Source organism: Odontesthes bonariensis, chromosome 22 (genome assembly GCF_027942865.1).
Source record: "Odontesthes bonariensis isolate fOdoBon6 chromosome 22, fOdoBon6.hap1, whole genome shotgun sequence".
Lineage (NCBI taxonomy): Eukaryota > Metazoa > Chordata > Actinopteri > Atheriniformes > Atherinopsidae > Odontesthes > Odontesthes bonariensis.
In genome coordinates, this window is record NC_134527.1 from 13064107 (window position 1) to 13203890 (window position 139784).

At 40.8% G+C, this 139784-nt stretch overlaps 11 protein-coding genes across 18 annotated transcripts; 1 reads left to right on the forward strand and 10 right to left on the reverse strand.

Moving 5' to 3' along the window:
• Positions 1-1482: 1482 nt before the first annotated feature.
• LOC142373337 (eosinophil peroxidase-like) lies at positions 1483-7047 on the reverse strand. The gene is made up of 15 exons (XM_075456538.1): positions 7026-7047; positions 6845-6914; positions 6660-6731; positions 6352-6527; positions 6059-6191; positions 5529-5658; positions 5235-5441; positions 4790-5150; positions 3433-3593; positions 3090-3348; positions 2842-3012; positions 2508-2745; positions 2185-2402; positions 1987-2018; positions 1483-1791 (listed from the first exon to the last, which is right to left on the reverse strand). Exons 2-15 carry the CDS (start codon positions 6910-6912, stop codon positions 1483-1485), a joined length of 2535 nt encoding a protein of 844 aa, XP_075312653.1. The 5' UTR covers positions 6913-6914; positions 7026-7047.
• A 6459-nt stretch (positions 7048-13506) lies between these two features.
• Positions 13507-23992, reverse strand: LOC142373341 (eosinophil peroxidase-like). Its single transcript, XM_075456542.1, has 14 exons — positions 23961-23992; positions 23786-23851; positions 23596-23683; positions 23288-23463; positions 22995-23127; positions 22465-22594; positions 22171-22377; positions 21735-22095; positions 21374-21534; positions 21029-21287; positions 20781-20951; positions 20447-20684; positions 20142-20359; positions 13507-13622 (listed from the first exon to the last, which is right to left on the reverse strand). The coding sequence occupies exons 2-14, from the start codon at positions 23847-23849 to the stop codon at positions 13507-13509; spliced, it is 2322 nt and encodes a 773-aa protein (XP_075312657.1). The 5' UTR covers positions 23850-23851; positions 23961-23992.
• Positions 23993-45270: 21278 nt separating this feature from the next.
• sftpba (surfactant protein Ba) lies at positions 45271-49176 on the forward strand. The gene is made up of 10 exons (XM_075455191.1): positions 45271-45390; positions 45482-45537; positions 46008-46082; positions 47042-47164; positions 47266-47376; positions 47476-47556; positions 47711-47894; positions 48454-48518; positions 48616-48679; positions 48776-49176. The coding sequence occupies exons 1-10, from the start codon at positions 45339-45341 to the stop codon at positions 48784-48786; spliced, it is 822 nt and encodes a 273-aa protein (XP_075311306.1). The 5' UTR covers positions 45271-45338; the 3' UTR covers positions 48787-49176.
• Positions 48382-61739, reverse strand: mat2aa (methionine adenosyltransferase 2Aa). 2 transcript variants are annotated; one of them, XM_075455190.1, is made up of 10 exons: positions 61397-61739; positions 59555-59632; positions 58855-58977; positions 55781-55893; positions 55537-55680; positions 53832-54050; positions 53527-53709; positions 52441-52574; positions 51359-51505; positions 48382-50519 (listed from the first exon to the last, which is right to left on the reverse strand). In XM_075455190.1, exons 1-9 carry the CDS (start codon positions 61488-61490, stop codon positions 51403-51405), a joined length of 1191 nt encoding a protein of 396 aa, XP_075311305.1. In that variant the 5' UTR covers positions 61491-61739; the 3' UTR covers positions 48382-50519; positions 51359-51402. The 2 variants fall into 2 exon arrangements, with proteins under 2 accessions (XP_075311305.1, XP_075311304.1); XM_075455189.1 differs by having other exon boundaries at positions 48382-51505.
• Positions 61740-63844: 2105 nt separating this feature from the next.
• On the reverse strand, positions 63845-72747 carry inpp5ja (inositol polyphosphate-5-phosphatase Ja). Of its 2 annotated transcripts, XM_075455837.1 has the most exons (14): positions 72134-72747; positions 71916-72035; positions 70758-71387; positions 69105-69212; positions 68834-68942; positions 68636-68752; positions 68042-68217; positions 66730-66841; positions 66414-66523; positions 66072-66282; positions 65850-65987; positions 65598-65663; positions 65416-65520; positions 63845-64809 (listed from the first exon to the last, which is right to left on the reverse strand). In XM_075455837.1, the coding sequence occupies exons 3-14, from the start codon at positions 71381-71383 to the stop codon at positions 64339-64341; spliced, it is 2349 nt and encodes a 782-aa protein (XP_075311952.1). In that variant the 5' UTR covers positions 71384-71387; positions 71916-72035; positions 72134-72747; the 3' UTR covers positions 63845-64338. The 2 variants fall into 2 exon arrangements, with proteins under 2 accessions (XP_075311952.1, XP_075311953.1); XM_075455838.1 differs by lacking the exon at positions 71916-72035.
• Positions 72748-73748: 1001 nt separating this feature from the next.
• Positions 73749-77278, reverse strand: smtna (smoothelin a). The gene is made up of 8 exons (XM_075455724.1): positions 76233-77278; positions 75638-75739; positions 75474-75549; positions 75255-75383; positions 75133-75175; positions 74778-74883; positions 74522-74673; positions 73749-74402 (listed from the first exon to the last, which is right to left on the reverse strand). The coding sequence occupies exons 2-8, from the start codon at positions 75722-75724 to the stop codon at positions 74255-74257; spliced, it is 741 nt and encodes a 246-aa protein (XP_075311839.1). The 5' UTR covers positions 75725-75739; positions 76233-77278; the 3' UTR covers positions 73749-74254.
• A 1497-nt stretch (positions 77279-78775) lies between these two features.
• Positions 78776-85805, reverse strand: slc35e4 (solute carrier family 35 member E4). Of its 4 annotated transcripts, none has more exons than XM_075455802.1 (3): positions 85715-85805; positions 84038-84648; positions 78776-81470 (listed from the first exon to the last, which is right to left on the reverse strand). In XM_075455802.1, exons 2-3 carry the CDS (start codon positions 84627-84629, stop codon positions 80938-80940), a joined length of 1125 nt encoding a protein of 374 aa, XP_075311917.1. In that variant the 5' UTR covers positions 84630-84648; positions 85715-85805; the 3' UTR covers positions 78776-80937. The 4 variants fall into 4 exon arrangements, with proteins under 4 accessions (XP_075311917.1, XP_075311920.1, XP_075311918.1 ...); XM_075455805.1 differs by having other exon boundaries at positions 85681-85754; XM_075455803.1 differs by lacking the exon at positions 85715-85805 and adding an exon at positions 85295-85628.
• A 1244-nt stretch (positions 85806-87049) lies between these two features.
• Positions 87050-101215, reverse strand: osbp2a (oxysterol binding protein 2a). Of its 3 annotated transcripts, none has more exons than XM_075455857.1 (14): positions 100759-101215; positions 99721-99920; positions 96127-96377; positions 95809-95977; positions 94226-94346; positions 94055-94121; positions 93779-93916; positions 93384-93629; positions 93123-93243; positions 92902-93005; positions 92437-92532; positions 92020-92204; positions 91675-91895; positions 87050-90753 (listed from the first exon to the last, which is right to left on the reverse strand). In XM_075455857.1, exons 1-14 carry the CDS (start codon positions 100917-100919, stop codon positions 90611-90613), a joined length of 2223 nt encoding a protein of 740 aa, XP_075311972.1. In that variant the 5' UTR covers positions 100920-101215; the 3' UTR covers positions 87050-90610. The 3 variants fall into 3 exon arrangements, with proteins under 3 accessions (XP_075311972.1, XP_075311971.1, XP_075311973.1); XM_075455856.1 differs by having other exon boundaries at positions 100753-101215; XM_075455858.1 differs by lacking the exons at positions 99721-99920; positions 100759-101215 and adding an exon at positions 97271-97614.
• A 1108-nt stretch (positions 101216-102323) lies between these two features.
• atp6v0a2a (ATPase H+ transporting V0 subunit a2a) lies at positions 102324-112159 on the reverse strand. Its single transcript, XM_075455378.1, has 20 exons — positions 111418-112159; positions 110934-111012; positions 110620-110717; positions 109249-109386; positions 108783-108880; positions 108559-108685; positions 108380-108462; positions 108201-108294; positions 107898-108110; positions 106253-106403; positions 106015-106154; positions 105767-105924; positions 105582-105672; positions 105380-105498; positions 104600-104810; positions 104392-104511; positions 104193-104309; positions 103774-103891; positions 103500-103671; positions 102324-103287 (listed from the first exon to the last, which is right to left on the reverse strand). The coding sequence occupies exons 1-20, from the start codon at positions 111526-111528 to the stop codon at positions 103185-103187; spliced, it is 2541 nt and encodes an 846-aa protein (XP_075311493.1). The 5' UTR covers positions 111529-112159; the 3' UTR covers positions 102324-103184.
• Positions 112160-112793: 634 nt separating this feature from the next.
• Positions 112794-115928, reverse strand: nfkbil1 (nuclear factor of kappa light polypeptide gene enhancer in B-cells inhibitor-like 1). Its single transcript, XM_075455405.1, has 4 exons — positions 115565-115928; positions 115351-115463; positions 113995-114106; positions 112794-113912 (listed from the first exon to the last, which is right to left on the reverse strand). The coding sequence occupies exons 1-4, from the start codon at positions 115836-115838 to the stop codon at positions 113332-113334; spliced, it is 1080 nt and encodes a 359-aa protein (XP_075311520.1). The 5' UTR covers positions 115839-115928; the 3' UTR covers positions 112794-113331.
• Positions 115929-124766: 8838 nt separating this feature from the next.
• LOC142372446 (apelin receptor B-like) lies at positions 124767-126802 on the reverse strand. Its single transcript, XM_075455347.1, has one exon. The coding sequence runs from the start codon at positions 126700-126702 to the stop codon at positions 125623-125625; it is 1080 nt and encodes a 359-aa protein (XP_075311462.1). The 5' UTR covers positions 126703-126802; the 3' UTR covers positions 124767-125622.
• Positions 126803-139784: the final 12982 nt, after the last annotated feature.

A 139784-nucleotide genomic window follows, 5' to 3' on the forward strand; every position in this document is an offset into this window, starting at 1 on the left:
CATTACAGTAAAAGAAGCCTTGCAGACAAAGCACAGCTCTTAAATTTTCAAGACATATAATCATTTATATTTAATCAGTGCATGGGATACTCTTTATAATACTGGTGAATTCCATCACCAAAATTGTCAAAAAAGACAAACAAAAAAAAAACAAACAGATTTTTGGCTTAATATGCTGTAACAGGGTTCAACCAATCTGATTTAATCACATTTTCTTTTTTACTAAGCTAAAACTAACAAAAATGTGTTTGTCTTACAATAAAAGGTCAATTGTTTATAGGGTTGTATAGAGTACCTTTGTATGGTCCACTAGCCTAAAAACAAATTAAAAGACTAATAACAGATAAACGATATGACTGGAGTAATGTGATGTAAAGTTCAGTGCAGGGCTTGAGTTGTAAAAACAGATATTGAAGCAGACAGGTGTTACAAGGGGTCCAATCTTGAGAGAGTGAGTTTGTGTCTCACCGTAGAGGTAGGTGTCCTGAGATGAAGCGCCTGGTGCTCAGCCAAGAGGTCCCATCACCGGTCTCCAGCCAATGCACCATATCTCATGAAGACAAGCGCTTCAAAGACACTGAGACAACAGAGCATTGGCTCACTGCTGAGATGTAGGTCCACACTTCCTTCACTGATGAATGAGACGCAAAGGACGCTGAACTGATAAACACCGGGGGTGACTCATATAAAAAGGCTTGGTTCTCCTTGATGATGGATTGTACTTGATGAGGTGGACATAGATGGTAGACTGCTGCTGTGCGGCGGTAATGTTGAATGCTTGTGGTCCAGGAGGCCTTATGGGGCTCGGAGGTCCTAGTGGATCTGATCAGAAAGGCTTTGTCAGGTTCAAATATCTACAAATTTATAAAGAGGTGAGAGAGAGACGTTATAGGAATTTTAACTCATGAGGAGAGCGTTACAGAGACCCTTCAGGTACAATCTCCATAGCCGCTCTGGAGATCTCTGACCGCTCCCTCAATTTTATTAGGAAAATGGGTGTCTCCAAAAAGGAAACAAAGAAAAGGGTATCCTATTACAACAGCTCTCTGAAGAGAGGACAGGGGAATCCAGTTTCAGGCCGCATTCCTAACAAGGAATTTACGACCTCCACACACAAATGAGCAAGGCTCACTTTGCTTACACTCTTAATCAATACAACAAACAGAGGATATATGGGATAACTACATCACATGCATTTACAACTCAACAGGCTTATAAGTCGAAGCAGGTGAATATGTGTACAATAGACTGATGTCTCCTAATTTATTCTCAAATAATTGCAAATAACCTCTTGAATTAGGTCTTCAGAATGAAGTTTTATCATAAATTTGAGCCATCATCATGTTTTTTTTTTAACACCATGAAAATAAATATGTCTATAAGTATTTAGATATAAGATTAGATTAATGAATACATTTAAGCCTTTACCGTAATCTTCTCAGAACTACAAAAAAAACGAAAAAAGGATGAACAAAGTACAATCTAGACTACCTCGTTGTTCTGGAGACTCACAGGGTCCTGCAGGGTCAAAGAGTCTTGCAGGTCTACAGGGCCCGAGAGGCCCAGAGGGTCTTGTTCGTCGACAGGGTCCTGAAGGTCCAGGGGGTCTTGTTCGTCGACAGGGTCCTGAAGGTCCAGGGGGTCTTGTTCGTCGACAGGGTCCTGAAGGTCCAGGGGGTCTTGTTCGTCGACAGGGTCCTGAAGGTCCAGGGGGTCTTGTTCGTCGACAGGGTCCTGGAGGTCCAGGGGGTCTTGTTCGTCGACAGGGTCCTGCATTTCCAGGTCGTCCTGCTATACATAAAGTGGATGCAAACACAAAATTAAGCATCTCATTTTCTATAGTTTTCTGTAAAAATGAAATATAGATGGTATCTTCTGGCACACAACAAAAAATTAACCAATATAACAAATTAACACAATCCAGAGTTGCAGTATTTAAATGTGCTCTTAAAATGTGAAAAACAGTAGTTAGTGCTTAAAACTGACCTCTTCTTCCCCAAATGCAAAACAGCCGGCACCTGTGAGATCAAATACCACATTTGAAGAAGGCAGTATGTAACAAGTGAATACAGAAGAAACACACACAAGGTTCAACTCTGAGCATAAAATTCAAAAGATGGTCGAAGGATTTTAAATTGGGTGCTGAGAACTTTTCCTCTGACAAAAGAAGTTTTGCTGTCTCACCTGTACCACTGCTGCAGGGTCTTTCCCTCCAAGCTAACAGATTCAGGCGAGGTATTCTGGAGCACTGCGTAAGCCGGTTCCTGTTTGAGATGACGCTGAAGGCATCGATGGGCACGGATGTAATTCCAGTGTTATCACAGATGATTTTGGACAACCTGACAGAGGACAGAGCAGCCCTCTGTCCCGAAGTGAAGACACCTGGGTTCTGATACCACAACCTGTGTATTATAAACAAAAAGGGAAAGATTTGGTTTTAAACGGGTCTTAGAATCCCATTCTCAATTAATATATACATCAATGTATGTGTCCACACTTATACTGACCTGTCACCCTGGCGGATCCTCTGGAATTGGGTTGCAATGAGGCAGGCGAACAGAGGCCCCACACGGCCACCTTGCACAAATGGCTCTGCAACACCTCCAAGCCAAACGTCAATGTTGTCGGGCGTCCTATAGAGGGCCAGAAGCCTGCGAGCCAGATCGTTGTTGTTCAGAACCTGGCCCAGCTGTGCTTGGTTACGAGGCTGAGACAGACCACAGAACTTGCGCCATGCATTGTAGCCTGGATAAGCAAAGAACATGAAGACAAAAGAGTTGAAGACAATTACGAAAGCAAAGACACGTCAGATGAAAAAGATGTAAATAATTGAGCTTGTACCAGGCAGGCCATGATCGCGTCCCCTCTGCATGTTGAGAGAGCCCAGATCCAGAGCCAGATGTTGCACAAACTGGAACAGCTTTTCTCTCAGAGCGTTAACCATCATGTGATCCTGGGTGGCTAGTTTAGCGGGACTGCCCATGAGACCACGAAGCAGAGGGTCAATTCCACCTGGAGAGAGACAATATTCAATTTGGGTGCTGGATCAAGGAATGAGACTCTTGTTCAGTTGTCTTTGTGAAGCTTACCTTCAAAGACGAGTCTCCAGGGGGTGAAGAAGGCCTTGAACAAGGGGACACTGGGGAATTGAGGGTGCTCCTGGTAATTTGCACCCAGTCGGGATAAAGCCGGCTGAATTGCCAAATGGGCGAAGCGGTAAGCAGCTGTTGCAAAGACATTGGCGATGCTTGGGTCAATGTTGGGATTGTAGCCAGGGTAACGTCCCAGCTGTCTGCGCATTGCTTCGTTGCCCACAATGTGCGGCAGATAGTCTCTGAACACAAATGTCTGAGAGAAAAAGAGGTGTCATATGAGCATTTGATATGTGCTTTTCAGAAATATGAATTATCTCTGACTCTCTGGTGTTTCTACCTGAGTGTAAGCACCCATGATCTTGCGGGCCTCCTGGTAGAGCGTCTCACTGTCCCATTGTGGGTTCAGTCTCTTCAACTGACGAGCCAGGCGGTTGTGCTCACGCATAAAGAGTGTGTGAATGGATGTCAGGGCCATGTTTTCATCCACACGGACGTCACCTGCACAGAAACAATTCAGCAAGAGTTTATATCCCACTTAGACTTTTATGTTTTGAGAAAGTTTTCTATGAGGTGCAAATGAGGATTTCATTCTTGAACCATTTTACAATATTCAACAGAATAAACCACATCATGAACACATTTTCACTATTAGATGTGCACTAATGTGACTGCCTTCTCTATGTTATGATTTACCTTTTGAAACTTCAATTCCTGTTTTCTAGAATTTCAAACTGCAGCCCTAATGGCTTCATACGAGGAGGAAAAACATGGTCCATCTTTACCACATACTTCACATTTATAAATCTTAATAAATTGACTTGAAAAATTAATGAATTGCAAGTGCAGAAATTTCAATTCATAGTAGCCTGTGGTTCTCCCAACATTTAGAGATAACATATTTTCACAAGGTTATTTCATAGCAGAAAGTTCCCAAAAACCTTCTGCGACTTATAAACACAAACAGACTCATCAAGTTATATTGTGTTTTTTACAGAACAATCCAAATTGGTTTGATTTGACATATCTGAATAAGACACAGAGGTTAACAGCAGCACACCTCTATTCAAAACGGTTTCATTACTCAGGACCGAAGACATACAGTTTGAGATAAAAAACATATTTTCATCTTTTCTTAAGCCTGTGAGATGGAAGGGTTGGCAAATGTTTTTAAAGTTTATATATATATTTTTTTTACTATATATATATTTTTTTTTAAATTAACATTTTTATATAGTAAAATCCAAAAAAACTTTCCTGACCTATATGACAACAGAATTGAGAAAAATCTTGCAGGTAAAAAACAATTGTCCTAGAAAGTTGTGGGAACCTAAATTGGTTTGCTGCAAACGCCTCACTACTCCTTTTACATAACCTTTATAAGTCAGTTGCAGTGATCAACAGAACTTATAAGCATTGATTATTTCTTAGGACATGAGTATTTCTGTGTTTTATGTCATCATTCGTTAGAGGTTTATGAGAAGCTACTAAACCTGCTTCAGAGGAGGAAGAAATGTTGTTGTGGAGCATTTATGAAGTTTTTATGTAGCTTATGAATGCCAATTGGGTTGACAACCTAAAACTGCTTTTTCTGTTCCATTTACTTGTTCAGAGCTATAAAGCATTAATCATTTACTGATTTAAAATTCACAAAACTATTTTTTAAAACTTAAAAGCTTACTTCCAGGATAACTTACCTGCAATGAAGCAAGGTATCTCCCTGGCATTGGTGTCGTTGGTGATTCTTCTGCGAGTGGCACACATGTTCACCTGCATGGGGTTGAAGGGAAGAAATTCTCGGCCGTTGTCAGTGAACTCTGTGTTAACACGCAGCAGGCCTGCATCACTGCTGAGGTTGCGAAGATTCTGGGCGAGCTTCTCCTCAGAGCCGTACACCTGTCCGAGATCCAAGAAGGCGGTCAGCGCGTTGATCTGTTCTCTTTTGTTGGGCTCCCCGCCAAAGTTATAGGCTGAGAATCCTGTTCCACAAACAGGGGCTGATCTGAATGCAGGGATGCAGTTGTCTGGGCGTATGGGACGGGAGTCACCAGGGGGGATCTGTTTGTAGAAAAGGCTGAGTGTAAGCGAAAGAACCGAAGGGTGAAAACAACATCTCAGTTTGGATTGTGCTTAGACACCAACCGTGATAGGGATGCATGGCTCAGTTTGCTCACAACTCTCGTCACAGTTCACCCCGTTGCTGAAGGAGCGGATGCTGGGTGAGAAGGGTGTTAAGGTGAGGTCGTGGTCATTCCACTGGCCAAACAGGGTCACCATGTGACTGAACTCCCTGTCGCTGACCACACCTGCATCTGTTGTGCTTAGGATGTTGTTGGATGCCTGTCTCACCTGAGAATGGAAGAAGAATACTGTCAAATTGAATGTTAACAACCATCTTCGTATATCAACCAGCATCTGGGGCATCACATATCTTACCAGTGGGAGCATGAAGTTGTTGATTGTTCGGTTTCTGTCTGATCCTTTTGGTTGGGAGATACCATCGTCATACTCAGCAGGCAGCCAGCGGGTGAAGGGAGTGTTGGAAGCTCCGAGGCGAGGGTTATTTCTAAAAGGCAGACAGGAGATGTCCATATTTGGTAACGCTGCTTAAGAAATCCCACAGAAGTGAACACATCTTCTGTGGTATATGGCCTAAGATGTTCAGGTGAATTTCACAAGTACTCCTCTTGATGCTCAGCTCTAATCAGTCTCACAGGGAGCCTGTCAAGTCTCCATTAGTTGCTTTATTGAAATACAGAGTTGTTTTTGCTATGCACACAAAATGAGGGATACTGTTATTCTTGAGAGCAAGGTATCAAAAAGGGAGATGGTTTGCTTATACATCTACCTTATGAGGTCTGCTTTGAGAAATTTGAGACATTTCTCGAGTTTCTGTTTTTCATGGTCTGAATTTTGAAAATGTGCATTTAAAACAGCATTTCATCGCACTTCAATGTTTCTCTTACAAGTTGTTGCAGACGCTGGTGGCCGTACGATACTTGTTGATATTTGCTGTAGAGCGGCACGGCGGAGGTCTGACTCGAGCAGCACATCCACTAATTTCGGAAAGTTTCATCAGATCTTCTTCTGTGAGCAAATCTGAAAGACACGTTTAAATGTCTAGTTAAGTACTGCTAGGAATCTTTTCCCTGTGCCCACAGTATAAAACAGTAACCTTTATTTATACCTGTAATCAGACTAGGATAAGTGAGAAAAACAATGTGAGCACCATCTTTGTTTCTGAAGCTGCGTGTCTGACCTGTTGCATTGAGAGAGCGCTTGTGCATACGATGCACCCTGTCGTGGAGCAGACGGAGGGTCTGTGCCATGTAGTCTGCAGATCTCACAGCTGAGCGAGTGTCACCACGGGGCTGCTTCATGAGCCGAAGAGCATCATGGGGTTTCACTACATCCCTGCGGACCCGCTTCAGACTCCTAGAAGACAAAAAAGTCCCATAGTTGAACACCAAAATCTTTTTTGAGAGCTTGTAACTTCTTTTCACAACCATCCAGCTTTGGAGTTACTTTAATCAACTGATGTATGCAGGAATAATTTGATGAACTCACTCCTCTCTGGAGTACTTGTATGCATCATCCACTATTTTCTTTGCCTCTTCAAAGCATTGTTGCAGGAAAGGACTTCCCAGATATACATCTGCAAAAATAAAAAAGTTAAGAAAAAAAAAGTAAAAATATGGAGATGAAAAATAATCTGGCAAACATGTGAAAACATGTCCTGAGTGTGGATGAACCTACCTGTGGGTTTGGAGTGAGTGGGCACCAGGCTGATGCCCAGGACAAAAAGGACAGAGAAAAGCATCTCTGAGAACAAAATGTAAAACAGAGTGTTTAAAAAGTAGTTAAACTGAGTTTTTAGGAGGCATTCAAATTTTTTCTGTTCTGTTTATGTTGCCTGAAAAAAAACCTGTTAACCTGTTAAAAGACTAAATGAATCTTGCTGCCGGTGTTTGTGAAGATTTCCTTAGAGGTTTCAGATGGGTGCTGAGATCTGGAGTTTGTGATACTGTGTCGGACATCACAAGCACAAGCACAATTAGATAAAAGATATTATGATGAGGGAGGGATTAACGTGCAATAAAGCCTCCCTGACTGTATTCCAGTAAGGGGCAATTTGGTTCATGGTTGTTGATTTACAACCTCGGCTACCAGGAAATTAAAATTCTAAAACCTTTAGTTTTTTTTTTTATCTGGATAAATAAATGTACTGATTTGTTTTCTTGTCATCAATATTTGGCATATGGAATTGTGGCATGGACGCAGCCTAAGAGGAGATCTCATTTTGACCTTTTTCCTTACTGATATGTAATACCACATTGAAGTGGTTTTCAGCGTTACAACACAGACACTGACAGAATTGAGAAAGTTTGCCCGTTTCTGTCAAACAGAGGAATAAATTATTTAAAAGTTCAAGTGTGCTGTGGGCTGTAATAGCACAAGATCTATTGTATAATAGCTTCTTAAGTGTGTTATACAGACCTTGATGACAGCTACATGTTGTTATCAGGGTAGAGGGACTTTTATAGAAACTTTGTTCTTTGTTGTGTTTTTAACTTAGTCACAATGTTATTATTGACCTAAAGCAATGAGAGCTTTTTCAGCATTTCAGTTCATAGCAAACTAACAGCTTTTGGAGGAAATTGGTTTCCAGCTAAAAAAAAAAAAAACAGTGCTGTATTGGCTGAAGGTCTTTCCCACAGAAACTGCCGCAGTGCACCATAACATATCAACTGAAACTTAATACATAAAAAAAAAACATTTTTCATGTAGATAACTCCAGTCACCAACAAACTTATTCAACCCAATGGGGGAGTTGAACAAATGTCTTGGCGACTGTATTTAGTGAACAATGCCTCTTACTTTTGGTTGGTGTTTTGTGAAATTCCCTGTCTCCAGGAAGCAGAGCTGTTTTGGTCAGTGCTTGAGTCATTCAAGCTGACAATAGCCTACAATACAATGTTATTTAATACAGATCTCACCTTTCCTTTAAAAATGATAAGGAAGTTGTGAACTTTTTATTGGAGACAGTAAGTCCACAGCATCTTCCCGCAGACCACTAAAAGGAGTTAGTGACATAATGCCGGACGTCTTATCGTGAACCATTATAAATGAGACTTTGTAAATATTTAATCCACATTAACCCCATTCTCTATATTAACATATATTTGAATTTGCACAAAGCTAACAAAGTTTTGAATACTAATCCAAATCTCCATACATAAAACAGCCTTGACATAAAAGGTTATCACATCGTGAGTGTCTCACCACAGCGACGGCAGAAATATCTGAGGTTAGCAAACATGAGCATGGCACAAACAGGCTGTGTTCCAGTTTCACCATGAAGATATGGGTACTTTTTTCCCTTGGAACTAATGTTAATTTGTTCATCTATCATCATGGATAACATTTGATATGTTTTCAGAAACATTACACATGTTTAGACCTTTTTCAAGGTATAAAATAGAGATGACTTAAGGTAGTACAACACATCTGAATTTACTGGGAACTGCTGTTATTTAAGTTTTCAAGAAAGTTCCTAAACACTTTAAGGAGCAAAAGGTCAGGCCTCATTTTCTCAATTTATTTCCCCATTTTGTTTTTGTTTTTTTTCAAACTGAGCATAAAGTGGAACAAGCCAAATGTAATTCATTTACATGATATACACGTTTAAATATAAAAAATGATTACAAAAATCAACATCTAGTCCTTTCTGTAAACCTGTATTTTTATTGTGTCCCTCCTGGTAATGACCGACCCAAAAACAATATATTTGATTTCATTTTTGTTGTACAGCTGATTCATGCACATTGATTATCTACTGATGTAGATGAATAGGATTATTGGGCTCTGGATTTAGTAAGCCGGGTGAGTGGAAATCTTCACTATGACTTTGCATAGAATTGATTATTTATATTCATTAATTGTTATTATTATAATATAAAATTATAATATAATAATATTATAATTATAATATACAGGCTTACACAGCCTGACTATGTGTGAGTGCACGAGAAACGTAGGAAGCCGTGATGAGTGGATGATGAAAAAAAGGAGACGGCATAAAAGGAGAGCAAGACAAGAGCTGTCATTTTCTTTGCAGCTGAACAAAGAATGCAGAAACAGTGTGTGAAAACTAAGTACACCCAATGATTCAGCAGCTTTTAGGCACCTTTAGTAGCAGTAACTTGAAGAAATAATTTATTACTTGTATGATAATAATTGTATGATGTCATCAGTGTCTTATCTTTTTTTGAGGACTTTTGACCTAATTTTCTTTTACAATGTGCTTCAGTTAATAGAGGTTTGCGGGCATTTGTTTAATCAGGGTACTCTTAATGCACTGGCACATCATTTCAGTTATGATGAGATCTGGACTTTGACTGGACCATTGCAACACATTGATTTTTTTCTTTTTCAGATGTTCTGTTGTAGATTGGCTGCTGCGTTTGGGAGCATTGTCCTGTTGCATGATCCGGTTTCAGCAAGCTTCAGTTGTCAGACAGATTATTTCTCATTTGACTTTAGAATACTTTGGTATACAGAGGAGTTCATGGTGGACTCTATGACTGCATGGAACCCAGATCCTGTGGCTCCTAACAAGCTGAATTCAACACTGCTCCACCACCGTGTTTTACTGTTAGTATGAAGTGTTTGTGCTGATATGCTGTGTTTGGTTTTCACCAGTCATACTTCTGTGCATTATGACCAAACATCTCAACTTTGGTCTCGTCTTTCCAAAGGATATTATTTCAGAAGATTTGTGGTTCAGATGTAACATTGCAAACCTAAGTCACAGGCCTATTTTATGCCATTTTCTTTTTAGAGAGAAAAAGCTTCCCCCTGGCAACTTTTCCAAACAAGCCAAACTTCTTTGTCAGCCTTTTTCTCATTCAGCTTTAACATGCTATTTGAGACGTACACAGTCTGAGATGTAACATTTTTTTTCTTTATGGCCTAACAGCATTGCATGGTCTGAACTTCTGGGACATCCATTCCTGGCAAGATTGGCAACAAAGATTGAATGTTTTCCACTTGTGAATAATCTTTCTCGCTGCACAATGATGGAAATACATTGTTTGGAAATGGCCTTACAATCCTTCCCCGATTGATGGACAGCAACAGCAACTTTCTATTGTGTTCATGTCACGCCCATGGACTCATGTTTTTAGTTTTATGTTTTAGGTTACGTTTTTGTGTTTCGGTTCATGTCTTGGTTTTTAGTTTCGCCATTGCTTTTCCCCTCACGTCACGTACCAGTTCATTAGTTCATTCACTGCTCCTGTTTATTCCCCACCAGCTGCACCTTGTGCCCAATCACTCTCACACCCTATTTAGTTCTCAGTCCTTTGTGTTTCTTTGTGAGATTCTTTCCTGACCTGCCTGCCTTGCTTCCCGTTGTTACTCATGTTCCCCGTCATCTTCTAATTAAGTATTTATTTATTTATTGCCATGCCAAGTTCCTTGTTTATTTTTTCCACAGTAGTTTTTTGAATCCGGCTCAGCCGCGCTTTTTGTTTGTACTTTGTTTTTGTTGATAAACCCAGTTTTCTATTTTGAAGTCCGCATCCGTGTCCTACCTTCCCTTCCCCACACATCACCTTGACAGTTTACACACACTTGAATATATCAGACAAACTGCGAATACTCTGCTTTTTTAGAGGCCCTCACACTTTATAATGATTAATTAACCAGGTGCATTTGATTACTTGCCCTCTTAATTTCTATGAAAGTATAATGGGTGTACTAAGTTCTTCACAACCTACTTCTGCATGAGTTTCTGATAATTGAACAAGGAAATGGTGTAATATGCTATTGTTTGTTGTTCATCTGAGATTGTCTTTACACAGTTTTAAGATCTGATAAATGCCTGGAGATTTTTCCACCACATCCTGGCACAAAGTTTTATGTTTACGTAGCAGGCATAAAAAAAAAGACTATACCTTTGTCATACGCAAGGTAAAATACATTTAGTACAGAAAAGCCCATAATGTGATTCACCTACAAGATATGCCACAAACAATGTGTGTGAGGGAAGCAGTAATGCGCAGAGAGCCAAAGTGATTTAATAAGCTACAAGTTCATACATTCTTCGAAGAGAAGGCTTTTTTTGTAAAAGTTAACAAACAAGCAAGATCAAAGGAGCAGTTCAAAGAATATTATATTATATTATATATATATATAAAATATTCTTTGTACTGCTTCTATTGTCATACAGTCATAACATTGTAGACTGAGACCATATAGAATATTCTTTGTACTGCTTTTTTGATGATATCAGTTTACAATGGTATGTTTGTATGACAATACTGCTAGTTTGAAACATCCCACACGCACATTTTACTGGAAGGGCCTACATCTTTCGCCATAAATTACAGGTTATAAAGATAAGGCAAGAAGTATCCACTGATAAAGATTTTAGGTCATTCACATAACTTACTTTGCTAGTATTTTTTTTATGACTTCTTCAAGTCATTGTGCTCTATGTTCTTATCATTGTAGAAGGAAGTGACATTCGGACTAGAGGACTTGACAAAGCAGCAAAGGAAAAAGTACAAAATGTGCTCTTCCACTGATACAGATAAAGTAGATCATGAGGTCATCCCATACATTAGATATGGCAACCACCGTAAATGCACTGGTTGATACAAGATGCATTGGACGAGATAAAAGTCCAACTGTGCCAATCATTGATGGTGTCTCCAATATTAAACGGGAAATACTTGACCAGCAAACACTGGTTATGATCATTTCATGGCTCACGGTAACAATGATAAATAGAAAGAGAATTTAAGATTATTTGACCCTTTTCATAACAATCACAAACATGTCATCGCATCAGAGAAAACAGAAATCACAGATATTCTAACTTGTATTTTATTTGAAAAATACATTTTTAAATAGATCAATTTTACTCAGTGCAGTGGTCCTTTTAGGGTCAAACTGTGCACAGTAAGACTGTGCAACCTTTAAATTTGTATATGTTATACTCTACTCCTCTTTTCTCTGAGTCTGAGTACCAACTCAGGCCATCCTGTCGAACAATTTGCCCACTGAACTCAGACACACTTAGCCTTCAAATTTGTCCTTAAAACTTTTCCATTTTTGAAAGCCCGTTATATTTTTTAGCTATAATTTGCATAATTTGGTGTGTTTAAGTTAATTCCTGTTCGACTTAGTAGAGCTTCCCCCTTGTTGAGAATTTTAAAAAATAATTGTGAACCTGATTTCAGTTGCTGATTAGCTCTTCCAATCCCCTCATCACTCCCTGGGCACACATACTCCTGATTTTCAGTTGTTCGTTTGTCGGATCTTTTTCATGTTGCTGCGTTTCACCTCGCCTGTATGATTTCCTGTGTTACTTGTTAGCTTTTGCAGTGAGTGTTTTTTAAAATCTCAAGACCATCTGACAGTTTTTGCCTGTCTCTCTTCTCAGTCCTGTATTTGGATCCGCTCTTCCACCACCGTGATAGGGAATCCAACGGAGTGTGATAAGATTATCTTTTTACGTGAACAACAGTGCCCCATCTATAAATGATACATAGAACTGAAAAATTACTAACAGCAGGCAACAAAAGACTCATATGCATGTGAATTTGAGGTAGAGGTGATTTTTTACAATCAGATTGACATTCTTGCTTTTTACATATGCAAATATAGTTGAGGCCAAGCCATAGACGGGGGGCTCTTGTTCTCAACGGTTCTCAACTCTCAATTGAAACTAGGCTTGCCTCCTTCATTTTGTTGTAATCAGCTATGGTTAGTGCTATTGTAACACTGAACAAGTCAAATAAAATATGTCCACGTTGCTTCCCTTTTTCAAGTTCTCCTGGGAACTTTTGGTTGAATCTCAAAAGGCTCACGAGGCGTGCGATCACTTTTGTGAGATTCACTGACTTTGCAATGTTACTTTTTCAGTTTTTACATAAAATTCAAACCTTTCATAAGACAGATCATGAGAGACGATGAATGCTGTACTTTTGGAAGCACGTCCCCATTACTAAGTTCCTGTCAGCTTAACTGATGTATATAAACCGGGGATCTCAAACTCAGGCCCCGGCTTGTTTTCCTGCTTCAAAACGCCTGATTCAGTTTAAATAGATCTCTTCAAAAGATTGTTAAATTCTGCACAAACCAGCTAATGAGGCATCAAGCTGAATCAGGTGTGTTGGAGCAGGGAAACATCTAAAACCTGCAGGTCAGCGGCCCTCGAGGGCCAGAGTTTGAGATCCATGATACAACTGTAAGTTCCTGTCTTTATCCTGGTTAGTTATTAACTGATTTGGTAAATAATAGATGTTATTTCCTCATGCACCAACCCATGAATTTGCAGTGAATAGTACTGAGTTATTAGTACAATAATTTAATAACTTTTCTGAGGAACCGAGAATAAAAACTGTCACGTGTCGATGGTGGAGGTGAGGAAGCAGGACCCAGGTGCAGACAAAGACCAAGAGGCAGCAGGAAAAACAATAAGCACAAATACAGAGGAGGGTGATTGGTGAATGAGTGCAGCTGAGGATAAGTGAACATAGGTGAAGGGAGTGGAGCTGATGATTATACTGAAGAGAGACTAAGGAAACAAGTGAGGAAGTGACAGGACCCTAACTAGAAACAGAATGGAAAACAACATCAGAACAACGCAGATCATGACAAAAACTGGCCAAATATCATGATGTCAGTGAAGCCTTCAGCCAATCTTGGCAGAGTTTTGTCGTCATAGACTTGGATTTCCGCAGGTGGATAAAATGCTTTTGAAATACCCGTGCCAATCATCTATGCAAACGTTTTGTGCAACTTCCTCTATAAGTGACAATTGTAATAATAATGATTATGATGATAATGAAGAAAACAGGCGTGGTCATTATTTACATGCTTGCTATGAGTCACTTTTCAGTACATAACTATCTGGTGAATCATTGTTACTAATGACATCTCAACGATGAGATGTTTTTGAATGTTTGAAAAAAATCTATGTTTTTTTCAAAAGATTAAAGCCATTGTTGGCCTGACATTTTTTTCCTAGAAATCTGGAGTGGACTACAAGTGACAGCTGTACCTGGTGAAATATAAGCTGCACCCAGTGTTCTCCCCACAGATCTGTAGAAAGAAGATGCTGGACTAAAAGTCTCACGATGAGAGAAGATAGCATTGTTCAGAATTGTACTTTTTGTCTTTGTTGGTCTGATAAGAAAGAACAAATTCTATTCGCTTGCTTTAAGGGGATGAATGTAACCATTTCCTGAAGTACATACGGTAAGCAGTAGATTATTCAAATAACTAATGATGTTTTCCACTGCAGCTCTAATATTTGCTCTAAAAGCTGATGGCTTCAAAAAGGATGAGGATGCTCTAAACAAATTAGTTATTGTAAAGAATCCTGCAGAATCCCAACAGCACTCTTTATTTGTCACAACTCTGGAATGGGTTCAAACTAATTAACTTTGTGTTGCCTGGATTACAGTTTAGTTTCAGAGTCGTAATTTACTAAATTGGGTTGTGCTATAACTGGCGGCCTGTCCAGGATGTACCCCGCCTCTCGCCCATTGACTGCTGGGATAGGCTCCAGCCCCCCCGCGACCCGATCGACGGATTCAGCGGTATAGATAATGGATGGATGGATGGTTGTGCTATAATAATGCAAACTGCCTCAATCAATATTTTCATATTGATAAATGCAAATAAGTGAGAGCAAACATATATCTGTGTAAATCATGGGGAATAACGATGAAACTCCATAATTCTCTCAAGCTCTTCAGCTTTATCATTTTTGTTCAGTTTCACTGTGGGGAACATCCTCTTTGCCACCATAGCCAGCAGAGTATTGGAGAGTATTGCTTTTTCACTTGTGAAAATGTTTCCTTTAAAACTATAACATTTACTTGCATGAACAGGAAAAAAAATCATAGAAACAGACATTTTTTAAGTCCCTCTTCTGTAGTTATAAATCCTACTCATCCTTCTCCTTCCTGCAATTCCTCGCGGCCTCAACTTTCATAGTGATTTTTATTTTCATCCATTGGCTTTAACTGTGATTTGTGTGAATAAACAATTGGACTGGAGGGTAAGTGTGAGCAGCCTGTGACAACAATATATGTCACATTTAAAAAAATTATCTGTATCCTCTTTTTAATTACGAAGCTTGATAATAAAGTGATACTTTATATAATCTCTGATATGATATATATATGAGTAAACCACCATGTAACAATGTTCTAAAATTGCAAAAGACGAAGCATCCAAAGGTCAGAAAATGTATAAAACGTCTGTAATTTCAGTGCTGCAGACCCATATCACAATCCAAGGGTAAGTGTGATGAAATTTTCATTGCAGTGTGTGTGTCTCAAGCTATTAAGAATTTTTCCAACCATCTTTTCTTAATCCTATGATGTTTTATGTCACAGAAATGGACTCAGGAAAAGACAAAAGGAGGTCATTTTTTTTTAGCTCTCGACCAGACTCCTATTATGCTGATCTATCCCCACCTCCACCTCCGCCCACCAGAATATGACAGTTCCTCCCCGCTGTCCTGCAGTCTGCATCTCAGCCATGTCATGCAATGGCCAGTTCTAGTATAGGAGCAATTCAGCCATACATTTTAGAACCAGAGAGCAATATGACTTTGACTTTTTATTTGTCATTCAGACATCCACTTACAGTGTACAATATTGAAGAAGGGACAGAGTACATCATACAAGGTCGTATGCAAGTGGAAGTATAGTATCAGAATGGAAATGAAATCATCATAAAAGCACCAATCAAGCATCTGGCAGCAGCAACCGGGACTGAAAATAGTGAAAACCTGTTTAATACGACTCCTTTAAGCTGGGAACCAGACAATTCTGAGAGCCCACGTTGTGGCAGAATGGCTTTTCATTTGCAAGGGTAGGACAATATAAGTAGATTATAACCATGTTTAATAAAGTTTTTTGTAACAAATGAAATGTAGATAATAAAACTTCTTTTCACAAACTGATACCGACTGTTATGGTTACACTCAGTATAGATATTTGAGCACTAAACTGAAGACTGCACTGATCATGTGAAGATCGAGCACTTTGAGGCTTCTTAAACTAAAAACATGAGAATGACATTTGCTCCAACGAGGAAACGCTCATATGAGTCGTATTTCCCTCCCTGTTCGTAGGGGTGGAACTTAACAGGACACTGTTATGGGCCATGAGGTTATGAACAAAGGATTTTATATCAATTGAGGGACTTGTTGCATAATCCAGTCAACAGTGATCCATATATTTCACTTAGAATCACTAAAGTCAACCACAAGTTGATGAAGGAAATATTAGAATATTGAAATATTTAATTGCATATCTGAAAAAATTTGACTGAATAATGGAGCTACAAGAAAACATATATTTTTCAGAACAAGTGGACAGAGACATATCAAGGAATCTGGCGGTCGCTGGCAGATTCAATTGCAGAGGCAGAGAAAAATGGTTGGAAATTAAGTTTATATATAACAACAGGTACGTTTGGAGAGGTAGAGTCTGTAGAGGGGTGGGCAGCATTTTGTTGGCAGGATGACAAGTGGTCAGGATTCCTGAAGAGGATAAGGACAAGACACCTTAGACAGGAGTAAAGACAAAGTAAGGAAATTCAAACTTGACTTGAGCAGCTAAACATGAGTTTTACCATTGCTCCAAAGAGCAGGTTGAGAGCAGGTCAGGAAAATATACTGCCATCAGGAGATGTCCTTCCCGCATTTTGACTTCCACAGGAAAACACTTCGCCAATGACAATTTTTATCTTGGGAAAGAGAGGCAGAAAGACAGAGTCAGATCACAACACTTTTACCATACCATACCATACCATACCAACTTTATTTATAAAGCACTTTATACACCCACAGGACCAAAGTGCTATACACAATCATAAAATACAATACAATCATAAAATAGAGGGGTCAAATATAAAAGCAGTACTAAAGTAATTAAAATGTAAACACAATAAAACAAAGTCAAACATCTCAGATTGTGCCAAAAACCAAAGAAAAAAGATGGGTCTTAAGTTGGGATTTAAAAACAACAAGTGAAGAGGCCTGTCTTATGTCCAAAGGAAGGTCATTCCATAGCTTGGGAGCTGCCACAGAAAAAGCACGGTCCCCTCTGAGCTTGCGCTTTGTCTTTGGGACCCTGAGAAACAACTGGTCAGCTGACTTGAGGGAACGGGAGGGTGTGTAGGAATGTAGCAGCTCAGACAGGTAAGGAGGGGCAAGGCCATTAAGAGCTTTAAAAGCAAATAAAAGGATTTTAAAATGAATCCTAAAATATACTGGCAACCAGTGTAAAGAAACTAAAACAGGGGAAATATGGTCAAATTTTCGTGTACCTGTTAAAAGTCGTGCAGCAGCATTTTGAACCCTCTGAAGCTGGGAAATGCATGAATCACTGACGCCTGAATATAGTGCATTACAGTAATCCAGCCGTGAGGTCACAAATGCATGGATTGCTGTTTCAAAGTGCTGTCTGGGAAGAATGGGTTTAACTTTTGCTAGCTGCCTTAAGTGAAAAAAGCTGGATTTTACAACAGCTCTAATGTGAGCTTCCAGCTTAAGACCAGCATCCATCTTGACCCCTAAATTTGTAACAACCGGCTTTACATACTGAGCCAAGGAGCAAGCATTGGACAGAGAGTCTTCATTGGAACTGCCAAAAATCACTACCTCTGTCTTATCTTCATTAAGTTTCAAGAAATTTAAAGCCATCCAGGCCTTCAAATCTTCCAGACATAAGAACAGAGACCGAAGAGAGGTGGAGTCTGCTTTCTTCAATGGTACGTAAATCTGTGTGTCATCCGCATAACAATGAAAAGCAATCCCATATTTCTTAAAAACAGAACCAAGAGGAAGGAGGTACAACAAGAAGAGAAGAGGGCCTAGAACTGAGCCCTGTGGGACACCACACGACAGACACAAAATGTACGCTTGGCCAAATAAGATTTAAACCAATCTAGGGCTATATGACCAATGCCCACCCACTGTTCCAAATGGGAAAGTAAAATTCTGTGATCAACTGTGTCAAAAGCAGCTGATAGATCCAACAACACCAAGACAACACAGTCACCAGAATCAGTTGCTAAAAATATATCATTAAAAACTTTTAAAAGAGCTGACTCTGTGCTATGAAATGATTTAAAACCGGACTGAAAAACCTCTAAAATATTATGTTCAATGAGATAGGCCATTAGCTGATTACAGACTACCTTCTCAAGAATTTTTTAAACAAAACTTTTACTGAAAATAAACCAAATCTATATTCGAAGGTACAGTGAACAAAGCTTAAATGTCTTTTGTGATCAAATGATAGTTAATTGTGAGATTATGAAAGCTAAAAAGAATGTGTTAAAGCAGGAGCACCATTTGATTTTCCATTTAGAAAATGCAAATGGTGATAAGAAATATCTTTTATGATGATCTAAAACGATCATTAGCGAGTGGGCGGGCTCAAAGCTCAGTCATAATATCAATGGTTTACAAAGTTTTCAAGATGCTCCGAGAGTCTGAGAGTGAGAGATTATTTCAATTTGTTACAATAAGAGTTTGCTTTTAAAGCCTAAACTGAAAACACTCTTTTCAAACACGATGTGTAACTTCAGTATACGTCTATTACACTTCTTATACAAACTTTCAGAAAGAGGATTCACTGACTAAAACTATGTAGTTTAATTTCTGGTGTTATGAAAACATGCGTGAAAGAAATGTTCATGCAATGCTAATAATGCATTTATGAACCTTTAGGAAGCAGAACGAGACAGGATGATGCAGCCTCATTGCCAAAAGTTGGCGCACAGAGTAGAATGTAAATATAAAAAGACTGCAATGATTTCCAAATTTCAAAAGCCAATTTTTTATGCACAATGGAACGTAGAAATCATCAAATTTTGAAAGTGAGAGATCACTATTACTATTTAATGAAAAATATGAACACATCTGGAATTGAACAGTTGGAAAAAGTTAGGAATAGCCCATGTTAACCGTCTCCTCTTCTTTTAACAACAGTCTGTAAACATCTGGAAACTGAGGAGACCAGTTTCTGGACCTTTGGGAGAGGAACATTGTCCTATTCTTGACTGATATAAGATTCTAGTGGCTCAATAAACAAAACATTTCAAAATGAATTTGTCTTTTTCAGCTTAGACTTTAAGAGGATGGGAGCATTTCTGGATCACATTCAAATTCTTTTTCGCATGGTAGCACTTTAACTGCCGTGATTTTCATGAGAGAATCATACCTGTTCTTATCTTACCTGTTTTTAATGCATCATGGGCTTCCAATTTTGATTTTCAGCAGTTGCCCCTGTGCCCAGAAATGTGTCATTCTCTGAATCAATGGATGATATTGTGTACTGTAGATATTCTAATGTTTTTCGTGATGTAACATTTTTGCAGATTGCTGAAATTCTGCCCATATTTCATTCTAAAACACTCGGCCTCTCCAAGGTGCTGCTTTAAAAACCCAGTTATATTACTGACCTGATGTAAATTAACCTGATAAGTTGCAACATGTTCCTCCAGCTATTTTGTTTCTTTTTCTTTTATTAGTACCACCTACTTTTCTAACCTTTGTTGCCCCATTCCATGTTGCTACAATTAAATTCAAGATGGGGAAATTTTTTTCATGAGATGGCAAAATGTCTCACTTTCAACATTCAATTTTTTTTATGTTCTTCCCAGTATTTTTGGCATTGGGTTTGGGCTTTTTATATTGAAATAATATTAGCATTTTACAGAATGACTTTTTCTAATGCACAATTTTTTTCTTAAAAATTACATTCTATTAGATTGAATATGCCTTTAGATAATCAAATTAAGTTGCTATCACAAAAAAAAGCTACTTAAGCCTTTAATCTTGTTTTCATTTATTTTCATGTGACATTTATTTCTGTGGTTGGACTGGGAATGTCTGCCAGGAGTGCACCTAAAAATTTGACCTCCTCACTGACATCAATGACAAATGCAGTGGGGGACAGATGTCGGTACTTGGAGTTTTCCCCCTGAGGAAAAAGTTTGTTGTCTCACCTGAGCAGCTTTTACACGGTCTTTCTTGCCAAGCTGAGAGGTCAAAGTGAGGAATGCTAGAACAATGCACGGGTTGGTTACTCTTTGAGATGACTCTGAAAGGATCAAGGGGCACAGATGTAATTCCAGTGTTGTCACAGATGATTCTGGACAAACTCACAGAGGACAGAGCAGCCCTCTGTCCCAAAGTGAAGACGCCTGGGTTCTGATACCACAACCTGAGAATTTCAAACAAAAGAGGACATCTTAGAATCCCATTCTCAATTAATATATACATCAATGTATGTGTCCACACTTATACTGACCTGTCACCCTGGCGGATCCTCTGGAATTGGGTTGCAATGAGGCAGGCGAACAGAGGCCCCACACGGCCACCTTGCACAAATGGCTCTGCAACACCTCCAAGCCAAACGTCAATGTTGTCGGGCGTCCTATAGAGGGCCAGAAGCCTGTGAGCCAGATCGTTGTTGTTCAGAACCTGGCCCAGCTGTGCTTGGTTACGAGGCTGAGACAGACCACAGAACTTGCGCCATGCATTGTAGCCTGGATAAGCAAAGAACATGAAGACAAAAGAGTTGAAGACAATTACGAAAGCAAAGACACGTCAGATGAAAAAGATGGAAATAATTGAGCATGTACCAGGCAGGCCATGATCGCGTCCCCTCTGCATGTTGAGAGAGCCCAGATCCAGAGCCAGACGTTTCACAAACTGGAAAAGCTTTTCTCTCAGAGCGTTAACCATCATGTGATCCTGGGTGGCTAGTTTAGCGGGACGGCCCATGAGACCACGAAGCAGAGGGTCAATTCCACCTGGAGAGAGTCAATATTCAATTTGGGTGCTGGATCAAGGAATGAGACTTTTGTTCAGTTGTCTTTGTGAAGCTTACCTTCAAAGACGAGTCTCCAGGGGGTGAAGAAGGCCTTGAACAAGGGGACACTGGGGAATTGAGGGTGCTCCTGGTAATTTGCACCCAGTCGGGATAAAGCCGGCTGAATTGCCAAATGGGCGAAGCGGTAAGCAGCTGTTGCAAAGACATTGGCGATGCTTGGGTCAATGTTGGGATTGTAGCCAGGGTAACGTCCCAGCTGTCTGCACATTGCTTCGTTGCCCACAATTTGCGGCAGATAGTCTCTGAACACAAATGTCTGAGAGAGAAAAAGAGGTGTCATATGAGCATTTGATATGTGCTTTGCAGAAATATGAATTATCTCTGACTCTTTGGTGTTTCTACCTGAGTGTAAGCACCCATGATCTTGCGGGCCTCCTGGTAGAGCGTCTCACTGTCCCATTGTGGGTTCAGTCTCTTCAACTGACGAGCCAGGCGGTTGTGCTCACGCATAAAGAGTGTGTGAATGGATGTCAGGGCCATGTTTTCATCCACACGGACGTCACCTGCACAGAAACAATTGAGCAAGAGTTTATATCCCACTTAGACTTTCATGTTTTGAGCCAGCTGATATGGAAGTTGAAAAGGTAGATCATCCTTCCTCGTTCGAATTCTGCTGACCTGTCCAGGGTGTATCCCGCCTCCCGCCCAGTGGCAGCTGGGATAGGCTCCAGCTCCTTAAAAGCTTACTTCCAGGATAACTTACCTGCAATGAAGCAAGGTATCTCCCTGGCATTGGTGTCGTTGGTAATTCTTCTGCGAGTAGCACACATGTTCACCTGCATGCTGTGGAAGGGCAGAAATTCTCGGCCGTTGTCAGTGAACTCTGTGTTAACACGCAGCAGGCCTGCATCACTGCTGAAGTCACGAAGATTCTGGGCGAGCTTCTCCTCAGAGCCGTACACCTGTCCGAGATCCAAGAAGGCGGTCAGCGAGTTGATCTGTTCTCTTTTGTTGGGCTCCCTGCCAAAGTTATAGGCTGAGAATCCTGTTCCACAAACAGGGGCTGATCTGAATGCAGGGATGCAGTTGTCTGGGCGTATGGGACGGGAGTCACCAGGGGGGATCTGTTTGTAGAAAAGGCTGAGTGTAAGTGAAAGAACCGAAGAGTTCTGAACTTTGGTTTGAGCTTAGACACCAACCGTGATAGGGATGCATGGCTCAGTTTGCTCGCAACTCTCGTCACAGTTCACCCCGTTGCTGAAGGAGCGGATGCTGGGTGAGAAGGGTGTTAAGGTGAGGTCGTGGTCATTCCACTGGCCAAACAGGGTCACCATGTGACTGAGCGCCCTGTCGCTGACTACACCTGCATCTGTTGTGCTTAGGATGTTGTTGGATACCTGTCTCACCTGAGAATGGAAGAAGAATACTGTCAAATTGAATGTTAATAACCATCTTCATATATCAACCAGCATCTGGGGAATCACATATCTTACCAGTGGGAGCATGAAGTTGTTGATTGTTCGGTTTCTGTCTGATCCTTTTGGTTGGGAGATACCATCGTCATACTCAGCAGGCAGCCAGCGGGTGAAGGGAGTGTTGGAAGCTCCGAGGCGAGGGTCATTTCTAAAAAGCAGACAGGAGATGTCCATATTTGGTAACGCTGCTTAAGAAATCCCACAGAAGTGAACACATCTTCTGTGGTATATGGCCTAAGATGTTCAGCTGAATTTCACAAATACTCCTCTTGATGCTCAGCTCTAATCAGTCTCACAGGGAGCCTGTCAAGTCTCCATTAGTTGCTTTATTGAAATACAGAGTTGTTTTTGCTATGCACACAAAATGAGGGATACTGTTATTCTTGAGAGCAAGGTATCAAAAAGGGAGATGGTTTGCTTATACATCTACCTTATGAGGTCTGCTTTGAGAAATTTGAGACATTTCTCGAGTTTCTGTTTTTCATGGTCTGAATTTTGAAAATGTGCATTTAAAACAGCATTTCATCGCACTTCAATGTTTCTCTTACAAGTTGTTGCAGACGCTGGTGGCCGTACGATACTTGTTGATATTTGCTGTAGAGCGGCACGGCGGAGGTCTGACTCGAGCAGCACATCCAGTTATTTTGGAAAGTTTCATCAGATCTTCTTCTGTGAGCAAATCTGAAAGACACGTTTAAATGTTTAGTTAAGTACTGCTTGGAATCTTTTCCCTTTGCCCACAGTACAAAACAGTAACCTTTATGTATACCTGTAATTAGACTAGGATAAGTGAGAAAAACAATGTGAGCACCATCTTTGTTTCTGAAGCTGCGTGTCTGACCTGTTGCATTGAGAGAGCGCTTGTGCATACGATGCACCCTGTCGTGGAGCAGACGGAGGGTCTGTGCCATGTAGTCTGCAGATCTCACAGCTGAGCGAGTGTCACCACGGGGCTGCTTCATGAGCCGAAGAGCATCATGGGGTTTCACCACATCCCTGCGGACCCGCTTCAGACTCCTAGAAGACAAAAAAGTCCCATAGTTGAACATCAAAATCTTTTTTGAGAGCTTGTAACTTCTTTTCACAACCATCCAGCTTTGGAGTTACTTTAATCAACTGATGTATGCAGGAATAATTTGATGAACTCACTCCTCTCTGGAGTACTTGTATGCATCATCCACTATTTTCTTTGCTTCTTCAAAGCATTGTTGCAGGAAAGGACTTCCCAGATACACATCTGCAAAAATAAAAAGGTTAAGAAAAAAAAAAGTAAAAATATGGAGATGAAAAATAATCTGGCAAACATGTGAAAACATGTCCTGAGTGTGGATGAACCTACCTGTGGGTTTGGAGTGAGTGGGCACCAGGCTGATGCCCAGGACAAAAAGGACAGAGAAAAGCATCTCTGAGAACAAAATGTAAAACAGAGTTTAAAAAGTAGTTAAACTGAGTTTTTAGGAGGCATTCAAATTTTCTGTTCTGTTTATCTGTTGCCTGAAAAAAACACTGTTAACCTGTTAAAAGACTAAATGAATCTTGCTGCCGGTGTCTGTGAAGATTTCCTTAGAGGTTTCAGATGGTTGCTGAGATCTGGAGTTTGTGATGCTGTGTCGGACATCACAAGCCTCCTTATATTCAGTAGAGCCACCGGAGGCCTCGCCCTCTGGGTTGAGTAGGTAAGCTACTATCAGTAAAGAGAACTTCCCTCTTCCTATGTGCAGCTTTTTGTCTAGTCAGTTATTAGTTCTGATCTCCATTACAAAGCTTTTATAATAAAAAGTGTAACAAGTTGTACATAGGGGCACAAAAGTAGTGACATTTTAAAGAATTTTAATGACAGTTTGTTGTTTTCATTATCATTTAAGTGTGATTAAGCAGCATTGTGCCCACTTTTCTTCACATTCTTTGACTGTGACACCGATAGCCTTTTTACGGTCTACGGTTTGGTGGGTTTGTGTTTTTCAGGCACTACCTCACCCACTGCTAATGTGCAGAGAGAAGGGTCTGAAGAGGTCAAACATCCAGAAAAAAACTTTTAGAATGATCCCAATTATGTTAAACTCTATTTTTCATTTCAGTGTGGTGTATTCATTTAACTTGTATTGAGTGTTTAGAACATTTCGTGTTGTTTTTCTTAGTAGATGAGTTAACAAATGTTGCCTCAGTTTGTCTGGTGGCCAGGCCCTCAGTGTTAACTAATTGTTCAGTATGTTTTGAGGCTAGAAAACAAGATAGCAAAGATACAGAGTTCCACTCTTAAAGGAGTAAAGGTGAATAAATAATAAGGATAATAGCGACAATAGTGTTCGACTGAAGGGTGTTAGGTCTGAGAGGAAGGTTAGTAGCATAGAAGTACTGGAGGGAAATGTACTATCATTGCTTCTGATCACTCTCTGCACCTTAATTTTGGAGTACAAAACAGAGTCCCGTCATCTGCAGAAACACTCATGACTCTGCAGCTGTGGGATGTATTAGAGATGGACAAGAAGCTGAGTACAGAGAACTGGCTGACAACTTTGTGGCACTGTGTGGGCACAATCTGATCTTTAATGAGAACAAGACAAAGGAAAAGATTGTGAATTTTTGGAGGAATAAGCTAAACACTCTCTCCAACCCGAAAGAGAAAAGGAGGAGGTGATGGAGAACTACAGATCCATGTGTGTTCACCTGGACAACGTCCATCTGGACATGCAACACTAAGGCTGTCTACAAAAAGGGAAAGAGCAGACTATGCTCCTTGTGAGAGCTGAGGTCCTTCAGTGTTTGCAACTGGATGATTTTTATTTTCTATAACTCTGTGGGTGAAATCTGCTTTGCAGCCATCTGTTGTTGTAACAGTATCAAAGCCAGAGTATTAAAGAAACTGAGCAAACTGATAAAGAAAGCTGGCTCTCTACTGGGGACTGCTCTGGAGCTGAGTGGACAAATAATGTTGCACAAATTGCTAAACATACTGGACAAAGCTGTTCATCTTGTACAGAACATGGTGATAACACAGCAAAGTGTTTTCAATCAAATGCCTCTGCAACAAAGAATTGTACTGGGAAAAAAGACAACTGTCATGAATATTTTACACTTGTGAAGATATGTTCTTGCTGCATAAGGAAGGATTTGCTTCAGTTTGCTTGAAAATGGCTTTTTCAAAGTTTCTCATTTTCCACCATGGCATTTTGTGAACAAGCACTGGAATGTTAAATGATTTTCTTATAAATTTGTTGACAAACGGGAGATCCACCACCGCCTGTCATGAATGTTGCTTTTGCACCAAATTATGATTACAATCATCTGTTGACATCCCCCTTTTAATATAGCATAATTTTCCTCGTCATTACTAGCCTTGCAAGATGACAAACGTTTTAAACCTGCTGATTGTGTCACAAAATTTTTTAGTGAAGTGTGATTTCACGAGCTAAACAAAGTCAAAGAGACTTGAAATTTTAATGCATACTCCACCCATTTGATAAATTTACTCACTACTAACTAATCACTGTGACTTATTGGCCTTTTGGAGACCCTCTCCCCTCAAAATTTGATGGATAGGGCACAATAGTAAAAGGGGGAACTTTAAAAAAATGAGCTGCTCCCAATGTTCCCTGCAAAGATTTGAAGAAGGAGCTTCTGAAATAAAGCTGCCATGATAAGAAAAGATGGTCTCTTTAAGAATTGCGCTGCTTGTCTTTGTTTTGTCTTCAAGGCAAGAGACGATAAATTCAATTGTAACTGATGAGATTTTGAACCCGATGGTATCGAAAAGGACGAGGATGCTCTAAACAAACTGAGCTATCATAAAGAAACCAGCAGAATCAAAACAGCAGTGCTTCCCTTTGACCAGTGTTGTGACCCTGGATTAGGTTAAACAATTTCACTCCTTTTTGGCTCCAGTAGGGTGTTAAAGGTGACATATTTCACCTCTTTTTAAACAAGTTAGAATTGGTCTATGGGCTATACAAAACATGTTCATGAAGTTCTTTGCACAAAATCACTCTCACATAAAGAGATTTCACCAGCTCTATTCTTGCCAGTTTCAGTCTCTCCCAAATTGAGCCGTTTAAAGGGCTCTGTCACTTTTATGCAAATAAGCTGTTGCTGGCCACGCCCCGCCCCGCTCATGAGAAGCCTCTGGCTGTGTGTACTGTTTACCCTTTTGTTTTGAGGGTCCAAAAGGTACATATATGTACTCAAGTGGTAAAAGGTACATATATGTACCTTTTTTTCTACATGCTGGGGTACGATAGACAGTCTGTGTTAGGCTACTTCAGTATAAGGGTACAAAACTATACCTTCAGAGGGTACTGCCCCAGTGACAAGCCATCGTACCCCTAAAGGTACACTTCTGTACTTTATTTTCTGAGAGTGTATTTTTAAACTGTTTTTTTTAATTCTTAGATTGTTTTTAAAGTGTTTATAATTGTATAAACATTTTTATTGCTTTATTATGTCTTGCTACTGGATGCTTGAATTTCCTTCAGGATCAATGAAGTATCTATCTATCTATCTATCTATCTATCTATCTATCTATCTATCTATCTATCTATCTATCTATCTATCTATCTATCTATCTATCTATCTAGCTATCTATTTATTTATTTATTTATTTATTCCCTATGAATTAACCCATTTAGGCCGGGAAAGCATTGCCGCATTTCTACCTTTAAAGCCGGGAAAGCGTGCACGTTCTTTTTCCCGTATAAGGGTTGTTTTGCACCAATTATTGAATTAAAAGCATTATAATAGACACGTGAGAGTGTCGTCATGTTCCTCGTGTCATTGTTTTGAAGTTAAGTTACATCGAACAAACATGGAGGACTTTTAGTGGGAAGACATTTCAGACGGTAGCGATTGAGGAGTTTTCTTGGCTTTGATGATGCTGATGAACGTGCTGACCCAATTGATCGAGATTTATGGCTAGCACATATGTTTGAAGATGACGATAACGACGAGGATGATTTTGAAGGGTTTGAATGTGAGTGGAAGACTGACAATTACCACCGTAATCGACGGAGAGATTTCAACCGCATACCAGGGGTGAAAGTCGATTTACCTGCAGATGCCACATCGTTGCAGGCATTTATATGGTATAAGCAATGGGCCAAAAAGATTTGTCCATCTGTGCAAGTAATCCGTGCATATTTGGGAAATGTGTGCGTCTTTGGTTGTAGTTGAGCATAAAACAAAATATTTGTGATCTCTAAAAATGAGTCCATCTGTGTTTTTACTGGGTTGTGTTGTAATATTTGTCAGAATACAAATTGAAAAGTTACGAGTTGGAAAGTTACGAATGCAAAAGTTACACATTCAAAAGTTACGAGTTGGAAAGTTACGAATGCAAAAGTTACACATTCAAAAGTTACGAATACGAATTTCTCAAGTGCAAGGAAAGGGGACACATATACGTCATCGCTGACGTCATCACGCCACAGGCATCACCCAGAGCTATAGAGTTACAGAGTTGCGACACGCTTTGAAGTCGCCGCTTGGGCTGTCACGTGGTTCATGTGAGCCTCCGGAGTTCCAAACATCACAGCGCTGTCAGTCAGTTTGAACGGGTCTTAGCGGAACGGAGCACAAAAACGATAACTTTAACATTTACGACGCAATTTTCGGTAAATATTGACCCATAATGTGCATTGATCACTTCACCGACGATGTATTTTATCAAGGTTTTTCTTTTTTGGAGCGTAGAGACACATTTATCACCATTTTAAATCGTAGAGGGTACCCCTGCATGCTAGCAGGGGGCAGCTACCTCGTCCTCCTTTATTCAATATAAACACAAGAAACTTGTGTTAAAGAAATACTGAATCATGCCAGCTCAACAGAGCCTGATGTTACTGTCTGTTCCCAGGATCTACTCCTGTTGTCCCAAACACTCTATCTGTACAAGATGTCATTCAGTCTGTCTGTTCTTTCTGGTGTCAGATGGACAATGCCCCCCCCCCCCCGCGACCCGACCGACGGATTCAGCGGGTATAATGGATGGATTAAAATAGGAATTTAACTTTTTTTTCTGGTTAAAACCATATTAACGACAAAATAAATGTGTCAGTTGTGAAAAAAATAAACAAAACAGATTTAAACCAAACATTTTATTATAAAATGTCATCATAGAAAATGTCAAACAAGCCTTAATAAAGAAGTTATTTTATTGCTATTTATACTGTTGGGTAGATTAATCTGCAGTAATTAAATATTGTAACGACCCAGAATGAAGGTAAAAGCACACGGACTGGCTTGTTTCCTCCTCTCCCTGTCAATCACTGGACCGCAGGTCATGTCATGTCACTCAGGTGTGGGCTGGTGATTGGGGGAGAAGAGTGGGGGTGGGCCAGTCTGTGTGCAGGTTTGGTGTTCTCCTGGAGTTGGTTGCGGCGCAGGACAGAGCGAGTCGCCAGTGTTCGGCAATTGTGCTGCTTGTACTTACTGTAACACTAACGTAATAAAGAGCCGTTCGGCAACCGCCAGTCTCAGAGCCTCCGTGAGGTCATTACAATATATTTGATCAAATTTAAGCGTTTGGACATTGTATAAATCGGCTTAAGCCCTAATGAGGGTTGATCCATGGCAGCATGACAGCAGCGACCACCACAACTGCTGACCTCCCTGAGAACAACAACAGAGAAATTCATAAATTCATTATCACAGCTGCAAAGTCATGCTGAAAAAAACTTACTTAATTAAAGACCAGTCAGCTAATGCCTCACTATGCCAAAAATGTTGTAATTTAATCAATTTACTGGAGAAAATACGTCTGAAATACCAAAAATGTATTAAATGTATTTTGGTGATGTTTTTAAAACCTAACAATCAAAACAACTTTACATTATGTCACCTGACAATAAAAAGTTAACGGACTTTAGTGAAATTATCACGTTAATTACCTCACGTTAGCCTCCGTTACCAAGCTTTAAGCTAGGTCCCTAAATCCATTACATTTTTAACATGAACATCGACATTTCATGCTAACCAAATGTAAAAATAACGATAGGCCTATCTAAGAGTATACTTCTGATAGATAATGCTTAAAAATGTAAAAAACTTACCAGTAATTGTTCTTGACGAGTAATTGAGGTTAACGGAGCTGACAGCGCTGTGATGTTTGGAACTCCGGAGGCTCACATGAACCACGTGACAGCCCAAGCGGCGACTTCAAAGCGTGTCGCAACTCTGTAACTCTATAGCTCTGGGTGATGCCTGTGGCGTGATGACGTCAGCGATGACGTATATGTGTCCCCTTTCCTTGCACTTGAGAAATTCGTATTCGTAACTTTTGAATGTGTAACTTTTGCATTCGTAACTTTCCAACTCGTAACTTTTGAATGTGTAACTTTTGCATTCGTAACTTTCCAACTCGTAACTTTTCAATTTGTATTCTGACAAATATTACAACACAACCCAGTAAAAACACAGATGGACTCATTTTTAGAGATCACAAATATTTTGTTTTATGCTCAACTACAACCAAAGACGCACACATTTCCCAAATATGCACGGATTACTTGCACAGATGGACAAATCTTTTTGGCCCATTGCTTACACCATACATTTAATCATATTTTTACTGAGGACTTTGGGCGCATCTCGTTTCCGAGACGAATAGATACAGTGAGCAGGTACTTCAGACTCCAGCTCGAGCAAAGATGGCAAGGTGGTCACACGTAACTGTGCCGGAGATGAAAACGTTTATTGGAATGTGTATGGGCATGGGACTCCTTGTGCTGCCAGTACGAAGAGATTACTGGCGATAAAATAAATACTGGCGATAAAATAAATAGATGAATAATTTAAATATAAAATTACATTTAATTTTATTTTATTACTGTTTTTTTATTGAAAACAGTGCTGTTCCTGCACTTTACTTTTTACATTTTCTATTTTCGTGAAGGTGTATGTAAATAAACTCAATTTCCAAAGAAAGCCACAGGTGTAAGCGCTCAAATACTTTTTGAATTTTGTTTTGTATCTGCTACAGAGGCTGAGAAATCAATCATTTAGTAGGCGTTGACACAATTGCTGAATTTCCAGAAAAACTTCAGGTTTCAGGGGGTCTTTCTGAAATCGCCCATAGGTTTTACAGGCATTCTTTTCCAGGCGTTTTAGGCCTAAATGGGTTAAAGGATAAGACCGGTTTTTTGACATTGGGCCCTTGATTTCACATTATAACATGATGTTCTACTCACCCCTGCTTGTTGTTGAACATTTGGAGCTGTTCCGAAGATATTTGAGAGGCGTCTGGCTGCTCTCTTGAGATATTCGGCCATGAAACGGTTTCCTATGGGCAAGCTTATACAGGCACAAACTATGCTGTTTATAATTTATTAATTACTGTACATTAGCACTGATAACGTGGAGGTGCGTCGCTTACTTAAAAAAATCCGGGTTACTGTAATTTTGAATTTTTTGTCGTAAAGTGGGTGTTACTGACGTCATCGTCGTGCTACTGCCACAGACAGCCCACAGACCTGCTGCCTATTTATTCATTCGGCTAAAATTCAAAATTAGTAACCCGGATTTTTTTAAGTAAGCGACGCACCTCCACGTTATCAGTGCTAGTGTAGAGTAATTAATAAATTATAAACAGCATAGTTTGTGCCTGTATAAGCTTGCCCATAGGAAACCGTTTAATGGCCGAATATCTCAAGAGAGCAGCCAGACGCCTCGCGAATATCTTCGGAACAGCTCCAAATGACCAACAACAAGCAGGGGTGAGTAGAACATCATGTTATAATGTGAAATCAAGGGCCCTGTTAGGGACATATGAGGTTAAATTTGAGGAGCACAATTAGTTTGAGTGTGTATGTTGCAGAGAGGGGTGGTTCATATGGGAGTGGGCGTGTGTGCGTGCGGAGGTGTGTGTGCGTAAAGGTGTGGACTCACCGGTGACACAGATGATTGAGAGTCAGGATTGGGAGTAGCCATAATTTTGTTGACCGCTACGCTACGCCACGCCACGCCACGCCACATATATTCATTCATCACCTTATGTATCCGTTTAATCCGCTGGTTTTCATCTTTACAATAATTCATCCTTGCTGCGCTGTGATAACTCTGTGCGGTTTGTTCAATAAAAGCAACAAAAGCATATCTTGGATCTCAGCGTAGCCTATCTCTTGCCATAAATTAGTAACGCGTCACAAATTAAGGAACCTAAGGACCCAACCTCAAACTCTGAGCGGCAAAAAGGTTTGTGTTGGAAGCCGCAACATTTGTCAACAAAATCTGGCGCAAAAGAAAAAAGTGAAAATCATCAAGCCGCTCCAAGGAACCAAGGAACCAAGTCACCACAAGCCAAACAAAGGAGCCACAGCTAAGTGCCACACCACGCCATCCATTCACCTGGGAACAGGTAGGCCTGAACCTGTTAATTGTTTGTGGATTAAGGAATCCGCTTCGATTGGAATGCATTGTGTGAAATGAGGACAATGTATTAAATGGATGTTACGCTGGTTGCAAGACGCATTGATGGTGGCGCAACTTCTCCGTGTTTGATTGGATTTTGATGTCGGGACTTGGTGGCATAAGTGGCGGCTGATGTTGTCTAAAGGAAGGCCAATTGCTTGTTGAAATTGCTTGGATCGAATCTGCACTGTCAATGAATTTAAAATGCAATGTCTATGGATGGATTTAAATACGCTCTTGAATGAATTCTGATTGTGTTGCTTCATACAAAATACAATCTAAAGGAAATGAGTCAAATAAACGCTGTTGCTGAAAGTTCAAACATGGAACGTGAAAAAAGGGAAAGCAAACTGACGGTCAAAGCTTTGGAAAATAAAATCGCACGGTTGCAGCATGAGCGCAAAAGTGCCGTTAATAAAATCAAGGAGCTTATCCCGCAAATAAAAGCGCACATGAACTCAAAAGAAAATGTAACTGGAATCTCCTCACAACTGAATAACTTGACTGCACTGTGTAAAAAGGCTACACAACTGCACTGCGAATTATTGCCACTACTTCCTGATGATGAAGATAAAAAACAAAATGAGTGGTTTTCAAGTATTATGGATTACAGTGATGCATTCAAGGAACAAGTGGAAAAATGGATAAAGGAAAATCCGCATGAAAAATCAAATGAATTACCACTACAGACAAATACTTCTGAACAACCAACAAAGGAAATAAACCATGCAGTACAAATTCCTGTCGGAAAAAGCAAGGATTTGTCTGTTTCTGATCCTCAAGATGAACTACAGCCCTGTGACAGCATCTCAAATGCAACCAAGAAATCACGCTCATCTGTTCGCTTAACAACGGAAACAAATCTTGCAGTTTTGGCAGCAAAACAAAAGGCATTAAAGGAAAAGCATGCATTGGATGAAGAGGAGTTAAAGCTACGCAAAAGAAGAGAACAATTTTTACTGGAAAATGAAATTGCTGAGGAAATGGCAAAACTAAGTGTTATAAAATCACAAAGCGGTGTTGGCAGTAAAGCAAAGTCAAAGGTTTCAGATGGGATGAACTCATACTATGATAGGACATGCTCAAAACAACAGCTTAATGTCAAAGCCACTGAATTTGTTCCATCACTGCCAGTTAAACTAAAACCCAATGCAATTGAAACCACACAGACAGCTGTGAAGCCTAAAGTCACTCACTTACCTGAAATAAAAGATCTCCCAGGTCCTTCGTACATGCTCCAACGATATCTAATGGCTCCTGAAGATCCTATGACCAATGTTACACAAACTGATGCATCCCAAAATGACAGTGTACTGGACATAATGAGGAAACAAAATGAAATCTCAACACTTTTAATGCAACAACAATGCCTTTCAGCACTTCCAAAAAGGGAAATTCCCATTTTTGATGGTAACCCACTCAAGTATCATTCGTTTATTAAAGCTTTTGAAAATGGAGTTGAGCGAAACACCAATAACAACTGTGACAGACTCTACTTCCTTGAACAGCACACCAAAGGGCATGCAAAAGGGCTAGTGAGGAGCTGTCAGCACATTGAGTCGGACAGAGGTTATGTGAAGGCAAAGGCTCTCCTGAAAGAGCACTACGGCAATGAGCAAAAGGTGGCAGCAGCGTACATGGAGAGAGCCTTGTCATGGCCCACTATTAAAATGGAAGATGTGAAGGCCCTCCAGGAGTACGGCCTCTTTCTGCGTGGATGCTGTAATGCTATGGAGGATGTGCAGTATTTAAATGATCTGGACACACCCACAAACATGTTGGAAATCATCAGAAAACTGCCGTACAAACTCAGAGACCGCTGGAGGTGCCACGCATGTGACCTACAGGAAAGTCACAACAGAAGAGCAAAATTTGTGGATATTGCCAACTTTGTTGGAAAACAGGTGAAAATTCTGACTGACCCTGTGTTTGGAAACATTCAGGACACTGTTATAACAACTAAACAAATGAAACCCAAACCTCACCCTCGCTCCAGCATCAGAGGAACCAGCTTCGCTACCACAGTGAATCGTGTGGAGACACATGTGAATAAAGTTACAGACATACAACCACCAGCCAAGAAGATTTGTCCCTGCTGCACTGGAGGACACACATTGGATGTGTGTGCGCGGTTGGAAAAAATGGCACACAAAGGGAAAATTGACTTCCTAAAGGAAAATGGTGCTTGTTTTCGCTGCCTGTGTATAGGACACATCAGCAGAAATTGCCAAAGGAAGATTTCCTGCTCGAAGTGTGGCCAAAGACATCCAACTGTGCTCCATAAGGACAGTGTCACTGCAGAACCGTCTGAGAGAAGCACCAAGATTACAGTGGACGACACCTTGGTATCCAGTGGGCTTACAGGGGCTGGTGAGATGGATTGTAAGCTTCCTATTGTGCCAATCCAAGTGAAGGCAAAGAAGGGCAATAAAATCATTCTCACATACGCCTTTTTGGACCAGGGAAGTACTGCAGTGTTCTGTACTGAGAGTCTGAAGCAGAAGCTCAATTTGTCTGGGAAGAAAGCCAACATTCTTCTCAGGACCATGGGACAGGAAAAGGTGGTCAGTAGCTACATCGTACCAGAGCTGGAGGTGGCAGCACTTGAAGAGGACAGCTTCATTGAGTTGCCAAAAGCGTACACTCAGTTATCAATGCCAGTACACAAAGCAAACATACCCACAAATAAGGATCTGACAAGGTGGCCATATTTAAAACACATCTGCTTACCACAGATTGAGGCTGGAATCGAGTTGCTGATTGGAACGAATGTCCCACGAGCCATGGAACCGCTGGAAGTCATCCGCAGTGAGCATAATGGATCCTACGCTATAAGGACAGTGCTGGGCTGGACGGTAAATGGACCACTGACAGGAAACGGTGGAGGGGCCAATTACTGTGAGCAGTCAGTAACTGTGAACCGTGTGTCCATTGTGAATTTGGATTAACTGTGGCAACAGCAATTTAAGATGGACTTTCCAGAATCAGCTGTGGAGGAACAAGTGGGTCCGTCCAGGGAAGATCTGAGGTTCATGGACATGGTCACAAAGTCAGCCAAACACCTCAATGGTCATTACCAGGTCGCCTTGCCTTTGAAAAATTCAAACCTCAGCATGCCAAATAACAGAAAAGTGGTGGAACAGCGTCAAAACCATCTGAAGAGGAGGCTCCAGAGGGATCCAGCATTTTACAGGGAGTATAACACCTTTATTGAGGATCTACTTGGCAAAGGCTATGCTGAAAGAGTTCCTGATTCAGAGCTGGAAAGAAATGATGGCAGAGTCTGGTATATACCACACCATGGTGTTTACCACCCAACAAAGAAAAAACTCAGAGTTGTGTTTGATTGTGGGGCCAGTTACAAAGGACAATCTCTGAATGAAGAGCTGTTGCAAGGACCCAATCTAACCAGCTCACTAATTGGAGTTGTGACCAGGTTCAGGAGGGAACCTGTGGTCATCATGGCTGATATAGAAACTATGTTCCACCAAGTGCAAGTGCCCCCAGATGATGCTGATCTGCTGCGATTCCTCTGGTGGCCACAAGGAGACTTGAACCAAGCACCATGTGAATTTAGGATGAAGGTACACCTTTTCGGAGCTACATCCTCTCCTAGCTGCGCCAACTTTGCCCTCAGGAAATGTGCAGAAGATTTTGGTCATGAGCATGAGGAGGAGGCGGTAGACAAGCTGCAGCACTGCTTTTATGTGGATGATTGTTTGGTGGCAGTGGCAACAGAGGAGGAAGCACTGACCCTCAGTCATGAGCTCATGTCTCTGTGCGCTAAAGGGGGATTCTGTTTGACCAAGTGGAACAGCAACAGATCTGAAGTGCTCAAGACCATCCCAGAGCCCCACAGAGCTAAAAGCGTGGAGCAGTTGGACCTGGACCGGGAGTTTGTGCCCATGGAAAGAGTGCTGGGTGTAGAGTGGTGCATCAAGTCAGACACCTTCAAATTCAAAATTGTATGGAAGGACAGACCACTCAACCGTAGAGGCATCCTTTCAACTGTAAGTTCTATTTATGACCCTCTGGGTATGTTAAGTCCCCTTGTTCTTATAGCAAAAAGGATTTTGAGGGATTTGTGCAGAAGAGGAGTTGATTGGAATGACCCCATACCAGAGACTGTCTCCAAAGAGTGGCTTAAGTGGGTGCAAGGGCTTTACCTTTTGGACAACTTTGAGCTACCCAGATGTCTAAAACCTCTGGAGTTTGGAGATGTTATTACTGCGCAACTACACCATTTCTGCGATGCTTCTGAGGAAGGCTATGGTACAGTCACTTACCTGCTGTTACAGAATGAGCACCTCCAAATGCACAGCGCTTTCATTATGGGAAAGGCTCGTGTTGCCCCACTGAAGACAGTTACAATTCCAAGAATGGAACTGATTGCTGCAACAATGGCCAGCCGCATGAATGTCCTGTGGGAGAAAGAGCTACACATGAGTCTTAAGGAATCTGTATTTTGGACTGATAGTGCTTCTGTGCTGAAATACATTAACAACGAAAGCTCCAGGTTCAAGGTGTTTGTTGCTAATCGTGTTTCGGAGATACTGAAATCATCTCGCCCTGCCCAGTGGAGGTACGTGGATACAGCTTCAAATCCAGCCGACGCAGCATCCAGAGGTGTCAAAGTGGAGGCATTTCTGAAGGACAGACTCTGGTTAGCGGGACCTCCGTTTCTTTGCCAACCTGAAACAGAATGGCCTGTGAACCCTGAGCCTGTGAGCCATCTCCCCCAGGAAGATCCAGAGGTGAAGAAAAGTGCTGTTGTCAATGCTGTACAAGCTGGAGAGGATCCCACTACTCACCTGATCCATCATTATTCCTCATGGATCCGATTAAAGAAAGCTGTGGCGTGGTGGCTGAAATACAAGGAATGGTTATGGTCCTGTAGGAAGAGAAAAGGCCTGATAGTCAATCACAGTGAAGAGAGCATGCGGCAACAGAGAATAATGGAGAAGGAAAGGAGCAAAAGCGCAGCTGTCCTGGGAGCTCTTACAGTGGAGGACATTGACAAGGCTGAGCTGGCCATAATTCAGTTTTGCCAGAGGAGAAAGTTTTTGGACGAGCTTTCGTGTCTGGAAAAGGGACAAAATGTCAAGAAAAGTAGTCACCTGTACAAGTTGTGTCCAAGGCTGGAGGATGAAGTCTTGCGTGTGGGAGGACGACTTAGTAAAGCAGCACTGCCTTTGGAGTCTAAGCATCCTATTATTCTCTCAAAAGACCTTCATATTTCTACCCTGCTGCTGAGAAATATACATCAAGAGGTAGGACACAGCGGCCGCAACCACATGTTGTCCAAGCTCAGGGAGAAATACTGGATGACAGGAGTAAGCACTGCCATTAGGAGAGTTCTGTCCAAATGCACCATCTGCAGAAGACTTAATGCTACTCCAGTTTACCAGCAGATGGCAGATTTGCCCACAGACCGGCTCAAGCCTGACGAACCCCCATTCACTTGCGTGGGAGTTGATTATTTTGGACCCATTGAAGTGAGGAGCAGGAGGAGTACAGTGAAGAGGTATGGTGTCATATTTACCTGTCTTGTATTGAGAGCTATTCACATCGAGGTGGCACCTTCTCTGGACACTGACTCTTTCATAAATGCACTAAGACGTTTTGTAGCCAGAAGAGGACAGGTCCGTGAGCTGCGTTCGGACAATGGGACAAATTTTGTGGGTGCAGAACGTGAGCTAAAAACAGCAATTGCGCAGTGGAACCAGGCACAGGTGCATGATGTGTTACTCCAAAAGGGCATTAAGTGGACGTTCAACCCCCCTGCTGGATCACATCATGGAGGAGTGTGGGAAAGGCTGATAAGATCGGTGAGGAAAGTCCTTAACTCCACCCTAAAGGTACAGCGCTTGGATGAGGAGGGACTCCACACAGTTCTATGTGAAGTGGAAGCCATTATTAACAGCAGGCCCATCACCAAGGCCTCTACGGATCCTAACGACCTGGAAGCACTGACACCGAACCATCTGTTACTGCTTAAAACCCGGCCTTCATTACCACCTGGAGAGTTCCAAGCAGCAGACCTGTATTCACAGAGAAGATGGAGACAAGTCCAGTACATATCTGATCTGTTCTGGAAGCGCTGGACAAAGGAGTACCTGCCTCTGTTACAGGAACGACAGAGATGGACTGGGGTCCAGAGAAACCTTGTCGCAGGAGATCTAGTTTTGCTGATGGACAGTACAGCACCTCGTAATTCTTGGATTATGGGACATGTTTTGCAAACCTTTCCGGATCGAAAGGGGTTTGTGCGTCAAATTCGGATTAAGACAAGAACCAGTTGCTTGGACAGACCAATATCCAAGGTGTGTCTGTTGCTGGAGAAGGAGGAGGCAGCACGAGGATGTTGCTGACCTCTATGGATTTTGTGTTTTCCGGACTTGAACTGGACTTTGTACTAATCGGTCATAGAAATGACCAGAAGAAGGAATATTTTGTGATGGCTTATTCATGGACTTGAGCAATTTATTAGTAATTTTTTGTACATTTTCTGAAAATGATGTGATTTATTATGTCCCCTATTGTGTTTGAAATGGGAATTATTATGTGTGACCTAATAATTCGGGGCTGGTGTGTTAGGGACATATAAGGTTAAATTTGAGGAGCACAATTAGTTTGAGTGTGTATGTTGCAGAGGGGGTGGTTCATATGGGAGTGGGCGTGTGTGCGTGCGGAGGTGTGTGTGCGTAAAGGTGTGGACTCACCGGTGACACAGATGATTGAGAGTCAGGATTGGGAGTAGCCATAATTTTGTTGACCGCTACGCTACGCCACGCCACGCCACGCCACATATATTCATTCATCACCTTATGTATCCGTTTAATCCGCTGGTTTTCATCTTTACAATAATTCATCCTTGCTGCGCTGTGATAACTCTGTGCGGTTTGTTCAATAAAAGCAACAAAAGCATATCTTGGATCTCAGCGTAGCCTATCTCTTGCCATAAATTAGTAGCGCGTCACAAATTAAGGAACCTAAGGACCCAACCTCAAACTCTGAGCGGCAAAAAGGTTTGTGTTGGAAGCCGCAACAGGCCCAATGTAAAAAAACCGGTCTTATCCTTTAAGGGTTAATTTGTTTTCAGTGCAGAGCTTTTGCAGTCTCCAGCCTGACTCACCTGTGGTGCGTTTCTGGAGAACCAGGTGTCCAGCAGCTCCAGTCTCTGCCGGTGATACCTTGCGGTGTTTTTCACAGCCACGAACAGGTCAGCCTGTGTGAGCTGCTCCTCCGCGCCGGGCTGCTCACCGCTCTCCTTCCCAGGCCAGCCGCCTGAAATAAGTTGAGAAAACATCCGCGCCCCCTGCAGCCGGCAGCTCCTTCTGGTGTCCGCCAGTGAGCACGAGCATCCCGGCCACCAGCAGACAGGTGACTGCGGCGACAGCAGCGCGAGGTCCCGCTGAGCTGAAGGCGAGCCTCGGTCCCCCGACAGGCTTCCACATGTTCACTACGTGGATGGGTTCACCACTTCGCTCACGGACAGAAAAGAACTGTTTTCCCAACTTATTTCAGACCTGTTCGTGGCTGTGAAAACCACCGGGAGGTATCACCGGCAGAGACTGGAGCTGCTGCTGGACACCTGGGTCTCCAGAAATGCACCACAGGTGCAGCCAACAACACAACACTTCATGTGTGATTTTCCTTTCGTAGCCATTGCGCTCGTATGCTCGATGCTCGATACAAGATGGCGGATCTTCAACTAATGTAGAGGGTGGGGAGTGGGTGGGGACTCGACAGGTATATGCAAATTCCCTTATTGTGACGTCACAATAAGGGAGCCATCCAAATGGCTCACCGCAGCATTTTTTTCTTGACACCAAAGTCTTTCCACTGACCTACAGAAAATGGATGGATGGGTTTTTTTCGCGCTTGGAGTGTTTAAAGGAACAGTAGAGGCCCAAATAGGAACATAAAGACCCGCAAAAAGTGAGTTTTGCATAATATGTCCCCTTTAAAGTAGTGATTTACTAAAAACTGCAAACTGCACTAACCAATAGAGGTGTGAGTAAACTAATTTCCGTGTAAAACACAGGTCACAATGAAGAGCTACAATTCACTGTGGCTCCTCAGCAATAATATTTTGGTTTGGTTTCAGTGTGGTGACGCAGCTTCTTTCCTGCTGCTCCAGTCAGTTGTCTCTGTGAAAAGTGGAACTGTATCAGGAAAGCATCTTTCCACAGTGAGTATGGATAGCAGAAATGACAAGAAATCGCTCTTTAGGTGCCATGTGTGCATGCAAGTGTTGTTTTGAGACATACCCGAAAAATGGGAACTTTTCCTTGGACAAATAAGAACAAAAATTTGTATTTGCAAAAAAAAACAATATGCAAAACAAAAATGTTATCAAAGCCTCACTCTTGGAGTTTTTATTCTCCTAAAAAGTCACATGCACTCCTCAAAATTTAAACATTTCTGCCAAAGCAAGAAAATCCCTCATGGCTTTAAAATGGCTGCCAGAGCTACAAATATGCTTCACCAAGACTCGTATACACTGACAATAGAAAAAGCTGTACTGTACAAATCCCTATAAACCCAACAAACGACAAAGATAAAACATTGTATATATCCTCTTTTCAGGGTCTCTCTGAAAAGATGAGGCAAACTTGATGACTTGATGTTTGGATACAATTTGCAATTTCTCATTGTTCAAAGGCATTGATTAGAATAGAGAGAAATCAACCCGGCGCTCAGGTGTATCACGAACAGTCCAAAGTGGTGCTCTTGGGGTAGGGAAATCCACGATATGAAAAGAAATAAGTCCCAGGCACTCAAAAGTAGAACAGGAAGAAGGTATAAATAAAAAGCCTTTAATGACTTTGGCTAACCATAATAAAATACCAACATGTTTCAACCACCACCGTGGTCTTCATCAGGGCAAAGCAGAAGTCGACTTCTGCTTTTATTTCTTTTCATTGCATTGATTAGAATTTTCAACAAAATACAATATCATGACAAAAATACTGAAAATAAAAAAGGCAAGCTGTACAAAAAAAAAAAAAAATTGATAACAACAATTCAAGCAAATTTGACTTCATAATTCTGTGTGCATTTTGGTCATCTTTTACTGGCTAAGTTGTTTAATAAGTCCAGACATTTATTCGACTGATGGGCTTCTCAGACCACAGTTTCATCATCAGGTGTAGACTATTTGCTCAAAGTCTTTAATCAGTTCCATTTCGTGCAATTCAATTCAATTATACAGCGCATATTCAAAAAACTAAGTCACCCTAAAGGCACTTTAAACAAAAAGTAAATATTTCCAATACAAGTAGACACTCCAGTTCAATCAATTCATTAGAACTGTAGTAAGATAGTGCCAATTCATAAAAAACTGATTACACGTTCGGATTGATTCAATCACATTTTCTGAGCATAATAGTAATATCATAATATCGATGTAAATGTGTATATGTAGACTGGTATGATATGAGTATGGTATGACTTTCACCATTTTCTAATATAACAAAATTCATGAAAAGAACTGGGACAAAGCTCATTTGTCTGCTCAAGCATGTGCTTTACGGCTTCTTCTGCTAAGACTTTTGCTGCCCTCGGGTGCATTTCTACCAACAGTACCCAGTAATTAAACAGTCCAGGGTTTTTTATCCAGCAGTTTGCCAGAGTGTTGGCTCTGCCATGTTGAACATACAGCAAAACCAGGAAATCCAATTCATCTATATTAATTCATGTGAAACACTTTATGGGGTTTTGGGTGCTTATTTAGGGACCGAGCAGTGAAACTGCAAGGACCCTATTGTATCTGTAAGGATTATTATTCCGTCTTCTTCCGTCTTCCGTCTTTCCGTCTTATTCTTTGCAAAAGGTATGCGAAAACTCAGGAAATTTTGCAAGCACCACCTGCCAGTCGACGACATGAAAGAATCTAAACTTTATATTTTTGGGAGTCGCTCATTGACTCTGTAGCGCCCCCTACGATACTTAAAAATGGTCCCCGCAATAGAATTAGTTTCGCGTGGGATGACGAAATTCAGTACACTCATTCATCATGCCCAGACGCACAAAAAAGTCTCATGCCGCCAATGTGCCACGTCCACAGGAAAGCGGCCATTTTGGATGGAAAGTGCGTTTTCGTGCCATTTTTGACCGATTCCACACCTTGCATATGATCAAACTTGTCCTACAGATTTAATGCTACAGACTTCAAACTTGGCCAGATTACTCTTAAGACATGGGGGGGAAAATTCATGGAGAAACTTTTTCAAAACTTAAAGGGCGTGGCCGTGGCGACGCCTTAAAGTTTGATGACTCGCCATCACTCGCCACAAAAAATGAAGTCGCTTATAACTTCCACATACATTATCCAATCTTTCCCAAACTTCATATGGTGAATGCTGGACCCAGCCTGAACGCACACATATAAAAGAGTGATATCCACCTACAGCGCCACCTGCTGGTGGTCGGAAACTTTTTTTTTTTTCACAACTCGTATTTTATCGAACTCCTACAGATTTAATGCTACAAGCTTCAAACTTGGCCAGGATACTCTTAAGACATGGAAGGAAAAATTTATTGAAAAACTTTTCCAAACTCTGAACGTTGTGGGCGTGGCCAGGCGATGAAAATTGTGTGATGGCGTTTGTGATTTGAAAGCCTTATCATCATCGCAAAGTCATGAAACTTGGCACACACGTCCACCCTGATGACCTCGTACTGTATGTAAAGGGTATCATGTGTGGGTGGAGCAAAATGGCTCAGTGGCGCCCCCTAGAAATTTTCAAAAACCCCTCCGCATTGGGGTTATTATGTGCTCATATACGCAGAGGGTATCGTGCGTGTGGGCAGAGCTGCAACTCCAGCGTCCAGCGCATGCCCCAACGTACGCACATCCCAACGTACGCACACCTCGGTCCCGCCTACAGCTGCTTGCAGCTTTCTAGTTATTTATTTGTGTCTTCCAGCATAACCCACAATCAGAGTTTAACATTTTATTGTTCTAAATCACATCTTTGTGATCATGATCGCTGCTGCTTCGGTTGGCCACCTGAGAGCAGTGTTGTATAAAGTACTGAAATCTCACACTCAAGTAAAAGATGAAAATATGACTTTGGTAAAAGTCCAAGTCACTGACTGAAATGTTATTTGAGTTAAAGTCTTAAAGTATCCGAAACGTCTTGTACTTAAGTATGAGAATTACTGAAAAAATAGATGTACTTAAGTAATGTACAAGTAAAAAGTAAACAAGGCAAATGAAGTTTGAATGACATTTTTTATATTTTTGTAAACTTTGAAGGTCAAATACACTTAAAATCTACACACAACCAAGTGCAGGCAAAATTTAGACCAGGTTTAGACAGAAAATACAAACTTTGTGAACCTTTAAGTTTTTCTTCTTCAAGTAAGGTCAGTGCTGAAAATGAGGCGTACATTACACCATTGAGAAAAAAATTAAACAAAAGAGGCTGCTACTGTTATTGCCATCATTATAAACAAAATTTAAAGAAAAAAATTAGGAGAAAACTGGAGCTTATCTGGCATCTGAAGAGGGAGTCCAGTTTGAAACCCCAGTTTTGTAAACCTTTCTAAAAAATAAATAAAATAACTCAGTACAGAAAATGCGGCCAACATCACCAAGAAAATAAGCTGTTACGATTACTGTACTTCACAAGCTATAGGAGGTGCACACACAACCGCTCATTATACAAAAGAAAAAAAGAATTGGGAGGGAACTGCAGCTTATCTGGCATCTGAAGAGGAAGACCTTTTTTGTAAAACTACCTTAAAACCTAAAAAAGGAGAGTTTCTGTAAGATAAAATTTCCACGTCTTTGGGCAGGCATATCAAAACACTCTTGCGTTTTTTTTCTCTCTCTCTCTCTCTTTTTTTTTGTAACGCGTAACTAAACCGAACAATGAAAATGTATTGGAGTAAAAGTATGCAATTAAGTTCGGAAATATAGTGAAGTAAAAGTGAAAGTTGTCAAAAAAATTTAAACTCGAGGAAAGTACAAAGTATTCCAAAATATACTTAAGTACAGTAGTGAAGTATTTTTACTTCGTTACTATACAACACTGCCTGAGAGGCAAAAGTGCCCAGGAGCTCTGGGCCTGCAAACAAGGAAATTCCCTTCAGCTATATTGACTCAAAATCTGTCAAGGTTCCACAATTTTCTGTGTTTTTTAATCTGCTTGCTCAGTGACAAAAATAGACAAGCTCATGATGCAGAGCACTTCTTCAATACACAGGAAGATCTATATAGAATAAAGTAATGTTCAGTACCCAGCGATAAAAGGAAGCTGCAGGCGAGGCCACTGTCCACAGACAAGCAGTTAGAAATGTCAAATGTCGCCTTCTCAGATTGAAAGGGGCCACATACTGATACGTGACTCATGTAACACAGTTTAAACAAACACACAAATCAGACTCTTGAGAGGCAGGGTTTGGTTTACCAAATGAGGAAGCAAGAATTAAAACAGGTTGTAAAGGCAGCTTCTTTATTCTGTAAGCAATCTGTCTGAGCTGTATGATGGTAGAGCCCTAAAGGGATAAGTGTGCTTCTGAAACTCAAGAGTAAAGTGCTCAACTAACATTTGAAAAGGTTGCAAGTTACAGAAAATCGTGCGTCTGTGATAAAGTCAAACTACCGGGGATATAGACAAAACGCTAATAATCACAAAGTGAAACCATGAATTGATTAAACAGATGTAGAAAAATTTCACGACATATCAAAAATGAGGGAGTAAAGGAGCTACAAGAAAAGCTAAGGTCTATCTGTCTGAAAAGTGGTGGATTGGAGACCAACAGACTAACCACTGAGGAACACTAACATCCCTTTAGATATTTTTTAAGATTATCTCATCTTTCAAAGTCACCCTATACTTAAGTTTATTGGCTTGTAAGAAAAGTGTGGTTACAAACCGGGCTCTCCATGTTCTCCGTCAGCTCGGTTATCTCAGGAAACCCAAGTCAGATGTTTGGGACAGGAAGGAATGGAAATGCATGGCTCTTTGTTGGAGTTTTATCTGAAAAAAAAATGAATCAAATGAACTGCTTCTACAGGCTTCAAAGCTTGTTTGTAGGAAGCTGAGAGGGATGAGTTAATGCAGGATCACCATTTGTCTAATTTCCTCTTCAAAATGCAAACTGAGATTAGAAATCTTTTTGAAGGTGTTCTAAAACAATTATTTGCAAATGTGTTGGCGCTAGGTTGGCTAAGCATACAGAAATTCAAAGTTTTACAGAGGTAAAGGCAAAATGAGCATGTGTGAGAAATTTAAAGATAGTGTTTCACATAAACTCTGTTTACTTTTTGCACCTTGGTACGAGGAAGTGAAAAGGACACTTTTCTGCGATGCTGAAAGGCCAAAAAAACCCTTTTTTTTTTTTTTTTTTTTTTTTTTTTAAATCTGGTAGGAGGGAGCAACAGTTCGCAGGTGGGTCATGACTGATATAAACTGTACTTGCAGTTCCTTGACAGATGTGAGATGCGAAGAGTGTCAACGAAAACCTTAACATAACCAACCATGGCCGTGCTTGTGTTAGCTTTGCTTGTCACGATCAGTCTCCAAGGAAGTGGTAAGATTGAAAATGAAATCAATCTTGAAAAGATATTGAGTGTGTTTCTGTGTGCAGACAAATTTTCAATGCCAAACATTTGTTCCTGTAGCTCTGAGTGAGACTTTTGATACCAGTGGTTTGCAGAGTATTCCGGAGGCTCTGACAGTGAGTATCTTAATTTATTACCAGATTTTGCTTTTGCTTTTAAAGCCTCAACTGAAAACACGCAGTGTTTCAGTGTTGAGGCGAAAGGTGACAACCTTCTCAACATGTCCGTTACATTTCCTACGCTAACCCTCTGAAATGAATTCACGAACAAAAACTACTTGATTCAAATATAAAGAAATATATTTTGTGCTAAATTTACTATGCAGTCGTCACCTTTTTGGAGGAACGATGATGACAAAACTGGACATTATGATAATTAATCACCATCACTCTTTTCACAATGAAACAAGGTGAATACGTTCTAAGAACAATGAATTGAATCGAGTGGAACTGATGCAGATAGAAATTACATTCTACCTGTGGAAATATGCTTCTAGGTGAACATCAAACACTTTGATTTTTTTTTTTTTATCACCTCTCAAGTCTCTAATATATTCTTTTAATGTGAAATTTACACGTATATTCAGACAGGGGATGTCTGCCAGGACTGCACCAAAATATTTGAACTCCTTGCTGACCTGCTCTCCAATGCAGACCTCCAGGTGAGTACAATAGTAGACAATGACGAGCAAACACATACCTGAGAGTTCGTATTTGCTCACTGATAACATAATCAATTCTGTTCAACTGTACATTCATAGGTCAGGACTAGAATACACAATGTGCGAATTCACACGGCTGCTAAGATCTGTGGTTGAATACTTTTCTTTAAACCAGTAGACCAAAAAGAAAATGTTTTGCATTCTGGAAATAACTTTACACCTGTTCTTTTTATCAACTGGAGCACATTCTTGACATTCACACATGCACATTATTTGTAGTCAGTGGTGCATGGAGTGAAACACACACAAAGTAAAAGTTAGGTTCCTGTTTTCTTTTTATGAAGAGCCACTTCCTATTTTTTATGTCCAACAAAAGATGAAATGAAATTTCTCAGTGAGTTTTGGTTCTCGCCTGACTTCTAGAGATCCCCCCCTCCGCTTTTTTTTTGTCTTGATTTCTGGGAAGTAAAACCTTTCAGCAAAGACAGATAGCATGATCAACCTCATGATCTCAACCTCATGCTTATCATGCTGAAGGAGAAAAGTGCTGCCACCATGCTTCACTGAGGGGATGATGTTCTCGGTTTGATGAGGAGTTTTAGGGTTTGAAGCACAGTATTGCCACTAAATTAAACTGAATAACAAAACTATATTATTATAAACATAGTGGTGGTCAAGTGATTTAAGTAATTATTTAATATGTCATTACTTTATTAATGTTTTGCAAGTTTTGTCCTATAAATAAAAGCTTGAAGTGTATTAATTGAACTCGTATCAAAGTTAAGGTGCAAATGTTTGATTGTTTGCCATCTACTATTAGATATTTTAGGTCTGAAACACACTTTGTAGCAAAGTGAAAAGAAAAAAAAGACAGCAATAAAGCTTTTATTATGACTTCAGGTTGAGTTTAAGAACTGTTGCAAAATGTCGAGTCAATATTCATGGTCACTTTATTTTAGAAAAAGATCATGGACGGCATCGACCGTCTGTGTGGGCATCTGCCGGGGCCAACTGCCAAACTCTGCAAAGAAGAGGTGGACAAGATGCTCCCTCTGGCCATCACCTTTGTTACTGGTGTTGTAGTAAGTTAAGAGGCTTGAGACATCCTTGAGCTTTCCACAGTAATACCCAGACTTTCTGATCCATCTATTCTTAACATGTTTTGGGCCCTCCTTCTTGACAGAAACCAGCAGAGGTCTGCAAGATCTTTGGTCTTTGTGGCTCCTGTGATAAAGATGAGAGGATGCTGAGCTACTTTGCCAACGAGGCCCTTCAGGCTGCCGTCATGAGAGACGTCAGTAAAATATAACTTAACATTTTAAAGGAAAACCCAAAAATTCCCAGTGTTACCTGTTTTTACTTTACTCCTGCGCTATTTGTGTCTGTCAAACAGGTGAAACCCTCGGCACAATGCTCCATCTGCATTTTCATTTTCAAGACTTTGGAAGATCTGTTGCCTAAAGAGAGGACTGAGGTGAGCCATTTCGTACCACGAGGAAACGCATGCATTCAAACTAGTAAAATATCTCTTCATAGTGCTGCTGGACATTAAAATGCCACCAGATAACAGTGCACATTAACCCGACTCTGTATTGTCTGTGTATTGTGTTCCCGCTTCTCTTCCACAGGGCGCTGTAATCAAGCTGCTAGAAGAGATTTGTCTGATATTGCCGCCCCACTACCGCGACCAGTGTGACGCCATCGTTGGCAAGTTTAGCAAGTCAGTGCTGGATGCGATCTTAGGCTATGCGACCCCTGAGACCATCTGTGCGCTCATCCACCTGTGCAAGCGGCAGGAGGCTCCCGAAGTGGGTCAGTGTGCCTCTACTAATTATCATTAAGAAATATTTCCAAACAACCGAAAAATGATTTGTGAAAAGCAGATATACTTAGTCTACAAGGGAAAGTAATTCAATGGAAACTTTAGAAATCATTTTGATAGCTAATAATTTTTTTTTTTTAGTTTAGAACACTTTGTGGGTATTTGTATGGTTTCAATGACTAAGGTCAAGATCACATTTATTTATATAGCACATTTAAACAACCAGAGCATACCAAAGTGCTTTACACAAATATTAATAAAAGTACCATGAAAATAAAAGATCAGAAAATAAGAATAAAAGTACCATGACCTGACTCTGTTAAGGTGGTTTAATCAGATATCACCAGAACAAATATTTAGCTTTTTTTTTTTTTTTTTTTAAAAGATCAAATTAAAAAACTTGTACTGGGGGGGGTGAAGTAAAATAAAAGCCAGTTTTACATGTAAAATTATTGTGAAGAAAAAAAAAGCTAGAAATTTCCTTCTAAAATGATTTTATTCATTGCATAAAATAAGCAACTTTTCTTCAACGGTTGATTTTTTTTTAAGTCACAGATCCATGCACCTTAACAACGTACAGATGCAGAGACATCAAAACAGCCCTCAAATGTGGAGTAAGTAAACAGCAATCAAAAGAAGAAAAAAAAACTTGACTGGTTTAGCTCATGGATGTTCTGTGGTGATGACATTTGATCCCTCTTCTCTGTGCAGACTGTCTTCTACTGTCAGAAATTTGCCTGGAAGCCTCTGAATTACAACAGCCTAAAACTTAAAGGTAGGTCAAAGCAGATGATGTTGTTTTGAGGAGATAAAAGCTGTGGTTACATGTGATAAAATAAGTCCTGAAGTATTTCCACATTGTTCTTTACAGCACTGGATTAAGAAGGATGAGTCAAAGTCACGGAAGATGACAATTGCTCAACATCAAGCTGCAAATACTTCTGCCTGGTGGCAGTTCTTTAAAATCCCAATTCAGTATCTTTCTGCATTTTCTGATTTTGCTTTACATAAATGTACCAACTGCACTGAAGAAATCCAACAAAAGGATTATCTGAATTTCAGCTTCAAAAGAATGCTGCGAAGATATGAAAGCTTTATCAAATGGTTCTTATATTAATTCCAGTTATTCTGTATACATAAGATAACCATTTGCGATACCCAGATTATTTTACTTATCAAGTTACCTGATTTTTTTCAGCTTCTATAACGCATTTTCTTGTAACCTTTCACAAACTTATACCAAAATAAACATGTTACATGGCTTTAATAAAATATGTACTTGTTCAAGATGAATAAATCCACATTTACAGGTTATGGCTTCTGAACCGGAATTTGCAAATCTATGAATTTAAAATGAAGAGAAGGAAAGATGTCATTACTATTATGTAGTGTAATGTATGCGACAGCTCCTAATTATACATTTAATTAAAACAGAGAAGTAATAGTGAAAGCCAGAATAAAAACTATTATATTTATTATACTTGAGGAAGTGATCACCACTTCTGCTTTCATGTTCTCAAAAGGCATTTCCATCAACATTTAGTCACTGGGTGCTACAAGAAGATTTTATATTTGTTCTCATTAAAAACCCAAAATCACAACCCATAAACAAAGCGACAGAGCAGTTTATTTAAATGGTTTGAAAGAGAACATCTGCAACAATTCAGACCTGTCAAAATGACTTCCTGAGGTGGGAAATTTAGCAACCTCAAGGTGCAAGTGGAAAAGAAGGGCCAGAAGGTAAGAGGCTTATAGTATTCAGGGGCATTTGCAGGGAATAAGAAAAGGCACTTTAACGCATTTAACAAACACACTGACAGACTCACTTTTGACTATTTAACAAAGAACAACTTGGGGACAAAAAAACAAACAAACAAACAAAAAAGACTCATATCCCTCAGCTTCCCACAGCAGACCATGTAAACAGGCTGGTTTCTCTGTACAACACCAACCAAACAATTGCCTGAGCTGTGGATAAGCTAGAAGATGCGAACATATTATTTAAAAAAAAAAAAAAAAAAAAAAAAAAAAAAAGTTTAAATCCTGGCTTTAAAGTTACGCAATACCATCAGACAACAGCACAAAGTAGCTGCAAGCTCTGTCAGCACCATCTGGCTCTTCTGTGAGGCGTCGCTGTAGTACACTAAAAGAACCACAAGGTGGAGCTGGAAGAGCAAAACTAAAAACGTCCACATGTACAGTTTTTTGGGGACACACTGCCATCTAGATATATGATAGACACAGTCACTAATAGCACATGGCTCTGACTACTGATTCTAAAGGTAAAAACAGTAAGATTTTTTAAGAGGAAAGTCTGAGACTGAAAAGCATAATTGGAGTCATTCAGGTACTAACTGTGCAGTGATCAATGCGTTTAAATCTGTCTACAGTCTCTGGCAAACACCTTTCCACACTTTTATCTCACTTTCCTGCAAGCAAACTATAGAAGGAGTGTTTAAAAAGACAAGAAGGGCAATCATGGCAAACTGAGGTGTTTCAATGTACCACATTCACAACACTGGCTCTGGGCTGCTGCTTGTCGGTCTGTCTGCTCTTCATTCTTCATCTGCATCTGCATCTGCATCTCCATCTCCAGTCATACAAAACTTCACGTGCTAGTGAGGTCGGACAGAAGGTGTGGACAGAGTTAAAAAACAAAAAATTCCCCATCTGATGGTCAACTGTTCGGTCCCACAATAGTCAAACAGCATAAAGTTGCCATAGAGACAAGGAAGCTCCTGCTCAGAGGTGACGGGTTTCTCTGTAACGACACCCAAAAGAGTCACTCTCCAAAAAGGTGATTACTGCTCCCCTATCTTGGTCACAACAACATTGACACCTTTAGCATAATTGGGCACATCCACCTGACATTGACACAAGCCAAGAAAAATAAATGACACAAAACAGTTTTTCCATGGTGCAGCCCAACATAACCACAAGGTCGTTAGCAGCTTCTGACTTCTCTGTAAAACGTCAGAAAAAATTAATTGGCCTGAAGAGACTGCAAAAATAAATTAAGAAATAGAAAAGGTTGTTTGACACAAACTTAAAAAACAACGACAGAAAGGAGTGCGATGTTGTTATAATGTTAAATGTGAAATGGGAAATTTAATGTAGCCACTTTAAGAGACAGCACAAGATGACGCCAACCGCTTTTCACTTCTACAACTACACTGCCGCGAGACTCTATACTTCATGGTTTCAAAGGATTCTTCTGGAACTATGATGAATGTAGTTTTAATGTCGATTGTCTATAATACTTAGATCTGGTGAGATCAACCTAGCAGATATGAGCTAATAAAGGATGACAGCACTGCTTAAACCGGTATGTCATAGCAACTGAAATAAATGTTCTTCCTTTTTTTTGAGGAAAAATGGTAACATAGCTGAGGCTGTGAGGATGTGGCTGTGTGTGAGGAGGAAAATAAGTGGAAAGGGAAGACAGAAAACACACAGGTTTATCTGCAGGACATCCAACATATGCCAGGAGAGACGGGCTCAGTATTTCAGCTTCTTGGGCACCTCCCATGAAAAGACGTCCCGACCAAAGTGGCCATACGCTGCTGTGCGCTGGTAGATGGGCTTCTTCAGGTCAAGTTCCCTAAGACATACATAGAATAATAAATAAAACAGTTTCTAAAATGTAGATCATGAGAACTATAACTGAGTGGAAATGTTTGAAAATACAGTTCCATACAAAAGTCTGGGCTCTAAATTTGGTTAAAATTTATCTCCTTGTAAATTGAAACGATGGAAAGATAATCAAATTTCCAAAAGACAGAACATGAAAGATAAACAAACACAAACAAATAAATAAATAAATAAATAAATAACCTACCAATCAACCAAGTCAGGAAAAAAGGGTCTGAATCAAAGGTTAGGGTACCCTGCATTATACTTACACATAAGTGTCACAGCATTCTCAGGAGTTAAAGAGTATTTAAGTTCTCGTTTGGGTAATTTTCAACCATTATTGCTGCAAAAGCTTTCTAGTACAATGAGATTCTATTTAGGTTGGTTCGACAGCAAGAACCAATGTAAAACCCTGAGTTCAACCCCGTCATCAACAATGAGCTGCCTTATACCCGTCGCATAATGTAGCTTTAAGATTTTTTAAGGCAAGAATATACTCTAAGACTTCAAAGCCAACTTGAAAATTTCCTCCGATGTTTCAGAGGAGTGAGGCCCCACAATTGAGGGAGCTATTACTAGGAAACAAACAAACAAAAAAGTTCAGTCATGTTTTTTTACATTGAAAATGGTTACCATTGTCCATCTAGCTGTAACCAACCAACAAACCAGCTAACTGACTAAAGCAGCTAATGCTAATGCAGCCAAGTTGCTGCATGGTAAAGTATAATCAACAGCTGAAATCAAGTACTATATGCACATTTTCCATAGTGTCCCATGAACTATTCGATCCAGTGGAAAGATTGAGAAAATAATCATCATCGTCTCCCCACTTTTAACAGCAGTTGAAATTTTGACCACATGTGCCCATTTCTTTTGCATCCCAACATAGATATCACAGCCTACCTCACAATTACTCCTGGTCGGAGGTCAAAGTTCTTCATCACAATGTCCAGCAGTTCCTTTTCACTCTTTTGGGACGTCCCATAGTGGAAAATGGAGACGGAGAGGGGATGGGCTACACCAATAGCATAGGATACCTAAAACAAAAGTCTATGATTAGGAGCAAGTTGCGAATAAACAAGTCGACACAGGAGACAAAAAAAAGATAATTCACTATAAGAAGCGTGATGAAAAAGTGAACAAATAAAAAAAAAAATCTTCAATGGAGAAACTGTCTTAACCCTCATGCCAGGATCTGGGTGGTTCTGCATCCGAAAAATTACATTAAACAGCAACTGTGGCTCAAAGACATCATGTCAGGTCAGGACAGCAACTAAGAGCATCATCATCATTATCTTTGATATTCACAGGGCTATGCACTGTAAATGTGTCCTCCACAGTCAGACTGTCAACACTGATTTTCTGCTGCGACATCCTGACAAAGAACATTATGGTTTTTAGTTGCACCAACACAATATTTGTTCAACCCCGTCCCTGTTGCCAGATCCCTGTCACATTTCCCTCTCCCTTAAAATCTAATTTCAGTTGAAGGCTTCCTCTTGTGGCATAGAAAAGGAGATCCAATTAAGTTTAAAAAAATGCACCTTCGAGTTGTCAGAACAAGACTTCAAGGGATTTTTTTAAACCAGGGCGGCAGCTCCAGGAGCCGGAGGAAGAATTCATATTGCACAACCTCCTGAATGTCAAAGAAAATTAAGCGCACGCTCTTGGTCGTGTTTCTGACCCAATGTACCTTCTTCATTCTTGGCCAGTGAAGACTGCAATGCAGTCTTTTGGTCACACAGCCATAGGTGACCAGAACTCTTGTCAATTGTGATTATCATCAACATGAAGTAAAGGTCAGCTTCACAATGTTAAACGTTCACTGAACTTTTAGATAATTCTTTGTAAACTGCATGAAATGTTGAAAGCTAAAACTGTTTTACTATAATAGTAAAACAGTTTTCACAGACCAATTTAAAAACATCCAAAGAAATACTTTGAGCCAACCAGCAGAATCCCACATTTGATAGGCTTGTGTATTCTCACCTGGACCAGGACACGCCTGCAGAGCCCAGCTTTCACAAGAGACTTGGCCACCCAACGGGCAGCGTAGGCTGCAGAGCGGTCTACCTTTGTGTAGTCCTTTCCAGAAAAAGCTCCACCTCCATGGGCTCCCCAACCCCCGTAAGTATCAACGATGATCTTACGGCCAGTTAGGCCAGCATCACTCTGTGGGGAGGAATACATACGCTTAGGGCCATTGTAAACGCATTGTGTTCACGCTGCCTGAAGAGTTTTAGAGCGGTTACATTAGCATTTTTAGTGGGGAAGTTATGTCATTTTTTTCTCACCTGTGGACCTCCAATGACAAAGCGGCCACTTGGCTGCAGGTGGTAGATGGTATCATTATCAAGATACCCACTGGGCACCACAGCTTTCACCACCTGTTCCTTCAGACAGTGACGCATCTGGTCTATACTCACACCCTCATCGTGCTGCACAGAGATCACAATTGTGTGGACACGCAGCGGAACCACGGCTCCTCTATCCCGTCTGTACTGAACAGTCACCTACACGAAGGAGACAAAAAGAACACCTCAACACAATCTCATACGTTTGTGTAAAACAGTGAGAGGTGTAAATAATCTGATAAATCTTAAATCAAATTTATTTAAAAGAAACAATTCTACACTGCCCCCATATTTGTTATTAGAATGTCAATAACCTGGATAATGTAACTTCAAAGGGATGTTACGCGGGACAGTAATGACTTTATGTTGCTACCCTTTTGTTCCCCCCCCCCCCCCACACGCGTTGCAGCAACAACTGAAATAATCAAATTGATCAATCTGATCGTCATTCAACTGTTGAAACCGTTCATCAGTAGGAAATAAAAGCATGTAGTCAAAACAACCCATTCAATGTTAGATTCCCACACTGTTGGAGTGGGATTTCAACATTTTTGTCAATAAATAGTTTAAAAAAAAACAGCCCATTATTGATTAGAAGGCTGCGTGGCAATCGATTTATAATTGTGGGCTGGATTTAAGAAGGGGAGAAGGTCATTGTTCTGAGTTGGAAAGACCTCCTGTACTGTTTCAAAGAAGCTGAAAAAGCCCGACTGAGCACACTTTGCTGTTTGAGTATTAAATCTCGCGAAGTATGTGAAGCATTTTCCAATTTTTGAGCAGCTTTAGCATAATTCTTCTTTGCATAATCAGCTACAGAGGAGAACCAATTTTCTTCAACAGGATGTTCAGTTTCTGCGAGTCTCTGCTTCCGATGCTGCTGCCTCAACAGATGGCGGCAAAGCAGATTACGCTCTCTAACCCAGACTTATAGAATATATCCGTTTATGCATCTGTAACCCTCCATCACATCCACCTCTTCTCCCAGAGTAGGAATAGCATTTGGCTACTTCCTGGTCATTCTAAAATACACAATCTTCTTTGTCTTGTTCACATTCAAGATTAGGTAATCGTTCCCACACTATGCTGAGAAGTGATTGACCAGTTCCCTGAACTCAGCCTCTGATCCGTGTCTGATACATCCAACAATCGCAGAGTCATCCGAGTATTTTGGGAGAGGACAGGGCTCTGTACGGGAAGTTTGAGGTGTACAGAATAAAGAGAAATGGTGAGAGTACAGTCCTGTGGCGCTCCTGTGCTGCTGACCACCTTCTCAGACACAGAACCCTTCAGTCTACCCTGGTCTGTCTGTCAGGTAGTCAAAAATCTGGACAATTGTGGAGACATCAACCTGTATTTTCTCCACAGCTCCACTTTAAAAGTTTCAGCCCATGTGTAGCTTATATCTCAAATGTGTCCTTATTTATCAGATTCAGAATGACTAAAAACACCTGAACAAGAGGCTGATTGGTTCACAGAGTAAAGACGAAAAAATAGTTAAATGGTCATATACTGTAAGAGACATTTAAGCCATGCATTCAATAAGGTTTAAAAAAAAAAAAAAAAAAGGACATAAATAAAGAGATTTTACTTCCATAGTAACAAAGATAAATTGTGTGAAAGTTGAGATGGTGTTTCCTTGTCGAACCTGAGTTTTGGAATCAGGTCGGAGCCACGGCAGCGTTCCATCACGACGTAATTCAGCCATCTTGGCATTGAGCTTGTGTGCCAGGACAATAGTAAGCGGCATACACTCGTCAGTCTCATCAGTAGCATATCCAAACATCAGGCCCTGGGAGAGGAGCAGTCAAGAATCACAGCATGAATGGAGGTCAAATGAACACCTCTGAGTATCTGGCTTTAGGTATCTGTGTGTAGCCCAAAACACAAACCTGGTCCCCTGCTCCCACATCCTCTTCTTTGCGGTCGAGGTAAACACCTTGAGCAATGTCGGGAGACTGCTGCTCCAGGGCCACCAGCACATTGCAGGTCTTATAGTCAAAACCTGCAAAGAAAGACAAGAGAGCCTTTAAACACTTGAAATCTTTTGTCAGATGGGAATGAAAGAAGCTCGTCTATTTTTAGACAGTACAAGACATTCCTTAGTAAGCCCGAGTGCCTGATAGTTGTGATTCCTAACGATAAACTAACAATTTTTTGGAGCCACCGGTGCCCTCTGTGCTTCGGATATGGATCTGGATACCGTCAAACCCGATGTGAAACCATAAGAGGAAAAATATGTGAGTGTGATATTTCATCCATTATCTCAGGTGTAATTCTTTTTATCATTTAATGATTTTGAAGTTTGTATCTTGTCCCAACAGGACTACTGTATTGCGCTTTATGATGTTGGCCATGCCTCTCTTTCACAGCTGCAGTTAGTCCAGGATGCTGCTGCTCGCCTGCGAACACGAACACGAAACCTTGACCACATCTCCCCATTACGGGCCGTCCCTTATTGGTTCACTGTACATTTCAGGATTCATTTAATAATTGTTTACTTATAAAGCAAGCGTTACACCTTTCATTCCTTTGACTCTTACAACCATATTTGCCTCCTAGATCACTGATTTACCCATCATTTACTTTTGAGGGACCCAGCACTTAACATTTTGGCCCCGAAATAATAGCTTCAGCTGCATGTTCAGCAAGATTCAATGATCTCTGTTTTTAAGTCTCATTTTAATTATTTGGCTTGTAATTTTGTATGATTATTATTTTTTCTCCCCCCGTTGTGCTAATGCTCTCATCTTTTAGCTTGATATTTGTTCTGCCTCAATTACCCTTTTAAATGTACAGCACTTTGGTCAACAGCACTCATCTTAAATTTGCATCAGAAATATGTTTGAATTATATTCATAAATAAAGGAGGGTGAGCTCCTTTTATTACTGCCTTTGCAGAAGCCGGCTAGAAGAGAGGGCAAGTCGTGAGGGAAGAGCATCTGTTTTTAAAATGGAGGGGAAAAGTGTTTCCTGAGGGCGTACGCACAACAGTAACAAAACATTGATCCGTCTGACCGATAAAGTTTTATTGAGTCATAAATCCTTGATGAGATAAAGAAGCCATGCACCACAGTAGTATCAAATTATTCACTGGTTAAAGCACAGCCTGGCATACAACAGTCTCCAGATTCACTTTCTTATTCTGTAGAAGACAGAACCAATTCTTGGAACACTATTGTGTTTGTATCAACCCTAAGGTCGAGGTGGGCATACACGCTGCTTTCACTGCTTTCAGTGAGAAAGGCATCTGGTATACGTGCCAGTGTACAAGTGGTTGAAGTAGTGTGCAGATTTTCCCCGTTCGGCACACCGGCGTACCAGTTGACATTTAGCCTGAGACTGGGTCGCCCAAGGGATTTAAAGCTACCAGCTTCTGTTGTCCTTAATCACATCGGTCGGTCGTGTACATTTTAGGATTTTTGGAGCCACTGCAAATAATTAGGCGGAATAAGCCATTTCAATCACATATCTTTCGTGTGATAACATCTTCCCACCGTCAAGGAGATGTCTTTTCTGTGTGACCATTGCTACAAATTCCAGTGTCTGTACACAGCTTTTGACTCTATTAATGGAGAGGGAAACAGAAAACTATTGTAGTTAACCAGCAAAAGGGAGCATTGACATTGTGTTATAAAGGTACTTGGGTATTGCTGTTTTTAACGTTGGCCTATGAAATCCTAAAAACAGGAGAATGGAGTGTGATTGACAACGACACAGAGGACCAAGCACTGTGGAATAAGCTTATTAACCTTTGAATAGGAGCTTCTTTTGTTTCTCAGAATACGATCAGTTCATGTTCACTGACAGGAATAAAGGTTCTCAAATAAAAAATTTTTTTTTTTAAATTAATAAATAAAAATGAAAAGACAAAGCAAATACAATGAAAACTCACAAAAGTCCCAACTTTACTGTTGAATATCCACCACACATCATTTTGCAGAACCAACAAATAACATAAATGTCCAACTGCTGCTCCTGAAAGTCAATACTTTGGATTAAAAACACCTTCGACTTGACGTCCACTGTATGCCCACAGATCTCCTACGATAGAAGGAATGGATGATGCTTTTTTTTTTTTTTTGCCCAATAACAATTTGCTGAAAGTGTGATAACACAGTGTAATGCACATCTGGTCAACAAATTCAGCTCCAGGTGCTGGAGGATGATGCGAGTCCTGGTATTTGTGCATATAAAATTAATCACGTCCTGCTCCCCTTTTCCTGGAACACTAAAATCCAAAGTACTCACAAACACTTACCCTCACAGAAGACAGCTGTTTGTATTTGCTGATGATTCTTTTGCTGTTCCATATTAATTAAACTATCACTTCAAAAGAGATGTTAAGCTTATAGTTTTTTGCTGTTGTATGTGGGATTAATAGACCCTGGGCTTCCTTGTTGGTCCATTCCTCTGCATTTTGTTGCTTGTGTGTATACAACATCTCAATTTCATTTGTAAAGGTTCACTTTCCTGTTTTTTGTTTTTTTTTACTCTATACCATTTTTAGGAGGAGTGAAAATATAAGGGTCTCAGTTTTTCTCTGTGAACACTCAAATGCAGCATCAGAAAACCAACAACCTGACCACTTGATACGGTTTTATATCATATTGTACAATGCATTTTGCTTTAAAAGTGAGAAAGACATCCACTCCAACACCATGTAAATCTACTGAAAGATTTATCTTTTGGTCAGCTTGGTCAGTATTGAAGGTTCAGAGGGAGGGGTTTTCTTGTTTCCTGGAGAGTAAACATCTAATAAACCTTGTTTTTTTTTTACAGCAGAACTAAATATTCCACCTTTAATCACCACCTTTGTACAACTCATGGTAAAATAATTTGACACCTAGTACATACGTCCCATTATACTTTGAGTGGGTTCTCCATAATATATAGACTTAAAAAGAGGAAATAATTGCCCATAGGCTACCTGAATTAAACTCAAAGCCAACTTCCCTTACTGTACCTTTGGAGGAGTCGTCATAGCCGATGTCCTTGATTGCATCCCTGACAATCTTCTGATAATCAATTCTGGCCCTGGAGGTGATCTCCCCCGCCAGCAGGATCATCCCCGTCTTAGCTACAGTCTCTGGAACAAAAAAAAAAAAGCTATCAGTGTAAGTGATGAGAGTATGACTACGTCTGATTAGGTTCAAGTAAAATGCTGACTCTACTTAAATTGGTGTTTTAGGTAATTTCCCCTCATCATAACAACATCTGAAAGACTTTGATGCGAGAAGAGTAACATCTGAAACTAAAGACGTGTTGCTTTTGTTACACTATGTTGTTTTCAGCATCTAATGGAACAATATAAAACTCAGACCCTGCTGCAGAACATATTTAGCTGGAGACTGAGCTCACAAGCACAGACCAAATGCAATCAGTCTGTAATTTATACATCCATGCCATTGAAGGCTACCTTTGAAAAACTTGAAAGCTTTTAGAGCTTTCATCATCTGTATTCAGGTCTGGAGCACATTGTCATTTGATAGAACCAGACAGCATCCAAACATAGAAAGGTTCCTTTCAGTTTCAAATTAAGTGTCGGTATAATGGTTCCATTACCCTGGACCCCTCAATACGTCTCAGTTGACAGGAGCATTTTTTAAGAGTGCAGTTCAGTAGAGGACATCCTTTACGGCTTGCTTTGTTATCCAAATACTCACCACATGCCACTTTGGCATCAGGGTCTTGTCTGAGATGTGCATCCAACACGGCATCACTGATTTGGTCACAAATCTTATCTGTATAACAACATGAGAGTTCTTCAATATACACTTAAAAACAGTTCACTGCATTTCAAATTTTAACTAATGTTTTGCAGATTACTTAAAACTAACATTGCATTGATAAACTGGAGTATAATTTTGGTCTATGCAAGACAGATTGGAGCGTTTTTGTGTTATATTAACTCCTTTCCAGCAGTGATAACGTCGCTGTCAGATGAGAGCAACTTCACACTTTAAAAACCCAGATTTCAAGTATATATTGCTTTTAAAGCAATAATGACTGATGCAGTAATTATTCATCAGAATCATTTCATCGTTACTGTCAAAACTTGAAGGATGCAAATGGACCAAAAAAAATAAAATAATAGGCTGACGGTAGCAATCGGTAGCTGTGCAATTTTGTTTTAACTTTCCGGCACGTAATGGAGTCGTTTTAGACCAAACACACAACCAACAGACTGTGTTATCGCTATGGTTTGGATCATCTCATCTCTACATCCATAAATGCCTGAAGGCCCTTAACACTATCAGGGAAAACAATTCCTTTTTTATTCAAGTACTACTTTTGCAGTTACTTTTAGTAATTACTTCCAAACTACCAAAATCATTCAAATATTTTAAGGTGTTTTACGAATATTTTGTCAATCCGTAAAAAGGATTTTTTTTAAAGGACAGTATAACTAAATATTCTGAAGCCTTTACTCTTCTGCAAATAGAGGGTCCAGATATTGTTACTTTAGACCCACAGATGATCAGGGGCCCCTACAGTGCCTATATTTAGGAGTCGTGGTCAGCCTATTATCTGTTATAGTAGAGCTGCACTACTGTTAAAGCCTTGAAACTACAGAGAATTGAATATTAAGCTGCTCAATATTGCAAATAAATGTTGTATGATACCAACTGAATGCAGTTTGTTTTTTAGATAGTCTTTGAAAGGTGTCTGTGGTCATTTTGTATGACATTTTACTCTGTTGCCACTAACAGAACAACAAAATACCATACACTAGAGCATTAACAAACTGCATTTTGCTTAGAACAAATTGCTTTTAACATAGTGAACAATTGTGAAAGCAGCGGGAGAGTTCGTTATCCTGTCATACTACAGAGTGATAACCCTTTATTCGGGTTTACAGCTACCTACACCATCAGACCACACGTTGCAAGAGAGCGGGTGGAGCGGTATGTGATTGACAGGCACCAGCAGTCATCACAGGTGTTAGCTTCAGCAGCTAGCCACAGCGCATTAAGCAGACAGCCGTGACACTCCCACTAAACTCCAGAAACTGCATTTCCACCATCGCCTGAACCTGCACATGGTACGAATCATTTTCGATTGAATATCTACCGTGCAGGAGACTTTACTGCTGAAGAACAGTGAGAGCAGGCTACTCTTAGCATCAGTGATTTAGGCTTTTAATGATATCAATAAAGCCAGCACTGCTTAGTTTGTTTTATACGTTCTTATGCTTTATTCGTGCATTTTATACTCTTAACATAGCCATCCTCCTAACTACGTCTGTTTTATCTGACCAGTCATGTGCCGTAATTTGTTTGCGATTCACTAAATGAAGAGCTCGTGATTTCATTTGTACGTTGTAAACGTAAAACGTTGTTTACGTTGTATTTAAAAGCTCACCTTTAGGGCTAAATAATCTGGGGCAGCTGACAAACAGGCTTACAGCAACAAACCACATGACCTTGTTTTAGAGGCTAATAATATGCTAGGCTAATTATTGTGGTTTGCGACTCACAGACAGGCAGCAATCTATTAAAACTTACCGGGATGTCCTTCACCGACTGACTCAGAGGTAAAGAGGAAACAGTCTTCATCATACAACGAGTCGCCATGGAAACCGTTCAGATGACCGTTCATGATTGCCACCACGCAGTTAGCTAACGAGCTAGCAGATTCCCGCTTATAAAGCGTTCAGGAGCCGTACAAAGGTTTTAAGAACAGCTTTCACCTGAGTTTGCTGCCTGCGCACATACACACACACACACCGACGCTGCCACTCGAGTTTAAGCCAGCCGGGTGGGACTTAAGGGACCAAACAGCTGAATTTATTTCTCTGAACTATTTTCAAGACCCCTCAAGTAATTTCCCTACAGCCAATTGCTGCAGAGGCCAGACCACGTGGTGCTCGTGGGCGTGCTCCTGATAAAGCCAAACAAACATATCTGAAGTGACATGACGCACAGTGTGGCTTGTAAACCATTGAGATGAAACATTTGCCTCTGTTTACGGGCCAAGGTGAAGAAATATTTATGTTTTAGATTTTTATGTAATGAAATGTTCCAATATTTCATTAAATGTCATTTACTGAAAGTAAATGGTGGATACAGAGGACATTGACATAGAGCAGAACTGCACTCATTGCAAGAATGAGAGACCATAAAGAGAGAGAAAAAAGAGAAAATGTAAAAAAAAAAAAAAAAAGATAAGCCTGCTATATATGTCGAAAATATTTAAATGTCTTGAGGAATGAAAAAATAAATTGAAAAGAAGATGAAAGTTTCAGGGCTCAAAAGGTCAAAGTATTTAACTAATTTTAAGGATTACTGAAAATTAGTTTCAAGATTAATTAGCTAGTTTTAGGGTTTTGAAACGTGGGCAAGTGAATCAAAACCTTTTTATCTAAAAACATCCTTAATGAAAATGACAATGACATGGTGTACAAACTGCATTCTGTGTCAATTAAGTTTATTTATCTGTTTAATCAATTCAAGACCCAACAGATTTATCCCCTTACAAAATCCTCTTTATGTACAATGTGCATGCTCCAAGACATTAACTTTTTTTTCCCGTGTGCCAGATAGATTGCATCCATCTATCTTGTTTGTCTGAAGAAGAACGGATAACATTTAATTGAGTTCATGCTGGACAATCCATTGAAAGACGCCCCTCCCCCATCTTAAAAGGATTTTTTACCCTGTATAACATGTACGCTACATACAGAATGCAAGTCAACATTTTAAACGTACACATATGAATTCAAATAAATATAATAATTTGATGACAAGTTATCAAATGTTTTGACTTGGAAAGAATCTACATGGGATGACATTTTGGCTGCTGTTGAACTGAACTGACTTGAAGGATATCAGTGTTTAAGAAAATAAAGAATAACATCATTTTCACCTTTGACCACTCAAATATCTTCTATGTAAAGAGGCTTGACCCCAAGTCAAGTTATTGGTTTTAAGGTCTGAAGTGCGACTTCAGCTGAGTGAACTCATCTGCACGTTACTTAACATGTGATAGTGCTGAACCGGACTGGGGGACAGGGAAAGAGGAAGAGCAAAGAAAAAGAAACGGAACAGAAATAGAAAGAAATAATCAGAGAAAACAATGAAAAACCAGACAACCAGCTGCTAAACCTGTAAAAACAAAAGAGAAGACAATCCACGGCCTCTGTGGGCAATCCAGCCTTAGAACCACCAGGAGCACCTGTAAGCAGACAAGCAGAGAAAAAACAAACAAACACACAAATAAACAAAAAAAAAGCACAAGTAGCAGCAATCACATACAACACAACTGTGGATATAGATGAGCTCAAACCACAGGACAACACAACAACTGCTTAGCGAGCATGCTACTGAGCTAATGAATGTGTGTGTGTGCATGAACATGTGATACACATGGCACAGGTCCCACATAATAACCGTGCTTAGTTATGAGTGTATAAGTGTATAGGGCCACAATCCACTGCCCCCCCCCCAGCAATCGGAAGCAGAGGGCCCCAAGACCCAGGCCACCAGCAGCCCCCACGGAGCACAGTACCCGGGAAGCCCACCGCAGGGACAACCACGCATCCACCCAGAAGACTGCAGAGGAAACCCCCCTCGCCCCTCTGGCTCTTTCAATATTTTCTTATAGTGAGCAATTAAAATTGCAGAGTGCAGCAAAGGGGGCCACCTACGTGATCCCATCCACTGCACTCCACAGAACACACACGCCCCCAACGTGTGTGCTGTGTACAGGAGCCAGAAGGGAGAGGGGTATGGGATCTAGAAGATAAACAGCAATATCAGCATCCACTCACTGAGCTGTATAGAACAGGGGCTGTATTCACAAAGCTGCTAAGAAGAATAAGAGCATTGGTTTAGGATTACTGTTCAAGTTCGCACAGTCACGTGTAAATTTAAGACAGAGTTGAGTCAATGCTTGGTCGATGCTCTTGGATGCATCAGATTGATTGAAAAAATAAAATCATCATGTCCAAAATGCTGATTTCACACATTTATTTGTTTATTTCTTAACACACTGACTAACACAAACACGCTCACACAAACATGTCCTCTCTCAGCTGTGAACTACGATACCAATCATTGCTTTTCTTCCAGAGTCCTTATTTTGATACGAGACTGTTTACATGGATCCATATTGCTGTCAATAATAAACGGTCGTATTTCATCACCAGTTTACTCAGACTTTGGTTTCACATTCAGCATGTTTGTTTACTTAAAATATAGCTTCCGAGTCTATGAAAGCACTGCGAGAGTCTGGTCACATTTTTGACTCTGAGATACACATACAGTACAGTTGTGCATGAGATGATCGATTCACAAACAGAACTGTAGGGCTACATTGTGGAATGTTTGCAAACTACATTAGAGTCATTACATGTGCTGCGTCTTTGAGCACAGTGACAGTGTGGGTCAGAGCAGACCCTGAATGCATGGATATTGCCATCGTTTTCCTTGTGCAGAACCTCATTTTATCACTTTTTGTTCTTTGCTGTGTCTATTTCCTCCGGCTTCCCTATGTATTTGACCCCTGTGGGGCTAACCTGAGCTGGACTGTGTTCACCTAGGATGGCTACAATTAGGGCTTCCGGTGCTGTAACTCCACCACCTGGTGACACCGGGCTGCGAGGACTGATGGGAGACGGCACAGTGTCTGGGGAAACAAGCCGCTCCTTCTTAGAAACAGAGCAGGGTGAGCGGCTTCGTGCGTGGCAATCTTTGGAGCGAGGACCGAGGCTGAGGCCCTGCATTGAAGGGAGGGAGTTAGAGGAAAGAGCTGGAACAGCAGGGCTGCGACTACGACGGTGACGATGGTGGTATTTGCCAGTTTTAGGGCTCGGACTGCGGGAGTATGGAGCCAGCAGGACCAGAGTGCTGTCATCTTCTGAGCTGACATCAGAGCTGTCTGTGCGGCACACAGTAGGGCTGTGAGCCGGCAACTTGATCTGTTGGAGGATTGAAGGGAACATTACAGCTGAAAGTTTCTCAGAAATGCTCCAGTACAACAAGAATATGTCCAGTAAAAAGTGATGAAATGTTGTATGACAACCACATTTCCAAAGGATGTGGAGCACTGTGTCAATTGTAAATAAAAATAGAATTACGTGACTCACAAAATATGTAACTGATATATTCATCTGAAAATAGAACAAAGACTTTAGATTATAAGGTAGAGTTTTATTGGATATAAAGCTGCATTTCAACCAGTAAATGGAACAATTCAATATATTTATCATAAAATAATTATTGCCATCTCACTAAAAAGCCCACAAAATGGCTTCACTCACTCACGAGAGAAGACAAAACAACTCCAGATAACATTCACATTTTAGGAGCTAAAATCAGATAATTCGCCATGAGAAATGAATAAAAATGGTAAATCACCTGTGAAAAATCAGCTGCACAGAGCTCAGATCATATTCCAGTTATTTTATTTCATTGCTTTATAAAACAAAATGCTCTGCATCAAAGGAAGGGGTCCAAAGAAGGGGATACTATAAACAAACTACATTTTTGAAAACTGCTACATTTTCTTCTCTGAACGCAGTTACCTGAATTGGTGACAACAGTCCGACGATACTATTCAAATTATTACTGTAGTAACCCAGGATGTACTCGCAATCATCTCTTGGCAAATCCTCCTCTGAGAATGTCACCTGCGGAGAACAACCAAATAAACGGTGAACTCAGCTGCGGCTCAAAATGTTTCTGTGAATTTGAGTACCGGACACACCTGTGTTGCATGCTCTCCTTTGGCCCACACATATGCCTGGTAATCTTTGTGATGTCTGAATCCCACCTGCTCAGAAAGAAATAACAACCGAGTGACGACGCTGGGGAGACAAACCTGCCAGCATTCATTTAAATTTTTGGTCATTTTGGTCATAAAATGCTTTTATTTTATGTAAAGCATTTTGAATTGTTTGTAAATGAAATGTGCTATACAAATAAATTTGATTTGATAAAGAGTTACTTTAACAACCACCTTGTATATAGCTACCCAGTCCCATGAGCTGCGCTGATATGTCGATGCAACGGTGAATCGAACTGTCGCATCAGAGACTTTGCACCACTCCTTGCTTACTTGAAGCTCCACCAGAGGCATTTCCACCCTGAATGGGAACTAGAGGACAAGACCGCAAGTCACAGTTAATGAAAACATAACAAGGCCAAATAATTTATAAGTAATAAAGTAATCTTGTCTCACATGCAGTGAAAACAGTGCAGAAACAGGCTTGTGGTCACTGATAGTGAAGCCCATGTGACTTCTGTACATATGTTGTGTCACTTTAGTTGCCCCACCCAACCATGAGGTTAGACCCCGTTGCAATGCTGCGTTGTAGGAAGGTACTGGGGAACCAGTGCGACGAAGGCGCCAGAGTATGCGGTCTGTCCACGCAGGTTTCCTCTTCTTTGCACTTACAGGAAGTACATAAATAGCAGAATTACAGTGATGGCAGTAAGTAACCACTGAAGGAGTGTGAGCTTTTCTGCTTTTTAAAAAGAAATCTTCAAAGATTGAGTTTGTGATGGAGGTGACTTAACAAACCTGGTGTCGTACGTGTGAGTGCCCACATCAAACTTATATGTCGGTGGGAAGTTCAGTTGTCCCTCCATGAAGCCTTCTAGAATGGACTCAGTGTTTTTAGCCATGTTGAGCTGTTCAGTGAACGAACAAGGGGAAAACAGATCATGCCACATCTGTGGATGAGTTTCATTCAGCCAAACTGAAGGTGAGGTATGTTTACTTTGTTCTACAGCTCCCTCTGGTGGCTCAAGTTACTGATCAACAGACAAACAGGTGGTGTGAAAGCCTTCCAGAAAAATCCATATGTTTTAGTTTAATAATGCTGAAGGTGCCTCACCTGATCCCGCTCCCACAGAAGAGGCAGCTTATTGCTGTCAACGGCGCATTTCACCACGTGAATGTCATAGTCTTCAATTCGGAAATTTAAATCCCCAAACCAAAACACAACACTGTGGACACAAGAGATAATCCTGTCATTTACTTGAGAGGCAGAAACAATTAGAATTACCTTGACACTGTAGGATATTGTGTTATTTCCATCTATAATCGTCAAACTTTACTATTATAACTCAAATTAACACAGTGTTTATGCTACTTGAAGCTCAGGAGGCATTAAAGAAAAACAATAATACTTTTTAGCTTTACGACATACTATGGCCCCCTGAGATTTGATTATTTTAAGCAGCTGTAGCAATTCATAACTTAGATATATTTCAAACAAAAACATGAAAGCTTCATGGACAAAACTTTCATTTAATCTATTTAAACTCAAAAATGATTGATGGCAGGCTCTGATTTACGCTGAGAATTTATGTATGAACTGTACAGTGTGGCATATAGTCTTGGTAAAAAGAAAGTACACCTTGATGAGGTGAATACCACCTCAGAAGATCAAGGCATTAAGGTGTGTGTTAAGCAATGAAAAAAGGGAAGACATCAAATGGCCACCCGATGAAGAGATTGTGCAATTCTCAGAAAAAAATGAAAAAACATTAATAAAGCACCAAATCTCTGACTCTATTGGCCTCTATTTGCAAGTTAAGTGTTAAAATCTGTGACAGAACAGTTATGGCTTGTTTGAAAAGGTTGCCGGATTGGATGAAGTTTGGTCACGAAACAGGACAGTGATCCCAAGCTCAACGGCAAATCTACAACAGAATCATGGCGTTGCAATGGCCCAATCCAAGGCAAGACTTTAACCTGGCTGTAAAGTGCTGTGATTAAACAAAGACCCAAACAAACTTTAACATTGTAAAGAAGAGTGCGTGGGTAAAACACAAGTTTCACATGTTGTTGAATCAAAGAGTGCAATTAGTTTTTCACACCCTGCTTCTGCATTTTGGGTTAGTGTTTGTTAAATAAGCAATGACATAGTATAACATGTCGAGTGTTGTCATTCATCTGAGGTGGTATTAATGGATTTTCAGACCTTGGAGGACCAGATGATTTTGATGAGGTCCTGATTCTTTTGTTCTGTTTATGATAATCATGTTCCGATTTCTTTATTCTGATCTATAAAACCTTGTAATTGACAGAGTTTTTTTGACTGTAGATTAATCATTATGACTGACTGAATTAAGGTGTGCACATCTTAATGGATGTGCAAACCTCATTTAGTTTTCTTGTCTCTGAGGAATAAAATCACCCACTCATGGTCCAGTACACCAGTAGCCGTCCCCCCTTCGAACTGCTGTTGCTGAAGGATGCTTTCAAAGTCCTCCATCCGCTGCTCCAGGTTTCTCATGTGAGCTGGCAGGTGACAGTTGAGAAAGCACACCGAGTGGCCAAACACTGTCATCCTCGCACTAACACCACCTTTATTCCCCTAAGAGTGGCAGGAAAGGGCAAAAAATATACCGATGAACAATGTTACAAAAGAATCCAGAGAGTCCTGACAATTAAATGAAAGACTACTAGCACACATTAACCAGACCTACATTCAGGAACAAGGTGTTTACTGATAGAGTCGCGAAACCAGAAAGCCAGACAGCCCGCTGCTGCACTGACCTCAAAGAGAAGGAGACTGCACCAGCAGCAGCCAGGGGGGTGATGCTGACATCAACATGCACGGGAAGGTCACAGACTGACATATGCACCCACGCGTGTATGCACCTGCTGGCAGGAGGAGCACACATGCTGCACCCCATCCCTCTAAACCCCACGGACACTAACCCTTCACAAATTTGAAACATCATAATTCTCAGCTGGCTTGAGAGCAGCACTCTTCAATGCGTAGCACGTACCCAATATCCCCCAAGTCCTGTGCGTGTACTCTGTGTCTGCACACCTCTGAGGAATGGAAGATGGCAATATTTAGAAAAAACCAGCAGCAGCACACCCTGCATTCGCTGTGATGCCACCTAAATAGATGAGACAGGTGGAGATATCAGGTAATGGACAATCTATAATGGCAAAAGTTGATAGGAAAGAGATCTACCGACCAAAACATATCCAAAAGGACTGAGTGTGTCCATGCAAAGCTCGCTCCACTGGTCAGAAAAAAGAACATCCTTCAGTCTCTTGTTTATCATGGAATTTACCTCCTGGAATCTGGATAGTGACAAGATGCGGAAAGATGTAACTAACAAATGAAAAAAGAACTTTAATAAAAAGGACAGCGATGGAGGGGGTGTAGGGGGATCACAGATGACTGAGTGGGCACTCACGGCTGTCTCTCTGGCACTGCTGAGCCGGGCAGAAATACTTGCTTACCCGATGATGAACATGTCAATGTTCCCATCTGAAACATTTGGTCCAAACAGAAATGTGATGTCATCTGGTGGGACAGCTGATCCCACGTTCCATGTGACGATGTACACCCTTACAAAAGGATAAGAACAGAGTGGATGCTGCATTAAATTTATGTTCCATAGAACAGGTTGAATGAGGACATAATCCACAGAGTAATCCTCAGAGAAAATGCTCCCATTAGGGTTTATGTACATGGAAAAAAGATAAGCACAATTAAGCACCTAAGTGTATCTCGCTGATTACTAAGTAGTATGTGTGTGTGTGCGTGTGTTTGTGTGTATGAGTGCACATGGGAGTCTTCGTGCAGACTAAAATAGAAATGGATGGAGTTTTCTATCACTTGAAGTTGAACTGTTGCTAGAGAAACAGCTGATTATGTTCGCACTTAACCCTTAGTTCTATTACAAATAATTCTATTGATATTTCTTAATCGATCCATTAGTAGTTTGTCAATTAAATGCCAAGAAATGGTGTCCATCAGCAGTCTAAAGCTTAAAAAAAGCTGACGTTACTTTTATATAGGGTTAAGAAAGGCAACGCTCCCTGATATATAAGCAGCTTTTTGAGTACTTTTTTTAAAAAAATATGCAAAACCTTTACACATTTTAAAAAGGTCAAGATTAAATTTGTTACTACATGAATTTCTTTAAATTTCTTTTCAAGTACTAATAAGATAATAAACTAATTTGTTCAGGTCTTAACCTCAAGACATCTTGCATGTGGGTTTTGTCAAATGTGAACTCTCAAAAATCGCAGCTTTACCCAAACATGGGGTCAAATGTGTAGTCTGAACAACCATTCAGCTGTTTATGAATGTTTCAGTACAATAACAAGGAACCCACTCTTGATAAATTTTCAAAGCCTTATTCTACAGTATATCCCCTCAGCAGCCATTTGTTTCCATTCATTTCAACAGCCTCTTGATATAAAAATATTATGTAGTCATTAAAACTAAGCTCGAGATCTGTCGTAAATCCACTCTTCCAATAAACTGTTTTGAGAGGTTTATTTTGTGTTAGAAACACACTAACAAGTATGTTTTGAATACTCTGCCTGTTGGTAAAGGACAATGAGATCTTTTAAGGCATGAGGCAACATAATTAACATTTCAGCTTCAAAATTTAATTGGTCTCTTGATGTTTTATTAATAATTTTAGCTCACAGTTCTGTTACCAGCTAACTACATTATTACCATGTCAACAAATGTAAAAATCAAAATGGCAACAGATGTTCTTTTTTGTGATCGAAGTAAAGTATCTTTGTGAGGAGCGGGACTGGCAGAAGCTGCTCGCTCTGAGAACCATCTGACATGTTTTATTGTTCATATAAACACACTTTCAAAGCTCTAAACAGAAATTTTACAAGCTGGCTTTGTTTATGAGTGTGGAACACAAAAAAAGTGCCTCTGGGAAATCTGCCAAAAAAAATGTGAGCATGCCACTCTGTCAGGTTCATAAAGCTCAAAATTTGCTACTGTGATTCATGTGACACGGTCAGGCGCATACATCACCTTTCCTAGACACCGACTGCAGGACTGCCTCTGCAGCAACGTTCATAAAGATTAAATTCAAGTGATATAAAAATGTTTTAGGCAAAGATTCATCTTTGTCTCACCTGAAGTCTTTGTTCTCCTCTCCTGGCCTCTCAGACTTAGCCTGACTTTGTGTCGAGCTCCCAGGTGAGGGGGTCCTCTGTGGCTCAGGACTTAGGCTGGGTTTCAGGCTGAGGCTTGAGGGCAGGTTAGGGTTGGGCTTGGGCAGAGGGAGACTGGGACTAAGGTTCAGATAGGACTGAGGACTGTGGGGACTCTGGGGACTGTGGAGGGGGAACGCGGACTCTGACGGAGCATGTGGCAGGACGTTTGCACTCTGGGGTCCTGGAATACAAACAGAGGCCAAATCTATTTCCTTGGACGACTCCACTGAGATTCTGGTCGGCTTTGTGACAGCTTTAGTTCCAAGGGCAGTTGGTCTGGGCCGGCTTATGCTTGCCAGTGTTGCTGGGGTGGATGAAGACCTTGCCTGACCTAACTGCATTTGGTCGGTCACTTTTGAAGATGCTTGCACGGGGCTCAATCCTGACTGTTTCCTGAAGGCGTCTGACGGGCTGGTGAGAGGTAGCTCTTGGACCGCGAGCCGAGGGGGCAAAGGTGGACTGGCTCCGACTAATGCACGGGATCCAGGCTCCATGTTAGGACCACAAGGATGTGGGCTAATTTCTCTCTGTGGTGGGAGATCCATCAGCCTGCAATAATATGTGTAGAACTATGACATAACATTCTTCTCAGAAGTAAACAAGATAATGCAGCTTGCAGAAGGCATGAAACATAACATCAATCACTAAGTCCTCAGTGTGCATCTAAAAGAGAAAAAATGTGCCTGCAGTGGGAAGAAGATACGAGAATCCATCCCATTATATGAAGTACCTGTCTACATCATGCTCCCCTGGCGTCACTGCTATCATGGTCAGGCTTGCATCCTGAATACATCTAAGTTGCCGTGTAATTTAACCCTAACTTTTTTACATAACAAACATGTGAAAGAAAAAATTGAAAAGTAAAATTCTGTACAGTTAGGACGGTATGCATGTTGATGGGCTGCTGATAATGGAGAACATCAGACAATGTCAACAGATACTGTAGGTCACAAGGTAGAGGATGCCTCACATGAAAGAAGAACAGGAGCCTCCCTCCATTTTGCTCCAGTGCCCAACACAGAAATAATACACCTCTCTTTTAATAATTTAAATATGCAAATGAGAAATACAACTGACCACAGAAGTAACCTGCCGAACAGAGCTGTGAGTAAGAAAGGCTGGTTCTGAATCCACTTTGAAAGTGAAACTTTCACACCTTAAAACACAGTTCAGGTGGGCCTTCTGAGACAGCTGCATCTACAAAGGTAAAAGCACTCAGAGGAAAATAAAATAGATACGATAAATAGCAACATTTGGCTGATGTGCCACACAGATCACGTGCAAACGTGTCTTACCTTTGGTGCGTTTTTAAAAAAAAATTTTTTTAGTCCAAGGTGAACCACAAGGGTGTTCTCACACATTCACAGCGGAGAATGTCATCAGCCTCCTCATTTCCCCTCGCACACGTCAATCAAAGCGAATAGACTGTCATTAACAGGCCAAATCGATTACTGGACCAGAGACAGTCTGCGGCGGGACGGATGCGACTCGTCGGTAAGGTGGACAGCGGGCGTCTCGTCACGGTGCTGACCGCGCAGCCGACCGTGCTGTCAGGACAGAAAGCGGTCACGCATCATGCGCCCGGACTCCTGCACGTTGATGTTTGTGCTGCCACAGTTGAACTGCTGATGATACCTCATCTTACTCACTGCCGCTGCCTGCGCGCCGAGCAGTTGGTCGGAGCAGCTGTGCACTATCCGGCCAGCATCCCGCATGCACCTCCTGCGCACCGACCCAACACCTTTCCATATCCCTCCCTCTTCGGGTAAAACATGAACAGTTTGGGGCGGGCAGAGCAGTAGAGAGACATTAAAATTCAGCTGCCTAAGTACAGCCAAAAATAACAGTGCATCTGTCTAATGAGTGACGCATAAGATACGGGCGCGTTACTGTTGTTGCCTGGAGCACAGCGTAGCAACAAAAACTCAAAAATAGCTATTTGACTGCATGTGGACGGCTATCCAATGACACTGGAGTCAAGCCATTTCCAAAATAGACACACATTCTTTTTTTTAGTTTATTTTATTAAAGATAAATCGTGGGTATAACTAGTAAGGTACACAAATTGTTTTGCTGATGGTGTTTTCTTAGATAAAGATAAAGATAAATTAATAAAACGGACATAGTTAGTGAAGAGCTCCATCACCAGTCTAAGAGAAGTATTTACATCCTTTACTCCAGTAAAAGTACTAATAATGTGAACGTAGAAGTCGTGCTTGAAAAGAAGGACTTGATATGTGAAATCGCACGTGTATTACCAGGGAAATCATTTAAGTTGAAATACTGGTTCGGCGACTCTCACTGATACATGATCTAATATTACATTTTTTATGGGCCTACTGATGGATCGGTATGTAAGCAGCACGTTATTGATGTTGAAGGTGGAGATAGTTTGAACTACTTGCAGTAATTAACAGTTTTAACAAGGGACAAAAAAATAAATTTGTTTTTATTCGTCATCTAAACTTTGATTTCTTGTGAGATATTGGATAATTTGGTTTGGTTTGGTGGCGCTGTTCACAATTAGACATCTGGAATTTGACCCCCAGCTCAACAAAGTTTTAGGTTGAGAGGCCAACTAGTTCCAAACTTTTTATATTGTCAGTTGTGTACACGCTTAGTAGTGGAGGAAAAGAGCAATATATGGAATACAATGGAATGGCATAAAAAAGAAATATCAAATCAGACAGAGGACACTGGATGTTATAATTAGCACTTTCCTCTCTATAAGTCAGTAAATTTGTTACAGATTTTCTGTGACGAATGTCAAGCTTTAAGCTAAAGCCAGAAAAACTTTAGATGTCTTTAGGGTCATTTAAAAAAAAAAAAAAAAATAAAAAAATATATATATATATATATATATATATATATATTTATATATTTACATAAAAATAATTGCAGTGCATCCAAGCTGTGGCAAGTACACTGAACTTTAAGCCATTTAACTGTCCTACATTTGCAAACACGAAACCAAACCATTCACAACTAAGTCCCTCCAGAGTTTCAAGTGAATGACAACGAGTTGCTAAACAGAGAATCAATTTTCAGTGACAAGTTATGGTTAAAGAACAACAGCATGTATAATAAAATGGTCATTTATTGAATGGACCATTAAATACTCACATTCTCAGGCCATGAAGAGCATCACCATAAAGGACATGCTCAGACTCACTGAGGGATTAATGCAGATGTGTAATCACAGTGGAATGTACTGCTCCTAAGCACCAGCTGTCCAGTGAAAACACACAGACACACAAAAGTCCCCACTAACACACAGACCAGTGCAAACACTGTGCATTTACATTCATTCATCAAGGAATAGCTGTAAATATTTAGTTGAAATATTGCATTACATCTTATTGACTTCAAATTGTGGCATATATCAGTTATTAAGAATGAAATCATAGCGATTCAGTCTATGGCTGCTTTTTGGTTTTGACCAGGCCTTTCTCCACCAGGCTGCGGTAGAACTCCTGGATGTACGTGTACACGCACTTCCAGTCGGGCTCCTCCATTCGGACTAAGTCGTCAGCATCCAGCAGAGGGGGGCAGCCTGCCAGCTTCCTGCAGACAGGATGTTGATCAAAAATTACTTGAGACAAACAGTGACAAAGAAAAACTGGCATTCAGAAGAGTGAAGTGAATTTGTTCTTCTCCTCTTCATATAAGGAATGATAGCTCACTCTGCAGTGCTGAAAGCCAACTGGAAGTTGTCCCTGGGCTTGTTGGGGTTGAGGATGGAATACTCGAATGCATCGGGGAAGAATCGGTGAACCAACGCGCAGAAGGCTATGCCATCCTTCCAACTGGAGGAGAAGTTCTTGATGTCTACCCCCTATTTCATTCACAGAGAAGAATAGTAATGAGGCATAAGGGACAAAGCTATGTAAAGCTCAAATGGGCAATAATCCACAGTGGAAGCGAGTTGAGGATGTTTACCTCATATGGCTCTGTTTTGGCCCTGCACCAGTCCAGAAGCATCTGTTTGACATTTTTTGCATTGGGTGCTGCAGCAGCAGGGCAGTCTGCAGCAGGACTGGCCTTGCTGAGCAGAGCAGAGAAAAACACGCAGATTGGATTGAAAGAATGGGCCATCTCATCTAAGACTTTTTTTCAACATTATTTTACATTTTGGGAAAAGAAAAACAATAAACAAAACAACAATACCTCTGTTATGACGTGGTTATTTTGCAAAAAGAGGCTTGGGGTTATTTTTTGGGTTTCTAGTTGTTTTTTTAAACTCTGCATTTTATAGGATGAAGCCAAACGGGAAATTGTACGAAATGTGACTCACCTGCCTGCTGTCCTGTTGAGTGGAGTGGAAGACGATGGGGACACTGAGAACATAGAAACAGTTCAACTTAAGGTAGTAAAACACACAGAAAATAGAGATGTATGGGAGTGCATCAGACTTACTCTTAGCTGATGGCTGCGAGTTGGTGATTGCTCTTCCTACACTAACTGCTCCACCTGTTGTTCCTGCTTTGGTGAGACCCTGCTGTCTGAGGTCGTGCTGCCTCGACCCTCGCTCCTGCTCCCGTTTATCTGACAACACACAAGTGGGATTGAGTGACAAAGTCAGCTGAGAAATGTGAAAATCCTCACTGTCACTATGTCAGCCGGCTATGATTTTACCTCTCTTTTTCTTGAGGAGGTCTCTTAGGGCAGCACGAATCATCCGCCTCTCTTCAAAATCTGATGCGCTGTCCAGCTAATGTCAAACAGGTAAGAAAACTGAGAGATGAGAAAAGACAATGTGATGATGAGCACACTTCGAGGTCACGTCAAAGCTGGCTCACCATCTTGTTGAGAACATCTTCATCCTCAATAGCAGCCAGTTCTTCGCTGGTCAGCGACGCTGGTCCACAATCAGTTTTTGACTCCATGTCTGATGAGTTGATCTGGTTGAGTTAAATCGCAGCTATCACGACACATGTTGAAAACATTTCTGGAGAATACTTCACAGGCCAAGACTGAGATTCAAAAGACGAAACTTTACCTAAAATTCATCATTCATAAAGAAGTTTGTTTGTGGTAAATTCGGTCTACTTGTACTCTGTCGAGTGACTGAAAATGATCGTCCATGAGTCTTAACAGATGCAAAGTGAGTAGCCGTACAAAGAAATATTTGTCTCGCTGAAGTGCCCCTCAGTGTATCTCAGCAACTGGCTGACTGCAGCACAAAAGAAGGAATATACAAGTACAAATATAGCAATCTAATGGAAGGAGACCATTACTAAAAGAATCTGATAACAGACTGAAAGTATGTGCTGAGACTCTGAAAAAATATCTTGTGCCTGATGTCACTAGATAGAAAGAACTGAGTGACGATTTATAAAAAAAAAAAAATGTGGAACTGGGACTGGGGATTTTTTTGGCTGTATTGGGACTCACCTGTTATCAGGATGCAAACTGGTGTGTCTTCAGGCAGTTCTTTTGGATTCAGCTGTTCTGTCTCCTCTCCTCGGTCCTCCTTTAAACTTTTGTGTGAGGGGAGCTATAAGAGCTCAGCCCTGACGCCTCACACCACATCCTTACTTCATAAGGATGCATGTTTGGAGAGAGAGTGGGGTTTGCTTACATGAACCACCCAAATTAGGATGAAGGAGGAGAACTGGAGAGGCACGCCAGGTCTTGGTCCATCCATCTCTGTCACCTTCAGCTAAGTCTCTGATCCTCTTGTCTCTGAATCCTGGATGATGTCCAATGATGTCGATTCCCTCCGTTAACTTTCTTTGTTGTCGGCACAAACATGACTTTGTCACGTCTAACTTACAGCGTAGCAGGCATATCAAAAGGGTGGGAAATAAAGGGTTAACAGTGGCAAAAAGTTAGGAACACTGCCTTATTCAGGCAAAAAGGCTGAGCTGGAACTCTGTTTACAGAAGCAGAGGAATCTCTATAAGGAAGGTCGGTGCACGGTTCCTGAGACATTTACAAACACGCACATCTGGAGGAAAACAGATTTAGTAAAACACTTCCAACTTCAGCTGAGATTATTATGCATTTAAAATGAGGCACAATAAGAGACAGATCTGAAAAGTCTGAACGAAGTCAAACAGCTCTATCTGGTGGATAACATTTACAACTGCTTCAAAATAGTTTCCAGCGTATGACAACATGTGCTTGTTCTCAGACAGCTTGACATGACAGTAGAAAAAGTCCAAGTCTTCCCGGTCACGTTAACTTTCTGTTTAGGTGCCCCGTTAGTTTGCAGCAGTGGGCCAACACATGCAACACCAGAGCCCTAAAACTAAAGCAGTGAGTGGGATTCAGCCATGGTTAATTATGTCATTTATACTGATCCTTTTGACCAAGTTAGGACTCTTCTTCTTTCCAGACACTTGCATCTTGAACTGGAGCAATAAGTCACTAAACAGATGTGTCATGTGACGGGAAATTGAATAGCAACAAGAGAACTACTCCATCCATTTAGGGGATTTAAGGAGCAAACATGCCAAACATTCACCTGCGCTTTGATTTGAAAATTTGGTGATTTTACTGTAAATCAAATGATCTAAAAATAATAATGAAATGTTGTCCCAGTTTTGCTTGCTATACTTTTAGCTCTCAGACGCTGGAGGAGTCCTTTCTTTCATTGTATGATAATGAACATGTTTTCAGTAGGTGGCTTGGACTGCAGGAAGGCCAGTTCAGCAGTGGGATTTGTAAAAGAAGAAATGGTTTGATATTGTCCCTCAGAAATAAGCAGGGCTTTCACTGAAAATGACATAGTCTGGATGGAAGCAAATGTTGTGTGAAATCCTGTTGATACCATTGAGCGTTAATGGCGGCTTCACAGATCTGCAGGTTACCCATTTTTCTCCTTTGGATGGTAGTATTTTTTTTTTGTCCAAATATCCATTCATGTTATCAATATTTTGCCAAATAGCCTCATTTGTCTGTACCCCGCCTCTCGCCCGATGACCGCTGGGATAGGCTCCAGCCCCCCCACGACCCCACCGACGGATTCAGCGGGTACAGAAAATGGATGGATGGATGGATGGACTTCCAAGTCTTTCGTTGTCACAAATCTCTCTTTCAACAGCTGATTTGTTGGCTTTGCACTCTTTTAAAAGGTTAAAAAAAAAAAAAAAAAAATTCTGTTTTATTTAAGTACAAATCATCCCAATCCCAGAGGTTACTTTTGCCTGTGGACAATTCTATGGGAAAGCTTTAGTTTTATGGAACAAAAACACTTACTTTGCAGCCCCCTGTGCTTCTTTACGTGTAGGTGATTAAACTAATAAAATATGGGGCTTTATTCACAATTTGGAGAATGTCTACAGACTCCAAAGATACGTCACCTGAAGTTTAACAGTCACATTACAAAATGCAAATCATTATGTTTGCATCAAACAAAACTGACACAGTAGGTGCTGAATGTATTCTACACATGCACAGAATGCAAAGAACAACTGACTCAGTTTTTGCTTTTTCTTCTTTTTTTGTTTTTATTTGTAGTTCCAGTCCAATTATTTTCTTTTAAACAATAGCAAATAATGTGTAAATGAATCGTCCATATATCTGCCCCCAATCAGAAGCATCTGCAGTTTTCAGAACATTATCTGGAAAATTCAAATTCCTCCTTTCTCATCTACAGTATCTCCAAATAAGGCATGAGGCAAATGTTTAATTCTTGACCCAGTATACTTTAAACCAGCCAAACATGACTTCAAAATACATAAATATATTAAAATAACTATTTACATCCAACGGGCTTTTCCAAACATTCAAAATTCAACATGTACAAAGACACCATCTACTCTGAAGGCAGCATCTTTGTACCCTGTGCAACAGCAGAATTGTGATTTAGTCAATATGATGTTATCAGAACAAGCAGCCAAACTGACACAAGACTGTGATCGTGTTATGAAATATGTTTTAAATGTTCCTTTTTAATAATGAAAAGTGATCCGATTTTTCTACAGAAAAAGATGAAATCAATCACTGATATGCAGCGTTATTACAGTCCTAATAGCTTCATAAGCTGCTTGATCTCAGTCTAGAAGTTAACAATGGCTGAACACAAGGACATCGCAAGTGCTATTAAATAGTTGAGGTATTTAAAGTTAAACTGATGGGATTATGTGTCGTACATCATCTTTAAATGCGTAACCAACAAAACCCATATATACACACAACTTGGTTTCTGGAACTATTTTCAGTTGGGAAATTATGAAAAAGCAACGTAGACATATTCGTTCTCATTATTTTCTTTGTCAGATATGATGACAATGAATGGCACCCCTGAAATGTAAAATATAGTTTTTCCTATGGCAAAACACGGCTTAAATGCAGTGAGTAGTCTCACTACAAAAGGGAGGAGTCTTTCCTGTACAGCCTTGTGTTTGTGATGTAAAACCTCAAACTGTAAGTGAGCACTACTAGTGTGTGAGATCACTGGCAGAACCTGTATAGCAACACAAAAGTTGTCAAAAGTAAACGTAGGGCATATCAAACATGATCTAGGGCGTGTAGCAGCGTTGAGCATGCAGCCTACTGCCTCATCTGTTCTCAAAAGGGAGAGCTACAGCAGGAACGAATGCTGTCAAGTATTAAACGTACGCAATTTCAAGACACCAGAGGACCAAAATGTACAGCATTTAAAAGCCAGTGATCCTAAAGCCCCTTAAAAATATATTTTCTTCTACGTGGTTAGCTGATAAATCAAACTTATGCCAAGAAAACGCTTTTCCAATACTGAAAGAGACCCCACTGGTTATGTTTACATGCACAGTAATATTTTGATAGGACATCAGGCAACGTACACCGCTGCTTTAGGACACAAGCCCCGAGCTCCAGCAGAGTCGGTGCAGAGCTGTGAGAAAAGAGAAGACACACTTTTACAACAAACGAGAGGCCAGAATAAAGTGCTCAAATATTCTGAGAGATATGGAGGTAAAGAATGGTTTGGTTGAATGCAGACGTCACAGTGACGAAGGAGTAAGTCATGCGGGCAGGAGTCATGAATGGGACTATTCTCTGTAACATGTTAACAGGAACAGGAACTGAGTATTTTAGATGCAACACATGTAAACATCATAATCAGAGTATTTCTTTTTGGAAATAAAGTCAATAGTCAGAATATTGCTCTACATGTAAACATGGCTAATGTCCAGCAGAAGTCTCTTTTTTAGCTTTCAAACATCTCATCGGCTTGAAGGTGAGGATTTAAGAAGAGACTTTAGAGGACAGCCCTGTCTCTTTTCCTCGTCTCTTCCACAGGGAATAATGGCTAAAGTTGAGTGACACTCCTTAGAGAACTCCTGAAACTAATTATCAAGGTACGCTGCAAGGAGAGGAGTGTACTGATGCAAAAGATGAAGAAATAATTGAGCTAAATCTACAGAGACAGTCTATTCAGGTTGACATGGGAACAAAATCTAGGCCTTTAGTGGGAAGTCACACCAAAGTTCATAGTGGAGAACAAAATGTGCTTCAGTGGAGGAGAAGAGGCGTCTCATTGAACCAAAAAAAAAAAAAGAAAAAGTTAGCTTTGTCCATCTATGCAAGTTTCAGCCCTACAACATCGGCTTCCTACTTTACAAATCATCAAAAAAAGCTGCCAAAAAACCCAGTCCCTTACCACAACAGGGCCGGGTGATTATCCGGTAACAGTACCATAAATATATCTTCTTGATATAAATTGTGCCTGCTAATATTTAGGATGGAGCACCCCCCACCCTCCCTGTCACTGCAACAGACAATATGTCCACAACAGTCACCCAAAACATTGACTAGAGCCCTCTGGAATTAAGAACATTTTCACAGTGGAGTAGAATGAACGACAGAGCAAATACCTCGTGAGGTATCCAACAGTTCAGTGTGCTCATGCATGCATATTCCGCTATAGGCTATATAGGAGTGGATTATAGATAAAGGATTGATTTTACCCATCACAACAAAGGCAACCTTTTCCTTTTTGCAGACTCTAGTTCTGTGTGACCGGAGGATAAAGATATTGGCACAGTGAGGACTATTAATGGTAACACTCCCGTTTTGTCTTTGATCACTCAAAGAGTAGAGAACACGACTTACAGTGCATCCAGTTGTTTTCTTTTCTTTTTCACTTTAATTTCTCCGTCATACGTTCATTTCAGTCCATTTTGTCTTCCTGTTTCCCATCCTCTCTCTGCTGATGATTTGCATTTTCAGATGCCCCAGCTCTAACCGAGTTCTCTCCATTTGCGGTGTGAAAATCCATCGGATCTGACCCTTTAGCTTTAGACCTGCGCGCGTCCAGGTAGCCGACGATGAACTCTGAGTTCTGATAAATAAGCATGCCAGACAACGTGAGCACTGCCCCGGCGCAGCTGAGGGCAGACAGCTCACTGCCAAAAAGCAGCTGAGACAACAGTAAGTTTCCCACCACGTTCAGGTTGCCGAGGATATGCAGAGTGACGGCCGAGGTGAGTGTGATGACGCAGCTGCTGGCCAAGTTGTACATGACTGAGCCCAGGCAGCTGAGCAGGATGAAGACCCACAGGTGGCAGTCATAATGAAGTGGTGACTCTAGCAAAGCCCAGTTCTCCAAGGCGAGAGCAGCCACTATCAAGATGCAGAAGCTAGGAATGGACATCAAGTAGAGTAAGAACACAGAGTTGATCTTCTCCTCTTGGAGTAAAATGCCTGAGAAAACAGAGAAACAAAAAGCACGGCATTTAAATCCATCTCATCAAATAACCTAAAGTAAACACATCAAAAGACATTAACAACAAGACTGTGCTAGAGAGATGTAAACATGTTTAAAACCCTTTTTTTTTTTTTTTTTTAATTACAATCACATTTCCTACTTAGAAATAACAGCTACATTAAATGGTGACAGAGACTGCAGGTGCGGCAACAGGTCCACTGAGACTTGTGCAAAAAAACAATAACACCTCAAGTATTGAGACACGGTGCACCGGACAGGAATTGAGAAATAAGAGAACCAAAAGCTGGTATGCAAACACAGCCACAGAGCATTTCAAATTAGAAAATGAGGAAGCCTTAAACTTATCTAAGAACCTCAAAGTAACCGCTTCTCCTTCATACTAACACGCTGGTAAAATGTCCACATCCTGGTTGGTACTGTTGGTAAACTGAAACTACGGCGTAGTAACACTCCTCACGTTTTTACAAAAACAGAGTCTCTGGAGTCTTTGTCTGCTTCATTTTTTGGCACCAAGAATGTGGAATTTTACAGAGACCAAATACCCAATTTTTGGTGTTGTCACCCTAATAATAAAATAAGTTTGTTCTGTTAAAATAAAAATAAAAAGTGATGTAAATCCTATTAAACCATTATATTTCCTACCTCTGGTACTCTGACACATGTAATAGATCTGTTTAAGTGCAATGTTTAGCCAACACTGACAGCTAGTCCCATTGTTTTTATAGTCCAGATAACAAGGACAGACTGATCAGCTGTTATTCAAAAGGTAACAACAATCTTTGAAGCAGCTTTATGGCAGGAAAATAGTCGGTCATTATGTAAAATGCTTCTCTGAAAAGCCTGTATAATATGTTTAGGCATCCGTCTGAAGCAAAACGCATTAAGATCATGATTTCCAGCAACAACAACAGCCATAATTGCTCTCACCTTATGATCGTGCCTGTGTCTCACCGTAGAAAAATGCGGTCTGGGAGTCACTGATTGTAGTGCAGTCTTAGTGTTTATATGTCTGTGTGTTTATGGACTGATTTTTATCAACACAGCAGCGTCACAAAGGCCAAAGATGCAGTCTGGGAACCTTACAATTGTGCAGCTGACGTCCAAAATAAAGACTAGGTTTGCAGATTGTAGTGGTACATCAACATGTTGATGAGCCTCACGGATGGTGTGATCCTACTGAAAGATTGCATCTAGCTCACCAACTGCAAACACTTCACAGCTGCTGATCAATATTTACGGTTAAGCCAAGGCTTTGTATTTAAAAACAAAAAAATACATACCCTTCCAAAGTGTGTCCCAGTAAAAATACACTTAGGGGAAACTGTTACTACAACAAGTAGGGGGCTGAGAATAGCTTCTTGAAACATGAGAAGAGATTCTAGGAGCTTGTTTACACAATCTGATGCAAATATAAAAGCAAATGGTCCTTAATACACACTCATTTAACCTTATTTGATAATAGCAGAATAGAAAGTTTCTGCAGTCTCGTGCAGTTTGTCAAAAAAGCATTTAAAGCTGCCTGATTCTGTAACTGTCTACAACTCCTGGAGCAAAGCAAGTAGCATGCAGCAAGCTTTGTGTTATGTAACAAATTAAAGACGGACCGCTATATATATGTGTATATATATATATATATATATATATACATATACACATAAAAAATTAGAAACTCACTATTTTTTTTCCTCTGACAACTACCGTGTTACTGAGACTAATGATGTTAAGAGTGCGTAATCTGCTGCACACAAACACTCATCTGTGATGCAATACGGCTTTATTTTTTATGTAACGAATGACTCGGTAAGAGCACAGAACATTAGATAAATGAGTAAACTGGATATAATCAGTTAGGGCAATAGTTAGCCCACATGACATAAATTCAAGAAGATAAGCTATCCCTTTATAAGAACATATTCATTCAACATTGTTATGTTATTGTTCATGGAACAAAACTGAGACCGTTTTCTGGGCAAACTTTTCCCACTATTGTTCAGACTTTTAAAGCAGACACAGGGTGTTATCCTGTGAGGGAACACACTCTGAAGTGTCCACGAGCTGTTACCAAACAGTTTCTGGAATGCAGTTTGCGCAAACAGCCCATTAAAAGCAGTGACGCCGAGGGCAAATAAAAAAAATAAAAAAAAATCTTCCTTCGTCTGTCATCCTACACTTGATGACCGTCTGAACTTTTCCATCATTGAAAGTTCAACACAGACAGTTAAGACGAGGCCGTCGCTGGCAGTTGTTGTTTCTGTTATGTTCCCTTAGCAACCACAGACTATGCAGTTGTACCATTCCACCTTAATGTGAGGGTGCGTCTCTGGACCATGGAGTGAATCACCATGAAAGACCACAGATTGCTGCAACATCTGGGGGAAACCTAAAATATTCCTTGATGTGAGCGGGATGTTATAAAAGTAGAGTAATGATCTCACAGAGGTTACTTACTTAAGCTGCAATAAAAACACGACCAAACTGGTGCTGAAGTCAACTATTTTGGGAGACAAACAGGACAGAAAACGACACAGTAAAAGGTACTCACTCTGCTGAATGGACTTGACACCCCTCAACATGGTCGCGGCAAACACAAAGAAGCAGCCGGTCTGATCGAACTGGACCTCTCCCATAATGCTGAAGGATGCGCCCAGGCAGATGGGCATCATGGCTGTGTATTTGAGGATGTGATGCTGCTTGCCGAGGATCAGGGTCGAGATGGCCAGAGTGAATAGTGGGGTGGTGGTGTAGATCATTTGTGCAAATGACAGCTGGACATAGTTAAGACCTATGTTCCCAAAGGCGATACTGGCACAAAATGTCAGACTCAATAGGAACACCTTACATTTTGCATTGGGGGTAAGGTCCCGTTCAGCAGCCCCCCTATGGCGGATCACCCGCAGTTTAATCAGCCCATAGTCCACCACTATGGCTGTCAGCATGTGCAGTGCTGACAGCAGCAGAGGGTACCTGAAGTTGTAAACAGCAAAAATCCATTTGTTGAGGCTGGAGACGGTGGTGCCGGTCACCAGCCAAACGATGACAGCGGAGAGCAGATGGAGCATCTCTGCGGGTGGCCTCCTCCTGCCTCTCTCTTGCAGAGTCGCCTCGCATTTTGAGAAGCCATCGGCGCTGATCATGTTCGTATCATTGTCCTCTCTGTAAGGTAAACACATGTTGAGTCCGTTCCTTGCATTTCCATATGAAGGGCATCAACAAACCGGAAAGTTTAGGAGTGTAAATGGCGAAAATAACCTGCTTCGCAGCCGTTCTTCCCTTCGACGTAGCAAATATTTTTTGTCAGTGAAAAGAAGCCTCTTTTTTTCAGGACCGCCTATGAGCACGTGTTTCTATTTTGCATGACGGCCTGGTTGTGTAACGTATCGCGTTTCAGGAAAAAATGACATATGCTCCAGGGAAGACAGATCAGAGCAAGGAGCTGTTCGCGGCGGGCAGGAAAAAACAGTACGTGCTTTCTCCGCGACGGAGACTCGGTGGATTGGCTATTTTCCTGTCATGCAGCAATGAACCGACAATGACGAAACAGCACGATGCACCAAAAGCAGCAGTATTGTCAACAAGCATATGCCTGTGATTTTACTTGTCAGCTGTAACAACAGTTGCAACTGTGCTATTTATGATGTGCTCAATCTTTAGACAACGCAGCACCCCGCATGATTTTGACTTTTGCATTTACTTAGCATTAAATGATTCATGATTCTTTCGATGTCTGGAAAGATTTAAGAGCGTCCCTTCCAGGTATTAAATCAGACAAAGACCTATTTAATAGCAAACATGAACTCACTCGTTACACCGTTCGCTGCGTAGCTTCGGGCAGAGGCGGTTTCAGTCATGGTGCGTGTTCGGCTTTAAAGTAACACCAGCTTCAGTCAAACACCGGACTGGCTCGGTAAGACAACCACCCAATAGTGCTTCTGTCTGATACACTGACACAGTAAAAATAGGTTACGTTATCTGACCTCTACAGCGGACAACGCTGTCACTTGACAGACAGAAATGCCTGTCCAAGCTTGTGCTGTCAAGCTAGTTAGCTAGCAACCCTTTTGCACTTGTTAGCTAACGGTAGATTGAAACAAAACAATGGAGCAGCAGTTTTTACTCCTTTCTTTGCGCGGTAACAGTGTCCGCTCGTCTCATGTGGATACCAAATAAACACGAGTGACATCATACCAGCAAATTAAGCTCCGTGTTGTTGTTTTTTTACCTTGTACACGGAGCACTGTGAGCATCCACAAATCTCCGACAGTCGGTCACAACGCTGTCAGCCAAGCCGAGGCGGGCGGATTTTGGACGGCCGCTTCCTTTAAAGGGCAATGCCACCGTTTTAACAATTCAACGTACCATGAACGATAATTACAATAACATGAGCACGTGCAGAATTAGAAGTGCTGAAGGGTGAGTTCAGATTTAGTTTGAAATATATACAGTTAACTCTGTAAATGAAATGCAATTATGGTTATTGGGTAATAGCAGTTAAATTGCATATGATTTAGCATCAGACTTAAATACTTTTGTATTGCTTTGATATAAAAATATAAAGACTTACACAAAAATGGATGCAGCGAACTTGAAATTACACAATTATACTACCTTAACTCAATACATTTTGGATGCAAAAAAGAAGCGAGCAAGAGACAGAAAATGTATTTCATTAGAGAATTTGGCCTGTATTCTGCAACTTATGGGATACAATTTGTTTGGAGCAAGTTTTTGTTTTTTGCTGGTTTTAATCAAAGGCCACATAGAAGATTTTGCTTCCTCTAACAAAAAGAAAAGGCTTCCTCAAATTTAATAACAGTTGAAATAAAAATAAAAACCTAAATTAGGGAAAAGAAATTGGGATAAACAAAAAATGAATAATAAAAAACAATCAGCTCAGTCTTCATTACAAAAATGAACAACCTTACCTGATTACAGGCATTCAGCTACTATCCAGCCCTGTTAATAACTGTGGGGTTTCAGTGAAAATTTCTTTTTTATGGTTTTTGCCTTCATGTAACTGTACAACTAGTTATCAGAGTTAAGATCATCCATAAAGGAAAAAAAGTTTTGTAATAGTTACTCAAATTTAAATATAGAAAGAAAGAAGAAAGAAAATAAAAATGCAAATTCACCATGAAGACGAGTTATCCTACTTGGTGTCAAAAGGAATGTAGGACCTCTTGTAACAACAATATACCACGAGCCAATAAACCAACCCCAGCATAAACTCTTCGTGACATATTTACCAGAAGGGGAGGTTGAACTTCTTGAGCAACTCATGACGTGTGATAGCACACAGAGAAGTTGATTAGAAAGACCAGCTTCAAGGCCATGTGTCGTCTCATGTGAAGTAACCAATGTCTGATTTTGCCATTTTGGACTCAGGACAACATCGGTCATTTAGTCCTGAGCAGAGACAGTGTCCTCAGAGAAATTTATTGTTGGCTTTGAGGGATTGTACCAGAAACAACTAATCTAGTCCCCTATGAGATAAAATATATTTTAAAAAACAACAACAACAACAAAAAACCTTGATTAGACAGTAAACAGTAGCGGCTTTATGCATTTATTTGAGCTCAAAAAATGTAACATTTCTGAGGTAATTGGGCACAAAAGGTGAATTCACATAATGTTTCAATAATAATCCACAATTAGCTAAGAGAAGAGGCTTCTCACTAGTGAAGCACTCTAAAACCATGCATAGCTATATATTGCTATGGAAACCATTTAGTTATGCATCGTGTATCATTGGACAAATAGAACATTGTGCTTTATTTGAACAGCATCTTGTTTTCATGTCTAATATCATGTACAGTATCTCATAATCTTACATTCATATTTTGTTTCCTAAACGTCTCATTAGCTGTAGCCTCGACTTCACTGAAGATTATGTATACACAACTAGAGATTCAACAGTGATTGGAGTATAAATATTCAAGTAATGTGAAACAATACTTTCTAATAGTAATCATAACGGAGGTGATTCTACTTCTATTGTACTGTTGCTATATACACGCCACAAACAACAAAGCAGTCATACATGAGCATCATGCCCTGTAATAGTACATGGAAAGGGTATAAATAAACAGGTAATTATCGGTTATAGAGTGTATTTACTACTGATGTACACTGTTGCAGTGCTACCACAAAAGAAAACCTTTGAAAGTGTATCAGTATGCCTTTCTTTAACTGTTCTCTGGCTCTTCACTGACGTGTAAAAGTCTGATTTCTTCACACATCTATTCCTCATTTAATGGAATGCTGTTAATACAACTTTTTATTGGGCGACATAAAACATCCCGCTGACCATGCGGTCGAGCCATGATGTCCATCTGGTGTTATAGCGGAAACAACATCCTTTTTCAGATATAAATCATCAACAGAGCTCGACACTTCTAACACTTTGAAATTGGGAAAGCGAGTTTGTTATACTTACTAATATACTAAACCCTGATATTCAGAGTAAATTTAGTACAAAATACCGTAATTCACCCCTAAGTAAACATAAGTCTCAAGATAAGTCTCAGAAAATAAATGCTTTTCAGATTGCTTTAATCTGCACAAAATATTATTGTTTCTATGTAATACTTTCAAGGGACTTAATATTTTACAACACAGTTAAGGCTAAAATTACTATCAAGCACCCATATAATCCTTTGCTGAGGGAAATCTAAGAGGTTTATCAGAATTATACATCAAATTAACTCTTATGGTTGAGTCTCAAGATATTTTAAGGGGTAGTCCAGATACAAAGTACAGTGCAGTTGGAAGAGGTTTAGACCCTTTCCACTTTTCCACATTTTGTTTCGTTTAAAAAAATATTATTATTTTCTCCTCAGTCTCCACCAAGAGGTTTTTGAATGTAAAGCCTGCCCCAAGTCGTTTTTGGAATGATCCTGGAGGCTCGGCACACCTTTGTGTTGGAAGTTTCTCATATACTTCTCGGGAGAATGCTCAGCTCAGCCAGGCTGGTTGGGAAGCCTCAGTACGCAGCCATTTTCTGGCTTTTCTAGAGATGCTCGACTGCATTCGAAGTCCCACATCTCGCTGTGTCACTCCAGTGCTTTTGCTGTTTTCATTAAGTCACTCCTAAGTTTTCTTTATCACATGCTTTGCTGGTTGTCTTGTAAAAATGTAAACATTAGATCCTAAGAACCCTGGAGAATGTTTTCATCCAGCCTTGCATTTTCACATCCATCTTTTCCTCTATCCTGACTCGTCTCCCATTCCCAGTCACATAAAAATATCCCCATAGAATGATGCTCCTATCACCGTTTTTGACTGCAGTGAAGGTATTAGTGAAGTGATATTATCTACCTGGTTTCCTCCACACTCACTGTTGTGAATTATTGCCGAATAGCTCAATCTTTATTTACTCCGATCAAATCAATTTGTTTTCCTAGTCATTCAGGGTCTGTTTGGGAAATTCCCAAAGAGATGACATGTGTGTTTTAGTATGGAATAGTTTGTCAGACAACTCCAACATGAAGGCCTAATTAAGGCAAGTGAGGTTGTGTTTTATATTCTTCTATCTTCACAAAGGAACGATGAATTGAATTCATAGTTAAAACCGTCTTATTAGTTACCGGCCTCTCCTAGGTCTTTAATCCCTGATTACGCAGTTTACCTGTGGGGCCAGATCTAAGAAATCTGTTGGTGGCTCTAAATTTCTTTCATTTTAGCATTACTATGGCTGGGCTTTAACTCGAATACCATCAGCTGAGAGGCCTTAAACAGAAAGGAATGAGCCTTCCTTATATGACCAATAAATTCAATTAGGCACTGGGTGGACACCAGTCAAGTTGAAGAATCATCCCAAAGATCACGAGGACACACCAAAGGTCTGTAGTGAGTGTCATAACAAAGGGTTAAAATATTCCTGTAAACAAGATATTTCAGTCTTTCAGTTTTCTTTGTTCGATTATGTGTAGACTGATGAGGGAAAAAAAAGTCTCAATTGTAACCACATACAACTGCACTTTCACAACGTTTGGGACGTTTCTGAAGCACTTATTGTCAAATAGTACAACAGTATTGTTACTGGAAGGAGTAAATAAAAAGAGCAATGATTGGAACAGATGTAGCATAAACAGAATTATCTTGACCTTTTGTCCCGTGTATGAGTCAAACTCAAAATGATTTCGGGACCCACCTCCACGATGTCCAATAATACAACTCAGCAGTGACTCAAGTTAGACTCTCACAGCCTGGAAAACTTTTATCTCCAGTTTATAACACAGTCTTTTTTCATCATCCAAGCTGAGATCACACAAACGATGTTGCTTCCATTTTTATGGATTAAACAAAGCTCCTTTTGGGCAGGTAAAACATTAGAGAGCTCTCTCAGGGTGTCTAATGCTTTCTGGTACTACTGAATTTAGATAAACACGTTAAATAGGTAGGGTGCACTTTTATGGAACCAGAAAACATTGGAAAAGCAGCTTGAAGTTCTCAGTCAGTCGTCCATCCAAGGAGATTGGCACCTACTTCGGTTTTCATGGCCTTTTAGCTGTTCTTTAGAGGCAAGTCAAGAAATAACTAAGTCGTTCAGGATCAAATTTTGTGCATTTTGAAAAAGAGCAGTAAAAAACACCATAGGATATGGAGGGATCAGTAAATGAAGTTCAGCCTGAAAGCACAGTTAGAAGGCTTAGTCCCATTCCTTCAAAGCTTCAAAGCCCGGTGTCTCTCCGAGAGTCCAGCAACAAACATGTTGTTTTAGCTTTGTGAAGAACAAGACATTAAGTGCTTGTACCCGTCATCCAGAGCACTCCATGTCCCCCAAGTCATCCCATGTGAGGAGTGTTTCGGTGCAGAAATGAGTTCTCTGTAAACTATATGTCAATCACACAAACATCCAGTAACACAGGAGTTGAAATGTTCCCATAAACGATTTCTCTGTTGTTTGTGAACTCAAACTGAAGCCATGCATTCTGGAAACACAGCTATAACAGAGCAGAAGCAAGTAAATCAGAAGCAGGAGTCTTTGTGCTTGAAAATGTGTGAGAAGCTGACACACCCACTCATACATGCACGTCTGAACTCACACAAACAGTGTTCTTACATCACAAGGAGTCATTCAGCCTGTCTGATGCCGCAGTGTGAGGGAAACGTTGTCCTAGAAGATCTCAGGACATTGGCTCCAGTCTTGTCTTTCTTTGGCCTCCCAGTATCCTCCTCGGTAGATGTAAGTGCTTTCTCCTGTATTTTCATCTGTTTTCTTCTCAAACCACAACGGCTGGTAACCCTCAATGTCCTGCCCTGATAACAAAGGGTTAGGATTATTTTGGGCACAGCTTTAACAAGTATTTCTATTTTCTTTTCAGACTGTGAAAATGTCTTAATTCTCCTACACCCTCTACACAAACCACCCTTTACTTGCCATCATTAGATCTAAAGCTTAAATCAAGTTTTGATGGCTATTCACCAAAAATAAAGTAAACAATCCAATTTATTTCTATACCATTTAATATCATGACAGTTCCACAAATATGGAATACATTTCACCATAAGTTAGAGAAAAAGTTTGTCATTACAATACATTTTTTATTTTCACTTCATTAAATCAGTAAATGCATCCATTCTTAGTTTAGCTTTTCTTTAATAAAAAAAAAATATGCTGGGAATTAGGTTTTGCATGCAACCAAAGACAAGCACTGCAGTATCAAAACACGTCTTAAATTAAATTAAACTTCTATTACTGTGTTTAACTATGACCTAAATATCTTCTTATTTTCGTAGTTCGCAAAAAACAGAAAGAGAGATCCTAATTAAATAACTGGAACAAAAATATTATATTTTTTGATGAAAATGATCCAATATGACACATGTATGAGTAGGAAAAGGGTGAACCTCAAGGATCAGCAGTTAATTTGAAAGTATCAAAGTCAGATAAAAAAAAAAATGTTGACAGATTAAGCCAAAGTAGAACTTTATAGTTTGAATGAGAAGCATTATATTTGGTGAAAGGAAAGCACCACCTTCAGGCTTAAGAGTCTTATCACAGTGGTTGTAGCATCATGCCCGTTTTTGGCCAGATCCAAATCTAATGTTATTTATGCACAGAGTTCTAAATGGTTCACAAACTTTCAAGAACCACTTTATGCTGGAGGTTGTATGAATGTTGTACAGGAGACTAAAGTCTGAATCTCATCACCATCTCGCTAAGGTCCTTGTGCTCACCTTCCTCCAGGGCCTGATTAGCTTGTGCCTCTCTTCTTTTCCTCTCAAGTCTCTGACGGTCCTCTATTCTTTGCTTGTGGATGTTTGCTTCGTCCCACAAACCTGCCTCCATTAGTCGCTGGTCCGGCCGAAGACGACTATCAGTGGGTGCAACACCCTCTTCTGATTCGTTCAAGGTCAGAGCCAGGGAGGAAAAAAAGTGCATGTTCTCTGCATTATCTCTGAGAGGTGGGGAGATAGACAAAGGGGAAATACAGATAGGAAAGGTCGGATCACAAAGGGGTGTACACTGGCACATTGAATCATAAAGATGTCGAAGTGAAGTATTAGATATGATAAACATACGGAAGGGGATATTTCTTCCACAACAGTTTGGGCTGCAGAGTCTGATAAACTGTCTTTTGTTTGCCTTCAGAGCCTCCACATCCTTGGCTACTTTCCACTATTTTAGCACTTTCCATTTTTTCATCCCAGGTTCCAGACAGGATGTAGTGGGCTGTGCCCCCTCTGTCCTCTACTACTCCTGTTACCTGGAGACACCGAAGAAAATGACACACAAGAAGAGATCGGTTACAGGCACACTATACAGATAAGCAGCTAATATTAGGTAAGAGTGAAGATTAAAATCAGCTAAAATTGTGTTATAAATATTTTGCACAGGCTTGTTTAATATGTTGCCATCTAATTAGTGTAAAACTCTAAAAGCTTTGAATCTGAATTGATACAAGTATGGAACTGAATGAAAAGGTATTACAGTCTTACTTTGCGTGGGACATCTCTGGAGAAGTAGCTGTATGGGGAGAATTTGAGATGGCAGGTGTCCTTCGTGGTGGTGTTTACAATGTCAATGTCCCCAGACTGCCAACAGCATCAGACAGAAGCCAAGCAGGAAGAACAGATGGGACTTAAACAACTGTGATCAAAATTAGCTTCTCAGAGAAGTGAAACCCAAACACCCACCCAAAAATTTAGTTCAATTTAGATTGTGTCATTTTTGTCTTTCCAACCAGTAATTTCCTTTCAATAGCCAAGTGTTTCTTTTTGAGTGAATACGTTTTAGCAGGTCTCTATTGTTTCACTCAACCCTATTAGTTGTGATTTCCATCTTTAGCTATTTTCTAATTTGTCTAAAAACATGCAAGAGCATAGAGGGTTCGTGGTATTGTACCATTTTCTACTGAACTGATGAAACTAACATACAAAATGCTTATTATAAGAAGACCTCACCTGATCAATCCAAAGCTTCCCTACAATAATGTTGTGTACTGTTGATGTCACTTTACTCCACACATAGTGGTTTCCGCCTGAGTGGAACTGCAGGTGAATGTTACCTATTATAAAGAGGAAAACATAAATATCACCCAAATATTTGGGTCTATGTAAAGATTGTTTTCAGCTTGTGGTATTTACGCTAATACGTAGTGATTGTAGCTTGAACTGCTTCTTACCTAATGGCACGACAGAAATATATTTCCCCCGAAACTTGCTATCAATGGTGATGTGCTGGCGAAGAGTCCATCCTCGCTGAGATGTCACATGATGGGCAGCAGCTGGCGGGTGATGACTGACCTGGGATTGAATGGTACCAGCTGGTGTCAGATGAGGCAATTTACTGAAGAGCCATGGGACAATTTGACCTCTTTGTGTTTAAAATAGATGTGTGAGGACGTAGAAATAACATGAATATGATGGATTTGTTTTGTTCTTGCCTGTTCAGAGATGGAGCGATAGCCATACTCCTCCAGTCGGTCCAGCTCGTAAGTTTCCCCCAGCAGAGGGTTGAAGGGCTTGGCTGTACGATGGACTGTGGTGGAGTAGGAGGACACAGAAAAGGCAGCCACAAGGCACATCTGCTCCAGGGACGAGTCGCAGCGAGCCGCCCGGTCCAGCAGCTCGCTGTACTCCAGATCCTCCGTCAGACGCTGCAGCATCGACAGCGGCTCGTTAAAGTTTACCTGCAACAACACAATACCCATTTAAGAGCAGCCTTTACAGTGAAGGGAGGTCCACATTTAGCATATGAATGTATTCACACCTTCATAAAACAATATCCAGTATTACTGCTTATTTGTGTTTATTAGTGAGAAGAAAAAGGAACACTTACAGGCATAGGTATCTTAGAGAGGTCTTTGCCAATACAGTTCTTCATGATGCTCCACAAGTTAAGCGAATAATTCGGTTTGTCAGGAATACGACTGCGTCTCGTTCTTCGTAGCTGCATATGATTTGTGCCCAAGGTATCCTGTAAAGAACACAAGAAGCTCAAAGCAATATGTAAAAAGAGCCACAGGTGAAAAGGTTTTGGATGATCATATATTATGTGTATGTAATATGCCCAAGTAAAGCATAAGCAATTTCTATGAGTCTTCTTGATACATACATTCTCATTGCGAGTCCAGTCATTAGGCAATCTTCCACTCATCATACTCTGATTACTTCCTGAGCGCCTAAGAGAGAGCAACATATTTCAAACACTGTTCAGATAACAGTTCTCCTGCCTAAAACACAGCTTTGAGTCTACTCTACATGTAAAGAATGTGGCGTCTCTCACTTGTGCTGTATAGTGCTAGTAGCAGTCACAGTTATGAATGCTGGGGAGTCCTCCATGGCATCGAAGAACTCTGCATCTTCATTTTCGTCACTCGCATCCCCCTCCTGAGACCGCTCCACACCTGTGGCAACAAACACAGGAAAGGTGGGTGAACTTTCTTTAATCTATATGTATTTTACGTGTATATACTATCATGCTTATTGCTCGTAATGTTTGATTTGTATTTTTGCTTTATGAAGCCAAGAATGCACATGGCAGCATAGGAATGCTAATGGAAAATAACAAGATAAATCACATGTTTGTTAGTTTGTAGAATTCATTTACAGTACCCTACAGACCCTGTTAATTAATGCAAGTGGGTCTTCGTGAGGGTTTTTCCGCCAAAGTGGTCCCAGTGCTAAAAAAAAATTAAAACCGGTGCTACGCTGGCACCAACTCTTAGCTGGGCCAGAGTTACTGAGACCAACCAGAAATATTATGACAGTCATGTTAACAAATCCAGAGCCACTGCAGCATTTAGTCAGTTTTATTTAGGACAGAACAAAAACAATCTGAGCTGCAACATCAATGTAAAGCCGAAGCAGTAGTGAAAGAACATGATCTCAGTGTTCCTCTTTTTTTAAATGTTTTATAATCAACCATCATTTTTGTGAATGCTGCCCAATATCCTGCTTGGAGCGTCACAAACACTTTCTTCTGCTGAATTTTTAAACAGCATGTTTATTATGATTTTTAATGAAGTCAGCTGGCATTTATAGATCCCACCGAAACAGCATGTATAAATCCTGTTGGGTTTTGTTGGTACTGTTCCGAAATAGTGTTTAGAAACACTGGTCAGATGTGTAGTGGGCGTTCACAAACACCATGTGTTCAAAAACTAGACGAGTGATATTACAGCTGTTTGTAGGTAAAATGGCACAAACTCCATTGTGGTCATCTACAGAAAATCAGTGAAGGAAAGTTCAATCGTGTTAAAGAAATGTTTAAATGATGTAATGACATGACTCTGCTTCCTAGCTAAAACTGCTTTCAGAAATTATTGGCTAGGAAGAACAAATCAAAAAGTGGCAAGGGGCACATGGATCAAGAGGATCCATCTTCAGTTATGCCAACTATTTCTTAAACTTATATGATTTCATGAGGGCATTCTGGCTTTCATCTATGTTTTTCTGTTTTGTTTGCAACTAAATAGACAGACCCCTCTCTAAATATTACAGGGAGTTTTCCCATGTTTTTGAGATGGTTGTTAGTTAAGTCCACTAAAATGAATAATGAGCACAAAAAGATTTTTCCCAACACAGACATTTACCAATGTTTGACTTGACAACACACTTTGGCCTTAAAACTAACAGATCACAATCTCAACAAAAAACTATAACAACTAAAATGGTAGTTTAGGTCCTTTTGCTTACTTTCTACATTGCAAAGTTTATTCATGCTTGAGATGAGTCTGTGTTATGTTTGTCACCGGAACACATCACTGGTAGCAGACAGAAGAGGGCCATATCCTTATTCAGTGACAAGATTCTTTGCCTTTCACCCATCAAGCTCCTAGCTTGTCTAAGCAACAGAGGAAGTCTTACCTGTGTATGAGGTGGGGTTCTCCCTCCAGGCTCTCTCTAGGCTGTTGTGCTGCTTGGCTAACTGCTCAATGGTCTCCTCCAGATGGTGACGCTGTTCTCTCTCATAGTGCAGAGCCTTCTGCCACCTCCGGCTGTGAGATTCTGCCACATCCAAAAAGTCCCGGCAAGCCTGAGGTGAGAACACAACACGCATCAAAGGACACAGGACAGAAGACAACATAAAGCGACGTTCCCTCATTAAAGGAGACATTTGCGACTGATCAGTCCCTGCTTTACGGTGACTTTGTACCTGCTGAGGCTTTAACTGTGTGAACTCACATTGATCATAGCATTGGAGGTGATGCGGAAGAGGGTGGCTCGCTCATTAACAGATTTCACTTTGTCTGTGTTGTCAGTGGATCCACGCAATTCTTCAAGTTCACTGAGGGAGCGCTGGAGGGCAGCACCATGCTTTCCTATCAGCTCATTACAGGTACTCAGATCATCCAGCTTGCTGACCAGAGTCTTCAGCACCCCTTGACTTAGAGTACGGTCCTCCTGAGGTACAGGGGCTTCATCTCCTGAGTCATCTTTACACGGGTACAAAATCAAAGCCAGTATATTAGTTTAGTCATTTACCAAAAAAAACATGTCATTACATCTGAATAATCTGGGTTTTAAAGGTATAAAAATGATACATGAGAGTTAACAGCACAAGGGGAATTAATGTCTGAGGCAGATTGAGAAAGATATTCTAAATTTAGGCCAAGACAAGTAAAGAGTGTTATTGGGGAACGGACGGAATAAGATGATAACACTTCCCACCCTACCACCAACCCCTCCTCTACGAGACATGAAAGCTGTGAATGAACACCGTTGCCCTGGAAACGCAGGGCTCTGCAATCAAGAGGCAAGGCTATTTTTAGAAAAACAGGGAGAAAAAAGGATGACGCACTACCCCTTTCCTGTCTCTCTTCTACTCGCTGGCATGAGCTGAGACTTCAGGCTTTTCAGTCAGTTTCGACAACAAAGAATAATTATGACAAAGATTTTGAACAATCACTTAAAACAACAAGTTTTCACTTCCAGCCTTCTTACCTCTCGTTGCTTAGAATACAGAAAGGCACAACATAATCTGTGTCTAGTCTCACTTTATTAATGCATTTTTATATGAATGCCCCAAACCATCAAATGTACACTTTCCAGCATTTATAACTTTTTTAAAAACTTAGCATTTTTGCTACCTTTTAGAAACATTCTGAAGCTCTGAATAATAGACCAAAGCATGCTCTATTAAGGTTTCTGCGTTACAATAAACATCAGGGGATTAAAAGACCCACATTTCTTTACAGTTATAAACATCACCATAAATAATCCAGCTTTAGAACACATGTAACTGCTTCCATCCTGTGTAATGAAACTTTTCTAGGTCAAAACATTCTCAGCTGTAAGGCGCATTGTGTGCTCGATCTCAGAAACTCACAGGCGTGTTGTCTGAATCTGGGGCGGAGTGAAGACACGCTACTACACTCTATTAAAGGAGAAAAGAAATAAAAACAATCAGGGAAAACTGGATTAGCAAAGCCTCTGGAGAGGAAGATTAAAAATGAGAGGGTGAAAAATCCTTCAGGCTTCTGTAATGGTTTCATAACCCACATGTGAGGGACTTCTGGTGCCCAAGGTGAAGGGAATTTGAGTTCTGGGGCCATCTGACATTCAACAAATTTGTGTGCAGATGGACAGCCACAATAGTCATTTATGAAATAATGATGGGTATTTAGGGAAAAGACACGCTGGTCTAGTCTGTACAGAAATGCGTTTTTCTTTTTCCACACAAGACACTGGAGAGTCTGAGTCCATCTGGTGACTCATCGTTGAGTCATAAAAATACACCCACAGGTGATAGAGGGAGTGTCATTATGGACACAGTGTAGGAATAGAGAGTCAGTGTTAAAAAATGTTTTTTTTTTTTTAAATCAGGGGGAATGCTCTGTCAGATTCTGCAACAAAGACAGATCATTTACAGTCTACTGAAAGGCTGCTGTGTGAGATGCATGTTTTTCCACCATGCAGACGGCTGTTTTCATTCACTCTCATACTCTGTATTCAACAGTCACAGCACATATTCATACGTATTTGAGTATATAAAGCTTTTATGTGCTTGTCATGTGACAGATATTGCACGATAGGATCTTTATTGTTTCTGCAAACTCCACTTAGTTACGGCTGTTCTAATCCACTTTTAGCCAATTAATCTGCGCTGTAACTAAACCCCTGACTGCTCATGCAATGATAATCTGTAATACCACCAAAACACACAAGGATTTGTGTCTCTGCTTACAATTGAATAAAACATGCATCAGCTTAGCTTCTCACAGACAAAAGAAAATAACATGCAGATTATAAACATATGATGAAAAAAATTAGTAGAAAACAGTGAGGACAAACCAGACAGTATGCAGTACATTCTGAACTGGGATAAACATCAGAAATAGGGCGAGGCTGTGCAAAAATCCTCTAAATTGGTTCAGCTCTTTAAATCCCGAATACAATTTTAGTCGTAATCGCCACGAATAAGGCAAAATCTGCCGGGAAATGCAGCTTAAATTCCTCACTTAACAGCCAGGGTCTCTGTATGCCAATTTGATGAGAGTGACAGAAGACACCGATTTGCGTCTTGCAGGTGCAAATCTTTTCCTCAGGGTTGAAGTGCACTTCCAAGCACAAGTCTCTCTGTAACGATTTCTCTAGCAGCTGTATTTCACAAGCTGACAAAAAGAAGATGGTGTAAATCAGTCATAGATGTGGTCCTGCTGCTCTGACCTGCAACCACTTTGAGAAATGAAGGAGCCATTTTCCTAACTTTAAAGGAAAAACTGCATTTTCATTAAGTACTGAATGGTACAACTCACTGAACTCCACTGAAAGACACTCTTTGGGACAACAACAAATACACAAAAGCAAGATGTAAGAGCACGCACAAACACACAGCGTCTATTTCAATTCATTTCTGCTGTTACCCAAAACAATTAGCAGCTTTACTTACGAGGTGACACTCACTGAAAAGGCTGTGCTCGTGTCTCCCTATTGTCCACGGAGTACATGGTGGAAGATAATTTCAATGAAACCTGCTCGCACCCGCCTGCTCTGTGTCCCTTTTCTTTTTTCTTTTTTTTCACCCCTCCCGCTACCAAAAAGGGAGGAGGAGTCAAGAGAGGAAGGTGATTTCATTCAGCGCTCACTGCCGTCATACCGAAGGAGACAGGAAGGGGAAAAAAAAATACAGAGTAGGAGGGAGGTGGCGGATGCAAGCATCTGTGCACATCTGTGCAAAAGACTGCACATCTTTGCTAAAGGAAAAAGTAAAAAAAAAATCCAGCAAGAAGAAATAAAAACTGACAGCGGAGAGAACAGAGAGAAAGCATTCATAGATTCAGGGCATGAAGCATTTAAATGACTTAGATATCAAATGATATTGTTCATAAATCTAACAAAATGTAATGTGACAATGACAGCTGATGGAATCAGTAATTTAACACGACACGGTTGCATTTACAGCATTTCTCCTGTTTGCCTTTTACCCCCCAACAGACTGGTCCCATAAAAGCCTGCTGAATAACACTGCCCTCTGGTGTCCTGCTGTTTACACGACATTAAAAGAAGCAAAGAAATAGAAAATGCTTTTAAGGAAGTGGGTCTTGCTTGCGAGAGCCTACATTCAGGCTGTGACAAATATTAGTTGGACTACAGGGTTACTCGTGTGAGCCATGTTGTTCCTATGTAGCACATTTTCCAGGTCAGTCTGATATTTGGACTTTAAAAGAAATAAAGAAATAAAAGAAACAAAGGAAATTAAAAAAAAAAAAAAAAGCTTTTAAGGAAGAGGGTCTTGTTTGCAAAAGCCTGTGGCTAAAATCCGTTGGACTACATTACCTGAGTGATGCGGGGTGGTGTTGGCCTTGGCCTGCTGCAGGGCTGACACCCATCTCTGACACTCTCCTTCAGAGGTGGCCTTCAGGTGGTAACTTCGACCCTCGCTGGTTAACACCAAGTGGCAGGTGTCACCCACCTCGATGTGTGCTGTTGCCAAGGGAATAGTACCCCGACAAGTGTGCGCCATCTCCGCCTGAGTCCTGAGGGAGAACAACATAAACTGTTGACGCGCGCTCCATTTGCAAAGTGGGGCAGGTCCATTTTGTAAGTACACTACTCTAAAGAGCAGCATTCGAATAGAACGGTCAAGCAACCAAGCCTGAATTACATGGAGGGAGCAAATATATTTAGTCCCATAATGGACAGAAGAATGAAGTCAGTCCACAAGTGCAATATGAATCAGCACAAGCTCAAGTGCTGAGACTGAAACATGCCTGTAAATGGCTTAAATTCAGGCAGACTCACATGATTCAGCCCAGTTCCACACACCTAAAAAAAACTGAAGAAATGGTATGTACAGCAACTTAAAGCTTGGACCTTGTTTATACATAATCATCCTGCACATTTTTAATGGGAGACACGTCACTATGTTTTACATCTAATTTGTAACATACAAACTTAAGAAAATATGCTGACTTTTTCCATTGAGTAAGCCCATTTATTCAGGCTTTTTTTCTCCTTGTCCATCATCTTCTGTCACCATGTATCAGTTTGATTGCTACTACTTGCATTTTTGTAAAAAGTAAATAAATAAACGAGACAGAAAACAATTTTACATTACACAGGTTGTAATTTAGGCAGGATATTACACTTGTGTGTGTAACGTTTTTGCAGTTATGACTCAGGTTATTTTAGAGTCTTGGGACTCTCCTTCCGCAGGTGAACCCCAGAAAGTTTGACTTCACATATCAAAAGATAAATATTTGACATCACATCACATTTTTCAGAAACTAATCTACTTTCATTTTAAGGGGAACACATGTAGAAAATGAACGGAGTCGAGCCCTATCGGTCGCTCTAACCGTTAGTTACCGGCACCTGTAGTATGACAGCAGGCCGTTGCTGAGGACGAACCACCGCCTCTGGTAGCCCTTCAGGTAGTTGGTCCATTTAAAGAGCCAGCCTTTGTGGGTGTCCAGACACGGGAGGTGCAGCCCGGGGAGAGTCGGGGAGGGCAAACTCTTCACCAGCTCGTTCATTTGCCCCTCTCGGCCGTTAACGTCCCTCCTGGGGGGATGGACGGGGAGTCGGTGCAGTTTGTGTGGAGTTGCTGCCTGTGAACAGCTGTGCGGTTAGCTAGCAGCCAGCCGCCGCACTGTCCTATTACCCTGCTCTAAAGCTGCTGTTAGCATGCAGCTGTTGGAGACAGTGGCTCTGTGCTCTGAGATACTTTGAAAATATAACACGCAACTGTTTAAGCTACGAAAACAGGGCAGCCCCCATTACAGTCCGAGACTGCTCAACTGCTGCACTTTAACTGCGTAATGATAAAGCCCGTGGACGTGAGAGGGGGGTCATGATGACGTCCCTATCACAGGATTGTAGCGTATGGGTGCAGCTGTGTGTGTGCATGTGCGTGCGCGTGCGTGTGTGACATATGGCATGTCCTCAGATTTTCTGCGGTGATCTAGAAAAAACGTAGAAAATCGAAGAAAATACAATTTAAATGAAAGTTGCATTTTAAATGGAATCAATTCAATTTTAAATAAAATCATAACTCTAACGTTGCACTTCTCCTAAGACATTTTAGAAAAAATCCTAACATCATTTTTTACAAGTTTTAAACTCAATGCTTTCTTAATTAAACCAATAATTTAATTATTAAAGACATTAAGCCACTAAATTCCAAGTGCGCCAAATTTGGCAATACGTACCAAGATATTGCATCTTTGAGACTAGGTTGTACTGTGGGATTTACACCACCAGATGGCACGCAAAGCAAACATCTTAATTTTGTCACATAGTAGCATACAGAACATGTACCTTTAAAAGATGCTACTTGCATTTTTGTAAAAAGTAAATAAACAAACGAGACAGAAAACAATTTTACATTACACAGGTTGTAATTTAGACAGGATATTATACTTGCTTGTGGAACGTTCACCGTTTTTGCAGTTATGACTCAGGTTATTTTAGAGTTTTGGGACTCTCCTTCCGCAGACTAACTTTCTCAATGCGCCCATGTGAAAATGATCTTGATCTTCAGTCGCAAATGTCTCCTTTAATGAGGGAACGTCGCTTAATCTTGTTACAAGACATTGATTCAACTTTAGATGCCTAAAATTTTAATAATTTTCACGAGGACAAGAAATTGTCAATTAGTTTTTACTGTTTCATAGTTTTAGGTTTTAAAAGCAAACAACTTAATTTTGTCACATAGTAGCATACAGAACATGTACCTTTAAAAGATAACTAAACCCACCACTTGAATCCACCCTTGAATGAATCTTTTATATTAGTTTCTTTATTACTGAAAACACATTTCCAGTTCTTTAAAAAAGTTAAATTCTGTAAAAGGAGAAAAAACACGAGAACCACAATAAATGACTAATGGAGCTCATAAAACCACAAAGACCACTTAATTTGCTTGCATTTCTCAAAATCTTTATTCAACACATCAGAAAGGTAAAATATTAGACTCTTGTACAGACAATAACTTAAATAAATACCATCAATTATCATAATTAACAAATGCAATAAGCAGTTTAAACAAAGAAAGACCTAAGGCTTGACCTTTTCTGGATTATTTGATGTTTTCTTATCGATTATAGGGAAGGTTACGTTGAAATAAATGTGATAACAAGTAAGTAAGCAAACAGTTATTTTTTTTCATTTGGCATCATCACAGTCATTACTGAAAACTTTCAATTGTACAATCATTTCTGCAAAGTGCTTTGTGAAAATATGTCTCACAAAAGGGTTGTAATGCTTATTATGTCTTTAAATTTTGACGCCTGCAGCTTTCTTTTTCATCGTAAGGAGTTGTAACAAAATTAAACAAACCCAAAGGCATCCCCATATCGTCAACAGAACGGAATCTCTATGGCACTACATCAGGATGCTTGATATGAGTCTAATTTGACTTTACATTGTGCTGTGTAACTGTTTCAATAACCGTGCTGTAAAGAATACAAAACCAGTTTACACAGCACAATGCAAATATATTATTCAACATCACCCAGCCGGACTGACGAGTGGTGCTGAGCAATATTTAACCCCCAAAACGAGATAAATAACAGAAGAAAAACTCTGAACCTCCTAATCTTCAGAGGTTTGCTGGGTACAATAGTAAGGCAGTCAGCACGGCCGATAACATTTAAAAACCATCGAGGTGAAAAACGTTGCTACAACAATGAGTTTCAGTTCAGTGTCTTGAAGGTCTGTTGTCGTTATCACAGTGTGAATTGTTCCAACTCATTGTGCCCTTCCCTGTTATAAAGTTTGCTTCCATTATGCCAGAGGGTTTAAAGCAAGCCATCTTGCTCAAAAACCGAGGGCAGGAGAGAGAAGTCAAAGGGCACAAACTTGACGCCGGTCCCATGGTAGAATTTGTTCTGAAACTCAACCCTGAGGAAAACAAAGCAAGCAAAGACACTTTAATGAAGGGAGAATAAACAGAAATGAAAACCCCTATAGGATAATGAAACACAGGCACAGACCTGTAAATCCAAGAGCATATCTTAGTGTCTTATCACACTATTTTACGTGCCTTCGGTAAAGGACGATTCTGAGCATCCACAGCAGTTGGTAAAGTGAAATCAAAGAACACTGAGACTCACCAGTGAAGTCGAAGAGCGTGGAGGAATGCTGACAAGCCTTCCATGACCAACAGGATGGACACGGTGAGCGTGGCGAAGAGGCCGAACACAGGGACTAGAAACACCACCCCGACTTTTGTGGTGATCCTGAGGCCAAGGCGCATAACCATGGTCCAAAGCACCTCTGACAGCTCTAAAACCCACAAACACAAAGCACACCGAAATAAAGAATCTCAAGCCAAACCAGCAGGAGTAAAGAGGCATAGCGGGATCTACTTTTCCTGGCTGCACTCACGGGCATGAGCCAAGCTGAGCGCCCAGAGACGTAAGTAGGATGCAGTGTTGGAAATGCAGCCCAGGCAGTACTCTATGGTGTGGATGGCCTGGTGCAGCAACACATCCGCAAAGTCAAACTGCAAAACAATTCAAGCAGTGCACAAGTTATCATGCTTAATTCACAGTGATGAAAATGAAGTTAAGATCATCTGGCTGTCCTGTTTGAATACAGCATGAAGGATCTCTTAACGTTGTGACCTGATCACATGATACTGAACTGGCTCTACAACTGACTTTTCTTCTTGTGCCCTACTTTCTACTTCCTAATGTGCAAATAGCATTAACAGTTTCAAGTGGATGAAAAAGTGAACACGTGCCTGATCACAGACAGATTTCTTTCTTTTTTCTTTTAAACGAAAGAAGTTACTGTTCTCTGACCTGTTTGGGAATAGCTTCTCTGCTGGTCGGTTCATCAAGTCCTTCCTCTTCATCATCTTCATAGGACAGTGTGACAGAATTGTCATCCTCACTTACACGCCTCACCCTCTCGTAACCCTGAGGTCAGCCAGGAAAGTCATGACAAACAACTCACAAAAGAACCAAATTAGGAGGCTGCAGGACTTTTGACTCGACTTACTCTGCGCCTGCGCAGGCCTTTCCCTCCACGGTACAGCCAATACAAGTAAAGAGGTTTCCCTAACAGCAGTACAGGAACGCACAGCATAGCTATCACAAGTAGGAATACTTGCAGCCCAGTCTGTGGAATCAAAGTAACAAGCTTGAACCCATGCTTTACCAGGCATCATAAACATATCTGGGGAGCAAGTGGTGTCTTCAACACTTACCTGTCCTGGGTAGAGAGGAGCGATATCATTCCCCTGCATGACAAACATGTTGATGAAGTGGATGAGGATGCTGGGAGCCTGGCTTGAGTCCCGTGCACCAAATGCCAACCACTTGTAGAGAATCATGAAGACCAGATAGCCAAAGAGACAAAGCAGGAAGAGCAGCTCAGGAAGGAAAAGCAGATAGACATTGAATTTCTGTTGGAAGTGCCTAATGGGAGGAAAAAAAAAAGAGCATAGAGATAAAAGAAAAAGTATTAAAGTAGGGATGTAATGATTGGATCTGTGAAGGCTTACAAAGCATAGAGAAAGTTTTTGAGCAACAAGTAATGACCAGAGGTACAGCTTGTTGTTAATTTGGTGCAGTAAAGCAATACTTTTGGGAGATTGTTACCACAACCCAACTAATTATTAATATTCTTTTTTTCTCATCTGTCACCAATCTATTAAAGACTTTAACGCAACTAAAATCCAGGCACTGAGGTGGCCTACTCAGCAACATTCCAGGTATGATTTCGGATTTTCGATGCAAGTTTTGGTTGACATCAATGCATTCTTGGGTTCACTGTCTTGCGGCAAAGGGAAGTGATTACCAAACCTCAGTTCAGGTACTATGCTTATATACTTTAGCTTCTATGATATTATAATTTTAAGCCTACAAGTTAAAACTGCATAGGCTTTGTATCATATTTGCAGAAACACGACAGAATGCTTAACAAACAGCGATGTTATCTAGAGATTAAATAAAAATATGAGGAAAAGTTATTTCAAGTCACTTACAAGTGGTTGAAGACACTCAGCACCACTCCAAAACTCATGTGAATGACCCCAATGACAACTGACATCTTCATTTTATACGAGTTGAGGAAAGACAGCCGGTTCACCGCCATGTTCCATATCTGATGGAAGATCACAGGGAGTCTCAGTGAAAATAACATGGGAATCTCTGTACTGGCTTAAGTGCCTGAGTGCATTTACTTACAGGGTCAATGCCAAATGGGTATGGTCCATTGAAGACTCCACTCACATTTGGGTCCAATGTGAGCAAAGCGTTTGTTTGGAGAGTTTTGTTTCTGCGGAGTGAAAGATATGAATACATTGGAAAACGTCTGTTCAAACACATCACGCAGTGTTATAAAAACTGGAGGTTTTTTCACCGATACTCACGTCCACTGCTGATTTGCAAACATAGCCTTAACGCTCCATCCAGAGCCGAATATATTCAGAGACTTGGAGAAACAGTCATTGTAAATGAGTCCAGTATAGACTGAAAAAAGCCCCATCATCAGGATGATGTAACGCCCGTTGAAAAACGTCAACCATATCTGAGACAACGAGGACACAGCTATCAGATAAAACTCATTTACAACAATCCAACTCAGCGTTAAGAGTGAAGCCAAGCGCTCATTCCCTACCTCATTACTTGTACGTCTCTTCTTCTGCTTTTTCTCTGTCAGCACCATCCACAAGGCAAAGAGGCTCATTACCATCCCGTGGCCGAGGTCACCAAACATCACAGCGAACAGGAAGGGGAAAGTGATGATGGTGTAGGGAGCTGCCAGTAACAAAATAAGCATGTTTATTCTGAACGTAGCAAAGGCAAACTAAATAAACAAATTAACAAATAGATACTTCACTAAACGTAGTTCTTACCTGGGCTTACCTCACGATAGTCCCCCACCCCGTAAGCCTCCACAATGCTCTGAAACCCAGAAGTGAACTTGTTGGCTCTTAAAAGCGTAGGTGGAGTATCGGTGCTAGGGATGCGGTTCACGAAGGATGGCACAGTGGCATCACCTTTCCTCTGATCATGAAGAAATAAATGTAGGGAAGCAAAGGATTATAGTAAAATTAGTGTGGACTGTGAGGGCATAGGGAAAAGAAAAGCTATAGACAGGTTCCTTACTTACAAACATTACTGGATGGGCATTTAAAAAAAAAATGCAGTTTTAGGCATAAAACTGTGTTAAACTTCTTTAACATCCATTTCCAATTCTTGCTGACTCAATAATGAAATAACTCAGTCATAAAACACTATCACATAGTTCAAAATATCAACAAAGACTCGTGGAAAATTAAACTATTTCTGAATCATCTCACCTCATCTTTTTGTCGTTAGTTATGTGTTTAAGGAAAATGAGTACATACAAATCATTAACAGACACTGATAACTATGTCCTCTGTGATTTACCTTATTTGATAAAGTTCTCTAAGTAATGACAAGAGACAAAGTCTTATGACACAGGATCAGAGTTTTGTATTCTGAGACACTAAGTGGGCACTGTAGTGACTTTGCTGCCTTTGGACCCGTATTAAATTATTCAGTGTTTTCACTGGCATGGATCCGTAATCTTCTTCGGCTCTTGGCAGAGGGATACAACCCCTTGAGAATATTTAACAATTTCCATCTATCTTTTTTGTTGGCCGTTGGTAGAGTGAACTGCTTTGTCATTTCTCCTCAGGAGGCCGTCTCTGCCAAACAAACCGAGATGAGCAATGCTTTCTGCCCTGTAGTTGGGCGTGTAGTAGTTAATATAGTTCCCGAGTTGTCCACGAGTGCACTGAAACTGCAGTGCAATAATAAATGCAATCATTAACATTGCATTAGAAAAAGCTTATGAAGATGCCTATTTTTTTCATGTGGAGCCAAAATCCGGTTGGTTCCCATATGTGCAATTTCTCCATCGATACATCTGAAATAGTGAAGTCGAATCATGTAGTAATGTTACAGCAATAAGAAGGATCTTACAAGTAAAACTGACAAATCTCAGGCAGCAGATTCTCCACACAGAGCATGTTAGAGTGCAATGTAGCTGCATCATCTGTGGGGGTTTCTGAGCATATCAACCTGACATGCAGTTCAAAGTGAACATGAATCTCACTTTACAATTATTGACTAAGAATTTTCATCTGTCTCGCTGACAGTTATTTGCACTCTTCAAAGCCACCAGATTCCATTGACAGAAACAGTAAATTTACTTCAACTCCTACCTCGATCAAAAAAACAACGGTAAAGCAGCACCTAGCATGGACGTTTTTTAGGTAGTTATATCATATTTTGCAATTGTTCAGTGCAGCTTACTGCTTAAGTGCTGTGTTATGCTTATCCATATTGGGGGAGTGCTGACTACAATCAACGGTAGGTATTAAAATGACTTTTAATACCCACTTCAAATAAACTGAACTGTACCTGTAAAAAGCATGTGTAAAATTGGAGTTTTCTGTAAAGTTGAATGGGAGGTGCATTAAAATAACAATGTTTCTGACATCGTTTTAACATATGGTGCATTATACTCACTGAACCCTCTTCCAGAGCCCCTCTCAGGTTGGCTAAGTCACTGACGGGACACCACACCTCAGCAATCAGACACTTGTTGGTAACATCAAAGCTGCAGAGGTTGAGGATGTGATAGATTGCCTTCATCTTTTTCACCTGCACCACCCAGGTGAAGGCCGACTCTGCGGCCTTCTGCAGAACCTGCCTCAAGTAGTCCTCAGTGCGATGAAGCACCTGCAGGAGACAACAGTTACTATAAAACCCACTGAGAATGTGTGAACACGTTGTATCCTCTAGCCCAGGTCAAGGGTCCTACAGCCATACATTGTTAAGGTCTTGGATTCGTGTTCTTAAGCTGTCCAACACGTCCGCTCGTTCCTCATCGTTCTCAGGGTGCGGATATAGGTGACAGTGGTAACTAGGGGCGACAAAGAAAAATGCTGATAACGAGGGATGCTGCATGATCTGTGAGAGGTTAAGTCGTACAGTGAGGGCACTCTTACCAGTCGCAGATCTTTTGAACTTTCTGTCCAATCTGGTCTCCCCAGAAAGAGATGAGAAACACAACACTTTTGCTTATTTCACCCTGTAATCACACAGTTCAGAAATGTCATCATGGCAGCCCTGTCGGAAGTCAAAAAGTCCTAAAGTGTTGAAAAATTACTTTTACAATTGAGCTCACAGTATCGAGATCAGCAAGGCTCTCGTCCACTTCTGCGTAGCTCAGAATGGTGTAACCTTTACACACTCTCCACAACATGCGCTCAAATGCCTCAACCTTCACCCGCTGGATGAGTCCTGAAACAAACCTGCACCCAGGACAAATCCGATTCAGTTAAGGGGGTGTGTTCTAACCATATTACGATTTCCTGTGACGGGTTATGAATGGCTGATATTGCAACTCACCCAAGTTTTGCTCCAAGTCTTTGCATACCAGTGCATCCTGTAACCGAGTCTGTCTCCATAGTGGGGAACTCTTCATACTGGGCACCAAGAGCCTCATGCTAGTTATAAAAAGGAACATGTTTCATTTGTGATAGCTGACATTAACTGCTCCTGGCATGGTTCTTGTAAACAGTTGATGCCATGATGCTTATTTTCCCAACTTCCTGTTTCACACAGACATCACTGTTGCAGTGGTCACAGCCTGGATGAGTCAGGTGGTGCTTGCAACGGCTGAATTGTGACCGTGTCATTAATTAAAGGCAGCACCGCTCCTGGTCACCAAGGGAAATGAAACACATCAGCGACAAGAAAACAACTGGCGAGGTGAGGGGGAGGCGAGTCAGGAAAGATGCCAGGAGAATGGAGCTTGGAAATGCAGTGCATGGACAGTTGGGAGGAGAAATGAGCAGCTGATGAACACACTCACTCTGGAGCGGCTGTGAATGAAGGTCCGCGTGATCTTCAGCATGTGTGTGTATTCGGTGAGCTCCAGGAGGTTTCGCTGAAGCTTTTCTTTGTTCTTCGCCACCTCGCTGAGCTCCATCTCCAGCCTCTGAAGCTGCTCCTAGATATCACAGTGAACACCAGAAGTCTGAATTTGACAGCAGAATAGCCTGTTTATGCAACTTTGGGGCAAGCCAAAAAACAACGTTAATTGAAACTGGCTGCAGAATACGGTCACAGTTGCACATCTTTAAAGGCATAGAGGGTTTTTTTTTTTTTTTTTTTTTAAACATCTTTACCAAGATTGGTGTATTGTGTTAGTTTTGTACAATAATAAATGGCTTCAAGAGTAATGATGCAAAACAAAGCAGAAGAAGGCCATAAGAAGACAGCAAAGCAGGTAACTGTTTCCTCAGCTCTGAATGCAAGTAAGAAATAGCAGTTCAAATGAACAGAGGGGGTCAAGTACAAATCTGAAAGACCAAGAAAACTTTCAGAGAATTGCTCTCAGTATTTCTAGGAAGGTTAATCAAAACCCACATCTGAATACGAAAGAGTAAGATATATCAGACTGTGGAGTGATGGTGCGCTGTTCCACTGCCAAATCTGCACAAATGCAACCTTCAGAGAAGATACCCACCATAAACTTCACCTGATGTCCTAATGGCTCAGTAAGTTAAAACAGAACTTTTTGGCTGCAATGAGAAAAGGTAGATTTGGAGGAAAAGGGCTGCAGAATTGTATCAAAAGAACACCAGTCCCACTGTTAATCACGGGGGTGGATCAATCCTGTTTTGCGATAGTGCTGCAGTTAGTGGCAGGAAGGATTTTAGCATAACACCTGCAAATTCTGAGAGCAAACATCACACTGTCTATAAAAGAGAGCAATCATCCTGAAAAGTAGCATAAAACCACAAGGGCAGCAAGCTGACTCATACCATGGACCTCACCGTCCACAAACTTCATTGAAAATCTACATATATATATATATATATATATATATATATATATATATATATATATATATATATATGTCTCAAAAACGTTGTAGATGAAAGGCCACCAAGAATCCCAATGAGCTCGGAGCCTTTTGCGGGATGAATAAATAAAGAGTCCACAACAACTACTAAAGTACTGGACATGCAGAACAAGCTGCAAAAGTAAAGCAACAGTGAGGCCCAAACTTTGGGCGTTTAGTTATTTTGAAACTGTAAAGGATGGAAGTAAAAGACTAATCTTCCTTAAAATGTTAGCTAACTCTGTCACATTTGAGTTTTTGTCTCTGAGCGTCGTTCTCCATTCGCTTCACTATTCACACTGGCAAAGATTTTTCCTAACACTTTTGAACACTTACCATGATCTCAAGGACCTGTCTGGGTGGAGGAGCAAGTGGGCTCTCATCCTCCTCTGGAACAGCTATTTTAGCTTTCTGGATCTCCCTCAGAAGGAAGCCTGCCCACAGAAATAGCTGATAGTGTGTTTCACGGTAATTACTCAGTAAACGTCAGAGTAATCTGCATTTCTTTAAAAAAAAAAAAAAAAATCAGTCTTTGAGGGACTAGACACATAAAACAATTGGCCTGGGAGCCATTGCCTGGGATGCATGATTAATTGTCGAGGTGCATGCTCAGGCTGCACCCACGTCCGAGGTGGTGGATGGTGACTTACCCAGAATTCTCTCCATCTCGTCGCATCTCTTAATTTCGCTGACAAAGCGCCGCTGGAAGGAGCTGACAGTCGGGTTGAGCTGAAACCAGAGGAGCATTGCAAATCAGGTGGCTGCAGTACACGCATGTGCAGGCGAGGTTTTCACCTCTGAGTTATTCTAAGACTCTTAGTTGCCTGTTCTTCCTCTTATTATCATGGATTCCAACAATAAATAGGAAGTTAAAAACCTTTATCTACACTTTCCCTTCCAAGCCAGGTGGACAATTTTGTATATTATATTATTGTGACTATTTAGTTTAGATAGATAGATAGATAGATAGATAGATAGATAGATAGATAGATAGATAGATAGATATGCATGCATAATCAGAAAAGAAAACGAGGGTAAAATCGATTCATGTCTTTTGGAAGTGAAAATAAAAAAAAGATGGGAGTTTATTTGTTTACAAAAACAAGTATGCGCATCATGAGACTCTCTACTTACATCTCTGAACTCGACCAGCCCCAGCTCCCCGAGCTCACTAATGCAGTCATATTCGGAGCCAGACTGCAGAAACAATTGCGCCAAGCACATCTCCTCACTCCGAAACACCATCTTTATCTGCCAGACAGACAGTTCTCCTCCGCTGATAATCTGTCTGGAGCCTGCTGAACCTGGACAACGAGCCGCTCGCTACACACTGAAACGGCACATCGCCGAATTCGACGAAACTACCCGCTTAGCCAATTAACTTCCCCCTCGCGGATTAATTATTGTCTAATAATAATGACGCTTTTCACAACGGGAATAGTCCTCATCCTGGGTCTCGCGCCGGTTTGTCCCCCCACCTCTCAGAGTGGCCTGATGTCTATTGAATAAACCATTTGAAAAACAAAGACGAAATCTCACTAATACACCTTTTGCGTCGACAGACCGGAGAAAGGCGTCATCCGGTAGGCTCCTTTACCTTGAACACCTGTCATAGCAGCGCAGAAAAACACGGTAACCACGCAACGCTAACATAAAAGCAACGAGCAAACTACAAAAAATAATTATCAACCCGCCTTGTCGACAAGCGAGGCTAAACGCAAACTGGCACGTTAAAAATAAGCCCCAGTCAGAAATAGGCTACGGCCTTTATTCGCTCCACGTCGCCGGGCAATTGACACAGATTCCGTCCCCGGGTTGCCAGATCTCGTCTCCTCCTCTGAAATAATCAGGTTTTCTTGATATAGAGGTGTTGCTTCAGCCTGTGGGCCAAATGGAGATTCAATTTGACAGTAAACGGTTTGAATGGCAGCAAATTTGGCTATATCTGCCCATAAATCCGTTTCCCTGACATGAATTTACCCCGTGTCGACGTTAAATCTGCTTCAGCAGTCATGTTGTACATTTCTAAGCTTAACAACGGGTGGCACAGCAATGCCTCCTAAACCCAAAGGAAATGCAGCAATAAAGTGAGCAAAGTTCAGTCTGGTAGCCGAAGCAGATGACAAATAGATAATGAAAATAAATAAATTTATAAATATTAACGTAATACAAAATAAAAGGCGAACATTTAAGAAACGTGCAGACAATTCGGCTCTTTTCTTTGTTTCGTTTAAATTATGCGCGAATAGCAACCATGTTTTTGTGTATCTTTTCAAGAGGGTTAGCCCACAAACCTGGCAACCAGTGCATCTATTTATTAGGTTGCATCGCTGAAAGCGGCCCGGCCATCTGCTTTTCTTTGTGTGTAAAATCGTATATTTGGGGTGTTTGGGGATGATATGTTGATTTTGACGTTCATAGAATAAATGTCCGCTGGAGATGAACTATTATCGCATGTTGTAATCGATGCAAACATCAGCAGCACGTTTTGGATGAGAGATGACTCAACACAAATGTTACCCAGGGTTGGAGATACAATATAATCTTAATATATATATTACATGATTTTTCTTGGTGCAGATGTTTTTATCTTTGCATCAGGCACAGGCTGTGTAGACTCCAAAAAAAAAAAAAAAAAGCCTTTATTGCAAAGGTCAGAGCTTAGATCTCTTTGTGATTGCGTGAGACCCAAATAAATGTATGATGCAGCTGTAGCAGACTACTCAATTCATCAATGATGTGTCTGAATAAAAACTTCTCTTTTGATTCAACAGTCTGATATTCAGCAGCATGACTACCTGTATTTGGATTATTTAAAGACACATGTAAGCTTTTGTCTGTATTCAACGGAGCTCCTTCACTTTAACTTAAATCCCTTACAGATTGCTCACCGCCGATAATAAACATGCCTTTCAACGGCAAGTACTGTGAGGCCTTTAATGCTGTCAATAACTGATCGACAAGAAGCCAGATTTTATTGTTTTTTTTAAGTCTTTCCACACTCAGATTTCCAGTGCATGAAATGTGTGGCTTGTCCATGCGGTGATTTTAAGTCCTGAGACTCTGAGCCAGTCTGTTGAGCTCTTGTGACAGAGCTGTGACCGTATCCAGGATCCGCTGTTTGTCCCCCTCTTCTAACCGAGCTTCACATCGTTGAGAAAATTTATCCGGATGCCACAGCGCTTGCTGCTTACGGATTGCTTTACGGAACACCTCCAAGGCCTTTCGGTCTACGCCGTGCAGCATCACATCCACCATCTCCTGGACTGTGCCTCTCGGAGCTGGCCAGGGGATGTCACTGTAGCTCAGTTTATTGCCACCTGACGAGGACGCGCTGTTGAAGGTGGCGGCACATTTCTCATCGTACCGGCGCTTCTTTCCCTGCCGAGACTCTTCCTCTTTACGTGCCGCTCGAGCCAGATACTCCTCGTGTTCCCTCTTCAGCCTTTCGTGCAGCTCCTTATGACTTTCCGCTTCTTGTTCCCTCTTTTGCCTACTGTTCTTCTTTTTCCAGCTCGATGCCAGTCTTTGAGCTTCAGCGTGTTTTTTATCAAAATATTGTCTTCTGATACGATCTGCCCAGTCCCCAAAGTCCTCCTCGTCTTCGTCAACAGGAAGAAAATCGTCAGCTGTAAGAGAGAAAAAAAGGCGACCTAGAATCAAGTGGAAAGAGACTGAATCAAATTCGGCATAGAAGATTTTTAGATTTACCGTCATAGGCGCCAAATGTTTCGCAAAATTCATCCTCGCATTCGCCAAACAGCTTCTCAACCCACTCCTTCTCAGGGTCAGCCCCAGGTTGATGGCTCATGTTGTCTGCGGTCTAATGACATTTAGGGAAAAAAGATGCAAATATCAACCCAAAGAGGAGTGAAACTTGAGATGGAAAAGGAACACCAGCCAGATTACCATCTGCGTTTCCTGATGGACATTTGAAAAGGTTGAAAAGTCTCCAAAACCTTAACCGATTTTTCCAAAACAGCTTTTATGCTTGCTTTAGGTGGTTTTTTTGTGAACGTATTACATGACTGATCACATAAATCATAAGCTGTTTCTGTTTTTAGAGAGAAAAAAAAAACACATCTTAATACTTCTGCCCGAATAATCACAACAGACTCGAATTAAATAGGAATCTTCCATTAGCAACTAAATGAAGCTACTCTGGTTCATTACAGCCGGAAACACGGCTTCGTTTACGCAAATTTGTGGTTCTCAAAACTTCAGAAACATGAAGGCCAAGTTTGAAAATAGGTATGGTCTGACCAGTGACTTCTGAGTACTGATGAAAACATGCAGTGCTGGTCTTTCCTATAAGCGATGTAGGCAGTGATATAGGGCACCATCTACTGGGGGATGGTGCTGTGGAAGGTCAGGCAGGTGGTAACGCAAATCTAGGCCACCTCAGCAAATTCATCAGCATCAAAAAGAGCTAAAGCCACGAGGTGCCCAGAAGTGGAAACAACCAAAAGAAGGAGAGGAGAACGGAAATCATAAACAAAGATATTAATCTATTCCATTATGTCTTTTCTCCTTTTTCCAATCACTGCCTCGCTGTCCGTGGAAGCTGTTTGTGCATTTTTACACCTCGTCCATGGGTCAGAGATCAGCTGCTTCATACGAATACATTTATTCAGTTTTGAGTGCACGTGAAAACCTCGAAAGCTCAGCGTCCTTAGTAACTCAAAGGGTTATCACTTATAGCAACTCTGAGTGGGAACTTCTGTTTAATTATATTCATTTCTAATCATCCTGATGTTTATAACCTTCTATTATTCTGTGTTTTAAAAAACACTTTCAGAATACTGAAAAACAATCATTTCTAACTGAAATGGAGAAAAGAAACTGTTAAAACCACAAATAAAGTGAATTATAACAACAACCGATGGTTTACATTCTAATCAGCCTTACTGTCATCATAGCTCTGGAGGTTTGCTGCTCTATCTTAACAACATAAAGTGTGATTTGTTGAACATTTTTTGTTTTACACCTAAACATTGACGATTAGACAACTTGCTCGTTAGTTGAAGTTGTACACAGCTCAGTGATGTTCTTCACACTGTCGCTTACCTCTGAAGGTTTCATCCAGTTCAACAGGTCCCGTGGTGTGACTCCTGCTCTGTTTGGAGCATTTAAAGCTTCAGGACATATATTTTTGAGGGGCACAACCAGGTCATCATAAACTTGGAGAAGACCACAAAAAAAAAAAAACAATGTTTAACAAACACCAGCTGCAGCCTGCGGTCATGCATATTAATTGAGTAAAAATGATCTTCTTCCTTACCCGTCTTCCCGTGTTTCAGGGCCCTGTTAGCCGCGATGTGCAGCGCTGTGTCTCCTTTGTGGTCCCTCTGAAGAACATCGGCTCCGTGTTTCAGCAGCAGCCGCAGAGCTGCGTCGTCCTCCAGGGAGCAGGCCAACTGCAGCGGGCTCCTCTGCCTCTTGCCCTGGGTGAAGTTCACGTCCAGCTCTCGATGCTTCCGCAAGTACGACTTCAGCTTCAGAAGACTGCCTTCCTCCACGTACCTCCACACCCGTGCCTGTCTGTGGGATACCATATTATCTACAAATACAGCTGAGGCTAATTATTTAGCTTCCTCTGGCCTAGGTTCGGTGGTCCGTCTTCTTAATAACTCCGACTCATGCGAGAGCATGTACACTCAAGTTCCGGCAACAGAATAGTTACTATACAAGTACTACCGCTAGGTGTCAGTATTGATTATCTTCTCTAAAATACATTCGTGTTTTGCCTCATAGTTGTGGGGTTGACCCTTTAGCTGTTTCTAACTAGGCTGACATTGCCTGCTTTACAACCTGTATACCTTCCTCTTTTTTTTGGTCTTTTTACAAAATGGTTATAAAAACATTTTTGAATTACACTTTCAAGATGCTATTTTCATCTTTAATCAAAATCTTTACCTTATTATGCCTCTGGAACTGTGTCCTGCATGAAAGCGGCTTTCTACAAAGCTAATTTCCCAGTAGTCGTCTCCGCTCTCTGTGGGTTTTTTGTGCTTCAGTCTTCTTTCAACATACCACCTGTCCTGAAGCTGTAATGTAAAAAGGTCATCTGTGTAATGTTGTGTGAATGTAGGCTCGTGTACAACTTTGAAAGCCGACCTCAATAACTGTTATTTAAAAGTAAAAATTCACTTTTAAAAACAGAAGTTTTCATGTTTTTTCCAGCTTACACAGGCCTTACTGTGCTTTGTTTTGAAGTTTGATATATACCCACCACCTCATAATTGGTGAGTGTTATGACTAGATCTGGTGAAGTGAGACAACTGTTACAGCTGTCTGACAAAATTTTTTTCACTGTTCTCTAGGGCTTAACAGAGAATTAAGAAAGAACCTTTATTTAAAAGCAACACCAACATCTGTGGGCTGTAGACAGGATTACAGCGAGTTTATTTGACTGAGAGACTACATAGGTCGATTAGACTTTTTCACCCATTTAAAAGCACACACACAGTTTGAAAGCTGAGACTGGAAAAACATTATTGTTTGTACAGTTTGATTTTAAATGGACTTTTAGCCCTTGAACAATTGATGCACTTTGAAACAAGACACTGAGGCACCCACATTTCTATTTCCTAACATGCATAACATTTCATTCAATTTTGCAAGATCTCTCTCTGATGTTCTTTGACAAATGCAACTCCACTCAAAAATGTGTTTTGCTTCCTGTTATGTCTAATGGATGTTTGAGCTTTGGTGTGTGGAATAATGTTCAGAGGTACGCAAAACTTTGGATACTCAAGCTTGAAACTAATGAGTATGGATAGTTTAGAGAGTACAACAAGTCCCCTGTATAGTTTGAGTTACAGATTCAACTCTGTTTTCAACATTTTGAACAAGATTTGTTCATTATTTTTCAGTTTTAGGGGGGAAACAAAGAGAAGTTGTTCTAGAATGCGCCGCTGAGGGTGGCAGCACGTTGGAGTAGCTCTGTACCTCACATTGAGATTTTTTCTTTTTTCTAAATTTCATTCCTGTTTTTTTTCTTGGAAGAAATTGCATTTTTTGGACAACTGTTCCTTCCTGCCTTGGATGCTGTGCAGCTGGATTTATTTTTCACAATACTTTTGTATATTTTGCTCTTTTGTTATGATGCATAACCATAGCAACAGGGTGGTTTACAACAGGGAGCAGCTGATTAACCTTGGAAAAGCAGAAATAATTCGACAACTGAAGCCAGAAATCCCACTGGAATTGAAAAGGAGGCGTTGTGGATGCAGAGCAGGAGCAAAGAGGAGAGAAAGAAAGAAGAAGTTCAAACCATCTCTGCCATCCGTCATCATGGGCAATGTAAGATCGTTAGCTAACAAGTTGGATGAACTTCTAGCCTTGACAAGGACTCAGCAAGAATATCGTGAATGTAGCATAATGTGTTTTACTGAGACATGGCTGCAGGATCATATCCCCGACTCCAGCGTCTCTCTGCCGGGCTTCCTGACTGTACGAGCAGATCGAGATTTAAAGAGTAGCAGGAAAAGGAAAGGGGGTGGATTGGCAGTGCTTGTCAACAACAGATGGTGTCACCCAGGACATGTTACTGTGAAGAGTCGTCTCTGCAGTCCTGACATTGAACTATTGGCAGTAAGTTTTCGTCCATATTATTTGCCAAGAGAGTTCACCAGTGTTGTTTTGGTGGCTGTTTACATTCCACCCTCAGCTGTTGCCGACACTGCATGTGATGTCATCAGTTCTGTTGTTGCTAAGATACAGACACAACACCCCAATTTTTTTGTGGCAATATCTGGTGATTTTAATCATGCCTCACTCTCTGCTACACTGCCAACTCTTCAACAGTTTGTCAGCTGCTCCACCAGAGAAAACAAGACATTGGATTTGTTTTACACAAATGTCAAGGATTCATACATTTCCAAATCAAGACCTCCCCTGGGTAAATCAGATCACAACCTTGTTTTTCTCTGTTCAGCATATAAACCCCTTGTCCAGAGACTACCTGTCACAAAAAAGACTGTTAGAAAGTGGTCACAGGAAGCTGAAGAAGCCTTACAGGGTTGTTTTGATGCAACCGATTGGATTTCTCTTTGTAAGCCACATGGAGAGGACATTAATGCCATGACTGAGTGTGTGACTGACTATATAAACTTCTGTGTGGACAACACCATCCCCACCAGAACAGTGAGATGCTTCCCTAATAACAAACCCTGGATCACTAGTGAGCTAAAGGAACTATTGAACAAGAAAAAAAGAGCCTTTAGGGAGTGAGACAGGGAGTTACTGAGGAGTATACAGAAGAAGCTCAAAGTCAAGATCAGAGAGAGCAAGGAGGTGTATAGAAAGAAGCTTGAGAGTAAACTGCAGAGGAACAATATCAGAGATGTGTGGTCAGGAATGAAGAAGATCACAGGCCTCAAGCAGAGGGAGGATCGGATGGATGGAAGTCTGGACAGAGCAAATGAGCTGAACACATTCTTCAACAGGTTCAGTTCAAGAACAAGCTCACCATCCTCCCCTCCTGTTCCCAGCCAAAGAGACATCCCACCCTCCTCTGAGCCACAGCTTTCCTGTAACATCTCCACCTCCACCTCAGTCATGGATTCTTCTGCTTCCACTAGTTTGTATTCAACCAAATCAGGAGATGCTGCTGTCCCCTTTGCCTCCCCCTCCCACTTTTCTGTTTCTAGAAGTCAGGTGAAGAGGCAGTTGGAGAGACTGAACCGGAACAAGGCTGCAGGTCCAGATGGTGTCAGCCCCCGAGTCCTAAAGGCCTGTGCAGAGCAGCTCTGTGGGATTCTGCAACACCTTTTCAACCTTAGCTTGACCCAAGAGAGGGTACCACTGTTGTGGAAGACATCCTGTCTGGTTCCGGTACCAAAGAAAACTCACCCTTCAGTCATCAATGACTACAGACCTGTTGCCCGGACATCCCACATCATGAAGGTCCTGGAGAGACTCCTGTTGACCCACCTGTGTAAGCAAACCAGCACATATCAGGACCCCCTGCAGTTTGCTTATCGCCATGGAGTTGGAGTTGAAGACGCTATCATACACCTGCTTCAACAAACCCACTGTCATCTGGACAAAGCAGGCTGCACTGTGAGGGTCATGTACTTTGATTTCTCAAGTGCATTTAACACAATTCAGCCTGATCTGCTTCGTCTGAAACTCCAGAAGACTCAGGTGGAGGCCTCAACAATCACCTGGATTAATGACTACCTGACAAACAGACCACAGTTTGTCAGACTGAAGAATTGTGTGTCTAACCAGGTGATCAGCAGCACAGGAGCACCACAGGGGACTGTACTCTCACCATTCCTTTTCACTCTGTACACTTCAGACTTCCAGTACAAGTCAGACTCCTGTCATCTACAGAAATATTCAGATGACTCTGCAGTTGTCGGGTGTATCAGAGATGGACAAGAAGCTGAGTACAGATAGCTGGGAACAATCATCTCATCTTGAATGTTAACAAAACAAAGGAGATGATTGTAGATTTCAGGAGAAACAGGGTCAGATCAAACCCTGTTTCCATCATGGGAGAAGAAGTGGAGGTGGTTGAGAAATATAAATACCTTGGTGTTCATCTGGACAACAGACTGGACTGGAGACACAACAGTGAAGCAATCTACAAGAAAGGACAGAGCAGACTGTACTTCTTGAGGAAGCTAAGGTCCTTCAAAGTTTGCAACAAGATGTTGCAGATGTTCTACAAGTCTGTTGTTGAGAGCGTCATTTCCTCTTGCGTCATCTTTTGGGGCAGCAGCATCAGAACCAGGGACCTAAAAAGACTCAACAACCTGATAAGGAAGGCTGGTTCTGTTCTGGGGACGACTGTGGAACCTCTGGAGACAATAATGCAAAGAAGGATTTTGCATAAAATCAAGAAAATTATGGACAACCCTGAACATCCTCTCCATGAGACTGTTATCAGAAAACAGAGTCTCTTCAGTCAAAGGCTTCTTCAGTTTGGATGCAAAACGGACCGCTACAGGAAATCTTTCCTGCCCACAGCCATCAGCATCTATAATAACTCCTTGATTTAATTGAGTTACATCAACATTTAATTTCCCTCTGGGATAAATAAAGTATTTTTGAATTGAATTGAATTGAAGGAGCACCATGCAGATGTTTAAGAACCCAAAGATATTGGGCCTAACAGATTTTAATTAGCTTGTCTGGGGTGTGGTTAGGATGATTCTAAAAAAAGTCAAAGTCAATAGTGGATTACCTTGAGAGGCATAGGCTGAAGGTTTCCCAACCCAATAAGCATCATCAGCAATACAACTGTATACTGTAAGATCGGTGCATGCAGTATGGCCATATAAACTTGGAGAACTAGAATCCTTTGCAAAGAAAAATCTGTTGAAATCTCCCAAATGAATCATAGCTACTATGAAAATATGTTGAAAGTTGTGATATTTGCCAAAGGAGATTCAATTGTTCTAACCATGCAGGGTTGAAACTATCAAAGAAAAAAAAAATCTCCTTAGAAAAATATATCTCATAGAAATCTGTCGTGTTTATACTTTTACACCGTCTGATATTCACAGTTTGACCGAAACTTATTCACGTGACTGTATACGCAGAGTCTGACTCAAGAAGACTGCTTTCACATTCATCTGACTGGAGAAAGTTATTTTCATTTCAAATCTGAGAGTAAAACGTAGATGTCGAAGGACAATTTTGTTGTCCGAAACATTCAGAACTCATGCTTTCCACTGGGCTCTCTTTGAAATCGAAGACATCTTGTGTCACTTTGTTGAACCCGAAATGAATAACATTTACATATGTAGACTCTGGAGGACAAAATGCTATTGGATAAAATAATTCCATAAAACAACATACTTAACTGGAGTTTTATGCGGGGAAAATAAGATCATGCAAAGGCAATTATTCCAAACAGAGTATTTTTAGATGTGTTAAAACATGTACGGACTGGGCTCTAACCTTGTCCTCTGATTTACGTTAAGAGGACATGCTTTTTGTCCCCAAGAGGAAGCTGAGTCTGCACAGTCTCCACAATGTGACTGTGTAAACACCAGTCTGTTTGTGCAAACAGATTTATGCCCCTAAAACAGCATAGTACAACTACTTCCACACATAGTCATACACAAGCACAGTGTGTAGCTGCAGGTTGTTCTTACAGAGTTTGTTCACTACAAAATGTGGCTGTAACAACACAGGACATCTGGCTGACATGTAGCAAGATTTAAGCCGCAAATGTGGACTTTTTCATCTCCACCTTGTTTGTTATCAATTTCTACAGCCTCTCTGGATGTTGTCCTGGTGTCATTATTTTCATTTTGCATTACCTGTATTGTTGAAGCCAGTGCAGCTGAGCCTCTGAACTAGCTCAGGCCCGTTGCAGATTACAGGGCCTCCATTTAGACCTGAGAGAGGGGAGGATACACAATGGAGAGGATAGAGAAGAGAATGAAGGGACACTTTGTGCCCATTGAAGAGGATGATCTTCTCTATCCCGAGATCCGGAGTCACCAAAATCTTGGACACTTCCGCTCTTTCGGAAACGACGTGTCTCTACTAATGATGGCTGTCTTGTGCGAAAGCCTTTGAAAGGTCTGCCAGTGTGAGAGGACGGAGACATGCAAGGAGATCCGGCAACTTTGGAGCTTGACTCACATGACTGCCACTTAATATGTTATCAATGTCTTATTTACAGTAGAATTTATTTGTTGCACACTCCCAGTTAAGATATTTTACAATTCAGTTGGTTGTTTCCTCGTATGCTCATTACAGAGTCAGTGTGTAAATTAAGCATCTTGTCCTCTAAGACCTCAGGTGGGGCATCCATCTTCGGCAGAAGGCTCTAAAAGCAGAAAGATGCCTCTGAAAGACAGGATATCCTGATCAGGAACCTCTACCTTGCCCACCCTCCTTGGACCCTTCCTGCTTGGCTTGCTGGCTCCTTTCCAGTCCATGGGGGCCTGTAATTCTCTAGGGACGTTGCAAGGAGGAGTTCTGGAAGGGCCGTGTGGCAGGAAGCTGAAGGTCCTCCAAGACTCTTCAGAGGTCAGCATCTCATCCTATCACTCCATGGCCGGAGCAGGCTTAAGGTCCGGTCTGCTGGCCGTGCTGCTCAGCCTCTATTGTTAGGACTGCGGAGAAATGTGTGCACACTTCCTTTGTCTATTTTCTGCTTGACCCGGTTTATTGGGCTCTGATTTATGCCAGCAGGACATGTGTTTCCAGCATACACGGGTCTGGCTGCAAGGCTGATTTAAAACAACAGAATAACAGTGACTGTTTGTCACCCATTGATATGATAATGGATAGTTAAGTTGTGCTTGTTGAAACTCTTCTTACCTTTGCCTTTAGACTCTATTGACTGACCAGAAAGTATTCAGTTAAGTAAAGAGTGAGGGTTGGGCTTTTTCATACTCTGCTTTGTGCTGTTTAAACATCCCCTGCCCTCCCAAAACCTGAGAGGATTAATTGGTTTCTGTCCCAAAACAAAGGTTAATTTCAAGAAAAGATAAAAGAAAGAAAGAACTTTAAGTTCAGCAGTAACACATCTCTGATGTTATATTTGGCTTTGAGCAGATGAAAGCAGTTTAGCTTCAATAATCATTTATGAAAGATATTACATATTATAATGTTAAAATGCTACTACTGAGACACTTTACTTTTGCAGACAGTCACCAGAGCAAATTCTTTCAGTACGTTCATCATACAATTTGTATATAACATGTAAACATAACGTGTTTGGAATAGATGAAATGCTCATGGAATGATGAGCACAGTTTCAGGGCAGAAAATGCTTGTAGACGGGGACTTGGTTTCTTCATTTCTGCTGAGGACACGTGGACACAATAAAAATAATTAATTCAAAAAGTCAACCTGCTTTCTTGTTGGCAGATATAATAAAAAAGGATTGAGAGTTAAGTGTAGAGTCTACAACATGATAATAGCCGTAATTAGGGGCACAAGTTTGTTACCGCTTGTTTTATAGAGCTTTTTTTTGTCTCTCTTTTTTATTTTTCATCTCCACTTCATGTTTGCAGAGTAAATCTTTGCAAAGTCCCAGAGCTCAGATTTTCAGTATTTGCTAAGACATATTTAAAATGATCATTTTAAAGTTGTTCCAGTTGTTTGTTGTTCCATAGAGAGGGAAAATGAAGGCCGATTCCACCCTGGGGATTCCCTGCGGCCAGTCTGCCTTCAGTGCAGACACGCTTAATTTTCACGCTCAGTAATTAGAGGGGAATGAAATCATTTGTGTGATCATTTCTGAACAGTCAGCTCAGACAAACACCCAGCCTACAAATGATCAAAGGAGGATAAATCACTTTTCTCGCGCTGCAGTCTGTGCACTTCATGCCATGAAATCTCTGTAACGCGATCACATAAGCTTCATAAAACTCGAAAAGCCGTGAAAATGATCTGTTCAGATTATCTTTCACAACCAGCTCTGTCTTTGATGCCAACAGGTGGAGGATAATGTGACAAGTCATTTTCTGAAAAGTAGCTGCAGCATGGAATTTTGAAATACACTGTAAGCTGCTTCTCCAAAGACTCTTTAGTACATAGATTTGGTCTCTATTATTTCGCTTACTGTTTCTGTTAATGCGGCAACAGCAGCCCAGGAAGCTCTTGTGTTTACATTCAATTTCAAGTGTAACAAAAATACTTTTTATCAACTCTGTGTTGAGTTGAAATTAAACAGTTGAGAAAGTAACGAAGCAGACAGAATGAATGTGGCTGCAGCTGTTGGGTTTCTGTCTTTTTGGACGATAAATTCCCGTCAGAAATAAAGGCACAGCTGAGCTTTTATTCCTACAGAAAGTTCTTTGTGGCCACATGTACGCAATAGGTTCTCAAATGTGTTCTGTACATTATTTACACTAAGCCATGGTCCATCACAGGTATCACAAAGGGACAGATAGTCGAGGCCCGCTGCAGATCTATAATCAAGGATTAGTCCAATCCCTCTGCCTCCCCGCTGTTACTGATTACATCCTCTAAAAAGCTCATTACAATCAAAATTGGTTAATCACTGAATTCTACTTTAAAGCTCAACAACCCGTTGTAGTGTTAAGTTACTATAGCAAAACATTTAATGATTACAGAACTGGTCATAGTTGATAGATTTGTCATAACACAGGGACTTAAAGACGACTTTAGATGCTTTTTAGGACTTAAGTTGTGGTTACAAGCACTTTGAAGATTTTTACATTTTTGGTAGAAAGCCAAATATCCTGTGGCTGATCCAGTTTAGAAACTTTTGTACTCACTGATTGTTTGTGCGAATGAATTGTAAGAGAAGAGGGAAACAGAAGTCGAACGTGCATTTCCTGCAGACATATGCTTTGATTTCAGCCCTGCCAAACACAATAGGAGGGAGACGGCCTCCTCTCAGCAATGCAGCAATGCACCAACAGGAAGAAGCACACTCACTGGACAGGAGAAAATACATTCCAGCAAGACTTAACAAGCTCTCAGAGGGAACAAAGTGACACCGGAGAGAATATTTGTTTCTTCAAAACAACTTTTTTTAATACAAATCATAGACATGATTCCAAAATAAATGTGTATTCACAAAATGATTTCATGTTGTCATAAAGGACACATTTCAATGACATAACAACACTCTACACACACATACACAGACAGAGCACATTCCTACACAGTCAGACTGTTAAAACAGTCACATTTTAATTGGACCTTTCACCAGCCTGAAAACATTTGTCAGCTGCCATCTGTCTGTCTGGTCTGTCTGCAAACCCCCCACCCCACCCCAGCCCCCCTATCTCCTTCACTTACGCACTCACAGTTTATAACACCCTTATCTGACTCCAACACCTCTTACCTACTGTCACACCCTTCTTACACACACAAACTCGCAGCCGTAACTCTGCCAGCTATGGTGCAGATACCTTAAGACTTAACTGCGGAGCTGGTCATCTGGGAGATATGACATCTTGAGTGCTTACAAGTGAAAACAAGAACAGCAGCAGCAAATGCACGAGTAATACAAGTCAATGTGTTGGCTTCAGGACACAGAATTCAAAGCTCAGTACTTTGCATAAAGTCCACATTTGAACCAAGAGAAATTCATAACCACGCGGTCCCCCCCCTTTTTTTCCTCCTTAAAGTTTTTAGGCTTGTTCCCTTGTTCAGTTTCTGTTCCCTGCCATTCAAAGTGAGGCAGGAGTTTCGGTGTGGTCGCAATCCCAAAACCATCAGTCCTCTTCAGTCCTTAGTCAGAGGGGAGGGGAGCAAAAGTAACACCCTGAAACTGACTGCAGATGATCTGCAAGCAAGCGCCCAATGCTGCAAAGTTTTGATTTACCTGCACTCTTCTGCATTGTTCACCTCCTCCCCAGCATGCCTCTGGGGCCCCAGCTGTAGTCACACCTTTGTGGCCAGAGACTGAGCCTCTGTCTTCTGTGAGGAAAGGGAGCTGTGTGGGCTGGCATGCAAGAACTTCTTCAGGTTGAGCAGACACAGACACTGGGATCTGAAGCGTAGGTCAAAGAAGGCATAAAGGAAGGGGTTGAGGCAGCTGTTGACGTAGGCCAGGCAGGTTGCATAGGGGTGAGCCAGCAGCAGGAAACGCAGGAAGTCACAGGTGGTGGGGAACAAGTCCAGGTAAGACAGGGCATCAACACTCTTCAAAACATGGAAGGGAACCCAGCAAGCAGCAAACACCACCACCAGTGTGGTGATAATCTTCAGCAGCCTTCCCTTGCGCTGGTCTTCTTTACGCAGAGTATTGAAGTGGCGAGTGACAGTGCAGCCGATAAAGCAGTAGCACACCATCATCGCCAAGAATGGAAGTAGAAAGCCAAGAACTGAAGAGGAGATGCTGAGACCGGCAATCCACAGGTACTCCTGTCCCTTATTTGTCACCACCAGGCTGAAGTCCATGGCACAAGAAGTATGGTTGGTTTCTAAATCATATCTGGTGGTGCGAAAGACAAGAGTCGGGGCAGCCAGCAGACCAGAGAGCAGCCAGATGGCTATCAGCGAGCCTTGCATGTGGCCACGGGTACGCAGTTGGGTGCTGGACAGGGAGTGGACAATGGCAAGATACCGGTCAAAGCTCATGCAGGTGAGGCAGAAGACACTGGCATACATGTTGAGAAGCACCACGTAGCTGCTGATCTTACACAGGGCCATTCCAAAGGGCCAGTGGTATCCCATGGCTGTGTAAACGGCCCACAGAGGCAGAGTGACCACAAAGGTGAGGTCAGCCAGGGCCAGATTACCGATGTAGACGTCAGCAGCTCGTCGCTTGCCCTGGGCTCTCCAGACGGTGAAGATGACCACCCCATTTCCAGAGAGGCCCAGGATGAAAATAAGCATGTAAAGCACCGGGACGACAGAGTATGACGGCACCCACTCTGAATAGTCACACATGGTGGAGTTCTCTGTATCCTCGTAGTCGTAATAGTCATAAGGACTCACAGTCGAACTCACCATCGCCATTCTTCTTCTATTCCTCTTATCCTTAATCTGAAGAAAAATATCTGTTTGGGGCAGATAGGTCCACAGCAGTTTAGAGAACTGTAAAGTCTGTTGCTTTGTGAGAAATCTCCACACCCTTATATACCCACACCCGACTTGCAACCTCCCATGAAGACCCCTCCTCCCCCTCACTGCCCTCCTCCTCTCCACACTGCACACACAGACACTTGTCTCTCTATTCATTTGATTAGTGCCTCACTACAAAAATACACAGTGAAGTCATTTTAAAGTGTTTAAAGCACGTCGTCTTTAAATATTTCTTGAACAAGATTACATTTGTATTGGCAAAATGGAGCGGTCTAAAGCACTTTTGTTATTTTACTTTTAAACTGCAGTACAATGTATAATTTAAACAGTAGTTTTATAATGAAAGCTCATTACACATGCTTGGTGAGAAGCCTGAGTGCTTCGCCTGGACGCGTTTCGTGAAGTATTTTTAATAGCAACTGACAGTCGTTCTGGCGCCGGAGCACGCACATTATCTAAAATAGGTGAGAAACTATTTACATTTCCTTTCCTGTTTTCTTTTTTTGGGTGTTGCCTGTACATGTTCAAACAAGTGGAACCACAAAATATATCTAAAAAAAGGTGCATCTTTAATTAACTGTAAATTTGACATGTAAAATGTTGACATTTTACTTCCTATTAATATTGTGATAACATCTTATGACTATATATGAAACATGATGATGCCTTTAAAATATCAGGGATATAAATAACAGGGACTATATAAACAAAGAGATACAAAACATCAGTAAACACTCCATGATAAAGATATAACAAGTTTTTTTCATCTTTTTTTTTAAACGCTAGATTTTCTTTAAAAACTAGAAGAATTTGAGCATTTTTGTTTTAAATGTTTTAGACATTTTATGAACTTACATGGAAGGAAATTATGTAAAGACTGTAGGGTTTTTTTCTTTAAACCCCCTACAGTAAAATTCTAGTCCCCAACGTACTGTACTTCAGAACACTTAAGGTCGATGGATGGTAGATCAAAGGTAAAACCTGAACCCTGGATCCCCACAGAGAAGGACACTGTCATGCTGTGGGGGTGTTTTGCTGGTATGGTTTTCTTCCTCTTGTCCACTGAAAGTAAAGTCTCTCTGCAAATCATCACAAAGTTGTTTTGAGTGATCACCTTTATCCTATGATGAAACATTTGACTGGTCACTGAACTGTTAGCTGAGTTTGAAAATGATGAACATCATATTGTACAGACTTCATAGTCACTAGATCTCAGTTAATTTCACCACTAATAGGAGACTTTGGACAGTTTTAATCATCACCACCATCAAAACACCAAATGAGGGAAAATCACTTGAATGACTTGAATGTTCAACCCCTCCAGTGGAGCTGTTTTTTAGGCACATGGTGGCCCCACCACTGTGCACTTGGGCTTTACTTATTTATACTACTTTTTGAATGGTCTAATTATTCTCATTTTTGTGTCTGTTGCAGTACTTTTTACCCAGAAAGGTTATGCTTTATTCCATTTTTTCACAAATAATTGGACAGCCTCACATATAAATCCAAAGCATATCACAGGTTTATAAAGCAGAATGCAATAATATGATTTTCTAAGCTTTTTAAAGCTTCTAAAAAAGTTTAAGAGGAATTCTTCTCTCTCTTTGTTTCTTTGCTCTATTCTCTGGCCCAGGTGGCACGTCTCTGTCTTCAGCCGACTTTGTCTCTCAGCAGAATGGCGGCAGTGGCGCCGGGGCACCGACCTTTAGCCACAACTACTGTATCACTCAACAATCTTATTCCTCAAAACCCTTCCCCCACCTCTCCATCCTTCTCCTCTCCCCTCCTTAGTCATGCCCCTCTTCCTCCGATTTTGAAGATGAGGATTTATTCCCGTCTCCTCTGCTTTCCCCAGCGTCATTTTCCCTCCGAGAACTGTTGTTGTTGTCAGTTATTGTGACGTGAGCTTGCGGTAGCTCATAATTAAATTGATGTGATTGTGTTTTTGTGACTCCACCCGAACTCTGTCCGCTGACGATCAGCTGAATTGTCTGTCCAGCTCTTTGTCTGTCAGGCCTACTGCTGCAGGACGTTGGGCAGGACAGGAAAAAAGCAAAGTGAAGTGAATCAAAGCAGGCTTCCTATCTGTATTCTGATGGGACAAAGACCTGTTTTTAGCTGTGTTCATTGACTGGGATGTGAATATTTGGCTGAATCAAACACCAGGCCTTGATGATTGGTCCACCCACTCACTTTTCCCACACTCTGCTTGTCAGCTGCAGAGCTTTTTCACAATGACAGCATGTGCAAAATGTCAAATAAGAATACATTTTAGATATAGATTTTAATGAGACTGATGTGATGACTCTTTATCTTGAGACTTTCTTGGAAAGGAAATGAAAAATTCCGTTTTGTTCTAATTTGGGTCTTTAAGAGCGACAACTTCCAAGCTGGAACTTTCTTGCAGTGTCTATCACTTCACTCAGCATACCACTGATCCTGTTTCCACAGCATTCGGCTCTTGTTTTCCCTCTTAATTACCCACCTGTGTCTCGTATTGATTGTTGTTGATGTTGCCCTCTCATGTGTGGCCTTGTGCTGTAAACCACACACAATGCAGACACTAAGATTCTCCTTTTATTTTGTACTTGAATTCAACACACCAATGCATTTCCCTATTTCATTTGACAGCCATCCACCAGTGAAAAGTCAGTTTAAGACGGCACATCTGGGGGAGTGATGGAAAGGACGGAGACGCTCGATGGGGCACAGATGAGGTCAAATGAATTTGTGACACAGTTCACAATAATCAGCTTGCGTGTTTATATTATATTTCCCCATTAATCATACTCTTTGTCCTTCCACTGTTTGAGGAGTATCAGAAGATTTCAGGGAGAAGCACTGAGGATAGCATCAAAGAAAGATGTCTGGCTGGACTTCGAACTGCAGTGTTGTGCTTTTTTTAGTACCCGTAAAATGTGGTTCAGCATTGACTTAGTCATGAGTAGGTCGGCTATGTTTCCCAATTTTTCTTTTTTTCTTAGCATTGACATGCTTATTGACCTACTTCTGAGATGATCATTATCAAACATGTTACTGGCTGTAGGACAGAAGGACACAGCACAGTGGAAGCGAGTTTGCAGGACTTTGATGTCTTATCATGACCTTATGTGTTTGTGCGTTTATGAGCCTGGTTTTGGTGATACTTACAGCACCCCAAGAGTATGAAGTGTGTGCTTTTGTTGTTTTGGGTGTGTGTGAGGGTTGGTAGGGGTCTGACAGTTGTTTGATGTGCGTGTTAAGCTGTCAGACCACATGCCCAGTACGGAGACAGCTGGCCCCTCAAGGCTTTACTTGTGATTTGACTAACTCTGAGTCAGACTTGAATTTATCTCAAAATTCATGACGTCACACATCTTATACAAACAACTTAGAGCAGCTTGACAGCTCTGATGATAAATGGATCCCTCTGCAAATATTCAACCATTAGCACCAGTCACATTACCAATCGTATCAATAGGCTGATATTCCCTTTTCATCAGATCCCGTCAAAGCTAACACCTCCAACAGACCCAGAAAGCTAGACCATTTGGGCCCCATTACCCATTTTACTATCTTCCCTTTTTCTCTTTTTTTGCCGCACCGATAAGGTGATTGACACCAAGCTGTTAGACACACAAGCCTCCAAGTTGAAAAAGGTTTGCTCCTTTTCAGGACTGAATACCATGCCAGACTATAATGGAACAGTTTTCAACCAAACTTTTATGAAAAGTGGACTTAGATAAGATGTGCAACATCCAGCTGCAAACTCTGAAGGACCTAAACTTTCTGAAGAAATAGAGTCTACTCTGTTCCTTCTTGCAAAGGTTGCAATGTTTGCATTTCCAGTCTAATTTCCAGTCTAAACACTCGGGTATCACTCAACATATCAAATACACTGAGTCCCTGCCATCCCCACCTCCTCTTCCAAGATGGAAATAGCATTTGGCTCTTTTCTGGTCCACCTAAAATTCACAATCATCTCCTTTCCCATGTACACATTCAAGATAAGGTGACTGTTGCCAACCCTGCCACCAAGTGGTCGACACTCAAGCTTTCTCCTGACTCAGACTAAGGTTGAAGAGATGGTGTAGATTCCCACATAGCTGTTTCACACAGGTCTTCGGGACCCTGAAGCTGACAACATCTGGACCAGCAGTTTATTTCTGATGGAAGCTGCTTTCATCAGCTGACTGCTGGAGACAGACAGACAGACTGGTAAGCCTGTGTTAAGATCCACAACTGAGGTGCAAGATGAGACGGTAAAGGTGTGACAGGGAAACTGTGGGTCCAGGAGGGTGTGATGTCTTTGTAACTGGGGACAGGGGTATTGCTAAGTATTGCTCTGAGCTGAATATGTTGGAAAACAATCCATTGGCTCCCAATTCTCCCATCTGTCTGATCTCCCCTCTCCCTGAAACCTGTGATCTTTCTCAAACACCTTGGTTTGCTTGAGCTTGCTCGCCAGCTTTTTGTTGTACACCTCCTTGCTCTCTTTTAGCTTCACCCCCAGCTCTCTCTTCAGTGACGTACTGACAAGCTGGTGTGCCACATTCCTATTTAAGCAAAATAAATCTATGGGAATGCACATTAGCTGGGAAAATTAGCCAGTCTGAGAACATTCATTTTCCCAAGACTCTAATGCTATTTTTGTGAGCTTATACATTTTCAGTGAAGAATTGTAGGGGTGTGAATAAGTCTTCTTACAAAAACTCCATTCTGTTCTTGCTCTGCTTGTTATGTTCTTTGTCTGGTGTGTTTTTGGCACCAACTTCTGAAGTGGAGGTTGATCGAGGCACATATGCCGTTGGCTGCAGTTTTTCAGTTGCAAGCAAATGAGCAGGGTGGGTCCCCCATGGATCCTCGCAGAGCTGAAGAAATATATGCCACACAGGCCTTGTGCACAATCACATGCAGTATCAGTGAACTTCCAGAATCCCATTCAGCACGTGTCCAAGAAGTCACAAGATGTTTTCATTATCTCGTGACTTCAATGACCCCACCACACTAAATGTTATTCAGACAAGAGCAGCAGCAGCTACTGTCAACTACGAGCTCAGTTGACCGGGAGAGTCTGTTGATACAATCCTTCCTGTTTTCAAAATAAAGTTGTCTTCAGAGCCAAGTCAAAAATATTTATCAAATATAAATACGAAGTAAGGAGGGGGGAATGAGTTTTTATGAAATGTTATAAATAGCTCAGATGTGCAGCTGTTGTCACCGGTGAAAATATAACTTTAACAGTGAGGCCGGGTACCTCTTCGTCTCTTGAGCAACGCAGCCAAGATCAGTTTTAACCAGAGAGAACAAAACAGAAAAGCTCATCTATAGTATGACGAAGCAGAGGCAACAGTTCACAAGTCATGTCAAATTTAAACTCAAAGTATCAGTGTTTGTGTCATATATGATGAACAGGAAATACACTAAAGCAAAGCTTATATTGTGATGGAAATAAGCATAGAAAATGACTTAATGATCTCTCCTTGTTTAGCAGTCTGGGAAACTTGTATACGTAGAACAAGAAGGCCAAAATCTCCGTATTATTTGAAAGTAAAACACTTAAGGCTCTCTGATGTCGGCATTGACAAATGACATCCTCTTCACACATATGGGACATTAAGAAGATTATTTGCTAGATTAAAAGTAAACAATTTGGATGGATTTAAATTGAAAAGATATGGAGTTTGTCTGTAACAGATTGTTTTATGTGTGTATAAGATCTGCTCTGTGCCAAGGGAGAGGACGTGTGCTCAACAATCCACTAATAGCATGGAAGTAAAAATGGGGAAAATTTGAGATTTTCTCTCTCAAACCATTCGCAAGGAATGGAGATAAGATCAGTGCCTTTCTGCTGTCTAAACACCCTCAAAAAAGCTGTAGTAAAATCTGAACTCAGATTTGTCTCTTCCTGCAGGGAAGCGTGCAGGCGGGAATCATTCTTTTTCTGTGCGGTTTATCTCCTGAATGCAGCCCTAATGCTATCCACATAACGGAGTGAAACAGCGATGGTTCAGAGAACAGCAGGCCATCTCTTCCATTTGAACTTGTCCAAATGCACAACACAATTGAGAAAGTGTTAGATTCTTTTTCCCCTCACAGGGAACATGAACTGTTTTAGAGATTTTCACGGATGCCTGAACTTCACAGAGTTTTTGAAACACAAACCGTCTGTATAGTTTCACTGTTGAGAGATGCACACACACAAAATACACTCAACAATCATACATGTTCACAAACTGTGTAACACGTGTGACTACACTGCATGCAATACAATGAGCTATTGTAACCTTAAACCAAAGGTCATAGAGCACATATGCTTTTGTCATTAGTCTGAATTACAGCAGGCTTTGAGGTCACTCACTGATATCCCGCACTCTGTCTAATGCACAAACTCACACTTGCACAATGAAAATATTAATGCAACTGCAACTCAATGCGTTCTCTTTCCGGATTTTCCTAAAATGTTTTTTTGAATGAGCTTTCTTAAAAAGGGAGTCTATACCTTCTCTTACAATAAGTATATTATGTACTTATGTTGACCCCTGTTACACTGTAGTATTGTTTTGACTGAACTAAACTGAAAAAAATTTGATGATACATTTGACGGTGCCAGATTATAAAACATAATAATCTATTACTCTATCAATTCCCATTACATTATATTGTTGAATTGGTGTTGTTGGAATATAATAATGAATAAATGATGACTTGAATAAACAAAAAAACAGTCTATAGATAAAGTAGTCATTGATTCTACTCTTCTTCAACAAAGTGATATTTTCTATCACTCTGTATATCATGTTACACAGGCTGTTTGGTGGTATGCTAGTTTGCAGTGTCGCCTCATAGCAAGCCGGTTCTTGGTTTGATCCAGCTGGGGTCTTTCTGTGTGGACTTTGCATGTTCTCCCCGCAGATGTGTAGGTTCTCTCCGGGTGCTCCAGCATCCTTCCACAGCCAAAAACAAGCAGTTTAGGTTGATTTCTGATAGTAAATTGAACCTAGGAGTGAGTGCGAGTGTGCATGGTGGACTGGCGACCTGTCTAGGGTGTACCCTGTCTCTCTCCCAATGGCAGCTAGACTCTAGCCACCATCGTCATGTTCCTGAATTGCTTTAATTGGGTATGGAAAATGGATGGATGGATCTTATCATACCAATAAAGTATATATGATTAACTTTAGCATCTGTGTAACAACAAGATAAAACCGCATTAGACAAAGCAACTAAAGTATTTTTTGTAGGATATTTAATGATCATCTGTAATTTCAGTGCTGCAGACCCGCATCACAGCTTAGTGTCAGTCTAGTCGGATTCTCATTGCAGTGCAGTTGACTTTTCCTCAGTCTCTACAAATCTCTCCTAATGTCTTTTCTGAACCCCATGATTTTTTTAAACTAGGTAAAGTAAAACTGTTTTGCTCTGTTCATCCCCATTGACCCTTCAGCTTACTCAGACTTTGTTGCTCTGTGATGAAATTACCTTACCTCCTCCCTTGTTCTTAAGGCTTTGTCGCTTGAGGGTGCACATATGATTGAAAGGGGCCCTGGTGTTATCACATAAATATGATCTACTGCATACTTCAAAAATAGGCATAAAATGAGAAATACAAGAGACACATAAGGTGTAAAATGACCACAAAGACAAAAAAGTGGCAGAAAGGAGATTTAAAAGTACCGAATAAGGAGCAAAACCAGAAAAAGATCAAATATAGATTAAGGATGGAAAATAACCAAAATATTAGACAGAAATTGAATATAAATGAGATGCAAAAATGATCGATAAGACAAAAAAAAAAGATTCAAAATTATCACAGAAAAAGAATGACAACAGTGAGAGGAAGAAAAACACGACTAGACGTGTAATCATTTACAGGACATACAACATAAGTAATATGAGACACAGAATGAGTAAAATGAAAAAAACAAACAAAAAAAACACACACCATAATGAGGTCAATGAAAAGTACAACTAAACAAAAAGAAAAGGCTTGAAATCTATTCAGATACACTAAAATAAGTAAAATGTGATCAAAACGACCAAAGCCAGGCAACAAAATGACCACAATCCGTGTCAAAGACAGGCATACAAATAGAAACAGGACCGCAAAAAAAGGATCTGGCGGAAAACAAATAAAAAAAGAAGGAAAGAGTATGTAATCAGGTAAATAAGGCAGGTTAGATGGAATAGATGAACAGGAGGGACAAGTGGCAAGCTGGGAAGAGAGCAACTGGTGATAGGGTGGAAGTGGAAAAGCAAAACAACAGGAACACAAAGACCTAATGACAAAGTCCAAATAAAAATATTAAGAAACAATACCATGACAATGAGAGACCAAAAGAACAACTATAAAGTCCTGCAAAAATGACTCTTAGTTATGCAAAATGCTGACGAGTTTCTAAGTGTCTAAGTGTCTACTAACGGAAAACAAGCCGGAATAATGTCAGTGTGTCTTTTCTGTGGTTAAAGACTTAAGGACTCATTGAGGGCTGTATAACAGATACATAGACTCAATGACACAACAAATGCGGCTCGTCCTCTTGAGAGATCTCTTATTCCACAGAGAGGCTAAGTGCCTGCGTACAGCTGCAACAAGCAGGGTAACTGAACTGTAGTTGAACCAGGACTCTGACTTTAGGTATACTGTTACCAACAGAAAAATAATCTAAATAATGTTGTGATGATGTAACACTTTTTTGCTGACAACTTTGATGGACTGTATCTTAAGAGTAACTTGAAAGCACCCACAGGATTTCGAGCTTCATAGACTGTACAGTGAGGAACCCTTTCTTTTAGTCCCAAACTGACTGATGTTTCTTTTAGTGGTATCACAGGCTGCAGTGCTTCTTCTGCAAAACATCAATATCAGCTTATTATCAGGGCCAGAACAGCACTCTTGCACATACACACATTCACACACATGCCTTCATACTTATATACACACTCACAGCAAACCCCCCCCCCCCCCCCCCCCCCCCCCCCCCCCCCACTCCCCGATTGTGTATCCTCTCCTAGCTACCGGTTTCCTTGCTGAGGAAAGAGAGGAGTAGATTGTCAGGAAGAGACGAGACAGTTTGGATCTGACACAACAATGGCAGGAAGTGACTTCAGATCAATACAGATTAGTGGAAAACACCATCAACACGGCAGAAACAACTTAGCAAACATCCCCGGTGGAGATAAACACGTAACACAAACAGTGCAGAGGGAAGACACGTATAATAAAAAAATTTTGCACATAAAACTACCCACACATAGAAACGTTTGCTCTTCCAAGCTTGCTTTGTCCATGATGGTAACATGGTTACAAAACAGTGCAGATTATTTGTTAAATTTTATTCAACTGTACCAAATTATCCCTGTGTATACAGTAGGATTCCGGGGTTGTGGTGATCTTTTTCCTAACAACACACACAGTACTACCTTTTACGTGTGCATCCCTGCGTACATGTTTCTTTTATTTCTTCTAAGATTTCTCTAATAAAGCCCATATGGTCATGGTTCCCTTAGGCCACTCCAGATACCTTCTTATGCATTGCAAAAACTCTTGACCACCATGAGTTTGGACTCTTACAAGACTTGTAGTCTCAAATCAGCCATGAAGACTTTAATATGCCCCAGAAGTCAGAATATGAGCTGGAAAGCTGACCACGTTCCAGTTGTGAGTTTTGCTTATTGTTGTGCTCACTGACCAGATTAGCTATCATTACCATTGTAAGCTAAAAACAACATGGAACTCTGTGCTCAGCACATACAAAAGCAATGTTTTAGTCAGAGGTTGTACAGTACTGTGAGTCTGATGTATTCAGTGAGACGCAAACTGAAAGAAGTGCTGAAAAAGTTCATTATCACAGCTCTCACCAATTCTACCGTTGGATGTTAGATTTTCAGGTTGGTGCTGGTGAGGTTCCTCCAATTTTGGGGGTCGTTCCAGTTAAATTTTCTAAGGTTAATATTGTTTTAGGAATACTTATCCTTTTATTCTTGCTCAGTAAACGTCTGAGCATAAAGCTAATCATAATGTGGGTGAAACTGCTCGAGGCCATGTGGGTTTTTTTTAAGCCTGTGCTAAGCTTCGAAAACTTGTCTAAAAGCAGCACAGTAACAACCGCTCGTAATAATTTAGCTGAATGTGTGTGTTAAACTAGAGAACTGGAAGAGGAACCAAAAAAACAAAACACACATACACAAAAAAGATGACATGATATAAGATTCGAACTCCGGGTTTGATCACAAGTTTTTGTAATGTAATGATCACCTGCAGGCACACATTAATTATTCTAATAACTGGCTTTGTGTAAACATTGGCACATTTATTGACCAAGCAGCAAAAAATAATATCTGCAATATCAACTCCTTCCAATCAATGTCCAGTGTCATGATTGATTGGATAATGTTTGATGAATTAGCTTTTCTGCATCATCAGCTGTAAACTCAATCTGCTTAAAGATTATTCAGTCCCAGAGTACCATGAAGTACTCAAAGCAAAACAAGGAGCAGTCTACCACATAATTACAGAAGTACAAGGACAACTACTGTGTAATTTGCACTGCTGGTAGTCAAAGAGCTGTCACTCATGCTCTCGTACCATTGAGAAGAGACCTCCACATTGTATTTTTTTGTTTTTTTAATTTTGCCACCAATCCCCAAATATTCTCAACTATAAAAACAGTATTTGTCACCTTGTACATTTCCAAATGCAACACGGAGGAGTTATGGGGGGGGGTTCAAAGAAACATTCTGGAAGTTTTCAACCTGAGCCTTTCAATTTTCAGCCAGATTTTCCCCTTTTTTAATTGTTAAATATTGACCGGCACAAAGGTCCTCTCATTAAGATGCATACTGAGGAGGAATGGCATGACCGCTATTAACCACACTAATAAAATCAAAGACTGCCCATTAAAAAACTGTGCACTAAAATAACTTTTAATTTTCAACTGTCAAGCTGGGTTTTTTTCCTAAATGTTTGAAAACAATGTAAAGTCTTGCTGAAGGAAAAGTAAAGCTCGGAAATCTCCGGACTTAATGATAGAATATATGTAACGGAGAGCAGAGAGCTCCCCAGGAAAGACAAGATGTTACAGAGTTATAAAACAAAACAAAGCTTTTTAAAAGAAACTAAACCATACTTTGCCAAGACTTTCAGACTTTAAGTTGTGTCTAGTTGGGCTACAAATGCATGAAAGCTCTCCTTTCTGTATGCTGCGACTTGCGTCATGTTTTCTGTGAACATTTTGCCCATGATGACTTCTGCTGCATCAACCTTATGAATGGATTAAGTAATCCTTAAAATCTGATATTGTGATTGGCTAAATAAAATGTCAGGTATAATTCGACTGTTCTTCTTCTTTTGTAAACATCATATGAGCATATAACAAAGGCACTGAAAGGAATGTTGTAACTGAGACCGGAAGAAGTGAAATGTAAACAAAAAGGTCTATCTCTGTGGGTTTCCCTTCCAAAGGGTGTTCAGACACTTATGATAACAACTGGAGCCTTTCAGTTGAAAGCACACTTACTTGACTGTGTTTAATTGCTTTGTTATAAAACATAGTAGCTGCACATGCTGGTTATGGCCTTATCTTATCTGTCTACATGAGTCTGACTGCAATTTTTCATCGCCTGTGAGGAAAATAGGGCTCAGGTTGAAGGAATCCTTGAATTAAGGGGAGATGGGTCATTTTCATAAATAAAAAATAAAAAAATAACTGTTTCACACGGAAAACATTTTGATATTCAAAGTGGATTCAACTTAAAAAGAGTTAATTTGCTCTCCCAGTCAGCAATACCATAGAGTCACTGAATTACCAACTACATAAAAGGGGGATGCTCAGAGCCTATCAGTTCAGTTTTATTCATATAGTGCCAAATCACAACAAAAGTGATCTCAAGGCACTTCAAAGATACAGCCCAATTCAAGCCAAGTATAATCCAATTAGTTGCAGTACAACCATAAACCAATCAAATACAAATGATTAAATTCCAAATTGGTTCAATCCATACAAAGCCGATTTGAAAAAATCCTAAAAACGTTTTCCAGCTACAGATAACGAAGGATTGCACCAAAACTTCTCTTCCATCCAATCTAGTGTCCTGGGCCTGAAGAAAAAACTCCCTTTTTACAGGAAGAAACCTCCGGCAGAACCAAACTCAGGAAGGGTGGCCATCTGCCACCACCGGCTTGGGGGTTGAGAGGACAGGAAAGAAGGAACAACAAGCACCACAACACCAAGCCGGGAAACACAATTTAATGATAAGAATAATGTCATATGTGCATGGAAAATAAAAGAGAGCAGAGTGAGGAGAGATGCATCATGGGAGACCACCCCCTATCATTAGTATAGGCCTGCAGCATCATAACTGTGGGAAATTACTGGGTCACCTGAGCCATCCCTAACTGTAAGCTTTATCAAATAGGAACATTTTAAGTCTAATCTCACAGGCAGAAAGGGTGTCTGCTTCCTGAACCCAAACTGGCAACTGGTTCCACAAGAAAGGGGCCTGATAACTGAAGGCTGTGCCTCTGATTCTACTTCACTGTACATTCTTCCTTAATAAATAACAGTTTTTGAGCAGGAAAAGTTGTACACACCTTTAATACATCTGGCCCCTGCTGTGGGGTGGTTAGAGGAAGTTTTGCTGCTCTCAAGTTGCTCAGTGAAAAAGGATCTGAGCTATCAGAGTGAATTTCGTATTTTCAGGCAACTTCAAGCAACTCACTTTTTATTGTAAGAAGCCTGCTTTGATATTCGATCTACAAGAAAATGACTGTATGTTGCATTTACTGTGGATTATACAAGTCAATAACAGACACAGTAAATGCACCCAATAATGTAATTACATGCTGCGATCATATGCTGAAACCTAACATTATTTAACCAAGAAGAATTGCTGTCGTAAGTATTCCAAATATGGAGACTGATAATTTATTGACAGTGTCAGCGGCAACACCCAACAATCCTGATAATCAAGTTCAACAATACCCTGAACGAATCAATCCTTTCACCTCTGGTGCACATTTCCGACTTCTAAAGCGACTG

Coding starts and splice junctions, on each gene's coding strand:
- LOC142373341 (XM_075456542.1), bottom strand. CDS start 23,849: ATGCTTTTCTCTGTCCTTTTTGTCCTGGGCATCAGCCTGGTGCCCACT. Junction 22,595..22,994: donor ACCAGCGTCTGCAACAACTT/GTAAGAGAAACA, acceptor TCTGCTTTTTAG/AAATGACCCTCGCCTCGGAG. Junction 20,685..20,780: donor ACGCGATCATGGCCTGCCTG/GTACATGCTCAA, acceptor TTGCTTATCCAG/GCTACAATGCATGGCGCAAG.
- nfkbil1 (XM_075455405.1), bottom strand. CDS start 115,838: ATGGTATCCCACAGACAGGCACGGGTGTGGAGGTACGTGGAGGAAGGC. Junction 114,107..115,350: donor ACTGGATGAAACCTTCAGAG/GTAAGCGACAGT, acceptor AAATGTCATTAG/ACCGCAGACAACATGAGCCA. Junction 113,913..113,994: donor AACATTTGGCGCCTATGACG/GTAAATCTAAAA, acceptor TCTCTCTTACAG/CTGACGATTTTCTTCCTGTT.
- LOC142372446 (XM_075455347.1), bottom strand. CDS start 126,702: ATGGCGATGGTGAGTTCGACTGTGAGTCCTTATGACTATTACGACTAC.
- inpp5ja (XM_075455838.1), bottom strand. CDS start 71,383: ATGGATCTCCCACCACAGAGAGAAATTAGCCCACATCCTTGTGGTCCT. Junction 69,213..70,757: donor GAGGAGAACAAAGACTTCAG/GTGAGACAAAGA, acceptor TCCTTTTGTAAG/GGTGTACATCGTCACATGGA. Junction 65,988..66,071: donor CTGCACTGTTTTCACTGCAT/GTGAGACAAGAT, acceptor CTTGTCCTCTAG/TTCCCATTCAGGGTGGAAAT.
- mat2aa (XM_075455190.1), bottom strand. CDS start 61,490: ATGAACGGTCATCTGAACGGTTTCCATGGCGACTCGTTGTATGATGAA. Junction 55,894..58,854: donor CTATGACGACTCCTCCAAAG/GTACAGTAAGGG, acceptor CTTTCTTTGCAG/GTTTTGACTATAAGACCTGC. Junction 53,710..53,831: donor TTGTCATTGGAGGTCCACAG/GTGAGAAAAAAA, acceptor TCCTCCCCACAG/AGTGATGCTGGCCTAACTGG.
- LOC142373337 (XM_075456538.1), bottom strand. CDS start 6,912: ATGCTTTTCTCTGTCCTTTTTGTCCTGGGCATCAGCCTGGTGCCCACT. Junction 6,192..6,351: donor GCGCTCTCTCAATGCAACAG/GTCAGACACGCA, acceptor CGTGTCTTTCAG/ATTTGCTCACAGAAGAAGAT. Junction 2,746..2,841: donor ACGCGATCATGGCCTGCCTG/GTACAAGCTCAA, acceptor TTGCTTATCCAG/GCTACAATGCATGGCGCAAG.
- osbp2a (XM_075455856.1), bottom strand. CDS start 100,919: ATGAACGAGCTGGTGAAGAGTTTGCCCTCCCCGACTCTCCCCGGGCTG. Junction 93,244..93,383: donor ATCGCTCCATCTCTGAACAG/GCAAGAACAAAA, acceptor ATTCAATCCCAG/GTCAGTCATCACCCGCCAGC. Junction 92,205..92,436: donor CCAGAGATGTCCCACGCAAA/GTAAGACTGTAA, acceptor CGGTGTCTCCAG/GTAACAGGAGTAGTAGAGGA.
- atp6v0a2a (XM_075455378.1), bottom strand. CDS start 111,528: ATGGTGTTTCGGAGTGAGGAGATGTGCTTGGCGCAATTGTTTCTGCAG. Junction 108,111..108,200: donor GAATCCAAGACCTTAACAAT/GTATGGCTGTAG, acceptor TGTCTCCTGCAG/GTGCTTCATCGCACTGAGGA. Junction 105,499..105,581: donor ACCCATTTGGCATTGACCCT/GTAAGTAAATGC, acceptor ATCTTCCATCAG/ATATGGAACATGGCGGTGAA.
- slc35e4 (XM_075455802.1), bottom strand. CDS start 84,629: ATGATCAGCGCCGATGGCTTCTCAAAATGCGAGGCGACTCTGCAAGAG. Junction 81,471..84,037: donor TGTCAAGTCCATTCAGCAGA/GTGAGTACCTTT, acceptor CTGTTTTCTCAG/GCATTTTACTCCAAGAGGAG.
- sftpba (XM_075455191.1), top strand. CDS start 45,339: ATGGCCGTGCTTGTGTTAGCTTTGCTTGTCACGATCAGTCTCCAAGGA. Junction 45,391..45,481: donor GATCAGTCTCCAAGGAAGTG/GTAAGATTGAAA, acceptor TTGTTCCTGTAG/CTCTGAGTGAGACTTTTGAT. Junction 45,538..46,007: donor GTATTCCGGAGGCTCTGACA/GTGAGTATCTTA, acceptor ACGTATATTCAG/ACAGGGGATGTCTGCCAGGA.
- smtna (XM_075455724.1), bottom strand. CDS start 75,724: ATGGAGTCAAAAACTGATTGTGGACCAGCGTCGCTGACCAGCGAAGAA. Junction 75,176..75,254: donor CTCGCAGCCATCAGCTAAGA/GTAAGTCTGATG, acceptor CTATGTTCTCAG/TGTCCCCATCGTCTTCCACT. Junction 74,674..74,777: donor CCAAAACAGAGCCATATGAG/GTAAACATCCTC, acceptor TGAATGAAATAG/GGGGTAGACATCAAGAACTT.